This window comes from Nerophis lumbriciformis, linkage group LG01, assembly GCF_033978685.3.
Source record: "Nerophis lumbriciformis linkage group LG01, RoL_Nlum_v2.1, whole genome shotgun sequence".
Lineage (NCBI taxonomy): Eukaryota > Metazoa > Chordata > Actinopteri > Syngnathiformes > Syngnathidae > Nerophis > Nerophis lumbriciformis.
This window is the reverse complement of record NC_084548.2, coordinates 49762414-49906592: the sequence shown is the minus strand read 5'-3', so window position 1 is coordinate 49906592 and position 144179 is coordinate 49762414. Positions and strand designations below refer to the sequence as shown.

The following is a 144179-nucleotide window of genomic DNA, read 5'->3' as shown; positions in this document are numbered from 1 at the left end:
ACTTAGCAAAAAAAAATACTTGAAAACAAGTATGTGTTGTTTTTTGTATTTAGTATTTGAAAAATGTAAAGCATTGAAAATTTAAAAATTTTTTTTTTTTTTTGAGCAGTCCGTTTTTCGGGTAAGTCGGGAAGTGTGGCTTTTTATAAAAAAAACTGTCATTGTTCCAAAAATAATAAGGCATTAAAATCAGTGTCGTATTCCAAGTTTCAACTCGTTTTTTAAAATATTGCATGTGTTTTTCTCATAATAAAATACAGTGTTTTGCTTTTTGGGTATTTTTATTTTATTTTTTTTACAAAAATAAAATGAAGCATAAAAAAAACATTACAAATACATAACAGCTTCATGGATAGGTCTGAAGCTGTTGAAAAATTGAAAGTGTTGAAAGTTTTAAAAAAGTATTTATATATATTTTTTTTTCGGGTAAGGAGGAGCAGCCCCGCGACCCCGAAAGGGATAAGCGTTAGAAAATGGATTTATGGATGGAGGATAGTGTGACTTTTTGAAAAAAAAACTGTCATTGTTCCAAAAATAATTTAAAAAATTAATAATACATTAAAAAAAAAAAAAATATATATATATATATATATATATATATACATATATATATATATATATATATATATATAATTTATTTTTTTTTTTTTTTATTTTTTTTAATTTTCCAAGATGGCGCCTTTGTAGTGGCTGCTGGTGGCAGGAGCTCTGTGCTCTTGTATCATCCTTTTGTGTTCCTGATGTTTCCCTCTTGTTTTCATATGGGTTTTTTTGCCTTTTGGTTCGGAACCCTTTGGGACTGTGTGACAAGGGGTGGCACTTTCGTGACTTGTGCTGTGCTTTTTTGTGAACTTCTGGATCTGCCTCCCGGGAGCCTTTTGGCCATGGAGACCAGCTGCTGGGTCTCTGCCACACCAGAGTCCGTTTGGAGAGACTGGAGGAGATGCGGATGAAGAGGAGCTCGCGCTAAGGAGGGAAGTAAGGCTTTTTTGGAAATAAACTGTCATTGTTCCAAAAATAATAAGGCATCAAAATCAGTGTTTTTCTGAATTATTGACCTAATAAATACTAAATTGCCTCATCTAAAGTAACCGACTCTGCAACTCCTTTTTGGATGTAAATATACAAACCCCGTTTCCATATGAGTTGGGAAATTGTGTTAGATGTAAATATAAACGGTATACAATGTTTTGCAAATCCTTTGCAACCCACATTCAATTGAATGCACTACAAAGACAATATATTTCATGTTCAAACTCATAAACTTTTTTTTTTTTTTGCAAATAATAATTAACTTAGAATTTCATGGCTGCAACACGTGCCAAAGTAGTTGGGAAAGGGCATGTTCACCACTGTGTTACATCACCTTTTCTTTTAACAAGACTCAATAAACGATTGGGAACTGAAGAAACTAATTGTTGAAGCTTTGAAAGTGGAATTCTTTCCCATTCTTGTTTTATGTAGAGCTTCAGTCGTTCAACAGTCCAGGGTCTCCGCTGTTGTATTTTACGCTTCATAATGCGCCACACATTTTCGATGGGAGACAGGTCTGGACTGCAGGCGTGCCAGGAAAGTACCCGCACTCTTTTTTTACGAAGCCACGCTGTTGTATCACGTGCTGAATGTGGCTTGGCATTGTCTTGCTGAAATAAGCAGGGGCGTCCATGAAAAAGACGGCGCATGGATAGCAGCATATGTTGTTCCAAAACCTGTATGTACCTTTCAGCATTAATGGTGCCTTCACAGACGTGTAAGTTACCCATGCCTTGGGCACTAATGCACCCCCATACCATCACAGATGCTGGCTTTTGAACTTTGCGTCGATAACAGTCTGGACGGTTCGCTTCCCCTTTGGTCCGGATGACACGATGTCGAATATTTCCAAAAACAATTTGAAATGTGGACTCGTCAGACCACAGAACACTTTTCCACTTTGCATCAGTCCATCTTAGATGATCTCGGGCCCAGAGAAGCCGGCGACGTTTCTGGATGTTGTTGATAAATGGCTTTCGCTTTGGATAGTAGAGCTTTAACTTGCACTTACAGATGTAGCCACGAACTATATTTAGTGACAGTGGTTTTCTGAAGTGTTCCTGAGCCCATGTGGTGATATCCTTTAGAGATTGATGTCGGTTTTTGATACAGTGCTGTCTGAGGCATCGAAGGTCACGGTCATTCAATGTTGGTTTCCGGCCATACCGCTTACGTGGAGTGATTTCTCCAGATTCTCTGAACCTTTTGATGATATTATGGACCGTAGATGTTGAAATCCCTAAATTTCTTGCAATTGCACTTTGAGAAACGTTTTTCTTAAACTGTTTGACTATTTGCTCACGCAGTTGTGGACAAAGGGGTGTACCTCGCCCCATCCTTTCTTGTGAAAGACTGAGCATTTTTTTTGGAAGCTGTTTTCATACCCAATCATGGCACCCACCTGTTCCCAATTAGCCTGCACACCTGTGGGATGTTCCAAATAAGTGTTTGATGAGCATTCCTCAACTTTATCAGTATTTATTGCCACCTTTCCCAACTTCTTTGTCACGTGTTGCTGGCATCAATTTCTAAAGTTAATGATTATTTGCAAAAAAAAAATGTTTATCAGTTTGAACATCAAATACGTTGTCTTTGGAGCATATTCAACTGAATATGGGTTGAAAATGATTTGCAAATCATTGTATTCCGTTTATATTTACATCTAACACAATTTCCCAACTTATATGGAAACGGGGTTTGTATATACATATATATATATATATATATATATATATATATATATATATATATATATATATATATATATTTATATATATATATATATATATATATATATATATATATATATATATATATATATATATATATATTTATATATATATATATATATATATATATATATATATATATATTTATTTATATATATATATATATATATATATATATATATATATATATATATATTTATATATATATATATATATATATATATATATATATATTTATATATATATATATATATATATATATATATATATATATATATATATATATATATATATATATATATATATATATATATTTATTTTATTTTTATTTTATTTTTTTATTTTTTATTTTGCCAATCGTTCACAATAATTTTGAGGGACAAGAAGATGGATGTAATTTTTTTATGCGTTATCACTTGTAAATGAACATAAATACAAGTCTGCTTACAATGAAGTCAATGGAAGGTCCTCTTTTCCCTCTAAATAACCATTTAAAAAGTGCCAACAATCCTTCATTTACATCCTGTGACCTAAATATCAACCAACTATTAGTGATATATACCAGGTGTGTCCTGACCGCCAATCAGGTACAGGTGAGGAAGCCATCGCTCAGACAGGTGAAGTAGTGGCAAAAGGGAGGCAAACAGAAAATGGAAACAAGTTAGTGCGCTGGACAGAAAACAAAACAAATGACAAGAAACTAATACAAATTGTTATGAGAGATCATGAAAACAATAAACATCATATATGAACATAGAGCGCAATGATAAACAATGATTAAAAGGGTTACAATATGTAACTCCATCCATCCATCCATTTTCTACCTACCGCTTGTCCCTTTCGGAGTCGCGGGGGGTTCTGGAGCCTATCTCAGCTGCATTCGGGCGGAAAGCGGGGTACACCCTGGACAAGTTGCCACCTCATCACTCATTGAAAGAAAAACATTTCAACTTTAATTATAATTTCTGAAGTGTTAAGTTTGCTAAGGAAATTAAAATGTATGTCCATTTCTGTAACTAATTATTTTATTCAACGTGTTTCTTTCACCATTTGTATTTATGGATATAATATTTTGCGTGGGTAATAAATACGCTGAGAATATACACTAAGCCCTTATTTTCTAGCTGTCACTTTGTTCTGGACATGACACCGATAAAGGAATTTCCGCGAAGTAGCCATCATTTATTATACATTTTAAATTGTCATAGCCAGAGCATAGAAAAACAGTTTACTTACTACCTTCTAAATACAATTTCAAACATTATGAGAGCCCTCTAAATGAAATAACACCCTTTAGTCACTTTTTTCATTATAGTAACTGACTGAGGCTGAGCCAATCAATCAGCGGCCATGATACTGAACAGCTCTAAATGGTTTGGTCTCATCTAGTGGCCAGTACTACTGTGATATTGATTTATTTACTTAATTTAGCTTATTTATGCTTGAAAATGCTTAGTTTAGGGCAACAATGTTGTATATAATGCTGAAATGTTTTTTGTTTTTTTAATATGCATTGTATTTGTAGCGCGATGTGGTGAGGGGCGACTGTGTTTCACATTATAATCAGTATTTCACAATATAATCAGTGTCTCATCATATCCACATATTTTATCCATTTATTCTACTGTTGCTATCTTATTAAAAAGTGATTCAAGTTCTAATTATAATTATAATTATAAGTTGTTGAAAAATAGGTGCTAAGTAGCTTTGTCAAATGCGGTTTTAAAAGGTACATCATTTATGTTTTTTTTGGTCCTGTCCAGCTACTCAGGCACATTATATAGTTGATGTAGATGCCCATATCGGCTGAACAAATGTACTTTACAAAAGACAAGTGTAGGATACTTCTCTTGTTGCCTTATTTGTATTTGACTTTATTAAATACATTTATATTATTATTTGGCTCAGCTGGGCCGGAGCAGGAGGGGGTATAAAGAGGAAAAAAGGAAGACAGAGGGGGAAATCGTGGGGACAAGAAAGGGATAAGACAGAGAGACAACAACAACCAACACAACAATAACAACAAAAAACACAACAATAACAATAACAACAACAACAGAACAGCATCATCAAATACGATATGTACAAATATGATAATAAAAGTGAAAGCAGAGAAGCAGTTAATGAAGTAAATATTAACACAGAAATGACAATAACAATGTTCATTGTAATTTCTGAACATTATTACACTACAAATGGAGCAATACAAATACCAATAGCAATAGCACTATTGATAATGAATAATAACAATAATTACCTCTATTATCAACAATACAATTGTTTCAAACACAACAATACATATATGTAATGATAAATAGAAATACAAAAGAAAGCAGATAAATGGAGGGGAAGAAAGAGAAGCGACTGTATTAACCTTGTAGATTGTTATAGTTACAATAGATTAAGGTTTGTCAGTGTGCCATGTGTTACCCAGTTTCCCCTAGGGCATGGGTGTCAAACTCTGGCCCGTGGGCCAGATTTGGCCCGCCGTGTAATTTCACTTGGCCCTTGAAGCGATATCAAATTAACACTAAAGCTGGCCCGCCGATCCTCCCGGGAGTCTTCCAGCCAGCCAGCCAGCCCAACGAGTGCTGGCCCAGTCACATAACATGTGCGGCTTCTGCACGCACACACATTAGAATGCATTGCATACATCATCAACAGCGATACAGGTTACACTGAGGGTAGCCGAATAAAAAACTTTAACACTGTTAGAAATTTACGCCACACTGTGAATCCACACCAAACCAGAACCCGTTGCAGCACTAACTCTTCCGGGACGCTACAAGGTGTGTGTGTGTGTGGGGTGGGAGGTTTGGTGGTAGCGGGGGTGTATTTTGTAGCGTCCCGGAAGAGTTAGTGCTGCAAAGGATTCTGGGTATTTGTTCTGTTGTGTTTATATAGTGTTAATGTGCGGATGTTCTCCCGAAATGTGTTTGTCATTCTTGTTTGGTGTGGATTCACAGTGTGGCGTATATTTCTAACAGTGTTAACGTTATTTATATTGGCACCCTCAGTGTAACCTGTATCGCTGTTGATCAAGTATGCGTTGCATTCGCTCGTTTGTGCGTACAGAAGCCGCACATATCTTGTGACTGAGCCTGAACGATGTTAGAATGGATGAAAAGCGGACATGACGATAGCTCGTAGAGGACGTTAAAGGTTAATTTGTTCAGCCTTGGCCCGCGGCTTTGTTCAGTTTTAAATTTTGGCCCACTCTGTATTTGAGTTTGACACCCCTGCCCTAGGGGAACAACGTTAATACATGTTTGATGAAATGTGATTATATGCATGACTGTATGTATGCATATGTGAATGTATATGTACAGTATACCTCCAAATTCTTCAGGACAACCTAAAATCATCAGCCCGGAAGTTGAGTCTTGGGCGCAGTTGGGTGTTCCAACAGGACCATGACCCCAAACACACGTTAAAAGTGGTAAAGGAATGACTAAATCAGGCTAGAATTAAGGTTTTAGAATGGCCTTCCCAAAGTCCTGACTTAAACATGTGGACAATGCTGAAGAAACAAGTCCATGTCAGAAAACCAACAAATTTAACTGAACTGCACCAATTTTGTCAAGAAGAGTGGTCAAAAATTCAACCAGAAGCTTACCAGAAGCTTGTGTATGTCTACCAAAAGCGCCTTACTGCAGTGAAACTTGCCAAGGGACATGTAACCAAATATTAGCATTGCTGTATGTATACCTTTAACCTAGCAGATTTGGTCACATTTTCAGTAGACTCATAATAAATTCATAAAAGAACCAAACTTCATGAATGTGTTTTGTGACCAACAAGTATGTGCTCCAATCACTCTATCACAAAAAAATAAGAGTTATAGAAATTATTGGAAACTCAAGACAGCCATGACATTATGTTCTTTACAAGTGTATGTAAACTTTTGATCGCGACTGTATGTACAATATATTTGTCTCCCAGTATGTGTGGGAGCCATAGTACATACCCAGCCACCAAGAAAGTCCAACCCAAAACAGCAGGTATGGAGCCAAAAGATACATAATTGGTTCATATTACGGATGAATCTTCTCAAAAAGATGGATTATTTTGAATGACATACGAATGATTGCACACATGTATGATGGAGTAATGGATCCCTATGGAGGTGTGATTTTGCATGCATGCAAATGTGTGATGCCATTCGTGCATCGTTGCACCCAGTGAACTAAACGGTTAGTCTGCCAGAGTTCGGATTACTGATCTCTCTGTACTGTCCTCCTCCAAGCAACAGTCTTCTCACCTCGCTGTCATTTCACTTGTCCATCTCTGATCCCTTTGTGTTATCTTCTTCACAACGCCAAGGCTTTCTCTGACTCTCTCCCCTTCAAGTAGCACTTGTGGATAACCCACCCACGGGATTTTTCTTCTCTGTTCATTGGCAGAACACTTGAACTCGGCATGTGGACCAGAAGATAACACACACGTTTGTAAGAGGCCGGTGCTACTTGGAAGCCCTCAAAAATCATCCTTTGGGATCAATGGCATTTGCACACACACACCAGCACCTATTTGTGAACACACTCCAGTTGGTGGCCACCCAGTCACATGCAGAGGGAATTAAACATGCCAATCGCAGACCTTGGTGCATTTCTGGTGCAGAAAAGATAGACTATTCCCTCAGAGAGGGGCTTTGCAAAGCATATGACCGCGTTAGTGGAGCACACACATGCAAACATTATATTATTAGAGCAGCTCACAGTCGTCCGGTCACTTTTATTTGTCAAACATTTCTTTCAGTCACGGAAGTGATCTGCCAAAAAGCTCAAAGTTGTGGACTAAATGCAGCAAAATCCTGTTGGACCCTGAGATAATCCCTCCTAACATGATGCATTTGCCACATGGCACACACACACTCATAATAATCAGAGCTGTTAATGTATCACATCGTGACTGTTGTTGCAAATCTCATAGCAAAGAGGTCTTTAGTTGTTGTTTTCGTCATTAAAGTCGTCAAGTGTCATGGACAAGACAGCCTGTGTTTTATTGCAACTTGCTTAAGGGAAATATTTGTAGCTTTTTTTATTTGCTTTTACAAATCAAAACAACAAAAAGAAGGGTTAGGGAAGGAAATAAAAAGCATATAACATCAGACAGAGTTACTGTAGTTATTAAAAAGATTTGCCAGCTTTTGAAGTCACGTTTCATCAACTGTCCTATCCTATCATATCTTATATTGATATCGGATATTCGTCCGGTATCAACAAAAAAAACAGGAATTGGATAATATCGTTGTGCATCTAAAATCTTACGATAAAGGCTCTGATACAAGCAGTCCTGCAGGACATTTACTTGCACAAAGCTGGAAACCCAATTAACATTTAAATGTCCTCCAATAAGCACACAAGGTTGGTCTTTTCTTCTACAAGTATTTTAGTGCAGTCATTTACAAAAGGTAAACATGCTAGGCTATAGGCTACTAAGAGCTAGCAACTACACAACAGCTAAGCCAGAGGTGCGCAAACTACGGATACGGCCCACAAGCGTCCAAAATCCAGCCTGCGGGGAGTCCCAAGTTAAAAAATAAATATATATATATATATATATATATATATATATATATATATATATATATATATATATATATATATATATATATCAGTGACGTGCAGTCAGGGGACGCAGGTGAGGCAGGGCCTCACGTGTCATTATGGAAAGAAAAAAAATGTAAAAAGAAAAAAAAATAATTAAATTGTTGTATGTATCCAGTGATTATACAATAAAGTTATTTTCCATTTAACTTCACCAGTTTTAGATTATTTTTACTCAAAATCGCTGAATTTTCACATTTTCCGTTCAAATACTGAGAAGAGACTTGCGGTTATCCGCAGCCAGTTGAGCCTCACCATGGATTGCGCAATGACTCGGCTAACTGCTGGCCTGCTGTGCAGTGAAACCGTATTGCTATATGAATTATATTATACATTTCCATAGTTTAGTTAGCAGTTAGCTGAGGTATATAATGTACAGTGTATTTTGTCAACAACTGTATGTGTGTAACGTATTTATTGTGCTGAGCAATCATAAAACGGCTGCAAAGACGCACTGGCTGAGGCTCGCTGTAATCCCGCCTCATGGTGGTAGAGGGCGCTAGTGAGCCCAGTAATCATTTTTGCGACTACTCGGCTGCAGCATAAGTGACAACAAGCAGCAACAGTTAGCGATCGTTTATTTTTTCCTCTCGCTTGGACTTTTAACATGGAGAATTACATATCTAAAATAAAACAGTTTTCTAAACTGGACTTTCAATCGAAGCAAGAGGTAATAATTAAAGGAAGATCTCCATCGAGACAGAGAGACTTTTAAAACTGAAGAAAGATAAGGAATACTTCTATAAACACGTTATCGATGCTTTCGTTCAGAAGGAGCGGCGCATGGACTTCATTTATAAGTAAAGGTAAGACCATAATAACGTTTTTTTTTATTAAATGTACTTTTTTGTGTGCTACAGTTTGTATGTGTAAAGTTAAAGTTAAGTTAAAGTACCAATGATTTTCACACACACTAGGTGTGGTGAAATTTGTCCTCTGCATTTGACCCATCCCCTTGAGCACCCTGGGAGGTGAGGGGAGCAGTGGGCAGCAGCGGCACCGCGCCCGGGAATCATTTTTGGTGATTTAACCTCCAATTCCAACCCTTGATGCTGAGTACCAAGCAGGGAAGAATGCTGGTATGAGCTTTTAAACATAACCCGTTAACTGCTGCCAATCAAATGGTGAATAAGATATTCTTTAGGGTTCACATGTTTGTAAATCTGACTGTGATGAAGTCAGTGCCTAACCAGCCATGAACCTCACCGCACGTCACTGATATATATATATATATATATATTTATATATATATATATATATATATATATATATATATATATATATATATATATATATATATATATATATATATATATATATATATATATATATACGTTAGGTCAGGAAAAATACAGAGGCTATATCATCCCTACAAGCCTGTTTCGCATGTTTCCCTGTATAATGGATAAACCACAGAAACCTTGACTATATATATATTATATATATAGATATATATCTGTATATATATATATATATATATTATTTTTTTTCTTTTCTTTTTTTTTAATTATCATTTTTTTAAATCTGTCCTTTCTAATCCATTTCCTACCGCTTGTTACTCTCGGTGTCTCCTAGCCGCTCAGGCAAATCATATTGTCTAAAAATGCATTTTCCCATCGATAAGATTTTGAAATCCATCCATCCATCCATTTTCTACCGCTTATTCCCTTTGGGGTCGCGGGGGGCGCTGGAGCCTATCTCAGCTACAATCGGGCAGAAGGCGGTGTACACCCTGGACAAGTCGCCACCTCATCGCAGGGCCAACACAGATAGACAGACAACATTTACATTCACACTCACATTCACACACTAGGGCCAATTTAGTGTTGCCTATCAACCTATCCCCAGGTGCATGTCTTTGGAAGTGGGAGGAAGCCGGAGTACCCGGAGGAAACCCACGCAGTCACGGGGAAGACATGCAAACTCCACACAGAAAGATCCCAAGCGCAGGATCGAACCCAGGACCTTCGTATTGTGAGGCAGACGCACTAACCCCTGGTACACCGTGCTGCCCAGATTTTGAAATAAGTGTCCTTAATTGAACATCCCATCAATCCATCCATTTTCTACCGCTTAGCCCTCTCGAAATTGTCTAAAACATAACATTTGTCAATATAAACAAGTGTCAAATAATTATAGTTGCATGTTACTTACACATACAAATTCTTCAAGGTAGAAGCTTATTAGAAAGTATCCGGTAACAAACGTGTCCGCATCATTCTATTTACTGCATCATGAGCATAACCTAATATATTATTTTGACCACCAGGTTCTTGACCAAAACACAAAAAAATACCACGCCACTTCAAAAGCACGAATCGGTCATTAGGTTAGTGTTTTGCATACCTATCATTATTGTCTGAGTAATTTCACTTGATAAAACGTTTTCAAACATTCCACACTACTAAATAATAAATTGCCACATCACGCTTAAAATACTGTGGCTTCACCAGATTGCAGATTTTTTTCTGGATAATATTTTTTTTTTTTAAGAGTATTGTACACTTTTTTGGTCCTAAATTAGGCATTTTTAAGAATAAACTAAAAAGTATTGATACTGCAGTAGTATTGGCCACTTGAGGAGACCAAATCAATCAGAACGCAGTGTTCAATATCGTGGCGACTGATTGGCGCAGTATGTGGCAGCCTTACTATTTTGGATTAAAAGAGTGTATGTGTCACGGCCCGGGCGCACGTCAGTGCGCATTCATGTGTGCGCTGTAATGAGCGCACTTCCAGGAGCGCGCCAGACGCGTGTCAGTCCGGCGGCACAAGCAGCTGCAATCAATCGCCAGCAATCAGCGCACCTGTGGCTGATCAGGGGACCTGCCTTCAAAAGCCTGCACAACCTGCTATCCCGGGCCAGAATGTAGCTACCTGTCCTGTACAACAGTGGTCCCCAACCACCGGGCCGTGGATCAATTGGTACCGGGCCACACAAGAAATTAAAAAAATATTTTTTAATTTTTTAAATTTATTAAATCAACATAAAAAACACAAAATACACTTACAATTAGCCCAAAAAACCTCCCTCCCACATTTACACTCATTCACACTCATTTGCACAAAAGGGTTGTTTCTTTCTGTTATTCATATTTCTGGTTCCTACATTATATATCAATATAGATCAATACAGTCCGTAAGCACACATGATTGTATTTTTTTATGAAAAAAATAATAAAAAAAACATATATTTCCGGCGCTATAGATGTGTATATATTTAATCTGCCCTTTGCAGGAAATAATCACCCGATTAGAATTGTCCACATGTTGTCAATAGTTTGGGAAAAAGCGTTGTTCTGTTGTAAAGAAAACGGCAGTTCCTTGTAAATGGCCCCTCAATGTTTTTCAATCACGGCTGTTTCTACACACACGGCCAGTCGCCGCATTAGTAATATACACACACAACCACTCTTATACAGTAAACACATCTTAGCTCGGCCCTGGCAGGCAGTCACACCAACATTAACATATGAAAGGCAGCAGCTGGAAGGTGTTGCTGTCAGTGTGGTTGTTGCTTGTTGTGTTATCCATTTGGATGGCAGCGCTTCTGTTCGTGCTTTCTCTCGCTCTGCTTGTGCTCCCATTTGCATTTCCTCTCGCCTTTTTGTGGGTCTCCCACCGCCAGTCAATCATTCTTCGTGTTTGCCTCTCACTCTTGTGTATGGCTAATCATCTCCCTGGGGAAATGTACGGGACATGCACACATGATGCATTGACACTGCAGACAGCTCCGAAAAGTATGGCACCAAAATGCTCTTTTTCATTCTTACATGTGTAATTTATCATATGGTCTGAAATTTTACTCATTACACACAATAGTATGTAATGTCCCTGTGCTCGTTTCTGTCCAGTTTTGGATTCAATTCATGGTACTTTTGAGTACGTTTATCGGTTAATGCTGTTTCTTCTGGACCCACTCAAACTGGCTTTTAATTAGCTCCCTAATTTAATTTTAATTCTCCCAGTTTTTTTCCTACAATGTTTTTATGTTGTTATAACTTATGTTCCTGTCTGTCAATATCAATATCTTATATTGATATCTGATATTTGTCCGATATCTGTAAAAAAAACAGGTATTGGATAATATTGGCTTGCATCTAAAATCTTACGAAATAAGCTCTGATACAAGCAGTCCTGCAGGGCATTTACTTGCGCAAAGCTGGAAAAGTATTTTAGTGCAGTCATTTACAAAAGGTAAACATGCTAGGCTATAGGCTACTAAGAGCTAGCAACTACACAACAGCTAAGCACACAATAGCCGACAAGCTAGACATTCGAAATAAGTTTCCTTAATTGAACATCCATCCATCCATTTTCTACCGCTTATCTCTCTCAATATTGTCTAAAACATAACATTTGTCAATATAAACAAGTATCAAATAATTATAGTTGTATGTTCCTTACACATACAAATTCTCCAAGGTAGCAACTTATTAGAAAGTATGTTCCTGTCTGCTTGGTTCCACTTACTTTTTTTTAGATGAAGTACATTAATTTGTATTTCTCCAGCTGCTACAAGTTGCTGCTGCACTTGCTTTTGGGTTCCCTTTCCTCAAATACACCACCAACAATGACAAAAAACTTATTCGGGTGTTACCATTTAGTGGTCAATTGTACGGAATATGTACTGTACTGTGCAATCTACTAATAAAAGTGTCAATCAATCAATCAATCAACATTTGCGCTTCAGTGTTTAATTACACACTTGTAGCTACGCACGTATTCTCGCGTCTAGCCTGTGGACCCGCCCACCCTGCTGAAATCGTCATTTTAAGGCGTGCTCCTTCCAAATGAGGCGAACTGTGTAAAAATAGTGGAGCATGGAGTTTTACTAACACTTATGAACGTCACAGAAATCCATGAAAAAGATAACACTTTAAAATTGAAAAGGCCATTTTCATCCAGGCAGTGCTTGTCATGCGAACGTGTGAAGCCATAGTTATGTAGCGTGTGTATGCACCAGTGACGTGCAGTCAATAGAGGCAGGTGAGGCAAGAAAGAAAAAAAATTTTAAAAGAAAAAAAAAAATTAAATTGTTATATGTAAACCAGTGATTATACTATAAAGTTATTTTCCATTTAACTTCACCAGTTTTAGATTATTTTTATTCAAAATCGCTGAATTTTCACATTTGCCGTTCAAATACTGAGAAGAGACGGTGCGGTGAACAGCAGCCAGTTGAGGCACGTCACTCAGTGCCGCAACATGGATTGCGCAATGACTCGGCTAACTGCTGGTCTGCTGTGCAGTGAGACTGTATTGCTATATGAACTATATTATACATTTCCATAGTTTAGTTAGCTGAGGTATATAATGTACAGTGTATTTTGTCAACAACTGTATGTGTGTAAAGTATTTCTTGTGCTGAGCGATCATAAAACGGCTGCAAAAGACGCACTGGCTGAGGCTCGCCTCCTGCACCCCCGCCGTAGAATTTTAAATCAACTAAAGCCCACACTTAAACTTTCCACGTGCAAGATTGAATCTATTTTAAAAAATTATTTCATAAGAAGCCAAAAAGTGCAAAAACAATAATGTTGGTGTTGGAAGAGTTGTGAATGACTGCAGGGACAAAAAAAAATTTTTTAATTGTTATATGTTTCCAGTGATTATACTATAAAGTTATTTTCCATTTAACTTCACCAGTTTTAGATTATTTTTATTCAAAATCGCTGAATTTTCACATTTGCCGTTCAAATACTGAGAAGAGACGGCGCGGTGAACAGCAGCCAGTTGAGGCACGTCACTCAGTGCCGCAACATGGATTGCGCAATGACTCGGCTAACTGCTGGCCTGCTGTGCAGATACACCTGCAGACTGCAGGTGTACCTAATTCACAACTCCTCCAACACGAATATTATTGTTTTTGCACTTTTTGGCTTCTTATTAAATAACTTTTGTAACCTATTTTCATGGGCTTTCCTCTTTGTGATGTTAAGTTCCTGTTATGCGCTGTTATACAGTATATGCCTTGAGCTCTTATTTTGAAGGCGCTAAGAGCGGAAGTGATGTCACGTTGCGGAGGTTTTTGAAAGAATGTAAATAAAGTGGTCCTCGTGTAAACTGGAGCCTCCGTGTTTGTTATTTTGTAGTTTCATACAGTATAGGCGACATTTATAAACCCTCGGTTAGACTTTTTTAAATAGATTCAATCTTGCACGTGGAAAGTTTAAGTGAGGGCTTTAGTTGCGGTGCATGGACTTAATTTCTAAGTAAAGGTAAGACCATAATAAAGTTTTTTTTTATTAAATGTGCTTTTTTGTGTGCTACAGTGTGTATGTTGTGGAGCATCACAATACCTCCGAACAGGTGAGACTAGGCGGAGGGCCAGCCATCCCAATGAAAGCATTCAGCAGGCAGTCAAACTACGCCACCCTCTAGGTGTGGTCATTGAAGGCAAGTACATCCCTAATTTTATCCTCAATCAGGCTGATGTGTGGCCACCTGCCACAAGGCAGCTGTGTCAGGTTGGCAATCACTGTGTTTGATTTAAATAGCACCTCAGTGTTTGACTCATTGTGTGGCTGGCTCCCTGCTGGGAAAGGTCTGCTTCCATCGGGCGGTAAGTGTGTTGCTCCACTGAAATGTAGTTTGTAAATTAGTCTGCTAAATGTGTAAGATGTTTGACTCATTGAATGCTGTGTTTTATTGAACTTTGCACTGATCAGAGATTTCTCTGCTATATGTTCCAGGCAATTTAGGAGACCTGATCAAGGCATGAGGAATGCGATAATTTGTTTGTTTAAATGAAAGCCCCAACCAGGAGGGATTTAAGTTAACCTGCATTCCAAAAAAGTGACTGAATAAAGCAACGCTGCTGCGTTTGAACCCTAACAGAACTGTCTCTGGGAGGTTGGTTTGTGACCGCACATCACAAATTGGTGGAGAATACGGGTATAGAAGATCCTCCCCAACCACAGTATGGAGCAAGCAGTAAGGGCGCTCCTGCAAAGCCAGGCGGAGTTGCAGAATGCGATGAAGGAACTGCTCAAGAAGGTCGACAAAGACGAAGCAGTGGTTCGAGCCCCGGGGGGAGTCCTCACCAAACAAGGCCCCGATGACGACGTTGAAGCCTATTTGGAGCTCTTCGAGCGCACTGCTACAAGGGAGCGATGGCCACCCGGTGAGTGGGCAGGAATAATTGCCCCGTTCCTCATTGGGGAGGCCCAGCACGCCTGCCACGACCTGCGAGCAGAGGACGCACGAGACTACCCCAAGCTCAAGGCCGCCATATTAGCAAGCCATGGGTATAGTCTAACAGCTAGAGCTCAGCGATACCACGCCTGGGCCTACTGTGCCAGCCAGCCGCCCAGGGCCCAGCTCGCAGAACTACTACGTCTTACCCAGGGCTGGCTGACGAGTGGCGGGGAGACACCCTGGATCCAAAGATTGGTGATTGATCGGTGTATTCGAGCTTTGCCGCCCGATGCCAGAAAGTATGCTGCGCAGGTGAGCCCCACCTCCCTGGATTCTCTGGTAGCTCTGTTGGAGAACTACCAAGTTAGCAACGAGATGCTCCGAACCACCAGAGCTGAGCTAAGCCGCCCCACCCCTGCTGAAAGGATGGGCCGTGAACGCCGGCGATCCCCTCCCCGTACTCCTCCACGTCATGCCCCAAGGGATAGTAACCCACCGGAAAGGTTGGCCCGACCCCCCAGAAGGTGCTATGTCTGCGGGCGAGACGGTCACATCTCCTGGGCCTGTCCGGAGCGGGACCGAGACGTCTCCATGCCCTCTGCCGCCAGCTCGGGTGGCCACCGACCTTGCTTGCACACCGGGGACACCAGCCGACCCCATGCCACCCTGCCGGTGCGGGTGGGAGGTACAGACGGCCATGCCCTGATTGATTTTGGCAGCGTCGTCACCTTGGTGAGGGCTGACTACGCTGGTCCTGTCGGCGCAGACACCATCCCGGTCACCTGCGTCCATGGTGATGTCCGCCATTACCCGGTCAGCCATATCCGGGTCCAGACCCCCCGTGGAGACGCCGTTGTGGCTGCTGGGGTTGTCCCCAACCTACCTGTCCCTCTGCTGATAGGCACGGATTGTGTCCTCTTCCAGCGGTATTGGAACCCAGGCCGCCGCTGCCCACATCCTCCCTGACAAACAAGACGCAGAGACCGGCGCCCCGCAGCCTCGACCCCGCGGACCGCATTCCCCACCTTCCGAGCACCTAGAGGAACCTCACCAGGAAGTGGAGCATCTGAAAGAGACGCAAGTGGGGGAGAGACCCCTCCAGCCAGTGAAGACCCCTTCTCTAAGTTCCCGCTCATGCCGGTCGAGGGGAATCCACCGCAAGGCGAGTACGCCACAGCCCAATGGGCTGACCCCAACCTGGAAATAGCCCGCCAAAGCATCACCACCATAGACGGTCAACTGGCCTCTGGGGTGAGTGTGATGTCTTATCCTCATTTTTTGGTAAAAGCGGGTCTGTTGTACCGAAGTGCAAAAACTAAGGGTGGGGAAGTTGTCAGACAACTATTAGTGCCAAAAAGTTACGTCACCCGGGTGTTGTACCTCGCTCACTCCCACCAATTAGGGGCTCATCTGGGAGCCCAAAAGACCTATGACCGAGTGGTCGCACGTTTTTATTGGCCGGGGTGAAGTGAGCCGTCAAAGACTTTTGTCGCACCTGTCCGGAATGTCAAAAAGCGGCACCGCGACCCTTTCTCCGGAATCCCCTCATACCCCTCCCTATTATTGAGACGCCATTTTCACGAATAGCTATGGACATTGTGGGGCCGTTACCAAAATCGTCTCGTGGACACCGCTATATCCTTGTCATCGTCGATTACGCAACCCGATACCCCGAGGCCATTCCCTTGCGTGTTGCTACCGCCAAGAATGTTGCCCATGAACTACTCATGCTTTTTAGCCGGGTTGGAATAGCAGACGAGGTTTTGACAGACCAGGGTACCTGTTTTATGGCCCGTGTAATGACCACATTGTATAAATGGCTTAAGATAAAACAGATCAGAACCTCAGTCTATCACCCACAAACTAACGGACTAGTGGAACGCTTTAATTCAACCTTGAAGACAATGTTAAGGAAACTGGTTGAAGTTGACGGGAAAGACTGGGACCGGTTAATTCCTTATGTACTGTTTGCTATTCGTGAAGTGCCACAAGCCTCTACAGGTTTTTCTCCCTTTGAGCTGCTCTACGGGCGGAATCCACGGGGTCTGCTAGACCTCGCCAAGCAAGCCTGGGAAAGTCAGCCCTCCCCCCACCGGAACGTTATAGACCACGTGGAACACCTACAGGAGAGAGCCAGAAGAGTATGGCCACTGGTCCGGGACCATATGGAGAAGGCTCAAGCCGCCCAGGCACGAACATACAACAAGGGCGCCCGTCTCCGTGAGTTTAAGGTGGATGACCTTGTCTTAGTATTGGTCCCGACGGCAGAGTGCAAATTCTTGGCTAAGTGGGGGCCGTCAACTACCGTGTACAGCAACCCGGCCGGAGGAAAGGTTTGCAGCTGTACCATGTAAATGTATTGAAAAGATGGCACACTGCTGCACCTTTGCCTAGCCCTGCCCTTCTAACGGACCTCTCTTCCCAGAAACCTGCCGTCAATGTAGGCGTGGACCTTGGCCCAACACAAATCCAAGATGTCCAAGAGCTCTTGGACCGCTACCGGGACCTTTTTGCAGAGTCCTACAGCCCTTGGTCCAGTCCAATCGTGATCGTCCCTAAACCAGATGGCTCCTTGAGGTTTTGCAACGACTTCCGAAAACTAAACGACACATCCACCTTTGATGCATATCCCATGCCTAGAGCCGATGAGCTGATTGACCGCCTTGGACCTGCCCGCTTCGTCAGCACCATGGACTTGACAAAAGGTTATTGGCAGGTACCCCTGACCCAGAGAGCCAAACCCAAGACGGCCTTCTCAACTCCAGACGGCTTGTTCCAGTACACTGTCCTCCCCTTCGGCATCCACGGGGCCCCTGCGACCTTCCAGCGCATGATGGACCGAATCCTCCGTCCTCACCAAGCCTATGCTGCTGCCTATCTTGATGACATCGTGGTCCACAGCGCCACCTGGGCCCACCATCTGGAACACCTGGAGGCTATCCTCAAGGCCCTTCGTCAGGCTGGTCTAACAGCGAACGGCAAGAAGTGCCGGGTAGGATGGACCGAAACCGACTACCTCGGGTATACGATAGGCCGTGGGTGTGTGCGACCCCAAGCCCAGAAGGTGGAGAAGATACGGAACTGGCCCCGCCCCATCACTAAAAAACAGGTGCAGTCCTTCTTAGGTCTGATTGGCTACTACCAGAAGTTTATCAAAGACTTTGCCACAATAGCGGCCCCCCTCAACGACCTCACTCGCCAACGGTCAACCCACCGAGTATCTTGGACCACCGAAACGGAAGGGGCCTTCGAGAAGTTAAAGCAGGCTCTGTGTGAGGAACCCATCCTTGTTGCACCTGACTTCACGAAGCCATTCGTCCTCCACACAGATGCCTCTGGCACTGGGATCGGGGAAGTCCTAGCCCAATTGGTTGGCGCCGATGAACACCCCGTAACCTTCATTAGCCGAAAATTGCTGAAGCACGAGAAAAATTACTCTACCGTGGAGAAAGAGTGTCTTGCTGTGAAGTGGGCCATCCACCATCTCAGGTATTACCTATGGGGAAGACGCTTCACTCTGGTGACCGACCACGCCCCCCTCAAATGGATGGCCACCAATAAGGACAGCAACGCTCGGGTGACACGCTGGTTCCTGAAACTGCAAAATTATAAGTTCACCGTCGAGCACCGCCCTGGAAAGGAAATCCGCCACGCCGACGCGATGTCCCGCCGCTACGAAGATGAGGAACAGGAAGCTCCTCGTCCCAACAAGGAGCTTAGGGGGGGGGATATGTGGAGCATCACAATACCTCCGAACAGGTGAGACTAGGCGGAGGGCCAGCCATCCCAATGAAAGCATGCAGCAGGCAGTCAAACTACGCCACCCTCTAGGTGTGGTCATTGAAGGCAAGTACATCCCTAATTGTATCCTCAATCAGGCTGATGTGTGGCCACCTGCCACAAGGCAGCTGTGTCAGGTTGGCAATCACTGTGTTTGATTTAAATAGCACCTCAGTGTTTGACTCATTGTGTGGCTGGCTCCCTGCTGGGAAAGGTCTGCTTCCATCGGGCGGTAAGTGTGTTGCTCCACTGAAATGTAGTTTGTAAATTAGTCTGCTAAATGTGTAAGATGTTTGACTCATTGAATGCTGTGTTTTATTGAACTTTGCACTGATCAGAGATTTCTCTGCTATATGTTCCAGGCAATTTAGGAGACCTGATCAAGGCATGAGGAATGCGATAATTTGTTTGTTTAAATGAAAGCCCCAACCAGGAGGGATTTAAGTTAACCTGCATTCCAAAAAAGTGACTGAATAAAGCAACGCTGCTGCGTTTGAACCCTAACAGAACTGTCTCTGGGAGGTTGGTTTGTGACCGCACATCACAATGTGTAAAGTAAAAGTTAAGTTAAAGTACCAATGATTGTCACACACACACTAGGTGTAATGAAATGTGTCCTCTGCATTTGACCCATCCCCTTGATCACCCCCTGGGAGGTGAGGGGAGCAGTGGGCAGCAGCGGCGCCGCGCCTGGGAATCATTTTTGGTGATTTAACCCCCAATTCCAACCCTTGATGCTGAGTGCCAAGCAGGGAAGAATGCTGGTATGAGCTTTTAAACATAACCCGTTAACTGCTGCCAATCAAATGGTGAATAAGATACTCTTTAGGGTTCATATGTTTGTAAATCTGACTGTGATGAAGTCAGTGCCTCACCAGCCATCAACCTCACCGCACGTCACTGGTATGCACACAACAACAGCTTCTTCTTCCTCTTTGCTGTTATGCTTGTGTTCAGTAAATTTATTATTGATCACCTCCATGTAGTGCCTGATAGATGTAATTTGTAATATATAATTAAAGACAAATAGTTCAATGATGTGGGCAGCACGGTAGAACAGGGGTCAGTGCGTCTGCCTCACAATACGAAGGTCCTGGGTTCGATCCTGCGCTCGGGATCTTTCTGTGTGGCGTTTGCATGTTCTCCCTGTGACTGTGTGGGTTCCCTCCATGTACTGCGGCTTCCTCCCACCTCCAAAGACATGCACCTGGGGATAGGTTGATTGGCAACACTAAATTGGCCCTAGTGTGTGAGTGTGAGTGTGAATGTTGTCTGTCTATCTGTGTTGGCCCTGCGATGAGGTGGCGACTTGTCCACGGTGTACCCCGCCTTCTGCCTGATTGTAGCTGAGATAGGCCCCAGCACCCCCAGCGACCCTGAAAGGGATAAGCGGTAGAAAATGGATGGATGGATGGGTTCAATGATGGCCTCACAGTCCAGCTGCAATCATTGTGTGACCTTTATGCTAGCGCCCCAAGATGTCCAAACGTGTTCTTCTCTTCCACTTGCGCATGCAGAGACACAGCGGGTAAACGATGTGCATTTTGATTTTTGATAGTTCATTCAGAGTTGCATTGTGGTCCTTTTTTATCCTCATCTCAATTGATGTTACCGTATGTCTCCAATCTAAGCAAGACGAATAGATTTGGTAGCATTCTGAAAGATTATCCTATCATTTTATTTTGTGTGGCGTACACTGCATCCTAGCTTCAAGTGCAATATAAAGTTTCACTTTCCCGGGATTTATTGCAGCATTAGTAGCGTGTAATAAGTCGATGGGAGATAAGGCAAATGCCCAGATTTGACAGAAAACGCCCACATTTAAGGGTTGCTCAGCCTAGAGTGCGCATCCTGAATTAAGTCGGGCAGTGACAGACTCAAGTCGAGGGGGTATAATACTGCACAGCCAGAATCCATACAATTGTGTGCTGTATTGTGTCGCTTTTTCACTTCAGCACATGGGAGGCTCGGCCCCTAATTCAGCAAACAGAATCAGGTGAATATAGCTTTTATAACTCTGAATACTGGAGGTTGAGGAGCAAAAACAAGTTACAGAGCATCGTCTATCACAGGCTGTTAGTAAAGTTGAAAAGCACAGCTGCCTATGGCATAAAAAAAAGACTTGATAGCAGCAGGGGTGCAACCTACCAGCTCATTTCTCTCCTCCTGTCTGTATCTCCTTTTCCCTTTTTCACTCAAAGATGTAAATGTTCAAACAGACTAATTCCTTCAAAGCTGCAATAAGCATGAAAGGCCAGTCTCCTCCCGCATTGCTAATTGATGGTCTTGCATCTCAGCATGAATGCCAGATGAGTCTTGCTCAAGATTCTCATTAGCAGCAATGACACCACAGTTAGCTGCATTAAATTTACATTACAGACACTCTAGACACACCTTACACTGATCTCCTCAGTCAAATTCTAACTCTGAATTCTCTTTGCTAAAAACACGTCCAAACCGCCCTGCAATTTTCACTGAGTTGGACTAATTTTGCATTTACGTATGTAACCTAATTTTCACCAGGTTCAAGAACCCTGCATGGTTGGTGTGTCATTGTTTCTCTATTTGCAATGAACTGTAAATGATAATCTTGTTCGTTATAAACACACTCATATTCCCCATTGACACACACTCTATTGCAAATCCATACAGACCATCAGTAGCTATTTGGTAGCACTTTATCATAGTCACAACTGTGAGTTTGATCAATTCCAAGACTTGGAGAGAAAGACTAGATGCATGACCATTTTTTTAAATATACTGAGCCAGTGACTGTTTATTTGCATTCGGAAACGTTAACCAACAAGCTAAGGGACTGGTCTTCTAAGATCCAAATATTATGTGCAAACTATAAAACTGTGTATAACCTGTGGGCGTGTAGCGGGGGATCTCTTATGACTGTGTGTACAATCGATAACAAGTGCAAAAGTGGTGCAGACCGCCCTATTTAAATGAAGTTGTTCACCATGGAGACCATCCACATGTATAACATCATATGCTCCAACGGACCAACTTCCGCTGTTTTGTTATGTTGTGGAATATGCAGCACGCATCACCTGAAAATGCATGTAGTAAGAAGTTTTTCATATAGGAGATATATTGATAATATATCTCTTATATGAACAAACAACACAAATAAACCGACAGCAAAATGAATCAATTGAATTTGTTTTAATCAGCCCCTTAAATCATCAAGCAGCTATAACATTATAAAGTCATATTGCTGAATAGACTTTTTTTTTATACATGATAGTCCAAACATTTTGTCACACACACATAGGACTAGTGCCATTGCCTCCTTTCTCACAGCCATTTGTGCGTAACTGCGCCAATATGCACGCACATTTCAAACATGCGAAAATTAGATGCAAAACAGTGGCCGCAGAACAGTTTTAGCCTTGATAAATTACATTGCAAGCACTAAATAATTATATTTGCATCTCCTCCCAGTACTATAGGCGTTCTAAATGATGACAGACATGCTTAATGGAATGTGCTCTCTATTTTGCTCTTTAAGAGACTCAATCCTCTGCACACAAGCTTAGGAGAGCAGCTTTGCTTGCACTACCAAGTTTGCACATGTAGATTAGGTCCTATGTGTTTTGGTAAACACCTTCTGCATCTGATCAATACAAAATTATCATCCCATAGACACTATAGCAGGGCTATTATTTTATGGGGCCACATTTCTGTAAAGCTAAATAACGGGGGGCCAACATTCTGCCCGAGAACCAGGATTGTTTGCCCTGTTATGCGTTGCTGTGGACAGTGGCTTTTAGGGGTTTAAATGTCGTCCAAGTTCCTCGACACAAAAAGAGCACTCTTGGGTTTTTAGGAATTTGATGCAAGTTTTGAACCCAGCTTCGGGACCGGAATGGTGCATTCCCGGGCCGCCAGTTGAATAGACCTGCCCTACAGTATTTGCTCAATTTGATCATCAGGGTTCCTTGAGTCATGACTAAAATCCTATATTGTTTCCAGGTTTTCCATTGGACCAAATATCAACACACGGAGAAAAAGATGGGCCATAACAGGAAATGCTCATATGACCATTTTAATTGACAGTGGCACCTTCTGTCTCACTTGGGAGCAAAGTGATGACGCTTTGACTTATCAGATGTCCACGGGTGCAAGGAGTCAGTTATCCTATACGTGCACTGTGATATGCACACCAGCTGGAAAGCTGGAAAGGGGAGAGGATTCACTGCAACTGGTTGCCGTGGCTTTCTAAAACATTCATTAGTGAAGGTGAAGATGTCCGTGCAGGTTTGTTATACATTCTGGCTTTGAAGATACAAGCAATATTTCTGGATGGTGCACTCTAACGTCCGTGTGGTTTTACAATTATTGTTGGACAATAAAGCAAATGGTTGAATTTCTATGAAGATGCATTGCTATTTATTTCACCAAATGCTTGGGATACTGTCCATTTTATCCACACAATCCTTGCCCGATGGTGGAGACTTTCACTTCATCTTAGCAACAGGGCCATAGGGTCATGTGTATGATCTGCAGAACGCAAGCACCATGATACATGAACCTGTCACAATGCAGTTTGGGTTTTTTTTATCGGAAAAACAACACCCGTTGAAATCTGGGATTAGGTTTTTCCACAGCACTGATTCAGACAGGCCTATCTGTTGCTCCTTCTGTATTTTTAATCCTCTCCCACTCATTTTCCCTCTCTTCCTCCTTTACAGCCTCTCTCTTTCTCTCTCTCCCTCCTTTTCCAAATCTCGTAAACAGCTTTAGCGCTTATCTGGATGGGATCAAAAAGAAAAGGCTCTATTTGGAGGTTGAAGAGAAACATTTTTGCAGAGGTATTTTGTCAGATTTATAGATTTATAAACGCCGAAACAGAGAGAGAGGACAGTCTTTTGGGGTTTAGAGGCAATTCCTACACTTGCATTAAAAACTATTGTATTAGCTGTGCTGCAAACCCATCCCTGCATCTAATATCATGCCTCACTTTGGCTAAGTGGATATGACTAAAAAGCAAAAGCATGGACGCAGACAAGGCCGGCACCTGGCATAAACACTTTATGCAATCGTTTAGGGCCACAACTAGTAGGGGTGGCCACCAGAGATGCCGATAACATGTTATTAAGTAATATCCCAATGATCGGACCTTTTTATACTATAACAGTGTTTTTCAACCACTGTGCCGCGGCACACTACTGTACCATGAGATTTGTCTGGTGTGCCGTGAAAAATTATGCAACTTCACCTAATTGGTCCAAAAAATATTTTTTGCAAATCAGTAATTATAATTTGCAAATAATGTGCCGTTGTCTAGTGTCTGTGCCGTATAGAGCTTGGCAGGGTAATCATGTGTCATGTCTGTGTGATCATGTTTTGTTTTAGTAATGTTCGGTTTAAATTTTGGACTTTTTGTGCACTTTTGTTTTGTTTTGTCACCATAGCAACCATTAGTTTCACCTGTCACGTCACGCACCTGTTCCACGTTTGGACTCATTGTGCACTCTTGTCACCATAGCAACCATTAGTTTTCACCTGTCACGTCACGCACCTGTTTCACGTTTCGAGTCACGCACCTGCTTTCACTAGTCATGTCCATAGTATTTAAGTTCATTCATTTTCTGTTGTTCGTTCTGACGACATCACCACATTTATGCTCCTGCACTTTCTCCACACCCTGATGACCCTTGCTACTCTTTTTTTCATGCCGGTTCCATGCCAAGTAAGTTTTTGTTTGTTAAGCCACAGTTAGTGTTTTGTTTAATTGTTCATAGTTTCTGCCAATGTGCAAGTTTTGTGTTTAAAGTCTAGTTTTATTCTCCGCCACTGTGCGCGCTTTTTGTTTGTTCCTTTTTTGATAGTTTAAAATAAATCATGTACCCACCTTCAAGCCTTGACCAGTCCAGTTCATTTGCACCACGGGAGAACAAACCAAGCCAAAGTCCAAGTCCTGACAGATGTCGACAGCAAAAAAGTTTTCCCGCAGATGACATCACGCCGCCGCCTTGTCATGACGTCACCCCACCCACTGGTGATGACGTCAGAGACCAAGATTTTTTTTTTAATTCTGTTAACTTTGTCTATCAGCCACCACCAAATGACTTTTTTGCCAGAATCAGACACTTTCAGAACATTTTTTCACAGACCCGCTCACTGGGACAGTCCTTGCCCCCCAAGACTCAAGCCCCGCCCCCGTCACAAAATGTTTCTTTTTTTCCGCCCACACAACACCAGGTGGGGGAAAAAGAAATATTTTTTGGACAATTTAGTGGGGAGGATTCTGCCCCCCTCCTGACCTCCCTCCACCCACCCCTAAAAACGGTTCCAGACCGCGGGGAGCGCGTCTGGTATCCGCCCCTTGAGGGGGGGGCTAGGGCTGGGAACTGTACAGGTGGGGTGACTCAGCTTCGCCATGCCAAGCCGCAACCCCCAGCTAGACCACCTCCACCTGCACCAGTAGCTCCACGACGCCAAGCTCCGGTACCAGCTCTACGACGCCAAGCTCCGGTACCAGCTCCACGACGCCAAGCTCCGGTACCAGCTCCACGACGCCAAGCTCCGGTACCAGCTCCACGACGCCAAGCTCCGGTACCAGCTCCACGACGCCAAGCTCCGGTACCAGCTCAACGACGCCAAGCTCCGGTACCAGCTCCACGACGCCAAGCTCCGGTGCCAGCTCCACGACGCCAAGCTCCGGTACCAGCTCCACGACGCCAAGCTCCGGTACCAGCTCAACAAGTCCAAGACCAAGACCCTCCACGCCAAGTGCCGCCAGTCGCAGCTCCACGACGCCAAGTGCCGCCAGTCGCAGCTCCACGACGCCAAGTGCCGCCAGTCGCAGCTCCACGACGCCAAGTGCCGCCAGTCGCAGCTTCACGACGCCAAGTGCCGCCAGTCGCAGCTTCACGACGCCAAGTGCCGCCAGTCGCAGCTTCACGACGCCAAGTGCCGCCAGTCGCAGCTTCACGACGCCAAGACCCACCATGCCAAGACCAAGACCAAGACCCGCCATGCCAAGACCAAGACCAAGACCCGCCATGCCAAGACCAAGACCCGCCATGCCAAGACCAAGACCCGCCATGCCAAGACCAAGACCAAGACCCGCCATGCCAAGACCAAGACCAAGACCCACCATGCCAAGACCTAGACCAAGACCAAGACCCGCCATGCCAAGACCTAGACCAAGATCAAGACCCGCCATGCCAAGACCAAGACCCGCCATGCCAAGACCAAGACCTGCCGTGCCAAGACCAAGACCCACGCCAAGACCAAGACCTATACCAAGACCCACGCCGAGCTTCGCCGCCTGACGCGCCACGCCGAGCTTCGCCGCCTGACGCGCCACGCCGAGCTTCGCCGCCTGACGCGCCACGCCGAGCCACGCCTGCCACGATGACGACGCGCCTGCCTCCTCGTCGGCCACGGGTATGGCCGCTACCTGGTCGCCCGCCACGCCAAGTGCGCCCACCTCCCAGTCGGCCACGAATGTGGCCATTCCCTGGGCGCCCGCCTCGCCTGCTGCAGCGGCGTTCCACTCGCCACCACCACCTAACTCTGCCCCGGTGGATACCGGGACACGTGGCCTGGCGACCCACCGCCATGTCCCCCTCCCGCCCTCCCATGACTCTTGTTGATATTTTCTGTTTTTGGACATCTGGGATCTGTCCGTAAGGGGGGGATTCTGTCATGTCTGTGTGATCATGTTTTGTTTTAGTAATGTTCGGTTTAAATTTTGGACTTTTTGTGCACCATTAGTTTCACCTGTCACGTCACGCACCTGTTCCACGTTTGGACTCATTGTGCACTCTTGTCACCATAGCAACCATTAGTTTTCACCTGTCACGTCACGCACCTGTTTCACGTTTCGAGTCACGCACCTGCTTTCACTAATCATGTCCATAGTATTTAAGTTCATTCATTTTCTGTTGTTCGTTCTGACGACATCACCACATTTATGCTCCTGCACTTTCTCCACACCCTGATGACCCTTGCTACTCTTTTTTTCATGCCGGTTCCATACCAAGTAAGTTTTTGTTTGTTAAGCCACAGTTAGTGTTTTGTTTAATTGTTCATAGTTTCTGCCAATGTGCAAGTTTTGTGTTTAAAGTCTAGTTTTATTCTCCGCCACTGTGCGCGCTTTTTGTTTGTTCCTTTTTTGATAGTTTAAAATAAATCATGTACCCACTTTCAAGCCTTGACCAGTCCAGTTCATTTGCACCACGGGAGAACAAACCAAGCCAAAGTCCAAGTCATGACACCATGTAGTACTCCAGTAGGTGGCAGCAGGTTGTTAATTGCTTTGTAGAAGTCGGAACGCGTCAGGGATGGTTTGTCGTGATCCCAATTTGCAGAGCACAGCGGGAGACGCATGCAGGTAAAAAGGTATGTAATGCTTAAAACAAAAATGAACAAAAGGCAAGACCCGCTAGGAAAAGGCCCTGAAGCATAGGGATGCCGATGCAAAACGTAAGTAAAACTGAACTGGCTACAAAGTAAACACAAACAGAATGCTGGAAGACAGCAAAGACTTACAGTGTGTGTCCATAAATGACATGACAATCAACGATGACTCCCCACAAAGGAGGATAGCGTCCGCACAACTGAAATAGTCTTGATTGCCAATACAAAGCAGGTCAGACAATAGCAGTCAAAGGAAGACGTGAAGCTGCGACAGGAAAACACCAACAAAACAGGAAAAGCCACCAAAATAACAGCCCAAGACAGGAACTAAAGCACTACACACAGGAAAAGAACTAAAAGACACGTAGCAGGTTATAGTTTTGCTTTCTACATAATTTTAGCTGTTTGCAAATGCACCAACACATAGAATTTCAATATTTTTGATTCAATAAATACAGGGTTTGAATGTTCTCGATAGCCAGTGTTATGTATTATACTAACTGAAGTTTTTTGTAACATGGTAAGTGAATAAGTGTACTGTTGTAGTTATTTCTCCATATTTCTACACAACAACTCAGATATGGTAACACACCACCACCTTGATTAGGCCTAGGACCCTGCAGAAGGCAGACACATGTTTGTTTGTCACAAATAAAACACAGGGCAGATACAGTATATCAATTATCAATAATATACAATTCCCATCCATTTTCTACCGCTTGTCCCGTACTAGAGCCTATCCCAGCTGCACTCAATTTATTAAATAAAATTATTTTTAAAATCATTGTTAAAATCGGTATATACTGGAGGCGAATGAGCACAAAACAAAACACAAGTCCAAGTAAAATAGCACTATTTCAAACCAAACCAAAATGCAAAAGTAAGATACAAACACATAAGTATATAATGTTTACCTTACCAATTCACCAATATTTACAGTAAACTGAACATAAAATGGGCATACAGTACTGGAAGGAATAGACGTTTTTTCCTGGATACTGGGAAGAATTGATTGCAGATAGCTGACAACTTGTTGCTCCATTGAAGCAGCATCCATGTCATCAGTTTCTCCTCCGTTGTCAACTTCTCCAGCAAAGGATCGAGGAGTGTTATATTGATTTTAAAAGTTGAGACAAAAGTATTTTTAAAAAAAAAGTCTTAACAGCGTTAAAACTACTTTTAAGACATGGCCCATGTCTCAATAACCCAGAGTAACATCAGTGTGCAAAGTGAGGCCTCTGAAAGCAATTTGTTTCATTTGCTAGTGCAGGACCACACTGCATCCATTCATCCATCTCATCCCTCCTTCCCCACCTGCTTTTCTCTTTCCGCACTTGTTTTTTTTCTCCAATCTCCCCAATTTCCCTGATGCCAACACCCACACATAAATAATGAGAATCCATGCGGGCCATCGGCAGCAGGTTGAGAGTATTTGATGGGAGATAGCAGGGGGAATTTTCACCCAATCTTTCTTAGTTCCCAGAAGTGTATTTTACTCAACTGACTTACTGAGGAAAAAAGACACCAGGGGGAGTCAAGATGAAAGACGCTTTGGAAAGAAGAACAGTTCTATGCTACAGATAGGATTTTTTTTTCTTTTTTTTTTAAGGGGCAGGATTAGCTTCAAGCGTGAGTCGGAGGTAGGAAATATGATGGTATACTATAAATGTCAATTTAAGGAGAAATGTGAGTCTTTTTATTTGGTTTAGGCCTAGTTTCAAAATCCCTAAAGTATACTCTGGAGAAGGAAAGGAGCATGAACTGAAGTTCACAGTAGTTCATAGGCACTGAAATATTTCCAGTGAGTCCTCCTGAAACACCTTCCAAAGATAAATAAATAAGGAGAACATAATCTAGTGTGAAATGTCACTTTGTACTTGAGGGACCTCTTGTGGTAAGACTTTGTAATGACCACACTGTAGGACAAAAATAACAATGCAATTAATTATCTTTGATATTCCAACAAAATTGCACTAAATATATTTTTTACTTGTTTCAAACCAGGAATCTAGAAAATCAATTTGGCGCCCCGGGCCGCCAATTGAAAAGCCATGCTCTACACCTTAAAGTCAATACAGCCTCTCTGTTGGCTTGAACATTTTAAGAAGAGCTAGAATCGCCAGAGGACGGGGTACAGAAAACACCACTCAGCACACAACATTGCGTTTGCCTGCACACACAGCAACAACCAGATGCAGCCATTTATTGATAAGTAGGCACAACAGTGTGTTAGCTCCACCCACACTCAGAGTCAGATCAATAGTCAGCCAGAACATACAATAACAAAGTTCAAAACCCGGGCCCTTCGTATACAGGGGCACCCTGACTCCTGTTATTTCTGCCTAAATCTTAACAAAATCAAGACAGATTTAGAAAGTGTGTTTTAATAAAGGTATTCAAAATGGTGGTGATCCATATTAGTTCAATATTGCTGAGGTCTGTGCTTCTACATAACATACTAGTATCAGCAGACGCTGTTATTACAGCTTGGTTGTTTACACCAGTGGTTCTCAAACTTTTTTCACCAAGTACTACCTCAGAAAACACTTGGCTCTCCAAGTACCACCATAATGATCAACATAAAATACAGTAGCTTAGTAGGCTTAAGTTTTAACAAGAATATTTCATATTTTGGACCACTGTAACATTACACACCATTTGAAAAGTAACATATTGTGTTTAAATATAGGAAAATAAAACACTAATGTTAATATTTTTGTGTATCACTTGATGGGCATTGTATAGTTTGAGAATCACAGGTTGACACCATGCAGTATGTTAGAGTGAATGCGTTGCAGATTTAGTTTTTCTTACTTCAGATAGCCAAATTGTGTGAAGTAGGGCAATATTATAGGGCAGTATGCATGTGAGCAGGGCTATTTCTGTAAATTCTGGGCCCCCTAAAATAGTTTAATTTTGGGTCCCTCTACCCATTCATTGCCACCGTCAATGTTTTTATTGTTTAATGTTCTTGACGGTGGCTGATGTAATACACCCCATGTTTTTCTTTTTTTACGATTAACCACTTAGCAAGTCAAGAGTTTTATTATGTAAAATAATGTGTTATTAGTTGTGTTGTAACTTTTTTGTATTTAGGCTTCTCAAATGTCCCGCTAACACATTTTACAAGACCACATTAAACACATCATCATAATGTAACTGACCTTAGTCAAATGCTCGTAATTATTATTATGAGCATCCGACCAAGGTCATTATTCAGTTACTCAGTAATTATTTATTATTAATAATACTGTTTAATAATTACTCAGTAATTCTTAACTACTGACTAGAAATTTAATGCATTATAAAACAATTCAATGCAGCTTCTGAAGGGTGCATAGTGGACTACTGTCCGACAGTGTTACACAAATACACACTCACACCGCTGCAACTTTTTTTTTAAATCAACTGGCGACTTGTCCAGAGTGTAGTGCTGCCAGATGACAGCTAACGTAGGCTCCAGAGTCCAGCCTGCGCCCCGTCAATAGTAATAATGTAACAGACATTAAATGAACAAGTAGGCTATTTGTTTTAACCACCCCTCAGTAGTTTTACTCTCCCACCATTCTTAGAAAAAAGTTTTTATTGTCCTGGTTCTCTGCTCTGCTGCTTCTACTCCCGGCCTTTTTCTCAACTCTTTTCTTGTGCTTTTAGGGGGGCATCCTAACCCTGCTGGAGTTCGCTCGCTAGTAACGCTTACTTCATTCTGATGAGGAAGAACCATGGGAAGAACGAACCATTTTTTAAAGAAAGAGTCAAGGGGGTTATTGGAATTATTAAAGCCCCACTAAGAACTTTCAGTTTTGGTTGATTTTTGGCAGCGCTAGTGGAGTGTTAGTGGTTTGCCCGAAGACCACATTTCCCCGTAAGGACCAACGCATATAGCGTCAAACTGACACGATACCACAATGATTCAGTATGAATGATCTTTCCACAGTAGGAACCCACATATTTTACTCAAACTTTATATTTGCGGTTTGCAGTCATTGCATCGTTTTTTCTTTATACAGTACTTTTGAGTTTGTTGTTTGGCTGGTCGTGTCAGTTTGGAACTGCACGTAGGCGTTCGCATCGACTTCCGTCTTTTTAACAAATGAGTTAAAGGGGAGTGACGTATGCCGTAAAGCAAGTCAGCACATTTGTAGATTTTTTGGTGTTGCAGGGTTCCTGCCACCCTTCTCAAAGCTTCTCGTTGACAGTAAAAGCAATCCAGGCCCCCTCAGGAGGTGTCATTCAACTTGTAAATCCATGTGTCATTTCGGAAGTTGCAAAAATATTTTATGAAGGTTTACGAAAATATTTGATGATGATTGAAAAGTTACTTAGTGCTGCTTTAAATTTAGAATTGTGTATGACTTGTGGCTTTGTTTGAATTCGGATTCATTCGTATGACTATATATTTTAGTTCAGTGTAAGCATAATCATTTTGCCATATAAGCTACTGGGGCTATGTGTGGGCCCTCGCAGGCTGTGGGCCCTTAGAATTGTCATCACTTTTCCCCCCTATAGAATGGCCTTGCTTGTGAGTCATTTTTTATGTTTCACTGTGAGTTTTAATAACGAAGTAGATTGTCCAGTACCATCTAACACCAGTAGATGCTGCTATGACCCCTCACTGCCATTGGTGTTGTTCCTCAAGGGTGACGTGAGGTTATCTTTTACTTCCTCTCGAATGTGGAAGAAAACTTCCTCTGGGACATGAGGAGTCTCACTATTATCACTTCAGCCTAAAACATGTCCTCATTATAATCAGGCATTGCATTTAAAACACATTGCAGTTGTCGTGTTTTTTAAGAATGCACATACGTTATAACAGACATCTTAAAGAGTAGGCTGTTCTTGCGTTACTAATAATATAAGTACTCATAGCAGGTTAAAACCATTGAATCTGTGTCCGAATCAAAGCCAAACAAGTGATGTCATACTGTCACCGTAAAGGGGCGGGCACATTGTAACGGTTGAATATTTTAAGCCAATAGCGTGCAGGCTATTTGGGAGTCAAACCAATAAGATGTATTGTTGCGTTCACTGTAATCCGGATTTTGCCATTTTCGACACATATCGAGGCAAATGAAAATAATTTGAGAATTTCAAAACCGATACTTCAGGATGAAATACTGCATTACTATTCAAAATATTAAAAAGTTAAAAACTGATAAAAGTTATTGGAAGTAAAGAAAAGCGTTGGCTACCGAACTAATATACGGGATAATAGTAAAGTTTACTACGGGTACCTGAATGCAACATTTAGGGAGGGTATGCGTCCGATTCCTACTCGGGTGTAATATACACACCGCTGCTGCTACGTCCAGGGCGATTGTGAGAAGGAAACACGGAGGTCCTCCGTATTTGAAAGTCTTCTGTGGCCGAGGTAGGTGAACAACTAACCCCCACCCCAAAAGCCTCAATGGCTTATATTTTGTAGCGACGAAAAAGTCAGTTTGAGATCAAAGTTAAACTGCCGCTGCTCTCTAGCTAGCCAGCTAACAGCAGCTCGCTGACTTGTTGAAACCTGCTACTTTTCTACCCCGGAGTTCCCCTTTATACGTGACAAATATTTATCAAGGTTTCTTCGACGTGATGTTAGATACGCCACCTTTCGTGCGCTATGACGTTTTCCTCTCTTGGGCGAGACGTTGAAACAGTTTAGTTTACGATACATTGAAACAAGCGCTGCCTCGATGACGTCATCCAACGTTGAAGTTTAGACATTAAAGCTAAGATGGTGGCAAATGGTTTTGGTGGTTTGGCTTCTTTAGTTAAATGTGTCTGTGTGTGTTTCCAAATGTCACAAATTATATGTCAAAGCGAGTAAACCATTGGGCCAGTTTGAAATGTTGCTAAATTGTTTCTCCGGTGGACTAAAGGCCACCACACCCTTGTTGTGCTGCTTGGCTTCACTTCATTAGAGCAGACCCTCAAGTCTCCAGCTTCAGCATGTTCCCCACAGCAAAATAAACCTGCAAAGCTCTGTCATGGTACAAGCATATAACCATAAATTGACATGCTCACACACACTTCGAGCCAATTATTACAATGTTGTTGGATACACGTTCTAAACAATGCCAAACCGTCAAATCATAAGGTAAAATCATTAGGACGTGAGCCTGCAAACCGTTTTGGATGAAAACTGTGTTTTACAGGCTTTTTAAAACATTGGGATCACATTGACCACACATTCTGGAAAAAAAACATACTTGTGATTTTTCTCTCCAAAATTGCGATTTGATTTACGATTTGTATATTTATACGTGAAATTGCAAACAACTGTGGAAATAATATAACGAGTGAAGGAAGACATCTCACTTTTAAAGGGGAACATTATCACAATTTCAGAAGGGTTAAAACCAATAAAAATCAGTTCCCAGTGGCTTATTTTAATTTTCGAAGTTTTTTTCAAAATTTTACCCATCACGCAATATCCCTAAAAAAAGCTTCAAAGTGCCTGATTTTAACCATCGTTATATACACCCGTCCATTTTCCTTTGACGTCACATAATGATGCCAACACAAAACAAACATGGCGCATAGAACAGCAAGCTAGAGCGACATTAGCTCGGATTCAGACTCGGATTTCAGCGGCTTAAGCGATTCAACAGATTACGCATGTATTGAAACGGATGGTTGTAGTGTGGAGGCAGGTACCGAAAACGAAATTGAAGAAGAAACTGAAGGTTTGAACCGTATGCAAGCGAAACCGACGAAAATGACACGACAGCCAGCGACACGGGAGAAAGCGAGGACGAATTCGGCGATCGCCTTCTAACCAACGATTGGTATGTGTTTGTTTGCCATTAAAGGAAACTAACAACTATGAACTAGGTTTACAGCATGTGAAATACATTTGGCAACAACATGCACTTTGAGAGTGCAGACAGCCCAATTTTCATCAATTAATATATTCTTGAGACATACCCTCATCCGCTCTCTTTTCCTGAAAGCTGATCTGTCCAGTTTTGGAGTTGATGTCAGCAGGCCAGGGAAGCTAGGGTCGATATTCTTCTCTTGATCATCTTCGGTGGCATAAGGGACGGTGTGAGCCAAGACATCCAGGGGGTTTAGCTCGCTCGTCTGCGGGAACAAACTGCCGCCATTGCTTGCCGTGCTACAGAGGTCCTTTGTCCCTGAATTGCTCACACACTCCGGCAGATTCAATGGGGGTCTGGCGGCAGATTTCTTTGACTTTATTGTTGGAAATGCATCTGCTTTGAGTGTCGCAGGATATCCACACATTCTTGCCATCTCTGTCGTAGCATAGCTTTCGTCGGTAAAGTGCGGAACAAATGTCCAATTTCTTGCCACTTTCGCATCTTTGGGCCACTGGTGCAACTTGAATCCGTCCCTGTTCGTGTTGTTACACCCTCCGACAACACACCGACGAGGCATGATGTCTCCAAGGTACGGAAAAAGTCGAAAAAACGGAAAATAACAGAGCTGATTTGACTCTGTGTTTGAGAAAATGGCGGATTGCTTCCCGATGTGACGTCACATTGTGACGTCATCGCTCCAAGAGCGAATAATAGAAAGGCGTTTAATTCGCCAAAATTCACCCATTTAGAGTTCGGAAATCGGTTAAAAAAATATATGGTCTTTTTTCTGCAACATCAAGGTATTTATTGACGCTTACATAGGTCTGGTGATAATGTTCCCCTTTAAACTGTCAAGCTAGGGCTGGGCGATATGGATGAAACAGTATATCTCATATACTTAAATTCGATATTCGATATATATCTCAATATATTTTCCGGTGAAAGTATACATATAAAGATATACATTTGTGAGCGAGATTCACTGAAATTGATGTGAATGACAGCTTTACTGTAAACAGTCAGTGGCACTTTTATTAACCCAGTTGGTCAAAATGGGTATTAACAGCACATAAAGGAAACTGTTTAAGTAGCACAGAATTACATAACATAAATAAAATAGAAAAACAAACAATGTATTAGTAATATTGTAACATATTCTTTCTACATTAAATAAATAACATAGCTGTGCAAATTATACAAAATGTATCAAACTCAGGTAAAAAATAAATTTGCAGGCAGGCACTTTTTAATTACCAGTCGACGATGTGGTCCTACTAGACCACACGTCTGTGGTCAGTGCCAAGTATGTGACTTGACGTAATTGTGCGACTATGATCTTGTTTGTTTCAAAATGATTCAACTATCCATCCATCCATCTTCTTCCGCTTATCCGAGGTCGGGTCGCGGGGGCAGCAGCCTAAGCAAGGAAGCCCAGACTTCCCTCTCCCCAGCCACTTTGTCCAGCTCAATGTCAAAATATAAAGAGTAGAAATAATGAACAAAATGTCAGCTACTGTCATTGTGGGTTTCCTGGACGTCGTCTACATCGCTAAAAGAAAAATCTAAAGAGTAGAAATAATGAACAAAATGTCAGCTACTGTCATTGTGGGTTTCCTGGACGTTTTCTACATCGCTGAAAGAAAAATCTAAGAAAGATAAACCCTCTGCCATCTTCCACTATACTTTTTTAATATGTAATTCGCCCGCTTAAAAAGTCTCTGTTCTTTTTTACAACTCTCTTGTCGTCATTTGGGATGTCTGTTGTGATTTCCCTTCCTGGTTCCATGACCCGCCTTATGTTGCCTCTGATTGGCCTAATCTCAACCAATCGTGACTCATACTAAACAACCAACCATTCATGGATGTTCTTATGCAAGCACTCTAGGAAGGAGGAAGGGGAGTGGTTTAGTAGCCCGCGGAGGGGAGCGGGGAGAACAAGGAACACAACAAATAATCGGTGTTTGGTCATTTTAACGTGAAATAAATTATATCTATATTACGATATTTTCTTAATTCATATCTTGTTTATAAATATATTGATATATCGTACAAACTTGATATACTCAGTGGCCTAGTGGTTAGAGTGTCCGCCCTGATATCGGTAGGTTGTGAGTTCAAACCCCGGCCGAGTCATACCAAAGACTATAAAAATGGGACCCATTACCTCCCTGCTTGGCACTCAGCATCAAGGGTTGGAATTGGGGGTTAAATCACCAAAAATGATTCCCGGGCGCGGCACCGCTGCTGCCCACTGCTCCCCTCACCTCCCAGGGGGATGGGTCAAATGCAGAGGACAAATTTCACCACGCCTAGTGTGTGTGTGACAATCATTGGTACTTAAACTTTAACTTATATCGCCCAGCCCTAGTACAAGCATATAACCATAAATTATGCTCACGCACACTTGGAGTAATGTTTTACAATGTTGTTGGATACACGCTTTAAACAATGCCAAACCATCAAATCATAAGATTCATTAATTAAGACGTGAGCCTGCAAACCGTTTTGGATGAACACTGTGCTTTACAGGCTTTTTAAAACAGTGGGATCACAATGACTTCACATTCTGGGGAAAAAAACTACTTGTGATTTTTCTCTCCAAAATTGCGATCTGATTTACGATTTCTATATTTATACGTAAAATTGCATACAACTGCGGAAATAAAATAACGAGTGAAGGAAGACATGTTTCTTTTAAACTGTCAAACATATTCTTGTCTCAAAGTGCCACACATTAAGAACAATATGCAACAATTTACTTAAAAAAGGTTTGGCTTTATGCAGACAGATTCTGTGCTTTTATCTACAATACATCATGCTCTTAAACTGAAGAAATAACAGATACAAACAACACAGTGATTATAAATAAATGTAACATAATCATGATATATAATGAAAATGGAAGTAACCATTTTATAAACCTTTATTCCTCATTGCTCAATTGTTTAACATTGAACTGTAATTGCAAGGTAAATAACTTTATCTGAAATAAATTAACAAAAAAAAATTCACTCTCATTTCTGTAATCAAAATTTTACGTAAATAAATATTGAACATTTGAGAGTAAATTTGGTCCCAGTTGGAGAAACAAGGTCAGATCTTGTCTTTTTGTTTATTGCCATCATCTGATCACGGAATTCTCGTTTGTTCATCTGTGTTGATGGGCGTATATTCCCCATCCGTTACCGTTAGCCACTGACTGTGCTTAGGTAACGTTAGTCTAGCTAACATTACTGCAGTCCTTGACATAAGAGGTAACCTTATTTTAACCTAAAGGCTACAAGTGAGCAAATATGGAAATGAACCGGCAACAGTTAACGTTAGTTACTCACTGGCACTATCACTGGAGGGCGTGCTTCGTCATCTCTGTCGCTGCTTCTCCACGTGTCGAAGACACGCCACGGTTCTCGAACATTCAGGTTATGTGCGGTCTGAACATTTTTCAACATGCTTGTTGTAATCCCCCCTCCCCTTACGTGAGAGCGAAGGCTAGCAATAATTGCATATTGTCGTTTCCCCGTCGTATTTTTTTGTAAAATGAAGCCATGCCTTGAGGCGTTTTTTCCGGTCCATTATTTTTGCTGCTTTCTGTATCTGCCACCTAATGACTGAGTTACGTCATTTCCTGTGATGTCCCACAGGGCATTTCCTGTGGGACGGGATTCGTTCCCAGGGATTCGAATAAAGAACCAACTCTTTTTTTCTTTACTATAGTGGCCTCGATAACGGGAACCGGTTCTCAAAAAGGGATTCGAGTCCATAGAATCGGTTCTTTTCTTATCGAACAACCGGGAGAACTGGTTTCGAACATCATCCCTACTTAGCGGCATTTCTCACTGGCAAGTTGTGAGTAGGGATGCTGTCAGTGTCTGTTCGTGCTTTATTTGTGCGTAAATCTGGCGTCCCATTCTCCGTCCACCGAGACAAAAATTACGAATGATTGAAAAGAGGGGTGAGTGCGTTCAGTTAACTCTACTGTTAAATAAACACACTTAGGTAGGGCTGCACGATTATGGCCAAAATAATAATCACAATTATTTTCATCAGTACTTAATTCACGATTATTAATCATGATTACGAGAGTAATGCTTCTGCACTTTGACCATGTTATCAGATCAGTCATACTGAAAGTACACAAAAATTGGAAAGAGATGTGCTGTTTATCATTTACAATATTTATGTAAGACAAGAATACATATTCTTAGCTTTTTGTGCATTTGAAATTGTAAACAAATAGCTAACTATTGAGTCAACAGATCAATGGTCCTCTGTTGCGCTCATTATACATCCCTCCAGAAACATCCAGAAACTGCCAACAATACTCTATTTACATGTGGTGACCTGCAAATTAACCAAATATGAGTGATAATGTTATTATAAGCGCCAATGCAGATCTGGACTATTTTAGCGGTGCTGCTGTTGACACACTACAAGCCAGTGGCTGCTTATACTTTACTAAAAGTAAATTCTAGATTATAATTTATGCATTGCTCACCTTGTAGTAGACAAATGGTCTGATCAGGCTGGTCGACTTTACCATCATGGCGAAAAAGACCCCAAAAGACGCTTCCTGAAGGAACCTTTTTTAACCTTTTAGTGAGGACTGCGATTAATTCTTATTCTAAAGGGGATAATGTGAGTGTCCTGTGGTCGACATTCCAGTGTGAGTAAAAATATGACCGTATGTGTTTGTTTTATTATGGTTTAAAATGGTTTGTTTGTATGTTTAGCACCTTGTAATGCTGCGAGTGTCACAATAAAGCTGCATCTACCGGGTAGCAGTCGGCTTCTAAAACCTATTGCTCATTTTCTTTGTGATGGGGCTCAAAAATATATGGTCCTGGATCATATTTGTTCCAAAAAGTAATCGTCGTTGGCTCTCACAACGTCTGCTTGTTTAGCATTGTTGGTGATGGAGAAGGTATCTTTGGTTCCTAGCGCTATGTCATGTGATCACATGACTGGCTTCCTTATTATCTTTCAAAGTGTCTCAGGGATCTCTGAGATTGATACTAATTTGATCATATCTATCTATTCACGAACTTTGGAGGTCTTTAGGTCTCATATATATATATATATATATATATATATATATATATACTGTATATATTTATACTGTATATATTTATGATAATTTATGATGTGAAGTTTATATTTTGTCTCATTGTATAGTTAGATTTCCATGTTGTTCAGCAATCTTTAGTTTCCAACGATATTTAGCGGTTGAGCCTACGAGAGATGTATTAAAACAGTTTATTATTACTATTTAGGATATTTTCTTAATGCTAACAAATATCACCAAAGACACCATACCGTGGTCATTTGTTTCGGATAAAGCACTTGGCTTTCCTGCACAAATATCACCACGCTTTTAGTTTCTGCAATGAAAATCGACAACAAAAAGACGGTGGATTGGACCAACAATCACAATATTCATTACTAGACCTTAAAGGCCCACTGAAACCCACTACTACTGACCACGCAGTCTGATAGTTTATATATCAATGATGAAATCTTAACATTGCAACACATGCCAATACGGCCGGGATAGCTTACTAAAGTGCAATTTTAAATTTTGCGCGAAATATCCTGCTGAAAACGTCTCGGTATGATGACGTCTGCGCGTGACGTCACAGATTGTAGAGGACATTTTGGGACAGCATGGTGGCCAGCTATTAAGTCGTCTGTTTTCATCGCAAAATTCCACAGTATTCTAGACATCTGTGTTGGTGAATCTTTTGCAATTTGTTCAATGAACAATGGAGACAGCAAAGAAGAAAGCTGTAGGTGGGAAGCGGTGTATTGCGGGCAGCTGCAGCAACACAAACACAGCCGGTGTTTCATTGTTTACATTCCCGAAAGATGACAGTCAAGCTTTACCATTGGCCTCTGGAGAACTGGGACAACAGAGACTCTTACCAGGAGGACTTTGAGTTGGATACGCAGACACGGTACTGTGAGTACGCATGCAGCTGCGGCTTCCAAACATTTGATCGCTTGCCCATACGTGCGTGCCGCTATGTGCATGTCACGTACGTAACTTTGGGGACTTTGGGGAAATATATGTGCTGTATGAACTTTGGGGAGGTGAACGTACTTTGGGCTGTGGGATTGAGTGTGTTGTGCAGGTGTTTGAGTTGTATTGGCGGGTTATATGGACGGGAGGGGGGAGGTGTTTGTTATGCGGGATTAATTTGTGGCATATTAAATACAAGCCTGGTTGTGTTGTGGCTAATAGAGTATATACAGTATATATCTTGTGTTTATTTACTGTTTTAGTCATTCCCAGCTGAATATCAGGTCCCACCCGCCTCTCACAGCATCTTCCCTATCTGAATCGCTCCCACTGCCCTCTAGTCCTTCACTCTCACTTTCCTCATCCACAAATCTTTCATCCTCGCTCAAATTAATGGGGAAATCGTCGCTCTCTCGGTCCGAATCGCTCTCGTTGCTGGTGGCCATGATTGTAAACAATGTGCGGATGTGAGGAGCTCCACAACCTGTGACCTCACGCGCATATCGTCTGCTACTTCCGGTACAGGCAAGGCTTTTTTATCAGCGAACAAAAGTTGCGAACTTTATCGTCGATGTTCTCTACTAAATCCTTTCAGCAAAAATATGGCAATATCGCGAAATGATCAAGTATGACACATAGAATGGACCTGCTATCCCCGTTTAAATAAGAAAATCGCATTTCAGTAGGCCTTTAACATGACGTTTATGTCCACAACCAGGTCTTTGCAGTTATGTTTAGGCAAAGCAACTGTAACTAACTTAAAGAAACACAAACAAACTAATGTGATCTCTTGTCCTACGCTTAGGGGGACGGCGTGGCACGTTTGGAAGAGTGGCCGTGCCAGCAACTTGAGGGTTCCTGGTTCAATCCCCACCTTCTACCAATCTCGTCACGTCCGTTGTGTCCTTGGGCAAGACACTTCACCCTTGCTTCTGATGGGTCGTGGTTCGGGCCTTACATGGCAGCTCCAACCATCAGTGTGTGAATGGGTGAATGTGGAAATAGTGTCAAAGCGCTTTGAGTACCTTGAAGGTAGAAAAGCGCTATACAAGTATAACCCATTTATTTATCATTTAGTTCTGCTCTCAAACATTAACTATGTAGTATAGAATACACTTGATTGCATCACTGAAAGTTTATCAAACAAATCAAATATTTAAACAAACCTTTGACTAAGTTATTGTTGTAGACACGAGCATGGTCTGACTGTACTCCACACGATAATGAAAGTAATATTTGTAAGAGCCATATCCCTCGACACACTTTCATAATTTCCCTAGCTTTATTCAGTTTATGAACCAGTTCTGTCGGGACTCTATTAAAAGGTATTCCCTATTTCTTGATTTGAACGCTTGGAACAGCACAGCAAAGCTGCAGTTTCAGTTTAAATTCTTCATTTACTAACTTGGTTCTCACTTGATTTAACGCTACGCTCAAACTTGTTGACCACCATGGGAATTTCACCGCGACGAAGCAAAGCGAACATGATGTGATATGCAACCCAGCAATTAGTACCTGTATACCGTACAACTCTAGTTGCATGGGGCGGCATGGCGTAGTGGGTAGAGCAACCGTGCCAGAAACCTGAGGGTTGCAGGTTCGCTCCCCGCCTCTTACCATCCAAAAATCGCTGCCGTTGTGTCCTTGGGCGGGACACTTCACCCTTTGCCCCCGGTGCCACTCACACCGGTGAATTGAATGATGAATGAAAGGTGGTGGTCGGAGGGGCCGTTGGCGCAAATTGCAGCCACGCTTCCGTCAGTCTACCCCAGGGCAGCTGTGGCTATGAAAGTAGCTTACCACCACCAGGTGTGAATGATTGATGGGTTCTACATGTAAAGCGACTTTGGGTACTTAGAAAAGCGCTATATAAATCCCAGTTATTATTATTATTATTATTATTATTACTAATAATAATAACCAATATTTGTTTTTAAATGTATGCGTAACCTTTGTTTATCCGTTTCAAAGAAAATATATGCACCATCGCAGATTTTGCAAATTACATGATAGTGTCATGTTGTCGACATCACTACGCCTCTAGCCACGCCTCCACAACCACAGGTATGTTGCCAATCTGGGGGAAAACCTGCACTGTACTTGATTCTAGTTTTAAGCACCTTACACAAGGAGTAGCTTTGGTCTGTGCTCTTTCTGTTTTCATGTTCATGAAAAACAAAATGCTTCCCACATGTTGGATTTCATATGTGGCAGTGAGGGCGTAGTCAGGGGCGTGGAGGGTGCATGGTCAATGACGTGGTCATATATATGATGTCATGATTATTTTGATTTGCAATTTTGCATTTATTTTCTTTAAAATATTTTATGTATATTTAAAAACAAATCTGTTATTAAATATTAGGAATAATGTATCTGTTTTTCTTACACAGTATTACATAGTTTTTTTTCTATTTTTAAATTGTTGCTGCTTATTGTAAAAGGTAACACAGGCTACACTATATTCTGCCTTCCCTGACTGTTGGACTGTCGGTTGCCGAATTGCTTGTATTCCGCTACCTGACTTCTTCCCTGACGTGAAAAACAGTGATGGTCAACCAAGCCAAGATAGCTGTTGTGCAGCAAGCAGCGCACAGACGTGGAGTATGCAGAGGCCTAGATCTTCCTGCAAAAAGCAGATGATACGAACAACAAATCCAACTATGCAATGGAATCGATCCCTAATAATACTTTATCGAAAAAAGTTTTGTCGAGTGACATCAAGGATTATCTGTCGGTGGAGTTTTCAGACGTAGCAAACTATCTTGTGCTTCAGATGTCATTCTACACAGCAAAAAAAATGAAAACTTGGAAAAGCATGAAGGCCTGCAACTTTTGTGTGTGGCTGGGTCAAAAAAGTTGGTACCAAAACGCTCCCGGATAAATGTGCATCGTTTTTGCTCGGATAAGGTTGCATTTCATGATTTAACTTTACGTCTTGCGAGGAGGCATCCATGTAAACAAACTTTGACGACTAGCACCCGACAGCTGACATCCGTGACTGCATTGATGCAACACATGGATATACAAACAATTGCATTGTTTGTATATCCATTTAACAAACTACACACACAGCATGCTTAGGAAAGTACATCAATATACACATGAAGTGCACATGCTTGTTGGAATCACCTTAAATCAGCTATACACTATATATATATATACTTGGGCTTGGTGATAATGGACCAAAACTCATCCCAAATATTTTGGCTGAATACCGATATACGATGTATATTGCAATATGTTTTCCGGTAAGTGAATTTAGACAAAGTCAAACCCAAATATGTTTGTCAAGTTGTTTTATTGATCAAATACTTAACATGAGTACATTTCTGGAAATGTTAGTTTCATGCATAGATAGATGCAGATAAAATGTTAAAAAGCCTTGAAAATAATATAAGAATAGTGAATTATGATCTTCATTGAAACAAACCTTGAGCTCTGCTGAAATCCTCAGCTAATAACAAAAACACACGGTTTGAGAGGACATTTTAAACATCAGCAGCAACTTGAAAATATTTTACCTTTTAAAATAGCACTAAGTAACTTTTCAACCTCCATAGAATATTTTCATAACTTTTGGGATGCTACATGGATTTTTAACTAGTTGAATGACATGACTTGTCTGTTGTGGCCTTATGGGGTCCCTGGCACTTACCTACCTTTAGGAGGGTGGCAGTAACCCTGCCACACAGAAAACTACAAATTTACTGACTTGCTTTATGGCATACGTCACTCCCTCTTTCCCTATTCGTTAATGGGACGGAAGTCAATGCGAACAGCTACGTGCAAGCGTTGCATTTGTGCCAGGAAGTCGGAATTTCTACAAGAACGCCCCTCGTGGTTGGATTTCCAACTTGGAAAGTCGGAGTGTTCTCACCACCCCCGAGTTTGTTTCAAAGATGGCTGCTATGGATGTAAACAATGTCTGCTTCTATATTATTTGTGATAAGCACTTTTGATGATTTTTTCTGTCACAGTAAATCAGGCATAAACAGTGTATTGTTGTACGTTTATGTATGGTAACGTCATTATAGTGTAAACTACATTGATTTCACGTGGTATATACGCTGTACGTCGCTAGCAATAGCGTCTGTGTTTTCTCTTCATCCACCGTGTTTAAATGTTGCAGAAAGAGTACATATTTTATTTGTTATTTATTTAGTTATTTGTATTTAGACACGGCAAGGGAAGAATTGCTTTCGTTGATGTTGCTTACCTGATTTTCAACATCGTAACTGAAACGCTCTCAACTTGGCTGTGACGCCATTCCCAGCTCCGACTTTCTAATTCCCAGGTAAATGGAACGCAGCATAATACTGCTACATAAAAACTGCAAAACAACCCAAAAAAACTAAAAGTTTTGTCTGAGGAGACAAAAATAAGGAAAAGGGAGCCTACCCAAATAAAAGAACGGTCATGGATCCGCATTGAAAAAGAGGAGGGGACTTCGACCCGATGCTGCCTTGGCTGTGTTCCTGCTAGTCTAGTAATGTGATTTTCGATGCTGAAATCAAAATGCTAATGCTAATGTTAGTTATTCGGAATTTGCGCGATGGCAATAAATGGCCACCAGCTTGATAGTTTGCAGTTCCACACTAACACAGCTAGCCATGCAACAAACTCAAAAGTACTGTATGAAGAAAAAACAATGCGATGACTACAAACAGCAAATCTAAAGTTTGACTAAAATATGTAGGTTCCTACTGTGGAAAGATAAGTCATATTGAATCATTGTGGTATAATCGTGTCAGTGTGTATGTATGTGACTAGTTCCTGATGATTTACGGCGCTATATGCCAGGACATGTGATCTTCCTTCAGGCAAAACAGTACGGATCTGGTCCACTAAAATCAACCAAAACTGAAAGGTCTTAAGTGGGGCTAATATAGACAAACAATCACTTACACTTACATTCATACCTATGGATCATTTAGAGTCTCCATTTAACCCAGTGATTATTAATTATTTTCTGTTATGCCCCCGAGAAAGAAGAAAATATTTTGCGCCTCCCCACGCTCCACCGTGACTATAAATAGTATAATTTGTCAAAAAAATGGTCATAACTTTACCTCTGCATAACATTGTAAGCTTATTAATCTTAAAGGAAACACAACGCTCTTTCTTGTAACGTTGTTACAGTGAAACCAAGTGCAACATACGCTTCATCATATTCTGGTACGGCAAAAAAGCATGTTCCCCGAGGAACGCCAGTTTGGTAGCACATGCGTGAATACAGATTTGAACACTTTCATCGTATTTTGCTCCCAAAATAAATACATTTAAAGTTAATCAAGCTAAAGTAATTTTTTCGCCTAACTGTATAGCATGTTTGAAATAAACTTGAACCATAACCATTACACGACCTGTGATTGATGCGGCAGTGTCAGTCTGTGTCCCCCTCCTCCTCAATGTGCAGAGGCGAGCGGAGCTCCAGTAGCTCACACACTTAGTCTTAAACACGGAATAAACAAAGTCTTAGTTGAAGGAACTCGTCAGTAAAAGACAACTTTTTTTTCACCACCTTAAAACATGACTGCGCGCTAATTCGAGGGTTAGTTAGTTCCAGTTTATTTCGAAAATGCAATAAATTTACAATGGAGGAAATATGATAATATTTAACAACAAACCAATGATTGAAGTGACACTTTCCATTCAAATAATACCGCATTTGTTGACAAGAACATACAGCCGTTAACACATTCAATCTATTTATTAAGCAGAAGTAACACAAACCACTGAAAGACAGAGCCGACAAACTGCTGCTGCTAAGCTAACAAAACAGCCCAAACTACTGAGCCACTACTAACTTGTTGACGTCACTAGTCAACAGGCACCGCCTTTCAAAAGGTACACGCACAGATGCATACGCGTAAACTTATTTTAACTGCATTATGACAGATTAGAATTGTTTAAAGTAGCTCAATAATTACTTTCCCGAGTAATAATTACATTTATTAAATAGTAATTCCGTTAGTAATTCAGTTACTTTTTTGGTAAAGTAAGGAGTAACTAGAATGAATGACTTTTTAAAAGTAATTTTAGAACACAACGTGTCACACAGCATGATGAAGCAGTTAGTGTTCTTGGCTAACATATTTGTGTGTATGTCCTATAATAATATTTATTGTTAAAGGTAAATTATTTTTAATGTTGCTGTTGACCTTTAAACATGTCCTCCTAAACCAGGGACTATATTTCACATTTTGTTTTGGGTTTTCGTTAGCTGAAAAATTGAGCATGGCTAAATGTTTTTTAATAATAATAATAATTATTTTTATTTATAAAGCGTTTTACATTTCTTTTAAAATCAAAGTGGTACAATGGCAAGTTAAAAGCACAACACTTTGATTTTAAAGAAGATTGGAGATTATATTTGGCTTTTCTTATATTATTTTCAAGGCTTTTTCTTATTTTTAAATTTCAAAACACCTCTTAAGTTGGGATCCTATTATGCAAAACCTACTTTTCTTACCTGTTGGTACCTGTTTTGTGTATTTGGGATCCCCATCAGTCCGGAAAATGTAAAATCAAGGCATGATGGAGATATTTAGTTATGTTTACAAATATTGCCATTTATTGGTTAGTTTATGGGCCAACTATATCAGTATATGAGTTTTGATCCATATCTCCCAGCCCTACACTCGTGTTAGCAGCAGTGCTAGCACAGTTTAGGGATGTTCTGTGTTTAATCGAGCGTTACAATAGGCCTTATGATGGCATTGTGTTTATATGTATGAGTGTACATATGTACTTTAAGTGTTAATAATGAAATTGTGATATTTCATATTGCTACAATAATTGTTCTGTGCTACAAAACATTTTCTGTGCTATTATTTTTTGCATACAGTAGCACCGGTGCTACAAGTAAAAAATCTAAGGTTACAGCACTGGGTCATGGGCTGCTAATTGGATAGGCCTGGTATACGGTATTTGAAGATGTCTTTTCTTGTATTACTTAGGTCATCTCATTACGCCATCTTCATGCCTCTTAACCTTAGTGATCCACCACATTTTCCCTTCATTTTCTACCTGTTTTATGCTAGTCTGGTTTTAAGGTAAGTAGAATGTGCCCAAATGTTCTCAATCCCCTAAACAAAACTTCAGGAAGTGTAGTGTGAACTGCCGAGATTAGTTTTGGGTGCTTATCAGTGAAGGTTTCCCAGCACATTGCTCCAGTAGTTGATGTCCGATAACTGAGGCACTTTCATGCATTGCATTTTCCAAGGAAGGCAGTGTCCCACTGAAAACATGACATATCTTTGCCGAGATTAAACCCACTCGCTGCTTCTACAAACCCCGTTTCCATATGAGTTGGGAAATTGTGTTAGATGTAAATATAAACGGAATACAATGATTTGCAAATCATTTTCAACCCATATTCATTTGAATATGCTACAAAGACAACATATTTGATGTTCAAACTGATAAACATTTTTTTGTTGTTGCAAATAATCATTAACTTTTAAATTTGATGCCAGCAACACATGACAAAAAAGTTGGGAAAGATGGCAATAAATACTGATAAAGTTGAGGAATTCTCATCAAACACTTATTTGGAACATCCCACAGGTGAACAGGCAAATTGGGAACAGGTGGGTGTCATGATTGGGTATAAAAGTAGATTCCATGAAATGCTCAGTCATTCACAAACAAGGATGGGGTGAGGGTCACCACTTTGTCAACAAATGCGTCAGCAAATTGTTGAACAGTTTAAGAAAAATCTTTCTCAACCAGCTATTGCAAATAATTTAGGGATTTCACCATCTGCGGTCCGTAATATCATCAAAGGGTTCAGAGAATCTGGAGAAATCACTGCACGTAAGCAGCTAAGCCCGTGACCTTCGATCCCTCAGGCTGTACTGCATCAACACGCGACATCAGTGTGTAAAGGATATCACCACATGGGCTCAGGAACACTTCAGAGACCCACTGTCAGTAACTAAAGTTGGTCGCTACATCTGTAAGTGCAAGTTAAAACTCTCCTATGCAAGGCGAAAACTGTTTATCAACAACACCCAGAAACGCCGTCGGCTTCGCTGGGCCTGAGCTCATCTAAGATGGACTGATACAAAGTGGAAAATTGTTCTGTGGTCTGACGAGTCCACATTTCATATTGTTTTTGAAAAGTGTGGACGTCGTGTCCTCCGGAAAGAAAAGAACCATCCGGATTGTTATAGACGCAAAGTTGAAAAGCCAGAATCTGTGATGGTATGGGGGTGTATTAGTACCCAAGACATGGGTAACTTACACATCAGTGAAGGCGCCATTAATGCTGAAAGGTACATACAGGTTTTGGAGCAACATATGTTGCCATCTAAGCAATGTTATCATGGACGCCCCTGCTTATTTCAGCAAGACAATGCCAAGCCACGTGTTACATCAACGTGGCTTCATAGTAAAAGAGTGTGGGTACTAGACTGGCCTGCCTGTAGTCCAGACCTGTCTCCCATTGAAAATGTGTGGCGCATTATGAAGCCTAAAATACCACAACGGAGACCCCCGTACTGTTGAACAACTGAAGCTGTACATCAAGCAAGAATGGGAAAGAAGTCCACCTGAGAAGCTCAAAAAATGTGTCTCCTCAGTTCCCAAAAGTTTACTGAGTGTTGTTAAAAGGAAAGGCCATGTAACACAGTGGTGAACGTGCCCTTTCCCAACTACTTTGACACGTGTTGCAGCCATGAAATTCTAAGTTAATTATTATTTGCAAAAAAAAAAAAAAATTATGAGTTTGAACATCAAATATGTTGTCTTTGTAGTGCATTCAATTGAATATGGGTTGAATATGATTTGCAAATCATTGTATTCCGTTTGTCAATAACAAACACCATGTTCAAACATAAGGGTGTCCATATGTGCACTTGGCACCAGGACACCCTAGGCCGCAGTTCCATGATCGACTTTGTAGTTGTGTCATCGGATTTGCGGCCTCATGTTTTGGACACTCGGGTGAAGAGAGGGGCGGAGCTTTCTACCGATCACCACCTGGTGGTGAGTTGGCTGCGCTGGTGGGGGAGGATTCCAGACAGACCTGGCAGGCCCAAACGCATTGTGAGGGTTTGCTGGGAACGTCTGGCAGAGTCTCCTGTCAGAGAGAGTTTCAATTCCCACCTCCGGAAGAACTTTGAACATGTCACGAGGGAGGTGCTGGACATTGAGTCCGAATGGACCATGTTCCGCGCCTCTATTGTCGAGGCGGCTGATTGGAGCTGTGGCCGCAAGGTAGTTGGTGCTTGTCGTGGCGGTAATCCTAGAACCCGTTGGTGGACACCGGCGGTGAGGGATGCCGTCAAGCTGAAGAAGGAGTCCTATCGGGTTCTTTTGGCTCATAGGACTCCTGAGGCAGCGGACAAGTACCGACAAGCCAAGCGGTGTGCGGCTTCAGCGGTCGCAGAGGCAAAAACTCGGACATGGGAGGAGTTCGGTGAGGCCATGGAAAACGACTTCCGGACGGCTTCGAAGCAATTCTGGTCCACCATCCGCCGCCTCAGGAAGGGGAAGCAGTGCACTATCAACACCGTGTATGGTGAGGATGGTGTTCTGCTGACCTCGACTGCGGATGTTGTGGATCGGTGGAGGGAATACTTCGAAGACCTCCTCAATCCCACCAACACGTCTTCCTATGAGGAAGCAGTGCCTGGGGAGTCTGTGGTGGTCTCTCCTATTTCTGGGGCTGAGGTTGCTGAGGTAGTTAAAAAGCTCCTCGGTGGCAAGGCCCCGGGGGTAGATGAGAGCCGCCCGGAGTTCCTTAAGGCTCTGGATGCTGTGGGGCTGTCTTGGTTGACAAGACTCTGCAGCATCGCGTGGACATCGGGGGCGGTACCTCTGGATTGGCAGACCGGGGTGGTGGTTCCTCTCTTTAAGAAGGGGAACCGGAGGGTGTGTTCTAACTATCGTGGGATCACACTCCTCAGCCTTCCCGGTAAGGTCTATTCAGGTGTACTGGAGAGGAGGCTACGCCGGATAGTCGAACCTCGGATTCAGGAGGAACAGTGTGGTTTTCGTCCTGGTCGTGGAACTGTGGACCAGCTCTATACTCTCGGCAGGGTCCTTGAGGGTGCATGGGAGTTTGCCCAACCAGTCTACATGTGTTTTGTGGACTTGGAGAAGGCATTCGACCGTGTCCCTCGGGAAGTCCTGTGGGGAGTGCTCAGAGAGTACGGGGTATCGGACTGTCTGATTGTGGCAGTCCGCTCCCTGTATGATCAGTGCCAGAGCTTGGTCCGCATTGCCGGTAGTAAGTCGGACACGTTTCCAGTGAGGGTTGGACTCCGCCAAGGCTGCCCTTTGTCACCGATTCTGTTCATAACTTTTATGGACAGAATTTCTAGGCGCAGTCAAGGCGTTGAGGGGATCTGGTTTGGTGGCTGCAGGATTAGGTCTCTGCTTTTTGCAGATGATGTGGTCCTGATGGCTTCATCTGGCCAGGATCTTCAGCTCTCACTGGATCGGTTCGCAGCTGAGTGTGAAGCGACTGGGATGAGAATCAGCACCTCCAAGTCCGAGTCCATGGTTCTCGCCCGGAAAAGGGTGGAGTGCCATCTCCGGGTTGGGGAGGAGATCTTGCCCCAAGTGGAGGAGTTCAAGTACCTCGGAGTCTTGTTCACGAGTGGGGGAAGAGTGGATCGTGAGATCGACAGGCGGATCGGTGCAGCGTCTTCAGTAATGCGGACGCTGTATCGATCCGTTGTGGTGAAGAAGGAGCTGAGCCGGAAGGCAAAGCTCTCAATTTACCGGTCGATCTACGTTCCCATCCTCACCTATGGTCATGAGCTTTGGGTTATGACCGAAAGGACAAGATCACGGGTACAAGCGGCTGAAATGAGTTTCCTCCGCCGGGTGGCGGGGCTCTCCCTTAGAGATAGGGTGAGAAGCTCTGCCATCCGGGAGGAGCTCAAAGTAAAGCCGCTGCTCCTCCACATCGAGAGGAGCCAGATGAGGTGGTTCGGGCATCTGGTCAGGATGCCACCCGAACGCCTCCCTAGGGAGGTGTTTAGGGCACGTCCCACCGGTAGGAGGCCGCGGGGAAGACCCAGGACACGTTGGGAAGACTATGTCTCCCGGCTGGCCTGGGAACGCCTCGGGGTCCCACAGGAAGAGCTGGACGAAGTGGCTGGGGAGAGGGAAGTCTGGGCTTCCCTGCTTAAGCTGCTGCCCCCGCGACCCGACCTCGGATAAGCGGAAGAAGATGGATGGATGGATGGATGTATTCCGTTTATATTTACATCTAACGCAATTTCCCAAATCATATGGAAACGGGGTTTGTATTTTAATAATTTCAGGCCACCTGATAAGTACATGGAAAACATGTACCATTCATAAAAACAAGTACAATCCTCTGGCAGTGTTTGTCGTAACAGGTTGTCCTAAAAATATATTTTTAGAAAGCAAAACATTTGTCAACATTTAAGAGTATAGTCAAAACAAATGGGATGGCGTTGACAAACTTTACACGTGTGTGCTTATTTTTTGTGATTCATTTACAAGAAGAGGTTTGAACAGTCCTCAGCTGTGAAATCAAAATAGGCAACTGGGACGTAGACACTGAAACAGGACAAGAAAAGTGGTAAGAGTGATAACAAATAACAAATTATATCCAGGTCTACTTCTCGCCAGTCAGTGTTCATGCTTGTTAATGAGCGTGTAACACAGGAATGTATTCACGCTCAGATCCCACACCAATATGCTGACAAGCAGAATGGCACAAAACAAATTTGATTTATAATACAGGAGTGAACAGACACACATAAGCTAGTTAAATATGTGTCCATGGCCTCAACATGCAACTTAGACCCCTACACTTGTATTGGAACTGCAGGTAAAAGCTGGACCAATCTGTGGGACATTTCTCATGAGAAGAGTTGTATGCAGTGGTGATAAATTAGGGTGAGACTCAATGGCTGTCTCCCATTTGGGCACTTGGCAGGTTCTCTGACTTAAATGTGTTCTATTATATTTTTTCTACATTTAAAACACTGCCTTTTGGTCTACATAACATGTAATGGTGGTTATTTGGTTAAAATGTTGCATAGGTTATGTTCTACAGCCGTGGTGTCAAACACATTTTAGCTCAGGGGCCGCATAGAGGAAAATCTATTCCCACGTGGCCTGGACGGGTAAAATCATGGCTTACTTAATGATAATAAAAACTACAGAATGTTTTCTTGGTTTTACTTTGGCCCAAATTAGAACAAGCACATTCTTAAAATGTACATATCACAAATAATCCTCTTGACACAATAAACTTTTGAGGGAAAAAATGGTGCAGTTTCAAAAACTTGAATACAATGATTTTCACAGAACTATATTAAAGTGCAGCGTCGTCTCATGCAGCATTTTAAGTAAGGTTACCAATTGTTTATTTTACTCCTGTTTGTTTTTTGTTGATTAAAAACGGGACGAGTCGCAGCCCCCCTTTACTGTGTACCTCTTGCTTGGTATACTTGCTTGCCTAACAGTATTGCTATTGCGACATCCAGTGGACACATTTGGAACAGCAGTTTCTTTAATTAAAAATGCAGCTCAATTTTACACTTAACAAACTCATCTCGTGGGCCGCATGTTTGACATACCTGCTCTAAGGAATATAAATCCATATATTGATGAATCTTTACACCCCGAATTATTTCACCTGTGCCCACCCCTCCTGTAGAGTGAACCACAGTGTTCCAGCAGGCAGGTATTTTAACCCTGGAACATGCCCGTACGCCTCGCCATTCTCTAGGCACCCTCCTGCCTGCTCCCGAAACCCAGAAATGAACCAACGCACGCCACAAGTTGCAGGGCTAAGCTGTGTTGGTGTGTACATCCAAACAAATCATCGAGTTGCGGTCACACGTTAAGCATTAACAACACTTTTCCTCAATTGCCATCGTTTGCCCGCAACGTAAAGCTGACAATCAAGATAGAGTTGTGGTTGCTCACATAGCTGGCCACACGCCCAAAGCCCCGACAAACAACCACAAAAGCAGTTTTGCCCAAATTACAGACCCATATCCATCCACCTCTCAAAGACATGCCAAAATACATAATGTAATAACGTGTCATTTGGCGAAAGACATGTCTTATACACTCAAAGTTCAATATAACGTGGTCCAATATAACACAACAATATTCTATAATGTGTTCGTGCCATGGACCCTGAGTTTTTGCCCATTTTTTCCAGCAGTCATTCACGTTGGTTATCACCAAATTATCCGTACTTACAAACTTACTGACCGGTCCCTCCCGGTCATGTCCTGTGTTGGTTTACCCTATGTCAGTATTTCTTAACCATAGGGCTGTGACCCATTGTTGGGCCGCAAGCGTCCCCTAGAGCAGTGATCCCCAACCTTTTTGTAGCTGCGGACCGGTCAACGCTTGAAAATTTGTCCCACGGACCGGGGGTGGGGTATTTTATTTTTATTTTTGCATAAAGAAATACAATCAGGTGTGCTTACGGACTGTATCCCTGCAGACTGTATTGATCTATATTGATATATAATGTATATATTATGTTTTTTATGTTGATTTAATTAAAAAAAAAAAATATATATATATAAATATTTATTTTATTTTATTTTTTAAATTTCTTGTGCGGTCCAGTACCAATCCGGTGGTTGGGGATCACTGCCCTAGACGGCCGCCAACAAATACCTGTTTTTCAGCTGTGGTCCGTATGAGCCGCAGTGGTACTTGGTTGTAATACACCTTTTCACCACTTGTGGCAGTAATGACAATATTAAACAAACAAAAGAAGTCTGGAGCTAAAGCCATAGATATGTTTCTTTAAGGGAAAATTAACTTTTTGGGGGGAATTTTGCCTATCGCTCACAATCCTTCAGAGAGACTGGAAGACAAAAGGTTTTTGCTTTTTTTGGAATTCCAATTCGTAATAATTTGCTTGTTCTAGGTGGCTAGCAATGCAGCTAATGGAAGCAATCCATTCTGCCTATGTCACTTTAAAATGCATCCAAAAACCGCCAATAATACTTAATTTATGTTCCGAAACCTGTATAATAACCAAACAATGTTTTTGTAAGAGCAAACAACGTGTAACTATTTTTCGAGCGTAGTAACACATTGTCTTGCGACAACATGCTAAGGCATTAGCCGTAAGCTAGCTACGGCAAGAGGTAAGCTAGCTATTGCGTCGGCACCCAAATGGCTTTTGAGTTTGTAATGCACAACATAATGCGATAGGACACTAATCTGTACTGACTGAAAAACATGAACAATCATATTGCAGTATTTGTAAAGTGTTAGCCCACATTTCATGTTTTGCTTGTACACAGCTAGCTCGACCGTGTATGTAGTTGTACTAACAATAGCATGACGTGCTGCATGTAAAATGATAAAAATTATAGTGACTCACTCGATGAACAGTTGTGTGTTTAGTCTAGCTGGCCGGGGACACTTTTTTCGGTTTAGTTTGGGGCAATCCAGTTTGGCTCCAAGTTCCACATTTACACGGTTAACTCCAACGTTTCATCAGCTTTGCTTCGTGCTTGCTTCTATAAGCAGCAGTTTATTATTCTCCGTATATTCAGCTTCAAAAAGATAAAGCTGTGAATCCTCAATTGTCCAATAATAATCATCTTTGTTGCCTGTTACGAAGTCTGCTGTGATTACAACACACTTGTATTAGTTTCTGGAAGTAGGATTAGATGTTTGTTGCCGGAAGTCGGAATTGCGTTGCTATGGAAACCGGAATAAATGCGTTAAAGAAAACATTTTAGATAATGTACAAAATGACCAAAATACGGTAAATATCGTAAATATTACATATTGTTATGAATGTGTCTCTTACTACAGTATATATATACTTGCATTGTGTATATAAAACGTTGATGGAGCATTTTGAATTATTTTGGGAGGGCTTTAAAGGCTGACTCCCATTAGCCGCATCTTACAAGCGTTTAAAAAAAAAAAAAAATCATTTTTAAAATCCTAAACAAAAAAGACGTGTTCTCGTCTTTCATAATGATTGTGACTGAAATTTCAAAAAAAAGTGCAGTTCCCCCTTTAAGTGCAAAACTTATGACTAAATTGATGAAGCTGTATTTTTATTTTTTACTTGAAAGTTTAGTTAAGAAATATTTTCATTATTAATTTAGTTTATTTTAGCACTACATAATTGTATGTACATATATTTTTTTAATCAGTTATTTGAGACCCTTCTTATGCAGTATTTTTAGTTACTACTTATAATTCTAATCAACCTGACATAAGCCTAAGGATTATATGTTAAATAAATAATTCATGTGATTAAAAATATTTTCATATCATTTGACAAGGTTGTAAACTGTTTTTAGGTTAAATATACTTATGGAATGTGATTCAAATCAAGAGTAAGATTACTAATTCATTAGTAAAGAAAATGGATGGATGGATGGCTATTTGAGTGGGTCTTGGGCCCCTCTGTTGTGGAAAAATTGGACCCTGAGGTCAAAAAAGGTAAGAACACCTGCTCTACGCAACAGTTAAGCATCTTCATCTTCTCTTTTTTAATGTTAGCATTTAAGCTAGCCAGTAAGCCATTAACGCGCTGGCTTGCTTCACTAGTTAGTGAGCAGTACCACCGGTCTGTGAGTTTATCAAAGTGCGGCTGGTTATCAATCACGGTTGTATGATAGTTTTTAAAACAATAGTACTATTTGTCAGGCATTTTACGGCACGTAACATGAATACAATGTATTAACTCCACTGTGTAGTTGTTAAAACCTAAGTATGAATTTTATTATTTTATGTTTTGTCATTGTATAACGAGTATCCAACAATGTAACAACATTTATAGTTCAAAACTGAGGAAAAGCATCGCATGTCTCTTAAGTCAGTGAGTCCTCAGTACTTGTTGGAAAAGAAACTCATCAGCTACGTTGCTGTGACATTCAAGATGACCGGCTTTCAAAGGCTTTCTGGGCTACAAATCAGTAAGGAATGTGATGTTTTTTCCTAAATTAAAAAAAAAAAAAAAGGCCAAACAATTGTCCTTATGCCAAAGCGTGTGTGTGTGTGTGTGTGTGTGTGTGTGTGTGTGTGTGTGTGTGTGTTGGCAGAGGCTTAGGCTGTACTCACATAAGACAATAATTTGCGTGGCCCACTTAACAACTAATGCACGTAACGCTTGACTACTGTGAGTGCACTTAATAAGGCATGATTGGAAGAGGTACGGCACGATTTGAAGCACCTGCACAGCATAGTGAAGTCTTGGAATGACTATCACAAACTCTCACAGAAGATTATTTAATGATAAAGAAAGAAATGTTGTTTCTATTTTGAAAAGTGTCCGTCATCGTTAAAGAATCTAAATGATCAATTGCCCACATAAACATGTAATAAAAATGTGTCTTTTATAATGCACTTATTTTGCTAAATCTAATGAAAGCAGAAATATTGGATAAAATAAATCACTTGACTTCAAAGATGAAAATAGTCCACATAAGAAAAAAAATCAAGCTATGTCGTTTCTGCTGACAGTCTGACAGCTTAAATCCTAACCAAGTCCAAATGATGAATGTTGCACCAGTCTTGACCATGCGTTGCAGCTTGTCACTGTCAAATCTTGGCGGTCTCGGATAGATTGCGCCATCAACATTGATTATTGTGATGGTGCAATAGAAATAAAATCAAATTCATGATAATTTTTATTGCCCAAATATATTGTCCCCTTGTGACAGATATTGATCTGTGTGTTGGTGCCTTCTTTGGTGTCTCCGAATAAACCCCTTTCAGTGATACGAGTGAAGGTAATGGAAGTGACTTGCGTGTGATATTGACATTAAGATATTCAGATCAACACCCCACCTGTTCTTCATTCACTTGCTACTTGTTTATAGAAGCACAAATTACCTTAGAGACACTTGGAAAATGGGAGCAGTGTGTGATTCTCAAATTCACAGTTTAGGTTTGTGTCTGCATGTCATGTATATTCACTATTAAACATGGGTTTTTTTTGTTTTTGTTTTTGCAGATGGCAGCCATCAGGAAGAAGTTGGTCATAGTTGGTGATGGTGCATGTGGTAAGACCTGTCTGCTCATTGTCTTCAGTAAAGACCAGTTTCCAGAGGTCTACGTCCCCACTGTGTTTGAGAACTACATAGCTGACATTGAAGTGGATGGCAAACAGGTACAATTACTATATTGTTAACTATGTGCACTTGAAAAGAGAACTACATTTTTTTTAGAATCATATACAATCTTTATGTGAGACAAGAATACACACCTTTCTCTTGTATGTGTTTTCTAAATAGTGAAAAACTGCTAGTAGCAGGCAGTTAACAATGCAGATAATGGGGATTTGATCTATTCTGCCTATGAAGCCCTCTAAAAATCATTCAGAACATTGTTTTGCATGCTGTATAAGTATGTGGGTAATGTAGTAACAATCACATTCATGATAACATGTTATATTTACAGTATTTTGCTAATTTTAAGCATTACCAGAACTTCTGGCATGGGTCACTGATTTCACAGAGCAACGGACGCTACCCTTGCTCATAGCTACCGACTTTTCCAGGTTCTTTGGAAGACTTCAGGAAATTGCGCTCGTTTACAGACATCCTGACTCAATGAAAAATCTCCCAAATTGTGACGTTTTTGTGAGGATATAAAATATGCGAGTTTGTCAAATTATGATAATAATAAATACTTATTGTGTGAATGTTTTATATTAAGCTTGGGATCGAAGCGACATCAAAGACGGCCCAAAAACGTCAGCGGCTGACTGTGTGCCGCCGTAGTACAGCTGGTTAGCTAATTTAGCATGTAGCATCAATTACTAGTAACGTAGCAACAATGTCACCTCTGACCATAGATAGTAACTCTGACAAGCACAAAGACGCCGCTAAAGCTCGAGGCGAAACAAAGCGGATCCAAAGCTTCTTCAGATACGTCATGTAGAACTGTTTAACTAGTTAGCCAGCATGCCAACGCCATCCACCTATCCATCCATTTTCTACCGCTTGTCCCTCTCGGGGTCGCTGGAGCCTATCCCATCTTTATTCGGGCTGAAGGCGGTGTACACACTGGACAAGTCGCCACCTCATCACGGCCAACACGGATAGACATCATTCACACTCACATTCACACACTAGGGCCAATTTAGTGTTGCCAATCAACCTATCCCCAGGTGCATGTCTTTTGGAGGTGGGAGGAAGCCGGAGTACCTGGAGGGAACCCACGCAGTCACAGGGAGAACATGCAAACTCCACACAGAAAGACACCGAGCCCCAACTCCGGCCCGCAAAGACAGTTGAACAGTAGTAAAAGCAGCAGAACACGCCATAGAGCATCTTTATATTTTTTGTTTTTATTTTTAAAGTACCGTATTTTCCGCACTATAAGGCGCACCGGATTATTAGCCGCACCTTCTATGAATTACATATTTCATAATTTTGTCCACCAATAAGCCGCCCCGGACTATAAGCCGCGCCTACGCTGCGCTAAAGTGAATGTCAAAAAAACGCTGCGCTAAAGTGAATGTCAAAAAAACAGTCAGATAGTTCAGTCAAACTTTAATAATATATTGAAAACCAGCGTTCTAACAACTCTGTCCCAAAATGTACGCAAATGTGCAATCACAAACATAGTAAAATTCAAAATGGTGTAGAGCAATAAATAGCAACATAATGTTGCTCGAACGTTAATGTCACAACACACAAAATAAACATAGCGCTCACCTTCTGAAGTTATTCTTCATTCGTAAATCCTTCGAATTCTTCGTCTTCGGTGTCCGAATTGAAAAGTTGCGCAAGCGTGGGATCCAAAAATGGCCGGCTCCGTCTCGTCGAAGTCATCGGATTCAGTGTCGCTGTTGTTGTGCAGCAGTTCTGTGAATCCTGCCTTCCGGAAAGCTCGGACCACAGTTGTGACCGAAATATCTGCCCAGGCATTTACGATCCACTGGCAGATGTTGGCGTATGTCGTCCGGCGCTGTCTGCCCGTCTTAGTGAAGGTGTGTTCGCCTTCGGAGCTGTGTGAAAAAAGCCACCCGGCCTCTTCGCGTAAACTTCCCTTAACCACTCGCTCATCTTTTCTTCATCCATCCATCCCTTCGAGTTAGCTTTTATGATGACGCCGGCTGGAAAGGTCTCTTTTGGCAAGGTCTTCCTTTTGAATATCACCATGGGTGGAAGTTAGCATGGCAAGCTAGAACCACAGTGAAGGATGACTTCTCATTCCCTGTGGTGCGAATATTCACCGTACGTGCTCCCGTTCCACAGTGCGGTTCACAGGAATATCAGTTGCTGTGAAATACGGTAGTAATCCGTGTGCGGATGGAGAGATTGCGTCTTTTTATGAACCGGATCCTTGTCGCGTAGTAGGAGCCATTTTGTGGTCTTTACAGATGTAAACAGGAAATGAAACGTACGGTGATATCCGCGCGTTTTTTCTTCTTCTTCCGGGGGCGGGTGAAGCGCTTCCTGTTCTATGGGGGCGGGTGCTTTCCTTGGCGGTTGCTTGCGTAGAAGAAGAAGCGCTTCCTGTTCTACCGGGAAAAAAGATGGCGGCTGTTTACCGAAGTTGCGAGACCGAAACTTTATGAAAATGAATCGTAATAAAGCGCACCGGGTTATAAGGCGCACTGTCAGCTTTTGAGAAAAATTGTGGTTTTTAGGTGCGCCTTATAGTGCGGAAAATACGGTATGTCCTTAAATAAACACACCTGTCATACAGGAAATGTATGACTAGTGTTTTTTTAAGTCTCCTGTCATATAAGGATCTTTTACCAGCGTAAAATATAACTTAACTTTCTAATGATAAAGTATCATCCATTTGATGAGATAAACATTACATGTACAAAATAAATATATACAATATTTTAAAGGGGTCCTATTAGTCAAAACCAACTTTTTTTTTTACCTACTGGTTGTCTTCTTTTTTGTTTTGTTTATTTGGATCCTCATAAGTCCCGAAACTGAAATCAAACCATGGAGGCATAGCGGAAATGTTTATAAAATGAGTTTGCCTTCCTTCTTACTCCTTCCCATCGAGCTGTTTGGAATTCCCACAATGTGACATAGGTAGCTAGGTATGTCTTTATTGTCATTGCACAAGTACAACAAAACTTTGTTTTCAGCACAAACGCGTTCAAGATTAGACAAACAGTGTACAGGGTTACAGAACAGGAACGCTAATAGGTCGCCACAATGCGCCCCGTAAAAGATGGGGAAAAGGTAAACGCTGGGGAAGAATGAGTATAAAAATACAATCTAGACTGGGCTCCTAAGGGGGCCCAGTCTGGATTGGGAAAAAACCTCCATAGCAAAGCACATATACATATTACAACATCCATCTCGAGACTAGCAACAGGGTGGAGGGAGTGGGGGCCACAGTTGCAGGCTTCAGCTCTTCAGGCGCTGCCCAGCCGTCCATCACCCTTAAGGGATTCGCGTCAAGGGCGTTCGATGGGGGCTGGGGTATGTGTGTGTGGCGTATATTTTTTGTGGATGCATGTGTATGTGTAAGCCTGCCGCGTGTCTCTGTTCCGCGGCCTTGGTGTTCTTGCCAGTCAGTCCAAAGTCAGCAACAACAGGTGTGTGTCCATGAGAGACGAGAAGGGAGTTTTCCATGAGAGACGAGATGGGAGTTTGTTGTGTCTTCGCCACACTGTCTTTCGGGAGAGTCTCGAAGCCAGGGAAACAATCAAAGTTAAAATGTTTTGTATGCAAGTGAAAATAACATTTGCTTTTCACTCTAAATTGTCTATGACTGGTCCTCAAAATTCATCTTGCGGGGCCGACAGTCCGATGTTATCCAAATCACAAGAGTGTCCACAGTTCTTCCCGCATCCTCCAATCATTTGTGACTGCCAGCAACTTCCAATTTGTCGACAAACCATAGCAACGCTTACTCCAATCAGCAGATGTCCTGTTGTCATAATTCCTAATAGGTGGAAAAACTTCACGTCCTGGATGTTTTTCCAACATATGAGATCAGCGGATATCTCCATACATGGAAGAAGTATAGCCTACTACTACTCAGTGGCCTAGTGGTTAGAGTGTCTGCCCTGAGATCAGTAGGTTGTGAGTTCAAACCCCGGCCAAGTCATACCTAAGACTATTAAAAATGGGACCCATTACCTCCCTGCTTGGCACTCAGCATCAAGGGTTGGAATTTGGGGTTAAATCACCAAAAATGATTCCCGGGCACGGCACCGCTGCTGCCCACTGCTCCCCTCACCTCCCAGGGGGTGTACGAGGGGATGGGTTGAATGCAGAGGACACATTTCACCACACCTAGTGTGTGTCTGACAATCATTGGTACTTTAACTTTAACTAAGAACTTTGTGCGAGTCCGCCATTGTAGTCCGACTTTTTCAATAAGTTCCTTCTTTTTCTCTTTTCTCATTTTGTGAGGCAGACTGTCTCGTACATGCACATGCATCCTCCACTGTTGCCATTTCTAATACAAAGTAGCTTATAATTCTAATTTATACCTGTCAGTAGACCCTATATAAAAGCATTAAAACTACAACATGGTAGATGGGGAGAAGACACAGTCGAAGTGGAGGCACATAAATAAGACCGCCCACAAAATGGCGCATTCTGAAGAGATGGCCAGAAAGCGGCTTCAAGATGGTCTACAAAGCATACCGGTAATCTATGCAAACTTTTGGCCAAAGAACCACCGTTACATGTTATGTAGACCACAAGAAAGTGTTTTAATTGTACAAAATAAAATCTAATGTCCTGCTCCCTGGTCCTTAACTTTACCCCAATAACGATTTTGTTGAATAGTCCTTAACCTAGAGTTTTATACCCTAATGTAATTTTTGTATTTGATCATGTTTTAAAAAATATTTCAATTAAGAACATAAAACTGATTTACAATGTCTGCTCTCACTAGAATGCAGACTGATGAGATGGTTGTATCTTTCAGCACTTACCTGCTTGAGCTGCTAAATTCAGAATAATCCTCAGATAAAAATGATGTAATGTTGTCTGGTTTTTAGCTGTTCCATTTGTTAAGGGCCATATAGTATCTTGTTGGTAATTTTTTTAAGTTGACCAACTTCCCGTCTTAGTGCTACAACCTTCTACTATACAGGTGAGATATTTATAAACTAGCATTAACTTTTCCTCACTCAAAGGCAATACAGAAGCAGCTCAAGCTCCTTTTTTGTTTGTTTAAAGGCCGGTTGTAGCCGTTAGCATTTTAAGCTAGCTAGTAGCTGGTATCTCCTCGCTTGTGGTCGGAGGAGCAGTGAGAGCAAGGCAATGTACCACAACGCCAGAATAGTTGTTACTCTGTGTTAGCTCTCAGAAAACAATTTCGCTATAGATTGGTTACTATGCAGGTCACGTAAATGTAGCGTTGTTGGATGTTTATTAGAGTGCTTTATAAGCAAAGTAGATGAGTTCCAATAACTGCATTGTTAGCTGCCTCTTACTAGCAGTTTTTTACTAATTTAGAATCCACGGAAAACTTGTGTGTACTTGTCTCACACAGGGATTGTTAATGAATATTATACATTGAAAAAAATGTTTTTCATTTTTAAGCTAATGGGACTTCATGTGTAATATGATTTAAAAAAAACTTTGGGACTTTTCACTGTAATTCAACAGCTGGAGTCTAGTCAATGTCAGGAAATGGACGTGTGCCACCTTCCTGTGCAGGCTGGGAATTCCCCCGCCCGTTGTAATGACTAATGTCCTCTTTCCTGTTTCTGCTTTCTGCTTCACAAAATCTGGCATCAGTCCTCCGGGACTTCTATTGGATGCAATGTTTAATGTTCTAAGCTGCTGTTTACATCAAAACTTGTGTGTCACTCTTAAACTGTGACGTCATTGATTGAATATTTAGCACCTAGGAGCTGAGGGCTGAACTAACGCAATGATGCATTGTGGTATACTTAGCACACAGGAAACACCTCGTGGCCAAAGTACTTAAAAGTTGCAGGCACTATTAAGACCATGAACCATTAACTCATTTACCGGTAGGTAGAAATGAGCTCTTCGTTGTGACGTCACACCACGAAGCAGCGGCCGCTCTGAGGAAAGCTGAAGTGACAGCCAAAACGAAAATGTATTTCTTGCTCCCTAAAAACTATTTTTCTACACCAGTGTTGTACGCTACACCGGTACTAATGAATTACAGAAGGTACTATAGTGCCTCTGAAAAATACCTGTACTTTTGTGTTTTTGAAGACAGAAGAGAGAGAATGGAAGTATTTAGGCTTAAAAACTAATGATAAAGGTGGAGCTTTAAACACTGAAGCGCTGCTCTGCAGGAGCTGCTTTAAAAACAATGTTTGCAAGTAACTGGCAAGCAGTTAATGTACTGTCCCTCCACAGTCAGTACTGTTTTAGCTACCGTATCTTTCGGAGTATAAGTCGCACCTGCCGAAAATGCATAATAAAGAAGAAAAAAACATAAGTCGCACTTTTGGGGGAAATTTATTTGATAAAACCCAACACTAAGAATAGACATTTGAAAGGCAATTTAAAATAAATAAAGAATAGTGAACAACAGGCTGAATAAGTGTACGTTATATGACGCATAAGTAACCAACTGAGAACGTGCCTGGTATGTTAGCGTAACATATTATGGTAAGAGTCATTCAAATAACTTCTTTTGAAGAGCACTGACCTCCTTTTGTCCTCCTGGCAGGTGGAACTGGCGCTGTGGGACACGGCCGGTCAGGAAGACTACGACAGATTGAGACCTCTCTCCTACCCTGACACCGACGTGATCCTCATGTGCTTCTCCATCGACAGCCCCGACAGTCTTGGTAATGTCGTGTACACTATTTGTGACAACGCTGCCCTCATCTCCCCACAGAAGGAAGGCTGCTTCATTAGCACTGCAGAGTTGACCAATTATCGTTGCTTCTATTCAAATTGAAATTGTGCGGATGTTGATTCCCATACCGATCATTCATGAGTGAGATCACATGTATTAACTGTACATTTCTCAATTTAATTACGGTGACTGCTATTAACAGTGACAATATCAACACAGTTGCTTGGTGTCTTTTATTAGTACACCATAACAAAATCAAAAACCTCCATCTACGGTAATATTAATTTAAAGGCCTACTGAAATGCGATTTTCTTATTTAAACGGGGATAGCAGGTCCATTCTATGTGTCATACTTGATCATTTCGCGATATTGCCATATTTTTGCTGAAAGGATTTAGTAGAGAACATCGACGATAAAGTTCGCAACTTTTGTTCGCTGATAAAAAAGCCTTGCCTGTACCGGAAGTAGCAAACAATATGCGCGTGACGTCACAGGTTGTGGAGCTCCTCACATCTGCACATTGTTTACAATCATGGCCACCGTCAGCGAGAGCGATTCGGACCAAGAAAGCGACGATTTCCCCATTAATTTGAGCGAGGATGAAAGATTTGTGGATGAGGAAAGTGAGAGTGAAGGACTAGAGGGCAGTGGGAGCGATTCAGATAGGGAAGATGCTGTGAGAGGCGGGTGGGACCTGATATTCAGCTGGGAATGACTAAAACAGTAAATAAACACAAGACATATATATACTCTATTAGCCACAACACAACCAGGCTTATATTTAATATGCCACAAATGAATCCCGCATAACAAACACCTCCCCCCTCCCGTCCATATAACCCGCCAATACAACTCAAACACCTGCACAACACACTCAATCCCACAGCCCAAAGTACCGTTCACCTCCCCAAAGTTCATACAGCACATATATTTCCCCAAAGTTACGTACGTGACATGCACGTACGGGCAAGCGATCAAATGTTTGGAAGCCGCAGCTGCATGCGTACTCACGGTACCGCGTCTGCGTATCCAACTCAAAGTCCTCCTGGTAAGAGTCTCTGTTGTCCCAGTTCTCCACAGGCCAATGGTAAAGCTTGACTGTCATCTTCTTGGAATGTAAACAATGAAACACCGGCCGTGTTTGTGTTGCTGCAGTCGGCTTCAATACACCGCTTCCCACCTACAGCTTTCTTCTTTGCTGTCTCCATTGTTCATTGAACAAACTGTAAAAGATTCACCAAAACAGATGTCCAGAATACTGTGGAATTTTGCGATGAAAACAGACGACTTAATAGCTGGCCACCATGCTGTCCCAAAATGTCCTCCACAATCCGTGACGTCACGCGCTGACGTCATCATACCGAGACGTTTTCAGCAGGATATTTCGCGCAAAATTTAAAATTGCACTTTAGTAAGCTAACCTGGCCGTATTGGCATGTGTTGCAATGTTAAGATTTCATCATTGATGTATAAACTATCAGACTGCGTGGTCGGTAGTAGTGGGTTTCAGTAGGCCTTAAGTCCTTTGTTTTTTCCCTTGAAGTCCAGGGAATTATTCTGTCAGTTTGTAAACATTAACAAAAAAAAAAAGGACAATATAAAAATATCAGCCTAATCCCTCTAGTATAGATCTTATACTGATACTACATTTGGTATTGACACCACCAATTTATGGATCAATCCGATCTTCTTAAGTGTCGTGTACTGACTGACCTAGACTAGACTATTATTATTCTACTTGTTAATTTCCTGGTAGTAACTGCTTACTTTCTGCTGCAAGGTGGTTCCATCTACACTTAACGTTACTAAGCACTTTTTTCTTGGTTCAATCTACCGTAGCTTAGTTTAGCTGTTAGCATGCCTGCTATTGGCTTGCTCTGTTTGTAATGGAGACAAATAATTAGGTGTGAACCGCTTGTCAGCTGGTGGACTAAAACTAGTGTTGGCCGTAAGAGGCATTGGTGATCATACTATTACATTAAAATGGTCAGATACTGATCGGTATATCCTGGGCTTACTAAATGTCTCATATTTGGCTAAATTAATTCATATAATTTGTACAATTTCAACAGAGCTTTTCCAGGCTGTATTGGTGTTGAGTCTCTACTCGCATAGCAGCAGCAGTTTGTGACCGCTCCATGTTTGTCTGTTCTCTAACGAGGAGACACGTGTTTATTTATGATAGCATTTTCACTCTGCCTTCTGAAAGAGAACATTCCGGAAAAATGGACGCCAGAAGTAAAGCACTTTTGTCCTAACGTCCCCATCATCCTGGTGGGCAACAAAAAGGACCTCAGGAATGACGAGAACACGCGCAGAGAGTTGGCCAAGATGAAGCAGGTGCGTCCCGACTGTGAAATAGTCCACCATGTTCCTCCTCTCATACTCACCTGTGAGCGTAAAACCTGCAGGAACCGGTCAAGTCTGACGAGGGCAGGGACATGGCCAACCGCATCAGTGCCTTCAGCTACCTGGAGTGCTCGGCCAAGACCAAGGACGGCGTGCGGCAGGTGTTTGAGATGGCCACCAGGGCGGCGCTGCAGGTCCGCAAGCGCAAGAAGAGGGGCGGGTGCCCGATCCTGTAAAAGAACAGCTTGTGTGCCAAACGGCCAGTCAGCACCTGAGGAAGGGCTCCACTACCACCCAAAAACGTTACGTCAGTGGCTTCCGTGGATGATGCAGATACACCACTGGCGATTATGAGAGACTGACACCTGTAACAGCAGGACCTTTCCTCTGCTTCTCACACTGTCCTCACCTTTCTGTGAATTTAGTTTTCCTTCTCTGGCACACCAGCCTGTTAATGTGAAGGATCGACACCTTCTTCCTAATGTTTGTATTTATATGTGCATTTACTTCACAAATATATCACATCTGCCTCTGCAATGAGTGGTGATTGATAGTGATTTTCTTTTTCAATGCAACACCTGCTTTTCTCTAAATTAACATGCCCTTTACTTTTACACGAGTCAAGGAGGTTTTTTTCTTTGCATTTTCTCCATCTGGAGCCTGCGTGACAATAAAAGCTGCATGTGGGGATTCAACAGGAACTGGGGTGGAGACCGTGGTCTATTGTCACAGATAGAATCCTTAGAACAGTGGTTCTCAAACTTAGTCCCTCCAAGTACCACCATTAAAACACAGTAGCGTAGTAGACCTAGGTATTCTCTGAAAACAAAGCAGGTTTTATTTAACAAGTATATTTAATATTTTTGGCCACTGTAACATAACACTTTTGGACAACAGCGGTGAAAAAAGTACTTTAAGTGATTCTCTAGTGTACCACAATTAGATAACACTGGCCAAACTTCAGTAATCCTCTAAAATCTGTCTATCACGCCCGCATCACGCTGTGTCACTGTGGGATCACCTCCACACCAGTTCCATGATCTCCATCTACACTTTACATAACATGTCATCCTCATTTTGAAAAATATTTTATTTGACACAAAAATTCCATGGATACAGTGTGAATTACATGTATAAAATCACCACACAGTGTACTTAATTCTTCACAATACACCTCAGATTGCTCATATATAAAATTTACATAATATTTTTGTTTTTGTTTTTTTACAGGAGTCAGAACAAATTGTGATTGTGATTATTGCATGATCTGCTCCAAAAATTAAAAGCTGTGTTGCAAGTTGATGGTCTCTGGTGCAGAGATTCACATTCAGACGTCGTCGTTCATCACTCTTCTGCTTGGCGAACATGAAGCTCGCAAGCGTCAACCTCTTCTGAAGAAGGGACAGCAAACATTACTATTAGAGATGTGACCTTACAACTCTTTATATAATGAAACAAGAGTCCTAATTATTATTTAGTTGTTTTTTTTTTACTCATGTATTTTTCTCTCTTAAAATGCTTTTGTGCTTTTTTTATGTGAGGAAAATTCAAAATAATGACCTCACCGTCAAAGCATAGGGATATGGCGCCACCTTATGGAATGTTTACAATGAAAACAATTTGATTGTCAATGTTTTTGCCAATTCTTACCAATTATTTTTACCGTATTTTTCGGAGTATAAGTCGCACCGGCCGAAAATGCATAATAAAGAAGGAAAAAAACATAAGTCGCATTTTTGGGGGAAATTTATTTGATAAAACCCAACATCAAGAATAGACATTTGAAAGGCAATTTAAAATAAATAAAGAATAGTGAACAACAGGCTGAATAAGTGTATGTTATATGACGCATAAATAACCAACTGAGAACGTGCCTGGTATGTTAACGTAACATATTATGGTAAGAGTCATTCAAATAACTATAACATAGAACATGCTATACGTTTACCAAACAATCTGTCATTCCTAATCGCTAAATCCGATGAAATCTTATACGTCTAGTCTCTTACGTGAATGAGCTAAATAATATTATTTGATATTTTACGGTAATGTGTTAATCATTTCACACATAAGTCGCACCCCCGGCCAAACTATGAAAAAAAACTGCGACTTATAGTCCGAAAAATACGGTACTAAGATTCAAGGATTTAGGACCAATTCATTTTAGTCACGTCACGTCCTGTCATGGTGGTCAACCTAGCTCTGTTCTCAATGGGTATAAGGTGCCATTTAGCATTTTCTCGAAGAAAAAAATGCCCTATGATTGTATTGTTTTTTCCTGTACGAACCGTTCAAATCTTGAAACGTTTCTGCGGAGTTCCTCGAGAGGTCGTCAAGAAGGGCGGAAGAGTGCAAGATTTTATGAAACGAGAAAAGCATGCAGCTCACACTCCAGTACAAGGGAGTAGAGTGGAAACATTAAAGGTGGGTTTCAGGGCTCAAATTTAACCACGGAAAGTGCCGCGACCGCCCTTGTCACTTGCCGTAATGCCCTAAACAATTGACCAGCATCGACGGCAAGAACATGCCATGACCGCCCTTGACTTTTTACTTATTAATGGACAATTGTAAACGTAATTGTTTCGTCGAATAAATTGATAAAAACACCCCAAGGTTACTTTGTATTGTTACATTTTCAACTGTTTAAGACATTGCATAATTAACGTTAATCTGTATAAACATTTTGGGCATAAGGGGACACTATGCCCATTTGTTTTTTCAGATATATGTTTATGAATATATATATATATATATATATATATGTTAAGTCAGGAAAAAAATACAGAGGCGATTTCATCCCTACAAGCCTGTTTCGCAGGTTTCTCTGCTCTTCAGGGGATTTTATTGAAGTGCCTCACTTCAATAACATTTCCTGACCTAACGTATATTCCGCTCTACCCTGGTATTGAGCACTGTATAACAGATAAACCACAGAAATCTCGCCTAATATATATATATATATATATATATATATATATATATCTATGTATGCATGTTTGGAGCCCCTGCCTCGAAAGAAAATAATGTTTGTCTTGGTGCCCTAAAATATGAGCCCTCCTTTAAGGCAACACTTGCCTTGCCCTTAAAAAGTTTAAATTCGATTCCATTTAAGTATTATCTTGATATTTGTATTTCTTGAACACGTTTGCTACAAGTGTAAAATAAAGCAAATAAAAGAGTTAAGCTTTAGAGGAACTGCACTTTTTTTGGAATGTTGCCTATCGTTCACAATCATTATGAGAGACAAGAACACATTTTTACGATTTTAAAGATGATAAAAAACGCTTGAAAGATGGGGCTAATAGGAGTCACCGTTGTAGCGTCCAAAGCCCTCTAAATCAACTTCAAAACCCTCCAGCAACATTTTATATACACACTGCAAGTCTGTAAACTATAATGTAGTAACAAACACATTCATAACAATATGTAATATGTTCAATATTTACCGTATTTTGATCATTTTTTTCCCTCATTGATTTCGGTTTCCATAGCAGTGCACATCTGACTTCTGGCAACAACTTGTGTTCCTACTTCCGGAATCAAACACGAGTAGTTTTCTACTGCTGCTTATAGAAGTGAGCACTAAGGAAGAGTGAAACGTTGGAGCAGACGGAAGCCGGGAGAGTGAGGTGAAAGCGATTATGACGCTATAAATATGGAACTTGGAGCCAAGCTATTGTGACATAAATGGAGTGCTTCCCCAAAATCAACCGGCCAGCTGAGTGAGTCACTTTAATATCGATCATGATAGGCGCAGCACGCCATGCTTGTTAGTACAACTACAGTACATACTCTGTCTTGCTAGCTCAGCTGTGTACAAACAAAACATGAATTGTGGGCTAATACTTTACAGATACTGTAATGTGATTATTCATGTTTTCCAGTCAATACAAATTGGTGTCGTATCGCAATGTTGTGCATTACAAACTCAAACGCATTTTGTGTTGTTGTAGAAACTAGCTTATCTCTTGCCGTAGTTAGCTTTTACAGCTAATACCGTAGCATGGCGATGTGTTACTACGCTAGAAAAAGAGTTCTTCAGTGTTCACTCTTACAATAACAATTTTGCTACAGTTTGGTTATTATACAGGTTACGGAATGTAAATGAAGTATTGCGGACGGTTTTTGAATGCACTTTTAAAGTGATTTAGAGGTAGAATTGATTACTCCCATTAGCTGCATTGCTAGCCACCTAGAACAAGCTGATTTGTATATGTTGGAAAGCGAAAAAAAAAGAAAGAAAAAAAACTTTTGTCTTCTTGTCTCTCATAAAGATTGTGAACGATATGTAAAGTCCAAAAAAAGTGAAGTTCCCCTTTAAGGTTTTACTAAAAGTAACAATCTACTCAGTGGCCTAGTGGTTAGAGTGTCCGCCCCTGGCCGAGTCATACCAAAGACTATTAAAAATGGGACCCATTACCTCCCTGCTTGGCACTCAGCATCAAGGGTTGGAATTGGGGGTTAAATCACCAAAATGATTCCCGGGCGCGGCACCGCTGCTGCCCACTGCTCCCAGGGGGTGAACAAGGGGATGGGTCAAATGCAGAGGACAAATTTCAACACACCTAGTGTGTGTGACAATCATTGGTACTTTAACTTTATCATAAATGAAGCTTTCAGTACATACACAACATCTACATTTATATTTTGATAAAGCCTGGGGGAAACATGCATACTCGTAAACGGCGCAACAAACATAGCGCTACACGTGAAGTTCAATCATGAAATACAACCTTACCCGAGCAAAAATAAATAATATTTATCCGGGAGAGTCATGATACCAGTTTCCTTGACCCAGCCACACACAAAGGAGTTGTAGACCTCCATGCTTTTACAAGTTTTCATCTGTTTTGTCCTGTAGAATGACGTCTGGACCACAATAGTTTGATATGTATGTTATATGTTACCATGAATTGATTAACGTGACTTAAACAAGTTGAAAAACTTATTGGGGTGTTACCATTTAGTGGTCAATTGTACGGAATATGTAGCCTACGGTACTGTGCAATCTACTAATAAAAGTTTCAATCAATCAATCAATCATGTCTGGGAACACAACCATGTATCTGCTTTTTGCAGCCATCTTAGCTTGGTTGACCACCACTGGTTTTCCCTTCTGGGAAGAAGTCACGTGTTGGAATTCAAGCAATAGAGTAATATTGGTGTACATTGAAATCATTTTGAGACACATCTTATTTAGGTACCGGTACCAGTAATTATTTCTTTGATTAAAAAAATACTTCTAATAACAAGCCAGTCTGTTGAACAGCTCTTTGAAAGGAACGGCTTCTCAAGATCTGGCTCCCTTCAAAAAGCCATGAATCCCATCCTAAGTTAAAGGTTTTTGGAATTTTGCCTAATAATCACAATCCTTAGGAGAGACAAGAAACCTTTTTTTTTTAAATGCATTCGAACTTGTAAAAAGTATGCTTCCACTTTGAGATATGACGTTATTGCGTCTATTCCGACCATAAAACCCAATAAATAACCATCCCAAAACTACCAACAATACTCCATTTACATTTCCTGACCTGAATATTATCCAAGTATTAGTGATATTGTTATTATAAGCACAAACATTAAGGACTTATTTTTAGCGGTGCATTGATCACAGAGCGCTGACTTCCTTATGCTGCTGTAGTGACATCATCAGCTGGAGAGCTGCTTTCTCACCTCTGACCTGGTGAATATTCATTTTACATCACAAATTATGCCTCTCACCTTTATAGCAAAATGATGTGGACATGAATTAAGAAGTTGACAGCCAAACTTAGACCCGGAAATGGGGAAAAAAACTGGATGCTTCGTTCCCCCCTTCTCTCTTTGCGAGGATTATGAGTGATTCTTCATCTGAACGGGAATTTATCAATATCCTAACAGTCGGCATCCCGGTAAGAGCAGACCTTGTACAGTAAGTGATGTTTTATTATGTTTATTGGCTCTCATGAAGGCTGCAGTGAGTAATAATCCGTGATGTTGTCGAAGGAAAAAAGCAAATGTGATGCGTTTTTTAAATGAATGCGCCGCCGTATGCTTAAAATGAGCAAAATACGTAAACATTACTGTATTTTCCGGACTATAGGCGCACTTAAAATCCTTTTTTTTCCTCAAAACTCGACAGTGCGCCTTATAACCCGGTACGCCTAATGTAGGGAATAAGTTTGGTTGAGTTTACCCACCTCGAAGCTATTTTATTTGGTACATGGTGTAATGATAATTGTGACCAGTAGATGGCAGTCAAACATAAAAGATAAGTGTAGCCTGCACTATGATGGGTCTCAAGTAAACAACACCAACATTTTATATGTTCCATTGAAAATACAGAACATTACACACGGCGCTCAAAAATCAAAATGTTTTAGTACGACTTTGGTAAGCTATGAAGCCGCACCGCTTGATTGTTGGCGCATTAAACATACGAGTATTATTATGGTGTGTGTATAAAGTAAGACATTAGCTGGCATTTTGTTTCGGAACATTATGCAAAAGAAACTTTTCTTAACTTCTGGTACCTGCTGATCTGTATTTGGCATCTGCGTAAATCCTGAAAAATTGTGCACGTCTGCCTTTGTAGTCCGTGCTGACACCGTAGTCGATAAGCTTCTTCTTTTTCTCTATCTTCTTGTTATGGGACAGTCATCCTCCGCTGTTGCCATTTCTAATACAAAGTAGTGTAAAGTTCTTACTAGAGATGTCTGATATTATCGGCCGATAAATGCTTTAAAATGTAATATCGGAAATTATCGGTATCGTTTTTTTTATTATCGGTATCGGTTTTTGTTTACTTTATTATTATTTTTTTTATTAAATCAACATAAAAAACACAAGATACACTTACAATTAGTGCAGCAACCCAAAAAACCTCCCTCCCCTATTTACACTCATTCACACAAAAGGGTTGTTTCTTTCTGTTATTAATATTCTAGTTCCTACATTATATATCAATATACATCAATACAGTCTGCAAGGGATACAGTCCGTAAGCACACATGATTGTGCGTGCTGCTGGTCCACTAATAGTACTAACCTTTAATAGTTAATTTTACTCATATTCATTAATTACTAGTTTCTATGTAACTGTTTTTATATTGTTTTACCTTCTTTTTTATTCAAGAAAATGTTTTTAATTTATTTATCTTATTTATTTATTTATTTATTTTTTAAAAGTACCTTATCTTCACCATACCTGGTTGTCCAAATTAGGCATAATAATGTGTTAATTCCACGACTGTACATATTGGTATCGGTTGATATCGGTATCGGTTGATATCAGTATCGGAAATTAAGGGTTTGGTCAATATCGGAATATCGGATATCGGCAAAAAGCCATTATCGGACATCCCTAATAATAATATGACTCCTTTAATGCACCTTATATATGAAAAAAGATAAAAAATAGACCATTCCTCAGCAGTGCGCCTTATAATCCGGTGTGTTATTATAAATGTGTCTGTTACTACATTACATATATACTTACATATTGTATATAAAACCTTAATGGTGGGGTTTGGATGTTTTTTAAGCGCTTTATAGACATAATCCAATAGGCTCCATTGTACACGGACATTTGTCCGCATTTATTTAATATTTAGAATGCATTAAAAAAAAGTGCTTTTGTCTTACGTAAGCATTGTGAATGATAGGAAAAATAAAAATAAAAAGTGTAGTTCCCCTTCAACATCTTTTGAAAAAAGTTTAAAATGAGTAGTTTCACCTTGTAGGTCAATCTTGATGGAGAGACCTGAAAGCCTTGCGATCACATTGTCCTCTTCCTCCACGTGGTCAGGGTCGTAGGCGCCCGAATCTATACAGTACTCGATGAAGCTGCACGGGAAGGACATGACAGGAGATGAGTTTTCTTACTCTAAACGAGCATATTAATTTGACACGTACCATCTCCACACTCGATCAGTGCGGAGCACCCACGGGTTTCCCACCACGATCAGCAGGGCTTGAGCTCGAGTGATAGCCACGTTGAACCTCTGACAAGAGATGAAGTCTTTTCAAACAAGGTCTTGTTTTGTGCAGTCCAAGAGTGTTGGACACTTATGGGAATGAAAACTCCCAAGAAGGAATGGTTGTTCACACTATTTACAGTGAGAGTTACAAATGCCACTCTTTGTGTAATTCTCAATTGGTGTCCCAATACTTTTGCCCACGTGTACACTATGTGGTCACGTACCTTCTCGTTGGTGACAAAGCCAAGGCTGAACTTTTTGTCAAAGTCTGTGTACTGCCGGTTGCTGCGCACTGTTGACACCAAGATGACTCTTCTCTCCTGGCCTTGGAACTCCTCCACAGAACCAACCTGACACAAACATTTCATAATTCATGCAAATATTCCTTATTATAATAAAAATAATAATAATGCAGGGGTGTCCAAACCTTTTGACTTGGGATGAATACATTTGGCCGACTGCATGTAATGTAACAATACAGATGCATGTGTACATATTGTATCAATATAATGGATGTATGATTGATAATTAAACAGAATTGGATATTAAGAGAATGTGAAAGTTCAACTCCTGGTTTACTTATGTGACCACCTCCAAGTTTTGTAATCAATCAGAAATATCAAGCAGCTAAAATGCACCAAACATGGGGAAGCGTGGAGAGAGTTTTGCATGTTTCCCATCATGCATTGTAATGTGTTATGTGTGTTGGCTTCCTTGTTGTCTGTCTTTGGGTGTTAGCTTGAAAGATGACAAATCTGATCTTCTGGGTTGTTAAGTTGTTCAACTAATAACTGAACATCAGTTAAAGTGCACTTTACAGGTACGTATATACAGTATGTTAAGTAATGGCGGGTGAACTCGGCTCAGCTGATCGCAGGATCATGGTCTACTACAACAGCAGTTTGTTTTTAGGTAAGTATTTATTTTCGGACAAGTATAGTTAAGCGGTCTTGCTCCTGCTATAATGTCTACAATTGTAACAGTAATTAAGTACAGTATGAGTCATTTTGAAATATTCGCTTCAGCCTACTTACTGTTGCTTTTATGTCCCGATAGTTGGTTTGCAGATGGCGCTTCAAGTTGGCTGTATTTTTACCGAGAAAATAAAGCCACGGCAAAGGTGAAGTGCGTCCATAGGTCTTCTATTCTCGTTCTTCCCGGTGTAGAAGACATATTGTATTGATGTCATATTTTGCATCTTGCTTTTCCAGGTGAAAATCAAAACACCTTGTCTTACAGAACGGTAGTTCTAGATTGGATACCCTCCACGATTTTCCGCCCGCCCCTCTCCCACATGCAACTGTGATTAAAAATGTTCTCCCACCTACTAAAAGACCAAATTAAATATGATTGGCTTTAGTCTCTCTCAGCATTTATTTATTATTTCAATTTGTTGACTAAATTGTCAATTAATATCATTGTATCATATCATTGTCATTGTTTTTGTCAATGTGTTTTTGTTTTCATTCGTTATCGCCCTAATTTCGTCAAGGGAAAATAGGTCGCTGACGATAACGAAAACGTTTAGTTAACAAAATGAACACTGCTTTTACTGACGAGTTCCTCCAACTAAGACGTTGTTTCTTACGAGTGTTTGAGCTATGAGCGGCGGCGCACCACACAGTGCATGGAGGAGGAGCAGGGACACGCAGTGCTCAGTGACACTTTTGCGTCAATCACTTGTCCATTTGGTTGTGGTTATGGTTCAAGTTTATTTCGAACATGCTATACAGATGCATGAAAATTTTACTCAGTTTGATAAAACTTTGGATGTATTTATTTTGAGTAAAATGCAAATTAAAGGGTTAAAATCTGAATTTGCACATGTGCGCCAATTTTTTTTAATTTTTTATACACGCACAACCTATTTTTAGTCCCAAATGCGAGTAAATTACTCACACTGTACAGTCCTGCATACTTCACACAAAAGTCCCAATTTCGCCAAAATAATAGACGTATTATTTTGGTTTATATTGCCAGAAAAACTAACTTCAAAACAACAACAATATCTTGCATCCTGGCACAGCCGCACACATCCTTGGTAGCAGTCATGGCGCCTGTTGTTGAGTTGGCCATACTCTCTTTATACACGACTCTGGACTAGTGTGGTGCCTTAGCTAGGAAGTAGTCTTTGCCATAAAGTTGAATGTGCTAGTCCATTCTTATGTTAAGTCCTACATAGCGTTTATTCAGTAAGTATCGTACTTAATACACACCAGCTGTTTGATTGGACAGTCATCTTAGTTGTAGTTTTTAATACCAAATTTGGAGGTGTTGAAATCGGCATGTGAAATCGCTAATGCTAATCAGCAACATGACTATGGTAAAGCCAATGTAATTAGCATCAAACTAGCGCATTTTGGAGTGGAGTCATACTCTTTTATATCAGGTGTACTTTCTTTAATGGCATGGAAAATTGCAACATTACCCAGAGGCAGTTTGGCTGAGTACCGTATTTTCCGCACTATAAGGCGCACCTAAAAACCACAAATTTTCTCAAAAGCTAACAGTGCGCCTTATAACCCGGTGCGCTTTATTACGATTCATTTTCATAAAGTTTCGATCTCGCAACTTCGGTAAACAGCCGCCATCTTTTTTCCCGGTAGAACAGGAAGCGCTTCTTCTTCTACGCAAGCAACCGCCAAGGTAAGCACCCGCCCCCATAGAACAGGAAGCGCTTCTTCTTCTACTGTAAGCTACCGCCCTCCCCCGGAAGAAGAAGAAAAAACGCGCGGATATCACCGTACGTTTCATTTCCTGTTTACATCTGTAAAGACCACAAAATGGCTCCTACTAAGCGAAAAGGATCCGGTTCATAAAAAGACGCAATCTCTCCATCCGCACACGGATTACTACCGTATTTCACAGCAACTGATATTCCTGTGAACCGCACTGTGGAACGGGAGCACGTACGGTGAATATTCGCACCACAGGGAATGAGAAGTCATCCTTCACTGTGGTTCTAGCTTGCCATGCTAACTTCCACCCATGGTGATATTCAAAAGGAAGACCTTGCCAAAAGAGACCTTTCCAGCCGGCGTCATCATAAAAGCTAACTCGAAGGGATGGATGGATGAAGAAAAGATGAGCGAGTGGTTAAGGGAAGTTTACGCGAAGAGGCCGGGTGGCTTTTTTCACACAGCTCCGAAGGCGAACACACCTTCACTAAGACGGGCAGACAGCGCCGGACGACATACGCCAACATTTGCCAGTGGATCGTAAATGCCTGGGCAGATATTTCGGTCACAACTGTGGTCCGAGCTTTCCGGAAGGCAGGATTCACAGAACAACAGCGACACTGACTCCGATGACTTCGACGAGACGGAACCGGCCATTTTGGATACCACGCTTGCGCAACTTTTCAATTCGGACACCGAAGACGAAGAATTCGAAGGATTTACGAATGAAGAATAACTTCAGAAGGTGAGCGCTATGTTTATTTTGTGTGTTGTGACATTAACGTTCGAGCAACATTATGTTGCTATTGCTCTACACCATTTTGAATTTTACTATGTTTGTGATTGCACATTTGCGTACATTTTGGGACAGAGTTGTTAGAACGCTGGTTTTCAATATATTATTAAAGTTTGACTGAACTATCTGACTGTTTTTTTGACATTCCCTTTAGCGCAGCGTAGGCGCGGCTTATAATCCGGGGCGGCTTATTGGTGGACAAAGTTATGAAATATGTAATTCATTGAAGGTGCGGCTAATAATCCGGTGCGCCTTATAGTGCGGAAAATACGGTACTACCTAACGGATTGTTTCCTTGCCAAGTGCAGTGTAGTTTGCAACCGAGCAACAGAAGGTATTGAAATATGGCATTGTTGAATTTTACGTGACTCGATACAGAGTAATGCCAAAAGGATTAGGTCGGTTCCTATAAAAGTACTGAATTTGGTAGCTATCCATTGGTATATGACACTCCGAAAACCTCCTGAGAGGTCATGTGGCAGACGAGAAGTTCGAGTAACCTTCACTGTTTCATTACCTTAAGTTCATCCACCTTCTTGAATTTGAACTCTTTTCCAATTTTATACAGGGCCTGACGGATTTTCTGCACCTGTGTAACAAACGTACTTACATGAAGTACAACATAACACTACACATTTTTACTGATACATAACGAGATCAATACTTGTTTCCTGTAGGGGGCGATGATGCCAATGTCTTTGGGAGATAATATGGCCAGCCCCTTTTTGCCAGCAGTCAGCAGTAGTTCTCTCACATAAAACATCAGCACGTCCACCTCTGCTCTGTTGAAGAACGAAGGGCTGTTGGCCTCTCGCTCGTCAACGCCCGTCACCTCGTGGAAGATCACAGGAAAATCCTAGGACAGAAAGTTGTTATTTATAGGACTAAAGAGAGGAATACATATATATTAGTACTTAGTCACAAGTGGTTATATTAATAAAATAAACTCTTGACACAACTCATGTGACAGATCTCTTTCTACTGTTTATGCATCTTATGACTTCTATTTTGAAGTCAAAAGATGCATATAAGCATATCTGCTTTAATCACAATAAAAGCAGACATGCTTTTATTGTGATAAAAACCCACTGTTGGAAATTAAAATGTTTCTTCCACACAACGGGGGAGAAGGTGCCACGGCAGAGACATGTAACCCTTGTGCACCTCTCACGCTTAATTTGGGCATTACACGTGTTCCTTTTGTAATGTGATGGTTTAGTTTAAAAATTAGCAGTCTGCAATTTCACCAGTCTTTTTTTTAATATAAATTGCATTGTTTTTTGATTGCAACATTGTTAGAATAAAATATAAAGACATAAGAACGGAATGTTTGCTTAAGTGACAAACGAAAGAGCAGTAGAGGCAGAGAGTTGAGAAAAATAAATGGCTCATACTCTGTGTGGAGCATGCTGGGTGATTCACATCTGAGTTAATCCAGCAATTTGACTACGTTTTGGGAGTTGTAGGTACAAAACTCAAATGGCTGCCCTTTGGGAGTTGTAGTTGTAAACCGCTGAAATGCAATGAAAATGATCTTCGGCAGATATATTTCATTCAACCTTAAATAACTTATTTTGAAAAATAATGCATATTTTGCATTTTCCCCATTATAAAAAAAAAACTATTACATTATAAACATAACATAACATTATGATAAAAAGTTATTTTGACAAAAAGGCCATAAAACACAAAAACATGAAGAAAAAAAAACTTTGTATCAATAGATTGATGATGATTTAACAACTTCAGATCCCTTTTGGACAAGGCAGTTAAAAGGTGAACTACAACCTAACGAATAGTTAAAATAATTCTAATATCAGTTGAATTGGGAAACAAGGTGAAATATTTCAGTTATTGTTTAATGTGTGTAAATGTACAAATGTGTAAAGCTAAACTGTTTCCTAAAGTATCATTTATTCTGTATACTTGCTCATTAGCTCTTACAGTTGGCCATTAAACCCATGGATGTTCAATAAAAGACCATTTGAGCATTTGTTCCAGACCTTAATTTCAAATGAGCCCCTACATACAGAATGAGCAGCCATTAAATGTGCAGTTCTCGTGATGTCCATATTTCATTATCAGTTTTTTCGAGATATTAAAGGACATTTATTTATCAGTCACATTATTGTAAACATGGCAAAATGAACAAAATGAACAATTATTATTAATGGCAATAGAAAAGAACAATGACCAATAATACAGTGCATTTGTCCAGCGCCACATTGCAATTTTTTTAGATAGGCTCCAGCACCCCCCGCGACACCCAACGGGACAAGCAGTAGAAAATGGATGGGGAGGGATATTTAGAAACATTTTGGGGCCTTTTTATTTTTTTTATGGTCCAATATTAAGCATTTTCAAACACAAAAATGGCTGAATAAACTAAAAATATCAATACTACAGTAGAGGTTTTTTTTACTACAGTAGCATTGGCCACTAGATGAGACCAAACCAATCAGAACGCACTGTTCAGTATCGTGGCCACTGATTGGCTCAGCCTCAGACAGCATTACTATATTAGAATAAAAGATTGTAATTGTGACTAAAGGGTGTTATTTCATGTTTACATGACTCTCATAATGTTGAAAAAGGCATTTAGAAGTTAGTTAAATGCCTACTGAAACCCACTACTACCGACCACGCAGTCTGATAGTTTATATATTGTCGGAGGCAGATATTTACATATATCCGAATTTAAGTTGTACTTCTTCCATTTCTTTGTCATATTTGAAAACAGCTCGTGTTTTCCATTTCTTCTCTTGATGCTCTGTCAGCAAGTATACTGTGTGTGTTAACCTTGAGTTCTTTGGAATGTGTTTTGACTAGCATTTGTTTTGTCTAGAGAGATGGGACGAGAGAGAGGGTGGTGGGATCGGGAAGACAGACCATTTTGGGAGGCGCAATAGAATGTTCTATGGTTAGACTGGTCTCAATCAATGTATATTGGCAAAGCTTTGAGAATATACAACAAAATACCTATTCTGTCTCTGGTGGTTTTTCAACTCAGCTTTAAGTGTCGGAAAGAACTTGGGAGCGAATTGTGACTTGAATTCCCTGGGAGGAACAACTGGTCCAAAACGCAACAATTTGGGGGCTCGTCCGGGCGACACGCTGAGAATTGGACACCTCTTACACTCTTCTGGACAGACTCAATAGTGGCCAAACATAAAACAAGGTAAGCAGAGCCTTTTTCTAAAATCTGCTTTAGGAGTCTGTCTTGAAGTATGTAAGTCAAACACTGTTTGTACCCCAGACACAGAGTGGACATTTTGATGGATTGGTTGCATTTTGCCTTGTCCGCCATTGCATATGGTGGCCAACTCATGTCATTGCGTCTTAAATCTTTCACCTGTGACTAGAATGGTTGGAGGTTCAAGTCCTTTCGTATGTTATATTCTTGGGTTAGAGTCCGTTTGAATAATACGATAAAGATTTAGGTTCAAGTCCTTTCGTATGTTATATTCTTGGGTTAGAGTCCGTTTGAATAATACGATAAAGATTTAGGTTCAAGTCCTTTCGTATGTTATATTCTTGGGTTAGAGTCCGTTTGAATAATACGATAAAGATAGATTACCGTGACGGGATGCTTCACTGACGAGTAAGCAAATAGTCGGGTGTGGCTCGCCCTGGGGGTTTGGTCTCCCCTAAAAGAGTTCTGGGTTCAAGTCCTTTTGTATGATACAATAAAGAGCACAGGTGACGGTGGAGTCCGCGGGGAGAGACGGAGGGGGGAAACAAGGTGAAATAGATAAGGACATGGCTCGAGCACAGGGTGAGAAACCTAACGGTTTAAAAGAAGGCTTACAGAACTTATGTGCTCGAGAATTTAAGAGTTTGACGGAAGTGAAAAGAAAGTTAGAGAAGAATTAGATAAGGACGGGCTGTCGCGTATACACGAGACTATTCAAACGACCCGCCCAGACTTTGACTAAGCCAACGCCACCTACTCAAGTGCCAAGAGAGGGAGGTACTCACACGCCCTCTCTAAGACATCGGCTCAAATTCTTAACCCCTTCCTTTGCACGTCTGACCATTTTCCTCCGGCAGATGGCAACCTCGCGCGTACATACCAGACATTGTTGACACATAAAGCTGCTATTAGGGGCCAATTTCAAAATAAGCATTTTGCCGTCACAGACATGCAAGCCATTGTTGACCTTGCTTTCCCACCTGTACCTTAGGGAGGGAACCTTGGGCTAAACACTTTAAACAAAGCTAACCCTGATATACACGGTGCCAAAAACAACACATGGCAGGGACATCTTATTCATCACATGCAAAATTGGACAGAGCAGGATGGTGGTAGAGTAACAAGGAAACAACTACTTAAATTACAGATCGCTGAAGATGAAAAGTTAAAAGAACCAAAAGGTCAAAGATCAGCTAGCGTATATTCAGCAGTGGGTGACCTTGCTTTTGAGTCCCAGCAGGTGGAGGACACCAGACGTGTGACCAGACGGTTGGACTCGGGTGGTGGACACGGTGCTTTGAGGCCAACACAGGGTGAAAACTGTTTTGCATGTGGCCAGCCGGGTCACTGGCAACGTGAATGTCCTAACTCCTCTGAACGAGACAGGCTCCCAATTGCAGCCAAAACATCATACAGGCATGGCAAAAAACGCCCAAGGCAGAAGCCCCAGCAGGAAATACAGACAGGCCCCCTGCTGGACATAAGTGTCAACGGACAATGTTATCAGTTTGTGATTGACACTGGTGCCACCCACTCATTTCTGAATGCAGAGGTACCAAAGAAACTGTGTGCTTCCTTTTTGAAGGTCGAAGGCTTCGCTGAGGTCACAAGAATGTTACCGGTCACCAAACCTCTTCCGGTTCAGATTGCTGGACACACACTGAAGCACCCCTTCGTGGTTGACCTGCACACACCTTGCCTAATTGGTAATGACCTCCTTTACAGACTGTACCCTGACATTCAATATCGCACAGAAGGAACCTTCCTGGTGTTACCTGACGGCTCAACCACCAAGCTGCGACACCACTACCAAAGCTCCTTCATGAGCTCATACCACAGCCTGAAACACCAGAAATGGCTGACATCTCCAACTGCTCTATCAGTGAAAACCCTGGCTGACTGAGATGCTTCCGTGTGTACCGCCACCCGAATCGCCTCATGTTCATGCCAGGAGGCCTTTGACTCCTTTATATTTATATATGTTGGAACTCAAGGTGTGGCTGCTCATGTTGACATATCTTTGCTACAACTAGCATAGTATAAGATGGACACAATTGCTGTCCCACATTGTTCCCTTGCTCTTTGCCCCGCCTACAAAACCAAAGACTTAGGTCCAATGATAAAACACGGCGTAGCTGCCACTCATTGCACAGACACCCCAAAAACCACATTTTCCTCTTGTTTAAGTTTTCTGTTAAGCACATAGCTATGGGCTGCACTTTGGACACCCCGGCTGTAGGCTACGAGGAGCTAGCAGCTACACAACAGCTGAGATAAAAGACACATTACATTTAAGCATATCAAACAATTATAGTTGCTTATTACATACACACAGTCGCCATGACAGAAGTCTGATAGAAAGTATTCAGTAACAAACGTGTCCGCATCATTCGACTTTCTACAACATGAGCTTGACTTAATTTGTTATTGTGGCCACCAGGCGTGGTGAAATTTCAAATTACTACTGCAAAGGCATCCGCCATAAGGTTAGTATTTTTCAAGTATTTGTGTATTTAGTTGAGTTTGAGTTATTTCTGATTTCGCTAAGGGGTCCCCTACCCTAATACCACCCTCCAGTGGTCCACAGAGACTGAAATGACTTTCATTGACCTCAAACATGACATGTCCTCCGCCCCTGCTCTTGCTGTACTTGACTATTAGCTGACCTTATTCTTAGATGTTTCTGAAAGTGATAGTATTACTGACACAGTCTCTTTTTCAGAAACAGAAGGGGGAGGAGGTGAGGGTGGATTCAGTCTCTTGGATTCAGACTCCGTACAACAAAATAGCTTTAACAATATTCCTGTGGGTAAGAAGTTATAACTAAATTGTTGTAAGTTTGTAAATTTAACTTGAAAATAGCCATTTTTCACATCGATAGTAGTTTAGTAAATCAATTTGGAATATGGAGGAGGTGAGGGTCAATCGTGTATAGTTTTTGACTTCATTGATATGATCAATCCGGTGAAAGGGAAAAGATACTTGCTGACTTGTGTTGACAATCACAGTGGTTGGCCGGAAGCAACCCCAACCTCAAAAGAGGATGCAAAATCAGTAATTAAATGGCTTGTGAATGACCTAATTCCCCGACATGGTTTCCCCAAAAAGATTAGGTCAGACAAAACACCCATTTTAAAATTACTCACTTAGCCTTGGTCGAAAATGCTCTTGGACTAGAACACAGGTTCGGTTTGGGGGTACCATCTTCAGTCCCAAGGTAAGGTTGAAAGGGTGAACCAGAATATCAAAAACGAATTGGCTAAAATCTGTGCACAGACCAAATTGGATTGGACTGACATGTTGCAATTAGCGTTAATGATCATTCGAATGTCCGTGAATAAAACTGTTTTACCGCCCTTTGAGTTTTTCACCCTATGAACTGCATACAGGTCAGCCCCTTCCCAGGATCAACACCCCCCTGGAAGAAGGAATCAGCGTAAAACCAAAATGGTATTTTACACAAAATGCAGAATTTGTGTGCCAGTTCTTCTGTACAGATTCGAGGATGACAGCCCGCCACTCCAGATTCCCTTCAGTCCACTGAGAGGGTCAAGATCAAGGTCATCAAACGCAAGTGTACGGAGCCCAGGTGGAATGGTCCCTTCAAGGTCGTGGTACGGACGTCCCACGCCCTTCGACTAGCTGGTACAGGGGACACCTGGTACCACCTCTACCTCCGCACTCCCGCGGAGGAGCCTGCCACGGAAGGGGCCCAAAAGACGACGCTGAGAGACACCTCTCTCCGTTGAGCTGCCGTCTACCGTCGTGTAGATCTTCCAGATTTTCTACCTACATTACTCTGATCAACTCCAATATTGTATACCATTGATTGTGAGACCAGTCCATATGCTAGATGTTTCTTAGTTTTTCTTGCTTGCTTTCAGCATACTATTTGTGTCGTTACATTAAGTGAAAAGTTTGTTTATCCCCGTCTCGTTACCTGAATTACTCTGATTTTGATTTCTGAAAGGCAGGATGTTATACCCAGTAGGATTCCCTGACGGACTGGTGTTTGGGCTTGCTCTACTGACCTTGTGTCTCAATTCTTCCTTCCCGACGACAGTGACTGACAAGTGTCTTAGAACGTACGGCGGACTTGAAATAGACTTGGTCAAGGGGGACAGCAAGACTTACTTTTCTGACCTGTGTAGTGTAATTAAGTGCGAGGGGAAAATTAGTTCTTACCGCGCTAGTAACCTCTATCTTTGTTACGACTCAAACCTGAACTATTGGTGTCGGATGCGGACAACATACTCTGGTAAGTGGTGCCCCTTATGGAAGCAGGTAACCCACTACACAGGGCCCTTAGACTACCATGACCCTTTATATGCCAACATACCTCCACAATTCAAAGTTATTCTGAGAGGGATGACCTTTCAGAGGAACTTTGATCGGTCCCAGAACCCCCTTTCCCTTACAATTGCCAGAACAGGTGTTATACCTAGTCCCTTTTATGTTGTTTTGGGGGTTGACCAGAAAGGTACAGACCCTAAAGGAATTATTAAAATTAATGTCCTTGAGAGGGCGTTAACTACCCCCTTGAAGACCTGGTAGCTTTGACCTTAGGAGCAGGTGCAGGCAACCTGTGGCTTAGGTGGATGACTAGCATGGCTAAGAGCCAAGACCTGGGTGACTGTGTTGCTTGTTCCGCTGGACGCCCCTTTCCCCACACTTACCCCGCCCCTTTTAAGTTGACTGACACTAATGGCTCAAACTGTCTTATCTCCTTGTTTTCTGAACCCACACCGCCAGGTTGTGATTTGTTGGTTAGTGTGTACCCTCCTGTTGACAATTTCACCCGACTTCTTCCCTTTGTGGCCTAAAAGCTGAAATACACGTGTTTTCAATTTACAGGACCCCCTTCCTCCCCCTACGAATTGGGTGACATTAACCCCTCCTGGTGCACCACCCTGATAGATGGCTCAAGGATAGGCCCTTGGGCACGAGCTGACTTATTCTGGTATTGTGGGGAGCATAGATTGTACATTAGAATCCTGACGTCAGCCGTTGGGCTTTGTGCTATGGTTAGACTGGTGACCCCAGTCACCCTAGACGGTACCAAATTAACACCCCTTGGAACTCCTGTTTCAGCAGCCTCTCTAACTTCACGCAGAGGACGCCATGTTTTATCTCGGAGGAGTGTAACGGGCTCCTTTGATTTGATGAGAAACCCTGAGAGTGTTTATTTTGATGCAATTGGACAACCAAGGGGGGTCCCGCCACAACATACATTGTGGTGTGAATCCTGTGCAGGTTTCGAGAACCTTCCTATAATTGGTGCTATTTTCCCTGTGACTGCTACTAAAAATGTAGAACGCATTAACTATGTTTTTTATAATCTGTTGAGACTGACCAACCTGACTCGTGATGCTGTTGAGGGGCTTGCTGAACAACCTGGGTTTGCTATGTCACTGAAGGGGGTCTGGCAAAGTGGTGACTTTCGAGAAATGCTAGTTTCCTTCCCTGAGAGTGACGACATTGACATAGATTCCATCCGTTTATCTCCCATGTAACTATGCTTTTAATTTTTTACTAGCTTGCTCAAAGAGGGGCGTATTTTAGAAGTGTTATACTAGTGATAAAGATCTTTTTAGAAGATCTGAAGGGGGAATTGTCGGAGGCAGATATTTACATATATCCGAATTTAAGTTGTACTTCTTCCATTTCTTTGTCATATTTGAAAACAGCTCGTGTTTTCCATTTCTTCTCTTGATGCTCTGTCAGCAAGTATACTGTGTGTGTTAACCTTGAGTTCTTTGGAATGTGTTTTGACTAGCATTTGTTTTGTCTAGAGAGATGGGACGAGAGAGAGGGTGGTGGGATCGGGAAGACAGACCATTTTGGGAGGCGCAATAGAATGTTCTATGGTTAGACTGGTCTCAATCAATGTATATTGGCAAAGCTTTGAGAATATACAACAAAATACCTATTCTGTCTCTGGTGGTTTTTCAACTCAGCTTTAAGTGTCGGAAAGAACTTGGGAGCGAATTGTGACTTGAATTCCCTGGGAGGAACAACTGGTCCAAAACGCAACAATATCAATGATGAAATCTTAACATTGCAACACATGTCAATACGCGCGACATATCCTGCTGAAAACGTCTCGGTATGATGACGTCAGCGCGTGACGTCGCGGATTGTGGAGGACATTTTGGGACAGCATGATGGCCAGCTATTAAGTCGTCTGTTTCATCGCAAAATTCCACAGTATTCTGGACATCTGTGTTGGTGAATCTTTTGCAATTTGTTCAATGAACAATGGAGACAGCTAAGAAGAAAGCTGTAGGAGGTAAGCGGTGTATTACAGCCGACTTCAGCAACACAAACACGGCCGGTGTTTCATTGTTTACATTCCCGAAAGATGACAGTCAATCTTTACCATTGGCCTGTGGAGAACTGGGACAACAGAGACTCTTACCAGGAGGACTTTGAGTTGGATACGCAGACACGATGCCGTGAGTACGCATGCAGCTGCGGCTTCCAAACATTTGATCGCTTGCCCGTACGTGCGTGCCGCTATGTGCATGTCACGTAAATAATTCAATGTATACACCCTGATGATTATCTTGTGTGATGACTGTATTATGATGATAGTATATATGATAGCATATATCTGTATCATGAATCAATTTAAGTGGACCCCGACTTTAACAAGTTGAAAAACTTAGTGGTCAATTGTACGGAATATGTACCTCACTGTGCAACCTACTAATAAAAGTCTCAAAAAGTCTCACGTACGTAACTTTGGGGACTTTGGGGAAATATATGTGCTGTATGAACTTTGGGGAGGTGAACGGTTCTTTGGGCTGTGGGATTGAGTGTGTTGTGCAGGTGTTTGAGTTGTATTGGCAGGTTATATGGACGGGAGGCGGGAGGTGTTTGTTATGCGGGATTAATTTGTGGCATATTAAATATAAGCCTGGTTGTGTTGTGGCTAATAGAGTATACATATGTCTAGTGTTTATTTACTGTTTTAGTCATTCCCAGCTGAATATCAGGTCCCACCCGCCTCTCACAGCATCTTACCTATCCCACCAGCTCTCGCTGCTGGTGGCCATGATTGTAAACAATGTGCGGATGTGAGGAGCTCCACAACCTGTGACGTCACGCTACTCGTCTGCTACTTCCGGTAGAGGCAAGGCTTTTTTATCAGCGACCAAAAGTTGCGAACTTTATCGTCGATGTTCTCTACTAAATCCTTTCAGCAAAAATATGGCAATATCGCGAAATGATCAAGTATGACACATAGAATGGATCTGCTTTCCCCATTTAAATAAGAAAATCGCATTTCAGTAGGCCTTTAACAGGTGTGTTATACTCTAGCTATGAAGGTATTTCATTTAAAATTAATGATTCCTGCTGTACTTTGTAGAAATTAATTTATTAAAGTCATGTCCGGAACCAATTACCATCGATAAACGAGGGACGACTGTATAGGTTTTATTCACCTGATGTCTCGTCCGGCTCATTAACTATGCGAGGCTTACAGTGGTGTGCCAGCGAGCGTCTGTTGTCATAGCAGTCTGGGCGGCATTTTGCCTTCCTCGAACAAAAATGCCCTACGCTTGCATTGTTTTTGGCTAAAAAAAAGTTCCTCATGAGGTAATCAACAAGGGCGGAAGATTGCAAGACTTAACGAAACATGATGAGAAAAAGTGTCAAGCACTCCAGTCCAAGGGAGCAGTGTCGAAGAACGTAGAAGTTTGCAGTAATCACTTCGTTAATGGTTTGTTTAATATACTTTCAACGCTTAGTGTTTCCCATTTAAGTATTATCTTGATATTATTTGTTTTTATCTTTTTTTAGAGTTCTTAAAATGCATTTTACTACGAGTGTTTCGTAAAGCACCAACTCAACGAGTCTAAATAAAAGAAAACAAATGTGAGCAAAACCTAAAAGAGTTAAGCTTTTACCAAAGGCAACGATCATAAATGAAGCTTTCAGCACATACACAACGTTGACATTTTGTAGTTATATTTTGATAAAGACGGGGAAACACGCTACTCGTAAACGGCGCATGCATCGACAACAAGGCAACAAAAACATGGCCGTATACGCAAAGTTAATCATGAAATGCAACCTTACCCAAGTAAAAATCTTGATACCAATATCCTTGACCCAGCCACACACAAAGAAGTTGTAGACCTCCATGATTTTCAAAGTTTCCATCTGTTTTGTCGTGTAGAATGACGTCTGCAGCACTATATGGTTCAACATGTCTGGGAATGCGACCAACGGATAATCCTTGAGATGACTCGACAAGTCTTGTTTGATAAAGTATAGGGATAGATTCCATTGCATAGTTCGATTTTTTGCTCCTATCTGCTTTTAGTGATGGGACCTAAACCCCTTGCGTACTCAGATAGTTTGCACTCTGTTTGCTGCACAGTCGCTATGTTGTTTTTTTATGTCAGAGCCCTGATCTAGGTCTGCAAGTAGCACCCTCAAAAGATCATCTGTTGTCTCATCAGGAGTGTGCCCAGATGTTGTAAAGAGCACATACAGAAAAATGGAGGCCATTAAAGGTTATTTTGAGGAAAATCACAGAGTTCCTTCATAGGAGTTAGGAATATGTGATTGTAGTGCTCCCTCTATTGACTCTTTTTGCAAGTAATCTAAGTATCAGAGACGTCAGAAGTGGAGAGAAAAATGTTACCTTCTGTTTCAGATGTTCCCAGTTGCAGAAGGAGTTGCGTATAATTTCATCGGCGCGGACCCGGAGTTCTCCATCATAGAAGAGCTCGTTGGGAATTTTCAAAATGGCCGGATGGGACCTGACAAGGATGGCAAGATTGATGACTGGGGGATGCCAGGAAAAGCACAAATGCGCAAGACGTCTATTTTAACAACACCTGTAATTGCACAGCAATTTGGTGACAAAGTTTTTGTCGAACCCACCGACGTTTTTCTGATACAACGACACGTGCATCATCATTCTTTCCAAGAGGGAAATGCCTGCAAACAGCAGAGCCAGAATGTATAACGCATACACAAGTCGGCCTATAACGCATTATGACGCATTCTCCCCCTTATGATTCTTACCCATTCCAAATTTGAGACCAAGGGGGGAAGCGACGATGGGTCCGAGCTGCTTGTGGTCTCCAGCTAAAACCACCTGTCCAGACTTTGGGTCCAGCAGCCCTTTAATGCAATCAGGAAAATACAGCAGAAATCAAACAGAAGACATCCAGAAAGTTCAGCGCACGTTCATAGTTGCTTTGTCACTTTACCAGCCAGTGGGATTAGACATTCAGTCTCCACGGCATTACCGGCCTCGTCCACAAAAAAGTGAGTGAAATGACCCATGGGGAGGTTTCCTGTGACCAGCCTGCAGAGAGCAGAAAGTAAGAGGAGAGAAGACCATTCAGTGGACACTTGATTAGGTTCAAAATGAGATCCACCGCATAAGAGCTACTTCAAAAACAAATTTTAGTTTTCTACTTTTTTCTATCCATCATAACCCAATAGGGCCTGATCTACTAAATTGTGTGTATTAAAATACATGCAAAACTTGATAGCACATGCAAAGCTGATCTACTAAGCTTGTGTTTCTTAAATATGCAAAATAGAGCGCAATCCGTTTAGTGTCTGTCTTCATGAATTTGCAGTATATATGCTAATCATCATACAACACTGGGAAGAGAAGATGCAAATAAAGCCCCAGATGTATAGATACTGCTTGATTACTGATGAGAAAACAAAGTCTGAATATCATTAAAACAATTAACTTCATCTTTTGACACTCTTCCTTTGACTCCCGTCCTTACACGCTACAATATTTCATCCATTCATCCATTTTCTACCGCGTATTCCCTTTGGGGTCACGGGGGGCGCTGGAGCCTATCTCAGCTACAATCGGGCGGAAGGCGGGGTACACCCTGGACAAGTCGCCACCTCATCACAGGGCCAACACAGATAGACAGACAACATTCACACTCACATTCACACACTAGGGCCAATTTAGTGTTGCCAATCAACCTATCCCCAGGTGCATGTCTTTGGAGGTGGGAGGAAGCCGGAGTACCCGGAGGGAACCCACGGAGTCACGGGGAGGACATGCAAACTCCATACAGAAAGATCCCGAGCCCGGGATTGAACCCAAGACTACTCAAGACCTTCGTATTGTGAGGCAGATGCACTAACCCCTGTTCCACCGTGCAGCCCACAATATTTCATATTGCAGAAATTTTATTTTGACGCAAAAATGTATGTTTAAAAACGCAAATTCCGCGTTTTTGCAGACATTTCACATTCCTGCAATTAAGGCTGCAACAAGTGATCGATTAATTCGATTAGGAAAAAAGCTTCAGTTTATATTCTGTTGCTCGATTAATCGTGTGAGTGTGACAACATTTTCCGCACAACTATGCACGAGAGCGATGGTGTGCAGGTGCCGTGATGGCGGCGAAAAGCAGAGAATTTTTATTAATGCACATGCTAAAAGTGCAATTTCAATATTGATGATGTGCATTTATTAGAAAAAACAACAAAGGTTACGGCAAGTGTATTTTATCTGATTACTCAATTAATCAAACAATCTACTCGATAGATTACTCGATAGCTGCAGGTCAACTTACAATGTGATTTATCAAAACTGTTCTGTGGCCGCTGTTTTGCATCTTAATTTAGCATGTCTAGAATGTCAGTGCAAACTGGCAGTTACGCACAAATGGCTGTGAGAAAGGAAGCAATTGTGCAATAAAGAGAGCGAATATTCAGCCTGTGTGTGTGTCAACATATTTGACTGTCCAAAATAAAAATATTAGACGTATCGTCTATTCAAAAATAATATTTTATAATTTTATAGCTGACTTTAGGGCTGATTAAAACAAATTCAAGTGATATGTTTTTGTGTCTGGTGGTGTTTATTTTTAATGGCGTTTTGTTTTTTCATATACAAAATACCTATTTCCTATATGAAAAACGTCTTGAAATATGCAATATCATTTCAGACACACCATCACACGTCCTGGCGCACTTAAAAATAGGTTCTGTTGTGTACAGTAGATCATGGCCCAGAAAAGATGGTACATACAGTCGTGGTCAAAGGTTTACATACACCTGTAAAGAACATAATGTCATGGCTGTCTTGAGTTTCCAATCATTTCTACAACTCTTTATTTTTTTGTGATAGAGTGATTGGAGCACATACTTGTTGGTCACAAAAACATTCATGAAGTTTGGTTCTTTTATGAATTTATTATGGGTCTACTGAAAATGTGACCAAATCTGCTGGGTCAAAAGTATACATACAGCAATGTTAATATTTGGTTACATGTCCTTTGGCAAGTTTCACTGCAATAAGGCGCTTTTGGTAGCCATCCACAAGCTTCTGGTTGAATTTTTGACCACTTCTCTTGACAAAAATGGTGCAGTCCAGGTAAATTTGTTGGTTTTCTGACATGGACTTGTTTCTTCAGAATTGTCCACATGTTCTCAATGGGGTTTAAGTCAGGACTTTGGGAAGGCCATTCTAAAAACTTAATTCTAGCCTGATTTAGCCATTCCTTTACCACTTTTGACGTTTGTGTTTGGGGTCATTGTCCTGTCGGTTGTTAGGTTGTCCTGAAGAATTTGGAGGTAATCCTCCTTTTTCATTGTCCCATTTACTCTCTGTAAAGCACCAGTTCCATTGACAGCAAAACAAGCCGAGGGCATAATACTAACACCACCATGCTTGACGGTAGGAATGGGATTCATGGGATTAAAGGCCTCACCTTTCTCCTCCAAACATATTGCTGGGTATTGTGGCCAAACAGCTTATTTTTTGTTTCATCTGACCACAGAACTTTCCTCCAGAAGGTATTATCTTTGTCCATGTGATCAGCAGAAAACTTCAGACGAGCCTTAAGGTGTCGCTTCTGGAGCAAGGGCTTCCTTCTTGCATGGTAGACTCTCAGTCCATGGCGATGCAAAACACTCTTGACTGTGGACACCTGTGTTCCAGCAGCTTCCAATTTATTGCAGACCTGCTTTTTGGTGGTTCTCGGTTGACTCTTGATCATCCTGACTAATTTTCTCTCAGCAGCAAGTGATAGCTTGCGTTTTCTTCCTGATCATGGCAGTGACAAAACTGTGCCATGCACTTTATACTTACAAATAATTGTCTGCACAGTTGCTCTTGGGACCATAAGCTGCTTTGAAATGGCTCCAAGTGACTTTCCTGACTTGTTCAAGTCAATGATTCGTTTTTTCAGATCTGTGCTGAGTTCCTATGACGTTCTCATTGTCGCGTTTGTAACAGAGTCTAATGACTGCATCACATGAGCCCTATTTAAATGGGCTTAGAGCAGTCAACAGGTGTCTTCAATCATAATCACTCACATGAAGTTAAGAGGCCATGCCATGAAGCTAATTTGATTTGATTGTAACTTTTCTACATCACCAAAATTGATCATGTATGTTGCTGTATGTATACTTTTGACCAAGCAGATTTGGTCACATTTTCAGTAGACCCATAATAAATTCATAAAAGAACCAAACTTCCTGAATGTTTTTTGTGACAAGTATGTGCTCCAATCACTCTATCACAAAAAAATAAGAGTTGTAGAAATTATTGGAAAGTCAAGACAACCATGACATTATGTCCTTCACAAGTGTATGTAAACTTTTGATCACGACTGTATATTTGTGTGCTGCATGTCAACATGATGAAACGCCACAGGTTGGACCATATGACGCCATTAATGTGGAGAAATGAGGGTCTCCATGGTGACAATATGTTAAAAAAAAAAGCACAATTTACAAGTGTCATTGACATCAACAATATAATGTTACACTACCTTCCAGCAGTGATCAGAGTGGTGAAAATGACTTTATACTTCATCAGCTCCTCTTTGGGAGGAAAAATGTAACAATCCCCTTGCAGGTTACAACATGCCTGTGAAGTCACCACAATGAACATGCACACAAAGTTAACATATTAATAAGTCATGTCAAACAATTCAAGCAGATTAACCACATTTTAAAATTTGGATTGATCACGATTATTTACAATAAATTAAATGCTTGCATTACTTAAATACACTTTTAAAGAGACCCCAACATTTTCAAACAAACTGAGTTTTATTGTCAGGAACATTTTTTAAATGTTTTACTTGAATAATTAATTTGAAAAATTCAAGTAAATGTTTGACTTGAAAAATGTATTTGCAAAAGAAATAGATACTTTTTTTAAAGTCCCATCAGAGTGTATTTTGAAGCAATCACACTCATCTTTGCACTGGTGTATGCTTTACCAAGCACTGATTGTACAACAACCAGTGCCGCCTTTCAGATAACCATCCATGATCAAGGTAAAGGAGCATGTACGGTTAAGTTGTGTGATTAATCTGCTTTTAAACATGATTAATTGCATGTGTTAATGCATTAAGTTTGACAGTCCTATTATCAATTAAACAAGATCATACATGTAAAGCACAGCACAGAGAGCAAATCTTATTCTTGTGACACCACATGCTGTTGTCCACTAGAGTTCACTAAGGTAACCGAAACATTTTGAACCACAAAACTGAATCATTCATATTGACACTACATTATGATGTCCACAAGAGGTCACTACTGTTTACAGAAAATGTTAGAAAAAGTTAGTGAAACATGACATTGTTAGCTTAGCCATGACAGAATTAAAAAAATACTGCATGTTGTTGTCTCCACTGACCTTGAGCTTCTCTGGGACTGTTTGTGGGTCACGGCTAGGGGCGTACATGCGGTACAATAAGTGATTATCCACATGCTCGGCAACTCTTTGGCAGAAAAGATCAGTCGCACTGTTGGAGGGAGCGCAGGCTAAAATGTGGCAATGTGGCTGTCTCTCCACTATCTGCTTGATGGCCTCAACCAGAGTGACCGTTTTGCCTGAAAAGGACAAAGAGCCATCAGATAGAAGTTATCCGTCTATGAGGATGGAAACGCCTGAACAGCGTCATGTGCTTTACCCGTGCCAGGTGGTCCAAACACCAGGTATGGAGCGGGTTTGGAGGTGCCAGCTACGATGTGACACACAGCATCCATCTGCTCAGGGTTGTTTTCCAGTTTACGGTTACAGAGACTACACAGCACACAAACAAGTGACGATATTGATGACCTCGGATGTCAACATTGCAGCATTACACTACGCTGGTGGATAAAAAAAAACTCACGGTGTAATTGTTTCAGCTAAAGTGGGTATGTTGAAATACATTTCAGTTGCATTCACCTTTAACCAGAATACTGAGAACATTTAAAGAAGGAGATAAAATGTTAGGTCTTCTTGAATCTTAGGGTGTACTCAAACCAGTCCATAAGTATGTGCTGGACTTGGGTGTGATTCCGCCTCCCTCTCCTGACCCTTCCTGACCTACGTTCACACCCAGCATTCATGCATTAGCCCCTTGACTTGTCTCATCACTTCTATTCTGCTGTAAAACTGCGATTTCCCTGACTTTGTGGATTATTTCCAATCTAATTGTGTGTCACCTGACTGAAAAGTATGTAAAATGCCACAGTCATTTAAAAAAGGCTATATCTGCGTAAAAACACTCCTCTAAAATCTTGGACACAAATGGGAGCTTAGAAATAGGACGATAGTTGGACAAGACAGAAGAGTCACGACTGGTCTTTTTTAACAAAGGTTCAACATCTGGCTATTGACAGTAGGAAAGCACACCCCCAGAAGTCAGGCTGCTGTTGACTATATCCTTCACAATAGGGCCAATAGTTGTCCAGACCTCCTTAACAAAGAGAGGTGGGACAGAATCAGTGGGAGAAGAGCTAACTTTCAGTTTATTAATCAAGTCATTGAGAGCTGGTAGTAACATAGGTTCAAAGTCTTGAAAAACTTTCACACAATTTTTTGATGTAGCAAGAATAAAAGACGGGTGTGATATTTTAGCTCTGACAGTAGCAACCTTGTTGTTAAAAAAAGTGCTAGATATTGCTAAAAGTCTCGCATGACATTTCCAGCACGGTGTATGGACTGGGATTTAAAACGAAACCAATTGTTTTAAAAAATAATGTTATTTGAAACTAAGTCGGAGAAATGCTTAAGTTTTTGCAGCCTTCACAACATCCTGATACTTTCTCCAACTGTCTCTAAGGAGTTGGTATGTCACCCGCAGTCTATGCTTCTTCCAGCTGCGTTCTGCTTCACGACACTCACGCCTCGCTGCCTTGCTAGTTGGCGTAGCAAATGTTACAGTGAACCCCCAGAATATCCGACCAAAACATTCGGTTTCTCACTCACGAGCATTAGCCTATAGCAGATTGAAAACTAGTGAATGTGAAGGACAGTGCTGAGAAGAAGCAGAAGATATTCATTGAATTGAAGAAAGAATTCAAAGAACAACTTGATGTGGTGTGTGTGTGTGTGTGTGTGTGTGTGTGTGTGTGTGTGTGTGTGTGTGTGTGTGTGTGTGTGTGTGTGTGTGTGTGTGTGTGTGTGTGTGTGCGTGTGTGTTAAGCCGACTTGGTAAAGGTCGTGAGTTCAAACCCCGGCCGAGTCATACCAAAGACTATAAAATTGGGACCCATTACCTCCCTGCTTGGCACTCAGCATCAAGGGTTGGAATTGTGGGTTAAATCACCAAAAATGATTCCCGGGCGCGACCACCGCTGCTGCCCACTGCTCCCCTCACCTCCCAGGGGGGTGATCAAGGGTGATGGGTCAAATGCAGAGAACAATTTCGCCACACCTAGTGTGTGTGTGACAATCATTGGAACTTTAACTTTAAAGCAATACGATCCTAGCACTTTTCAACTTGCGCCATTCTAAGTAGAAGGAGTTAGGGTTGCATGATTTTAAGAAAAAAACTAATTACGATTTTTCAGCGAAACATTGCGATTCGATTTGCTGTTGTTTTTTAGATTTTAAACATTTAAATGCATAAAACAGCTAAAATAATGAGTGAAGGAAGTCATGTGACTTTTAAACTACATTGACATTACACTGTCAATTGTCTCGAGTTACCACACATTAGAATTATATGCAATAATCAACTTTCAAAAACATTTGACTTGATGTGGACAGGGCACACAAACTTCCTATTTTCTGTAACCAATTCTGCTTGGCCAGCACACCAAGGATGCGCGGCTCGACGATTCTGATAGGAAAACACATCCATCACTCAAATGCTGTAGAACGAAGAGAAAAAAATAAATTAAAAAACTCTTGCCTCTTGCGGTTTGGTTATTGCAGTAATTAAAACCTTAAAATTGATTAATCGCGCAGCCCTAGAAGGAGTCAATAAAAGCTAGAATAATGCCAGCAAAGGGTGTTAAAACATTTTAAAAAATGGGGCACTAATGTATTTTAAGTAATAAGCAAAATTAATGATTGTCAGAATAATGACACATCTGGTTTTAGTCAAGACTTCAAACCTTGCTACTGCATGTAAATATTGGCTTCAAACACAAATACACAATGAAACACATTACTGATGCGCCAACACTTGTATATTTCGCCAAAAATATTGTCTTCTTAACGGTCTTCTTAATAAACATAGGCTAAAGAAAATAAGATCACAAGGAAAGGCGAACATTGCGTGTGACGGCATCTTGAAAGTAAACACAACTTTGTCACATTTGCCTCACGTCACTGCTGGCAAACGGCAAGGGTTGATTACCTAGCGAGACGTGAGCGACGTCCGTATGCATAGGGGCGTATTTTCAATACTTCGCCATCGCACCAGATGCTTGAAGCCAAGCGGGAGGGAGAATTCTCCCTTGTTTTAGCTCTTCCCCCCTTGGTTTTGCGCGTTCACGTCACAGCCCTTAATTGAAGTAAGCTTGGGGAATCTTCCTGGATATCGAGGGGTAGGAGAAATTCCCAACATTATTGCACTGTGCCTGCTAAAAACTATGGCAGAAAAAAAAACTAAGAGAAGCCTAGAAATGTAAGTAATAAGCTTAATTATGGATTTTCAATAACAACGCTCATTGTTGTTGTTCAAATGTTCATTTATTGCTACCCCATGTAAATATTGGCTATTTTTTAATTGTTGTATTTTTTTTTAATTGCTTGGAAAACAATCGACTTCCAGTATACATTGCTAAACGTAGCTGTAACTTTATTATTTGATTTATCAATGTAGAAAGAATAAACAGCACAACTACATAGGCTACATTCTCAATTGTTTATTGTATGTTTTAACCACTCGTTACAACAAGCCAGCAACGTAGTTGAAGCTACTGTTGATTATTGCTTTTGAACACTGCATTCCCTGTTTTCTGCCTCATCAGTAACGTAACATGATGCATATTTGTGAAAAGTCTGTACGTTACATTCACCCTTTGCCATCGTTGTGTCTGGAAACACACGTGAGACCAACATGTAACCACAGACCTCTCGGATGCATTTTTTTCAAAGGGGACACGCATCAATGATCCGCTTCAGAAACGACAACTAAAGGTCTGTTTTCTTCTTGATGTAGACAGGCTAAAGGAAAGGGCCCAAATAAAAAGCAAAACACCCGTGCGATGGCATCTTGAAAGTAAACATTTGTCGCATCTGCTTTAGGTCACTCCCAGCAAACAGCGAGGGTTGATGACGTGGCAAAACCCGAGTGACGTTTGAATTCCTGGAGGCGTATTTTCAGCACTTGGCCATGGCACGAGATGCTAAAGCCAAGGGGGAGCGTTAAAAAGAAGGGGAAGGGGGAAGAGGGAAAATTAATTTGGATTGATCCTTAGATTGGTCAGATCTCGCCTTACACTTGGTCAATCTAAGTAAGTCTAATGCCCTGAGAATATTTAATAAGGCCGTAAACATGTGCAAAATTCTTGTGTCCAGCTAAAGAGCTCTGATGAAGGCTGAAGCGTCAGCTGAAACTGTCAGCAGGTAAGAAACCTCTTACACAAAAAAACTTTGTTTGAACACAAGAATTTTGCACATATTTTTTTGAAAAGGTCCCGTTACACTGCACACGAAATCTGATTTATTTTACCCCCTAAGTGACATAGATCAGATTTTTTTGCTAATCTAAACACTCCAAAGTGCTTCATATCAGATATTTTTACATCAGAGATGGGCCACATCAGGAGGTAGTCCAAATCCGATTGGAATTTCTTCAAATGTGACTTCAGTCTAAATGGAAATGCGACTCAAATGCAACTTTTTCGTCACTTTTAGGCAAACCCGTCATTGCGTGTGCGCGGGGAAAGACACAGACCGCCAGGGCACGTCATTACAACTCTGGTTTTGTTTTTTCAGCAGGTGACTTTTCGGTACATCACTAGTCAATAGTGCGCAAATAGTAGGCTATATGTAATATATTAATATATATTTTGATTTTGCTTACATGTTACGTACATTGCGTAAGTTGTTTACTAGGGCTGTGAATCTTTGGGTGTTCCACAATTTGATTCAATATCGATTCTTGGGGTCACGATTCGATTCAAAATCGATTTTTTTTTTGTCAATTCAACACGATTCTTGATTCAAAAACGATTTTTTCCCGATTCAAAACGATTCTCTAATCATTCAATACATAGGATTTCAGCAGGATCTACCCCAGTCTGCTGACATGGAAGCAGAGTAGTAGATTTTTGTAAAAAGCTTTTATAATTGTAAAGGACAATGTTTTATCAACTGATTGCAATCATGTAAATTAGTTTTAACTATTAAATGAACCAAAAATATGACTTATTTTCTCTTTGTGAAAATATTGGACACAGTGTGTTGTCAAGCTTATGAGATGCGATGCAAGTGTAAGCCACTGTGACACTATTCTTTATTTTTTATAAATGTCTAATGATAATGTCAATGAGGGATTTTTAATCAGTGCTATGTTGAAATTGTAACTAATATTGATACTGTTGTTGATAATATTCATTTTGTTTTCACTGCTTTTGGTTTGTTCTGTGTCGTGTTTGTTTCTCCTCTCAATTGCTCTGTTTATTGCAGTTCTGAGTGTTGCTAGGTCGGGTTTGGTTTTGGAATTGGATTGCATTGTTATGGTATTGCTGTGTATTGTTTTGTTGGATTGATTATTTTTTTTAAAAACACAAAAAAAACAATTTTAATAAAAAAAACCTTTTTTTTTTTTTTTTTTAAATCGATTTTTTAAAAATGAGAATCGATTCTGAATCGCACAACGTGAGAATCGCGATTCGAATTCAAATCGTTTTTTTCCCACACCCCTATTGTTTCCGTAAATGAGTTGAAAAATAAATCTAACGTAGATCCACGCTGATGTCCATGTTGCCTCTACCTAACAGCCCTAAAAAGATTAGAATCCCCCCAAATATATTACACCATATACATGCATTCATACATTATATTACTTTAGTTTATTTTTCATTAAAAAAACAACTTATATTTAATGTGTGGCGACCATATCTATGTTGGAGACTTATTTATATCTGTAGCATTACTAGCAACTTCTTTGTTCATTTACGGAATCCAATCAACTTCTTTTGTTTTCACTATTTCGAACTGTGCATGCAAGTGACATCAAGGCCACATTGGGGCCACTTTGGGGCATGTGCTTGTTTGTATTGGAGTTTGATAAAAAACACATTTTACTTGTAATGGAAACAGTCAGCTGGTAAAATCTGATTTCGAAAAATTCGGTTTGGGCCACTTTGATCTACAGTGTAAATGTAGTCAAGATGAACGCAATCGATTTACTTCAAGGCTGTAAACAGTTTTTAAGCTGTAACATCACTTCCCGGAAATTTGATTACCATGGTCATGTTCGGTCCCTATAAACCGCAACGACTGTAGTTGAATTTCAATCCAGTTGAATGGGGAACATTGATTTGAGATCTGAGTATTTTCAGTTATTTCGGCCCAAGGTAACACACTACAAAGTATATTTTCTAAAACTGACATATGTTATGTACATTGTGCCTGTTTTACATGAAGAAAGTGAAAAGAGCACAAATGAAGGTATAATGGAATGCTTGGATGAGTTGTGTGTAGAAGAACAAAAGCCTGCCAAACACAATTGTGATGAACAGCGATTATGAGCCAGGAGGCCGTGTCCATTTTCTTCTGATTGCATTGCTTGAACATGTGTGGATTCACAACATAGCCATGTAGTCTTTAACATGTTATATGTTTGTCCTGTGAGAACAAAAATAATCCTTTTTTATGTATTCTTTTATGCACCTCACCTTAGTGTGGGGACTTCAGGCATCTCCTTTAAGCTGAGGTCGTGTTTCTGTGGGAATAACACTTCTCCAAGGCCATATTTGACCGCAAAGCCCACTGCTCTATGCTGCACGCGCAGCATGATGCGGTTTATTGTGAACTCCACGTTGAAATGCATGCCTTCGATAAAACGATTCAACAAACTGCAAGCACATTTACATAGGTATGTGAATCTGTGAACGTTTCTGGTCAGATAGTTAAAAGAGCATCTTACTCAGAGTGAAATCCCAGTTTGACATAGTCCCTCTCTACTTTGTGGACATAGCCACTGTACTTCACTCCGGTTTCGTTTTGGGAATAAACTATCAGCTTATCTCCTCGCAGCACAGAAGGGCGATTCTCAGACAGACCAGGGATCTGCAAAGTAAACCAAATAGGTGAATATGGACTATGTCAGGCGGCTATTAAATGATGGGTATCATTCTGCAGGTCATGGTGGTTTTAAGTTTTTAGTCTACTTCTATTCAAATGATCCATCCATTTTCTACCGCTTGTCCCCGCTCAGGGTCACTTGGGGAGGGGGTGGGATATTACGAGTTCAAATGATACATTTACAGATCATTTAACAGATTGTGCTCAAGTTACAAGTTCATATATTACGCATTACAAATGTGTTTTAATCCCACCACAGCAATAGAAACAATACGTTAGTCACACAAATTCACCTTTAGAATGAGCAGCCTCTGGTTATTTGGATCTTTTTCCATGGTGACGGATTCGTGTTCACTGTTGGGTATAAAGTATTTCCTGATGTCCACTTGCATCTGATGCTCTTCCAAATACAACATCTGATTGAACTTTGCAACGTAGTTCCCAAAGGTTAATGGACTTTTCAGCAATGCACTATTAGAACCAAAAGGAAATATTGTAGATTATATGCCACTACTGACTTGCTGCTTGGTAGGATAAAAAAAAATAAATAAAAAAAACCTTTTATCAGAGGAGATGTCCTTGTTCAGTGACAGAACTAGCCGGGTGGTGTCTTTTGGCATTTGATAGCTCATGAGTGGGGTTTCATTCTTTAGTTGCAATATCAACATCCTGGAAATCAAAGCTTCACAGTAAGACAATACTACAAGGATAATAAATCTGGACATATTAGTATTAGAAGGTATTAGAAATAATGTCATAGACATAAAAAGTGTATTTGCTTAAATTATCCCTGTTACTGTGGTAAACAAGAAAAACAATCTACCGTAATTGATTTAAGTGATGCCCTAGTTGTAAGGTGCATGCAATGCATGAGCAGCATAACAAGAAACATTGTTACAACAAGAGGTGTCTCGAAACAATTTTTTCATTTTTGATATTAGAGTCTTGCTAGCTGTATTAATACAAAACAATTTCAGCAGGAAACCTAGTACGTACCTGTATTAATGTGTAGTGTGGAATGTTAGAAAAGGTTTAATTAAGTGAAATTACCAGAACAACGGTAGGTATAAAAAACACTAAACGTATAACTAGGAATGTTCAGATCAAGGTTTTGTGTTGTGGCTTCAGATACCAATCATCCATGAATGAGATCAGCCCGTACCGATCACATGTGTTAACTGTAACATTTTTAAATGTATTTATGGTGAGTACTATTGACAGTTTAACTATATTGACATTATATTTAAACTACTTCCATTATTTTATTGCATACAATTGTTTGAGCAAAACCAAGTCAATAGTACACAATAACTAAACAAACAAAAACTACTAAACTACCATGTCCAGGGAATTATTCCCTGAATTAGTAAACATTAACAAAACAAAAATAATATCTAGACAATATTTAAATAATGATCTGCTCACTCTAGTATCGATCATAAACTGATACTACCCATGATATCAACACTACCAATTCATGGATCGATCCAATCATCCTCTTACATGTTGTGTACTGACTGTGGCAATGCTGACACACCAACGGTTGTTGTTATATCACTGTCTCTCTAGTCAATAGATTTAGTTTGTTCGTGAATATCACAATCCTTCAGTCTTCTGATCAAATTTAGTACTCTAACATTTAACGACGTTGAACAAAGAAAAATACAACTAAACTCAGAATCAACAGAAGAATATTATTTTACAATTCTAATCATAATTTGCTTTTTATGTCTCACACTACGTTATTCAGCTTCCATTGTAATCAGATATGCAAATGAGGCAATGGTGTCATCTAACAACTTGTAGCAACTTTCATGATAGTCAATAGCTAGTTTTCTTACTGAGGAGAAGATGAAGAGAGATCAGAAGAAATTGAGGACAGTGAGAACAGAGATGTAGAAGAGATACAAATTGAGAACACGATGTAGAGGATAAGACACAAAAGCCAGCAAAGAAAACAGTGGAGATAATTTTCATTTCTAATTTCTGGTTAATTAAGACTAGCATTAGAAGGCCAGAGTGCAGAAGAGCTGCTGGAGGTGAGGACATCAAGACATATTCTTGTTGATTCCCATTACATTTCAGTAAATTTGTATGGTACATTTTGTACTTCAAAAACAATTTATGTAATGTTACATTCTTATTGTGAGGTAAAATTGATTACCCTTCAGGTGGATGCCCTTCCACAATCTTGCAGTGCAGTATAGGTACTCGAGCAGGAAAAGAGCGCCTAAAAGGCGCAACAGGTTTCAGCTCCATTCCCAACGCGGTCACATAATGAACCTGAATATCGCGCACAATGTGGAATAAACTACTGGAGGAGTTCAGGTCTCGCTGAAATTCAAAGGCCAACGTCGCTGGGTAGTTACCAGCAGCCTTAAACTCGTAGAGAACTTGGATTTCATAGCTGTCACCTGCAATATAACACATACATTCTAAATACTTGGTTATTGTGACAATAATTTTCTCAATACAGAAATGCTCTAATGGCTTTGAACACTGTACACCTTATACTGGCTCAAAGAGCTAGAGTCTAGCCTAGCACATTTCTAATGAAAAACAGACTGGTCCAAAAAATGACATAGTAAGAGTTTCACAACAATTTGAAATGAACATTATCATTTTTAAACAGCCAAATGTTTAATAAATCAAACAGGTGTACTTATTAATGATGTGGCTGCTTAGTAAAAATAATTCATCAAAATAGTAGTATTTGTTTTTATTTACCAGGTTTGAGCGCAAGTGGGTTTTTTCTGGTCACTTTCTGCTTATCACAGAGTGTGAAGCTGCTGAGCATGCGCAACGCCGTGTAGTAGGTAAAATGCACTGTTTCAGTTCCAGTGTTTGCTACAGTTAAATTCACAAGACACTGCAGAAAGAAAAAAGCATCACAAGTCAATGTATTCTTGGGAGGTGGGGCTGCTGACAACCATTGAGACGCAATCAGAACAATTTAATAAAACGTACCTCTGTTTTTTGCCACTCTATGCAAATGGTTCCATCTTCAAACTGATAATTTGAGCTGATGACAATGCCATTTTTATTTGCAATGTAGTCAGATCTGTGGGTGTAAAAAAAAAAGGATCTGTCACATAATACGGTATCATTGGAAACAGAGTGGAATTGTTACCTTTATCTAGATCGTCAGATCCTTACAAAACTAAGTTAATGCTAGACATAACGTGTTTGCCAGAATGACAATTACTGCAGCACACACCTCCGGAAAAGGTCAAAACCTTTGGCGGGATCTACTAAGATCCAAGTACCACGCGCTAAAGAGCTTGCGCAAACTACAAAATTGGGTGTACCATTAGTGGGTGTGTTCCGTGTGAATTACTAAGACTGCTCGTACAGTTGAAAACAAATGCAAAAGTGTTGCAGATCGCCTTATTTTAAATGAGGTTTTTGCGTGTACTACCAGGCTTTCACCATGGAGACACTTATCTACTGCACAATCATGTCATCATGCTCCTTTCTACCATTGCGTTTTGCTGTTTTGAAACATGCAGCACGTACCGTTTTTTTCGAGGTATTTTTAAAGTAGTCCTGCAGTGCGGCGATCTACACGAGAACCCGCTTTTTTATTGTGCTGAATTTTTTAAAATTAAGCCCCTTAAGTCATTCAGCAGCTATAAAATGATAAACTGATGTTGCTGAATGGACAACATGTTAAATATTTGTAGTTGTGATTATATATGTGTATTTACAGTCGTGGTCAAAAGTTTACATACACTTGTAAAGAACATAACGTCATGGCTGTTTTGAATTTCCAATCATTTCTACAACTCTTATTTTTTTGTGATTGAAGCACATACTTGTTTGTCACAAAAAACATTCATGAAGTTTGGTTCTTTTATGAATTTATCATGGGTCTACTGAAAATGTGACTAAATCTGCTGGGTCAAAAGTATACATACAGCAATGTCCCTTGGGAAGTTTCACTGCAATGAGGTGCTTTTGGGAGCCATCCACAAGCTTCTGCCAAGCTTCTGGTTGAATTTTTGACCACTACTCTTGACAAAATTGGTGCAGTTCAGCATGTGTTGATTTTCTGACATGGACTTGTTTCTTCAGCATTGTCCACATGTTCTCAACGGGGGTTAAGTCAGGACTTTGGGAAGGCCATTCTAAAACCTTAATTCTAGCCTGATTTAGCCATTCCTTTACCACTTTTGATGTGTGTTTGGAGTCATTGTTCTGTTGGAACACCCAACCTCTGGGCTGATGATTTTAGGTTGTCTTGAAGAATTTGGAGGTAATCCTCCTTTTTCTTTGTCCCGTTGACTCTCTGTAAAGCACCAGTTCCATTGGCAGCAAAACAGGCCCAGAGCATAATACTACCACCACCATGCTTGACGGTAGGAATGGTGTTACTGGGATTAAAGGCCTCACCTTTTCTCCTCCAAACATATTGCTGGGTATGGTGGCCAAACAGCTCAATTTGTGTTTCATCAGACCACAGAACATTCCTCCAGAAGGTCATAAATCCGTCCATGAGATGTCATATGTCTTATTTTTCTATTCTACTTTAGTAATCAATCAATCAATCAGAATTGATTGATTGACTTTAATAATGAATTAATGTCATTTTTAGAGAAAAAGTAAGGTCACTAGAAAACAAAAATGACAGGCCACTCAGGAAACCACTTGGTTAGGCCTTGCTGATGTCTACTAGCCCTGAGTATCACTATAGTATAACAACCTGTAAAAAGATTCTAAAATTCCAGCTCTTCCCTGACTAACCAAGAAGGGTATACAGTATGTTTATTTGTTAATGTATCAGGAGCCTGACAAGAAAGCGCTGCATGCACCTATGCTTAATAAAGTAGACTTTGTCTCAGCCATTCTTGTTTGTAATTAATTATCTATTTTTCTTCGAGTGCGTGCTTACGCAAATACTGAATAATATCTACTTGAGTTTGTGTTCGGTTGCGTGGGTTGGACGATCGGCCCCCTTTTTTAATAGATTAATTTGTATGTATTCCTGTGTACCGGCAACGCCTTTCTTTATTATGCACATGCCACCTGCCAACAGGTGCGGTGCTTCAGGTTATAAATGGAAGGCTAAAGTCAAACTTGGCCTCAGCAAACATCTGAACACCCTTGACTGCACACCACTCCTGCAGACTACATAGGCAGGACAGCCTGGATGACATTGACCTTCAAATGATACATCTTGCTTGGATACAAGGCTAAAGGATAACAGGCAAATGTTGGAAAAAGATAAAAAGGGTAGCTACAATAGTGATACTATTAACTAGTATACGCAGGTGGGAGACTCGAGGCTAATTCCTCAGTGCAATCGCACTCTGGCATGGCACAAATATGGCTCTCCCTTGAGTTCTGATATTTCTTATCTTCATAAAGTCCATAATCATTTTAATTTCATATTCATAGATTTGCTGGCATCTTTTATCATCGAAGACAGTGGTTCTCAAATGGGGGTACGCGTACCCCTAGGGGTACTTGAAGGTATGCCAAGGGGTACGTGAGATTTTTTTTAAATATTCTAAAAATAGCAACAATTCAAAAATCCTTTATAAATATATTTGTTGAATAATACTTCAACAAAATAGGAATGTGAGCTCATAAACTGAACATCAAATCAAGTAGGCTATTCCATTCATTACCATAAACCCAGAGTTTCCCCCATGCCATGATGGTTTGACCCTCACTAAAATGTCTGTCAAAAAGAACTGTGAAAAGAAATGCAACAATGCAATATTCAGTGTTGACAGCTAGATTTTTTGTGGACATGTTCCATAAATATTGATGCTAAAGATTTCTTTTTTTTGTGAAGAAATGTTTAGAATTAAGTTCATGAATCCAGATGGATCTCTATTACAATCCCCAAAGAGGGTACTCTAAGTTGATAATTATGTGTAGAAATCTTTATTTATAATTGAATCACTTGATTATTTTTCAACATGTTTTTAGTTATTTGTATATCTTTTTTTCCAAATAGTTCAAGAAAGACCACTACAAATGAGCAATATTTTGCACTGTTATACAATTTTATAAATCATAAACTGATGACATAGTGCTGTATTTTACTTCTTTATCTCTTTTTTTCAACCAAAAATGCTTTGCTCTGATTAGGGGGTACTTAAATTAAAAAAATGTTCACAGGGGGTACATCACTGAAAAAAGGTTGAGAACCACTGATCTAAGACAAACTTGTCTGACACACTTAGGGTTTCCTTTAGGCTCATATTATTGTGTCATTACCTGTTTTTCTTGAGTTTTTCCACAAGGAGCTGGGCACATTTTCTCTCTTTGTCGACTGCGGACAAGGAAGGCTGATCTGAAGATGGAGATCGAGATGGATGGGTTACTCCATTCAAAGTCTCCTGTTGTCTCGGCCTGGGTGCGTTCCACTGGTCTACAGTAAGCCCTCTCACCTGTGCAGAGCATCAACAGTGAACAGTTTTTTTCTAGGTACCTGAACTTTATTGTGTTAGAGATTTTTATAGTATACTTATACAAGCCATTTATGTTTTATCATAAAATATTTTACATGACCTTTGTATTGTATATGAACTCTGTACTAGTGGGGAGAAAGTCGGTTAGTTTCCCTTAGGCAACTAAAAATGAGGTTCTTCCCGAAAAAAAACACTTAGCAATCCCATAGCCATTGAGTGCCATCTACTGGTCACACATATCATTACACATGTACCAAATAAAATAGCTTCGAGGTGGGTACTCTCAACCAAACGTATTCCTTGCATTAGGCGCACCGGCTTATAAGGTACAGTGTCGAGTTTTGAGGGAAAAAAAGGATTTTAAGTGCGCCTTATAGTCCGGAAAATACTAACAATAATAAAATGCCAACAATAATTGTGGCCACAGTAGTATAAATAGGATGCATTGAACTAACCATTCAAACTAAGGGTGTCACATGAGCACCAAAAGTAGCAATCATTTAATTGTACACCACTAAAAACGACACCACATTACATATTAAAAACCCTGTTTGTTAAAAAAAAAAAACATTAAAGATGCATGCTAGTTTGTTAGCATTTAAGATATTTAGGGTAAAAAAAAGTATCCTTTGTTTTTATTAATACTCTTTAACTCAATAAGAATGAGCTTGTCAAATTTAGGGAAGAACACAACTCACCCAAATGTGACACATGTCTGTTTTTTCAATGTGAACAGTATATTACATTTGTCTAACTTAGGGGTTTGCAATCTGCAGCTTTTTATATATATATATATATATATATATATATATATATATATATATATATGTGTATAAACAGCGTGCCAGCCCAGTTACATGTTGCATGAGGCTTCTGCAGACACACATAAGTGACTGCAAGGCATACTTGGTCAACAGCCATACAGGTTACACTGAGGGTGGCCGTATAAAACAACTTTAATACTCTTACTAATATGCGTCACACTGTGAACCCACACCAAACAAGAATGACAAACACATTTCGGGAGAACATCCGCACTGTAGCACAACATAAACACAACAGAACAAATACCCAGAATCTCATGCATCCCTAACTCTTCCGGGCTACATTATACACCCCCGCTACCACCAAGCCCCCCCCCCCCCCCCCAACCCTGCCTCCCCACACATCAACCCCCCTCCCACACCACCCCATGCGTCGGTTGAGGTGGGCAGGGGTTGGGAGGGGGCGGGGTTTGGTGGTAGCGGGGGTGTATAATGTAGCAAGGGATGCATGGAATTCTGGGTATTTGTTCTGCTGTGTTACGATGCGGATGTTCTCCCGAAATGTGTTTGTCATTCTTGTTTGGTGTGGGTTCACAGTGTGGCGCATATTAGTAAGAGTGTTAAAGTTGTTTTATACGGCCACCCTCAGTGTGACCTGTATGGCTGTTGACTAAGTATGCCTTGCAGCCACTTACGTGCGTAGGGCAGAACCCGCATACAACATGTGAGTGGGCCGGCACGCAGATAGTGTAAAATCGGACGCTAAAGGCACTGCCATCACGGCACGGCCTCAGTGTTGTTGCCCCGGGAGATTTTCGGGACAGGCACTGAAATTGGGAAGGTTCCCGGAAAAATCAGGAGGGTCAGCAAGTATGCAGCTGAGCCGCATCAGAGTGATCAATGAGCCGCATGCGGTTCCGCAGCCGCGGGTTGCGACCCCTGACCTCGGGAAACAATAGGGACGAACTAGAAAATAAACCAGTAACAAAATAACATGCAAAATACAGAGGGAGGGACAGTAATTTAAGAAGACAATACTTTAAAGGAAACTGTATGTATGCCCATCCATCCATTTTCTACCGCTTGTCTCGTTCGGGGTCGCGGGGGTGCTGGAGCCTATCTCAGCTGCTTCGGGCGGAAGGCGGGGTACACCCTGGACAAGTCGCCACCTCATCACAAGGCCAACACAGATAGACCATTAACCTTAATATAGTAAACAAATAGGTTTTAATATAGTAAACAAATAGGTTTTAATATAGTAAACAAATAGGTTTTGTGACTTCAGGTGGTATTTAATTTGGTGGAAACGGGCCCAAATGGCTCTTTTAATGCAAAAAGGTGCCGACACCTGGTCTAAATACCTCTATTTAGCTATTGTGTAGTTAGCGAAAGTGCACGGTAGCTGCTGACTCCCACAAGCCTATAGCCCAGATGTGGGCAAACTTTTTGGCTCAGGGGCCACATTGGCTTTTAAAATTTGACAGACGGGCCGGGTGAGCACGTGAAGCATTTCAAAGCATATCATAACTGTTGGAACTAGGAGTAGACTTCTAAAACATGGGCTATTTAATCATAATGTCTGGGATAGGCTCCAGCACCACCAATGACCCCAAAACGGACAAGCGGTAGAAAATGGATGGATGGATGGATCTCTAGTTTTAACAGTATCATATGATAACATCAAAGAAACATACAAATGGTATTACAAGGTTAACACTTACATTCTCTTTTAGTGTGAGCAGTGTTGCTGATCACCCTTTTTGCCAGTGTGTCAAAGTCTAGTATCAGTTTTGTTGCGGCAATTCTCAAAACAGATATTTGCTTATTTCTGTTCAAGCGAGCCGGATTAAAAAGACCAACAGGCCGGATGTGGCTCGCGGGTCGTAGTTTGCCCATCCCTGCTATAGCCTATAGTAGCCTATAGTCTAGTAGCTCTACTTGTAATTGGTTGACTACAAAATACAAGGAAAGATGAAACGTGTGCTTATTGGAGGACACTTGGATGGAACTGGCTTTGCACAAGTAATCATGCTATATCAGATTATAGCTGCAAGCCGATATCATCCGATACCAATATCCGATATCAATTAAGTCTACAGCTATCGATTAGATTTAGTTATCGAGTAGTAATCTATCGATTAGTTTGTTTGATTAATCGAGTATTCGAATAAAACAAACTTTAAAGCTTCAATGTGTATTTTAGGGATAATAGTTGAAATAAATAATGTTCTGCTTGTCATTACCTATTTACCTTATTTGACCTGCAGTTTACCTTCTTTTTAACTTTTTACATTTAATGTAGCTTATTTTACTTTCTACTACCTTCTATGAAACATTTGTTTTTACCTCATTTTACAATCTCTTACCATCTATTTTTAACCTCTGTATTGCCTTTCATTCATCTTTTTCTACCTTTTATCTTTTACCAAATTTTACCTTCTAACTTCTTTTTTTTTACCTTTAATTTACCTTATTTGACCTTTTTATCTTATTTTACATGTTTTACCTTCTTTTAGCTTTTATTTATTATTCGGTCCAGATTTGATCATAGTTACACTCAATGAAATGATTAATCGAGGTAACAGAATATACATTTTAGATTTTTTTCTAATTTAAATAATCAATTTAATTGATTAATTGTTGCAGCCCTAATATCAATATCGGATCAGGACACTCCTAATTATCACCATATCATACCATACTATGATCAAAGAAGTTTACGCTACAATTTAAGATAAATTGGGACCAATTACATTTTCTAGGGACCTACTCAAATTGCCACCTGTGGGTCCTACGGACTCACTACTATGAAACCAACATCGCTGTCCAATAAAGGGGCTGTTTGCAACTTGCTCAAAGTTACATTTTTCAAACCAAAAATAACAAAAACACCTCCTGCTAGCTTATATTACCATTAGCGGTTTAAGAAAACATAATTTAAATGTCTACATGTTTTACAATTGCTAATTATATTGAATAATAATGGTTTGTCAGTCCAAGGAACAAGTCTGCACATACACAAAAGCAGTCCCACTGAATAAACTAACAATTTTCAGTCATGTTGTTGTTATGAAACCCCCGGCTTTAGATTCTGGTAGAGAAAGCTCTCCATGTACTCAACTATGTACTACATAATGCTTGATTTGAACTTTGAGATTGCACTGAAATTAATTGAAGAAACTGACAAAATTTCAACACCGAGTGACTCAAGCTGTGAAATCTAGGTGAAGGTCTCAGCCTCCAGTTGGGTTGCGCAATATAAATGATATACTTTAGGCAGACGATAGAGCTTTTAATACTATTGTTATATCATGACAACATTCTAGCTTTGTCTCACAAATTTGACAGCAACAAGCTAACAAACACGTCCTCAACGCAATGCAGCATTCTTGGTAGCGGCTAATGTCCCTCCAATGTGCAAAGCCACTTCTAAATCAGTAATCCACGCCTCCATGTGTGTGTGTATTCGCGGCGAGTCAATCAGCGCCTTTCAGGCTTGATAACGCAATCTGAGTAGCAACCGGACAGCTGTTTTTAGAGTTCAACTGCGTTTGCGTTCTTTTCATCACCACTTTACACCAATACTGATGACGTAGAACACAAATTATTCTAAATACAGACATTTTCAGATAGAAAAAGTGCTTGAGCTACAAAACTGAGAACATTTGCCAGGTTTACTCTCGACAAAACTCAACAGCAAAACATATACAGTGAGTAAAATGTTCTTTGGAATCCCTATTATAATATAAAATATATATCCGTCTGTGAATCTGCTAATATCTTTTAAATTGATCGATTTGCACACAGAATTTTTGGACCTGCCAATTGTCTGATCGCTCATGATGTGACTCACAAGTCAAGTCCGACCAGCCATGTTTTCTCAAATTTCTTGTCACTTCCATTGCTAATTGTACAAACCCCGTTTCCATATGAGTTGGGAAATTGTGTTGGATGTACATATAAACGGAATACAATGATTTGCAAATCATTTTCAATCCATATTCAGTTGAATATGCTACAAAGACAACATATTTGATTTTCAAACTGATAAACATTTTTTTTTTGCAAATAATAATTAACTTTAGAATTTGATGCCAGCAACACGTGACAAAGAAGTTGGGAAAGGTGACAATAAATACTGATAAAGTTGAGGAATGCTCATCAAACACTTATTTGGAACAGCCCACAGGTGAACAGGCAAATTGGGAACAGGTGGGTGCCATGATTGGGTATAAAAGTAGATTCCATGAAATGCTCAGTCATTCACAAACAAGGATGGGGCGAGGGTCACCACTTTGTCAACAAATGCGTGAGCAAATTGTTGAATAGTTTAAGAAAAACCTTTCTCAACCAGCTATTGCAAGGAATTTAGGGATTTTACCATCTACGGTCCGTAATATCATCAAAAGGGTTCAGAGAATCTGGAGAAATCACTGCATGTATACTTAAGCTGTACATCAAGCAAGAATGGGAAAGAATTCCACCTGAGAAGCTTAAAAAAATGTGTCTCCTCAGTTCCCAAACGTTTACGGAGTGTTGCTAAAAGGAAAGGCCATGTACAGTAACACAGTGGTGAACATGCCCTTTTCCAACTACTTTGGCAAGTGTTGCAGCCATGAAATTCTAAGTTAATTATTATTTGCAAAAAAAAAATAAAGTTTATGAGTTTGAACATCAAATATCTTGTCTTTGTAGTGCATTCAATTGAATATGGGTTGAAAAAGATTTGCAAATCATTGTATTCCATTTATATTTACATCAAACACAATTTCCCAACTCATATGGAAACGGGGTTTGTATGAAGTGAATAACTCAAAAATACACTGTTACTGTGAGACATGTTTTCTGTTCCTTTGTTTGACAAGCTTTCCAAATGGTACCAATCTTTTTTAAAATGGGTTATGACTTTTTTAACAAAAAAGTCACACCTAAAACCTTGAGCCCCATTTACTTTGTTTTAAAAGAGTAGACCAGAAATGTGTGCATTTATATTGGTTTTAAAAATCCATAACTTTTTTTATATGAAAATGACAATTTAATTGGAATCGTCTTTACAAGACCTATCTGATAATGCTGGTTTCATGTAAATCAATTAATGAAAAAAATACAAATACACACACTTACATATTCCATGGCGGAAAATAAACGTTTTTTCTCACAAGTGTCATCTCTAGAGGACGAGGAATAGATAAAAATGCTAAACCACACACCGTAGGAGGATATGCTAACCGCAAGCTCGAGCTCTTGAATGTAAAAAAAAAAAGGTGGGCAGATTGATACAAACAATCGACAGTAACGGTTACAAGTAGTATAGCATTAGGTCGATATCGCAGTAGTTAGATCGATAATTTGTACTATAAAAAAATATTCTGTCTCTTTTGTTATTATTTTCAACTTCAGGAAATAAGTTTCTGGACACAGGTAGGCTTTTAGGTGCGAAACAAAAGTATTTAATTCAGAGCCAATAGTAGGAAATAAGTTTAAAATGTAATTGATACTGTGTTTTTGTCTGATTATAATTTTGGTATTGGATCAATACCCACATTTGTAGTATTGTTCAAAGCTAATGTAAAGTATTGAAACAACAGAAGAAAAGTCATCAGTACATTTCACAGAAGTGCAGATAGCAACATGTCACATCAGATAGTAACCAGATATTAACGAGTAGAATAATAACAGTGTTGACAAAATAACACAACCGGAAGTTATGTAATATTTTACTGCATGTATGTCAGCAGCTAAATTAGGAGCTTTTGTAATCCATCCATCCATCCATTTTCTACCGCTTATTCCCTTTGAGGTCGCTGGAGCCCATCTCAGCTACAATCGGGCGGAAGACGGGGTGCACCCTGGACAAGTCGCCACCTCATTGCAGGGCTGCCCGCTTTTGTAATCCATATATGCCAAATAATTAGGGGTGTAACAATTTATTTTAACAATTCGATTTGATTCAGAATGTTTTTTTAGAACGATACAAGCTGAAACTACTCAGTGAGTTGAAATCGATTTAGTAACTTTTTAGTAAGCAAAATTCAACCAGTGTTACAGTGAAATAAATACTAGATTCAGGACACTGCGATTGAATTTTCCCATTTATTCCTGTTAATTCTTGTAGGGGAATTAGATTATTAGATATGAATTATCGATCAACAATTAATGGTTAATGCATTCACATCTAATTTGAATAAACTGTAATCAACACTTTAGGTTGAATTATCAAGAGGAAACCTTTCCTGCTCACATTTTCAACATTCAAGCAGTTTTCAATAAAAGTACAGTAACCAACATTTTAACAGTAGATTACTTGCTAAATAAAATTCCCCGACCGGCCATACAGTATCCAAAGAAAGACAGTGTCCCAAGTGTGCGGAAGCATGTATGCCCCTCTTTTTCAATTTCCATAGCCTATTTGACCCATTTCTTGTATTTATTTGTTTCTGATTAAATGACTTCTCCTTGGTTGCAATTCGTTGTGTTCCGGAAGTCGGTGCGTTGCCGCAACTTGCTTAGCTGTCACTTCCTTTGAGTCTGTCACGTCTTGTGTGTCTTAAAGTTGTGTTGCGGCTTTATATTTTTGTGTTGTGTCGTTTGTCTTTGTTGTGGCTTTTGCAATCGTGATGTAGCTGAACATTTTTGTGTTGTAATTAAAGAAATTGTCTTGTGGCGTTGGCATTTTCTTTCTCGAGCACCGCAAGTATCAACATTTTTGACACCAAAGATGAGCAAACAAACGAAAAGTTTACTTTATTTATCATTAAAAAGGTCCTAAACTTCATATAAAGTCTGTCGATCTTAAGTCCCATGTTTCCCTTTTTTTAGTTTCAATAAAAATCGATCAATTCCCTTTTAAAACAATCTTGGATCAATAACTATCTTCCGAAAGGCAAACTTGCCGAGTACGGATCGATATACTTGAAATTTAGGAATATAAATCGATTTTTTAATCCAATCCAATCCACTTTATTTATATAGCACTTTTCAAAAAACAATACAAGTTTCACAAAGTGCTGCACAGAAGTTAAGACAGACATACTAGAAGAGTCAGTAATATAAAACATTTGACTATAAAATAGTAAATACATAAAATACATCAGAGAAAACAAAATAGACTAAAATCAGACAACTCTCATATTGGTTTAAAAGCCAAAGAGTAAAAATTTGTTTTAAAAGATGTGATTTAAAAGTCATTAGGGAGCCGTCCGAATAACAATAGGGATTGATTGATTGATTGATTGATTGATTGATTGATTGATTGATTGAGACTTTTATTAGTAGATTGCACAGTACAGTACATATTCCGTACAATTGACCACTAAATGGTAACACCCGAATAAGTTTTTCAACTTGTTTAATTCGGGGTCCACGTTAATCAATTCATGGTATATTGCTCCAAAGTTTTGGAGCCCCAGCAGAAAATGCATGATCACCTCTGGATTTTAAAGGGGGTTTTGGGACAAGAAGAAACTGATCAGCTGACCTCAGAAACCTTGTGGGGGTGGAAATTTAAAAACAAACAACAATATAATCGATCAATCGTTACACCCCTACAATTGATATATTGTGGTACATATCGTTATTGCAGAAGGCTACAATATTGATCGCCATATGGATTTTAGGCTATATCTTCTATCCCTACCACAAGCTCGCCTTTCACTGAGTCTCATTTGTGTAATTTCGTTCCACATCAGAACAACAGATTGTGATGCACACACATACAGTATCTTAAAGGCCTACTGAAACCCACTACTACCGACCACGCAGTCTGATAGTTTATATATCAATGATGAAATTTTAACATTGCAACACATGCCAATACGGCCGGGTTAGCTTACTAAAGTGCAATTTTAAATTTTGCGCGAAATATCCTGCTGAAAACGTCTCGGTATGATGACGTCAGCGTGTGACGTCACGGATTGTAGAGGACATTTTGGGACAGCATGGTGGCCAGCTATTAAGTCGTCTGTTTTCATCGCAAAATTCCACAGTATTCTGGACATCTGTGTTGGTGAATCTTTTGCAATTTGTTCAATGAACAATGCAGACAGCAAAGAAGAAAGCTGTAGGTGGGAAGCGGTGTATTGCGGCCGACTGCAGCAACACAAACACAGCCGGTGTTTCATTGTTTACATTCCCGGAAGATGACAGTCAAGATTTACCATCGGCCTGTGGAGAACTGGGACAACAGAGACTCTTACCAGGAGGACTTTGAGTTGGATGCGCAGACGCGGTACCGTGAGTACGCATGCAGCTGCGGCTTCCAAACATTTGATCGCTTGCCCGTACGTGCGAGCCACTATGTGCATGTCACGTACGTAACTTTGGGGAAATATATGTGCTGTATGAACTTTGGGGAGGTGAACGGTACTTTGGGCTGTGGGATTGAGTGTGTTGTGCAGGTGTTTGAGTTGTATTGGCGGGTTATATGGACGGGAGGTGAGATGGGGTGTTTGTTATGCGGGATTAATTTGTGGCATATTAAATATAAACCTGGTTGTGTTGTGGCTAATAGAGTATATATATGTCTTGTGTTTATTTACTGTTTTAGTCATTCCCAGCTGAATATCAGGTCCCACCCGCCTCTCACAGCATCTTCCCTATCTGAATCGCTCCCACTGCCCTCTAGTCCTTCACTCTCACTTTCCTCATCCACAAATCTTTCATCCTCGCTCAAATTAATGGGGAAATCGTCGCTTTCTCGGTCCAAATCGCTCTCGCTGCTGGTGGCCAAGATTGTAAACAATGTGCAGATGTGAGGAGCTCCCCAACCTGTGACGTCACGCTACTCGTCTGCTACTTCCGGTACAGGCAAGGCTTTTTTATCAGCGACCAAAAGTTGAAAACTTTATCGTCGATCTTCTCTACTAAATCCTTTCAGCAAAAATATGGCAATATCGCGAAATGATCAAGTATGACACATAGAATGGACCTGTTATCCCCATTTAAATAAGAAAATCGCATTTCAGTAGGCCATTAAATCAAACCTCTGTATTTGCAAACATTCTTCCAGACAAATGACATTCCCAAATCTTGTTTAAAGTCTTCCACAAGAGATTAGATGAGATCCAGTCCACATGTCTATCATATGCAATAGATGTGCTTGGCCTGGTGTTCTAATAAACTGTCCGACATGAATCACATGATTAACAGGGATGCCATTGCTAGTTTGGTTGTAAATGTTAGTGGGAACATTGTGTGGAACCATTTGAATCACAAACTTCGAACACAGGTCAAGACTTTTAGGTTGAAAAATGTGCATACCTTGGACTTGACGTGAACGTAATCTTTTCCCACTTTAATTTCCTTTGACATTTTCAAAAAGTAGAGGACTGTGCCAAAGTTAGGAGCTTTGGCCACCTGCCTGAAATGCACAAAAAGGAAAGACATTCTAAACTGGACTAAAAGGCGTAAAGAGGTCTAGGAAGTTCTCACATTCTAAATTGGACTAATACACGTCGAGAGACGCAGGATACTCACACTCCTCTATACTCGTTGTTGTATATGTATTTTAGTTCCGCTTTGGCTTTAATGGCTGCTCGATCGGTTTCCTTCAAAAACCCAAAAAACTGGAGCCCAATTTTACAGACTGTCTCCCTTTTTTTCTTCATGTCTGTCCACAACCACAAGCCCGTCCAACTGTTTTTATATGTCTGATGAACGTAAACGGTGGTATCAAGTTCCACGTCGCTGTCATCCACTTTCAACTAGCGCTCCGCCCACGAGAGCGGTGCTACGCTGTCGTCGTGCTTTCATTGGGAACAGTGCAGCTCCGGTGACTAAAACAGGCGCACCCATACACATCAACGCTATTTCCGAGTAAACGAAAGTTAACCATAAAATCAAAATAAAATAAAATACAGTAATAATCACAGTGTTAATTATAGGAAGTAGTTAATAAATAATTGTAATATGTGATTTAGCAAACTAATGCTGTTGTAACCCTATTATTAAAATATGTTCATAAATGTCCACATGCTGGGAATGGAAAGCGAAAGTAATTTTACAGGAACAAAAACGCAGACGTAAACATGACATGACATAACTATATTTAAGATTTAATGACGTAGGAGTAGACAACAACTAAGATAATTAAACATGACCCTGCAATTGTATCACATCAGAATCAGATGTATTGCTGCAAGTTTGTTAAACACTCAAGGAATTTGACCTGGTTACTGTGCTCTCTTTGCTCAGTGCAAGAAACAAATAAAAACCCATATTCTGTATAATTTATCACAGTGGTTATGGAACCTTTTTTTTCAATCAATCAATCAATCAAAGTTTACTTTTATAGCCCTAAATCACAAGTGTCTCAAAGGGCTGCACAAGACATGACAATGTGTCTCCTCAGTTCCCAAACGTATATTGAGTGTTGTTAAAAGGAAAGGCCATGTAACACAGTGGTGAACATGCCCTTTCCCAACTACTTTGGCACGTGTTGCAGCCATGAAATTCTAAGTTAATTATTATTTGCAAAAAAAAAAAAAAAGTTTATGAGTTTGAACATCAAATATCTTGTCTTTGTAGTGCATTCAATTGAATATGGGTTGAAACGGATTTGCAAATCATTTTTTTCCGTTTATATTTACATCCAACACAATTTCCCAACTCATATGGAAACAGGGTTTGTAATAACCAACATTGAAATGAAATGCAGTAGCGTAGTAGGCCTAAGTGTTCATTAAAAACAAGTGTTGACCCTCAAAAGACATAATAATAAATAATAACCAACATTGAAATAAAATGCAGTAGCGTAGTAGGCCGAAGTGTTCATTGAAAACAAGTGTCAAGAGAGTTGAAATCCTCAGCCCACCAGCATAGGCCACATACATAACCACAAGGACCATATCTGCAGTATTCAAAGTGTTTAATTTTATTAAAAGTTAAAACAGTAAGAAAAGGGAAATAATTTAACAGCATTAATGAAATAAAAAAGTGTATTCACTGTACGAAATGAAAAAGGAGTCTCATGCAGAGCACGTGACCAAGATCAGGATGTTCAAGTGAAGAGGGGAAGTACCGGTTGTGCAGCTGAACAGATGGTTGTCAAAAAAGGAAGCTGGACAAGTACCTAAATTCCCCATTACTGCAAAAATAGAATGTTGCTAAGAGTTGCTAGGGAGGAGCAAAGGAGCTGTGTCTAACTGAAGTAACCAAACTATGAGTTGCACCCGGACAAGCAGAGTAGGGTTTAAAAAGGCATAGACACATAGGGTTCGGCGCACCCCTCATTGCCTCGTCGGCCGGCGGGGACTGCGGTCTGGTGGCCTGCCAGGCTTTTATTCATTTATTATTGTTATATATTTATTTTTATTTTTAATGTATTTATTATTTTTATTTTTATTATTTACTTATTTTTATTTTATTTTATTTTTTAAATTTTATTTTTTTATTTTATTTTTTTTATTTTTTTAATCTTATTATTTATTTGTGTGTGGCGTCGCGCGGGTCTCACTTCCTGTTGGATGGGGTCCGTGCCCGTGTGGCCCGGCCTTGCGCTGTGGGGTCTCTGTTGGTGACTTGGTGTGGTGGCGGCGCAGCCCCCGTGTCTGGTCTGGATGCTGTGTCTCGGTTGTTTGGGCGGTGGTGTGTTTGTGCGGGTTTGGGTTGGGGTGGGGGGCCTTTTGGTTGGGGGGGTTGTTGGTGTCTCTTGTTTGCGTGTTGGCGTTCGGGCTGACCGGCGGGCTGGCGCCGGCTGGTCTCCGTGGCCCTGGTGGCGTGTGGTTGCTGGTCGCAGTTTTTTTTTGATCGCTTTGATTTGATTGGCTGGTGCTGGCTGTCTGGGGTTATTGCGGCTGCTGTTTCTGTTGCCGTTTGTTTGTGGTGTGGGCGCCCGTGGCTGCTGGGTCTGGTGCAGGGGTGTGGCTGATGTTGTGACTGATGGCAGCACGCGCGCGTGATGGCTGTCGGGGCTGACGAACTGTGTATATGTATGTATATGTGTGTGTATGTATGTATGTTTATATATGTGTATGTGTACATATGTGTATGTATATGTATATATGTGTATGTGTGGGTATGTATACGTGTATGTGTGTATGTGTATGTATATATGTATGTATGTATGTATATTTCGGGGGGTACGCTCTGGGCCTGCCTGTCAGACGGGGGTCGACGCCTCAGGCTACTGCATCCGAACTGCGTGTCTGGAGCTCCTGGGTCCCGCTGTCCATCCCTTCCGGGTGCCCGTCTTGGTTGGGGCCTGTTGGGCCTAGTCCCTGCGTCTATTGTGGTAGCTTGGTGCTGCAAGGTATTCCAAGGTGCTGCGAGTCGGCCAGTTGCTGGGGTAGTGACCTTGTTTGTCAGCATGTCTGTGATCTTCTTTTAATTCTTTTTTTTTTTTTTTTTTTTTTTTTTTTTTTAATTAATTAATTAATTAATTTATTTATTTATTTATTTTTTAATATATTTTATTAATATTATTTTTTAATTTTCCCCTCCCTCAGGGGGGGGGCTCGGCGGGGCGGTTGCTGGTTGTTCCATCTCCATCGTTGGGGTCCCTGCGGGTGGGGTGGGTGGTTCCCGTGGCCCTGTGCCTGGGTGGTCCTGCGGCGGCCGGTTTGGGTGGGGTGGCCGGGGGCTGGCCTCGCCGCGCTCTCCGGGGGTGGGGGGTGGGCTCGTGGGGGCCCGGTTGCCGGTGGGGCGGGGGCGGTCTTCCCGTCCGGTTGCGGGGAGTCTCTGGGTCCCTCGGGCGGGGCGTCTCGCCTTTCTGCCCGTGTGGGGTGTGGTCTCTCGCTGGCTTGGGGTCTGGCTGTCCCCTGCTTTTCTCGTGCCCTGTCCTCTGCCGGGTGCGTCTGTCTGCGGCCTGCTGCTGGCCCTTGTGGGCGGTACGGTGGGTCGGGCTCTGGGGTTCCTGTCGCTGGCCGGCTTGGCTGCGTGGGGGCGGTGGTCCCTGGTTCCCTGGGCACCACGCCTCCTGTTTGTGGGTTGGGCTCTCGGGGGTGATGGGGCCGTGCTCTGGCTCCCACGCACTCTGGGAGTCGAATGTATTGTACATGCAAATTCACATATGCTCACATACGTACATAGGTACCTACGCTCCCACATACATACACAAATACAGTACATATTTACCTACCTAATGTTCGTACATCCACACGCACATTCAATATACAAACATACACATACACATACTGTACATATACATTCACTGTACAAACACATATACACATTCTGTACATATACATTCATTGTACAAACACATATACACATTCTGTACATATACAAGTACATATGCATACTTACACTCATGCACATAATCACGTTTCATCAAACATATATTAACGTTGTTGCCCTAGGGTAAACTGGGTGTAACACATGGCACACTGACAAAGCTTAACCTATTGTGACTATAACAATCTACAAGGTTAATGTAGGTTGCTTCTCTTTCTCCCCCTCCATTTTTCTGCATTCTTTCGTATCTCAAGTTATCATTACGTATATGTATTGTTGCATTTAAACAACTGTATTGTTGATAATAAAGGTAAATTATTGGTATTGTTCATTATCAATAGCGCTATTTCTATTGGTATTTGTATTGATCCATTTGTAGTGTAATAATGCTCATTGTCATTTCTGTATTATTTTTTATTTTTTCGCTAACTGCTTATTTGCTATTACTTTTACCATCATATTTGTACATGTCATATTTGCTGATGTTGCTCTATTGTTGTTGTTGTTGTTGTTGTTTGCTGTTGTTGTTTTTGTCTCTCTGTCTAATCCCCCTCTTGTCCCCACAATTTCCCCCTCTGTCTTCTTTTTTTCTCTCTTTCTATCCCCTCCTGCTCCGGCCCGGCTGCACTAAATGATAATATAGATACATTTAATAAAGTCAAATACAAATAAGGCAACAAGAGAAGTATCCTACACTTCTCTTTTGTAAAGTAAATCTGAACAGCCGACATGGGCATCTACATCAACTATATGATTTGCCTGAGAAGCTGGACAGGACATAAAAAAAAAAAAAAAAAAAAAAAAAAAAAAGGCATAGACACAGACAAAATACGGGACTCGTGCTTGGACCACGCCATCGGATGGGAGACAAAGAGACCTCTCCCTCGCTTGGACAACTTCTCCCAAAATCCAAGAAGGACTAATCTGGCGAAAGAGACTCTCTTTCTCATCTGGTTCCCCCTGCTATTGAGCAGCAAGAGAAAGGATTTTGATTCTACACTCGGAGGACAAGAGTTTGAATTACGATCTAACGGAGTGACCCAACGGCGACTACTCTCCCGGTGTTGACATGAGCGTCCGGCCCACCCAGCCTCTCCGGTGAGGCGGAGTGGTACCTCCTCACAGTTGCAGTCGAGGACATCACGGGATTTGTCAACGGTAATCCCTCTTCTGCGGAGCAGCCAGAGTTTGCGGCGACTCACCCAGCTCACTCCAAACAAAAATACACTTTATAATAGGAAAGTCCCCAAATAATCCAGTACAGTAAGAGGAGTGAGACCAAATTTAGAATGAATTGAAAACTTGATTAATAAACAATTTCATGCATTTTTCTGTGATTGATTATTGACGCTGTGCAAAATTGAGCCTGCAATAAAGACTATTATAAAAATTCTAGTCAAAGATATCATCATTCATCATGCCAATATGCCGGGAAGACGGGACCCTTTGAACGGAGAGCCGGATCTAATTCATAGGTTCTGTGATGAGCTTATGGGTTAACAGCGGAATCTAACACAAGGTAAATGTTTTATTTAACAAGTATCTCAGCAGGCACACATTTCAACCGTCACATCAATGTCACAACCTGATATTGAATAAACGTCGTCAAAAATAGTGCTATTTCAATGTTAAAGTTTGAATTGCTCAAAGTCAGGACATAATTCAACAAGCTCTCAATGCTGTTTCAATGTCTTGTGCCTGCTGGGATATTAAGTATTTTTGTCCACTGTAACACTACACAGTTTGAGCAGTAACATTGTGTTTGAATACATGAAAATACAACTGCTTCGTTTTACTCCTTTTTAGACATGTTGAAGTGTGAAACTGTAAACTGGATGCATTCTTGTGTAATCGTGTTTTCATGTTCAAAATAAACAAAAACGAGTAAAGAACAAATAACAAAACTGCCTCCTTGACCTCTATTAATGTAAAAATAATTATAAGAAGGATCATAATAATGTGAAATGTGCATGTCAGTGTAATTCCAGCATAGTATTAAGCAGGGGTGTCAAATGCATGTTCATTGAGGAACACATCGCAGTTATGGCCGCGCGTTACAGTAAATATATTTGAAAATAAATGTATAATCGTCTTGTGATATCATTACACAATTGCCTATGCATTTGATTTACTGTACTGTATATGGTTTTACTTAAAGTTTGGTTGATAATCATGAATCAAGCAGTTATTTAAGTTTTTGTTTTTATTTGAACAAACAATGTTTGAGATATTTGATAATATAATGTATGCTCCATCATCAGATAACATTAAAGTAGAGATGTCCGATAATATTGGCCTGCTGATATTATCGGCCGATAAATGCGTTAAAATTTAATATCAGAAATGATCGGTATCGTTGTTTTTATTATCTGTATCGTTTTATTTTATTATTTTTTTATTTTTTTTAAATTAAATCAACATAAAAAAACACAAGATACACTTACAATTAGTGCACCATCCCAAAAAACCTCCCTCCCCCATTCACACAAAGGGTTGTTTCTTTCTGTTATTAATATTCTGGTTCCTACATTATATATCAATATATATCAATACAGTCTGCAAGGGATACAGTCCGTAAGCACACATGATTGTGCGTGCTGCTGGTCCACTAATAGTACTAACCTTTAGTTAATTACTAGTTTCTATGTAACTGTTTTTATATTGTTTTACTTTCTTTTTTATTCAAGAAAATGTTTTTAATTTATTTATTTTATTCTATAAATTTTTTTTAAAAGTACCTTATCTTCACCATACCTGGTTGTCCAAATTAGGCATAATAATGTGTTAATTCCACGACTGCATATATCGGTTGATATCGGTATCGGTTGATATCTGTATCGGTAATTAAAGAGTTGGACAATATCGGAATATCGGATATCGGCAAAAAGCCATTATCGGACATCCCTACATTAAAGTTTAAAAGATATGCAAGACATGCATGTTTTTTCCCTGTTGAAATGGAAAGAATGAATACTTTAGTAAGAAAGATATGTGTAACAAATTCCTCTTGTGATTCAGATCCTGATTTTGACAAGACAGAATCACAAACTTAAAATAGCAACAACGACAACACAAACCAGACATATTTTTAGACCTAACCTGTGAACAAAAACGTACATACCGTCGTTGGCTTATCTCAGTGGCGGGCCGTGTGTTTCCCACCTAGGCCTTCAGTGATGTCCGACTTCAAAGATTACCTCTCAAAATACCATAATTGATGTCACCACATGACCGTTGCTGGAGAAATACTATACAGAAACACATTTACGCCCTACTGGGCATTGGATCACATCAACAATGTACGAAACGGGTTATTTTTTGGCGCATTTAAAAATCAATTAAAAGGCATCAGCAATTAAACCATATCTTACGTTATTAACTTAAAATTGCAAAAACATATTAAAAGTGAAAAATTAAAATATTTGAACTCACAATTAGTAGGACCTATTCGACGCAGTTCTCCATTTCATCGCCAGAACAGCTGAGCTCGCTTCCGGGGTTGGCCGACCTCGTCTCACAAGATGTAGTTTCTCTTCAAATATCCTTCTTGAAAATGGCCTTGCAAATATATATCTGCCACCTAATCAACGTTTTGTTCTCCTTCTCTGCTATCTCGGTCTGGCTATGGCGCAACACTTCTCGTTTCTTGCTAAATTGAACCTTGTGTTTGGATACTCACTTTGGAGTGACAAGTGAGTATCCAATCACAGTCTCGTTAACATCAGGCTACTTGGATAGGCTTCTGTCAACAACTTGTGATCTGATTGGCTGTCGCAACTGTCTCTCAACTCTGTGTTCTCAAATTAATCCGCTAACGATCCCGGTGAATATCCAATCACAGGATGCGCAAATGTCTCGTTCAACATGGGGCCATCTAGGAGACCTTACTGACAACAACTCGTGATCTGATTGGCTATCGCAACTGTCTATCAACTGTATGTCCCCGATCACTTACAGTGCACAGACGCCCGCATTGTTGATTCTGAAGGCCCGGGCAGATTTGGTACAGCATGGCAACATAAGCTAGCTGAATTCTGATTGGATACAAACTGTAACATAAAAACAACAGCACTGGAAGGAGCATAATATGACATGAAGAGAATATGAATACTTTGAGATATTTAGGGAAAGTAAATACAAAAATAATTGTATCTTTAATTATGATCATGATTTCTGGTTATGTTAGGCCAGCAGAGAAGGCCTTGCTGGCTCTCACGGCACAACACTGTCGATCTGTAAGCACACCCTAATCATTTCTGTAGTGAATAAAAAGGCATCTTCTAAGGGAAGTGTTTCATTTCAATAGAACCCTGTATGTAGCCATGATGATGACGATGTGTGCCAATGTAACCCTGTCAATTGGGTCACTTCATGGCTTTGTTTGCACTGCAACTATGACATCAAAACAAACTCCTCTGATCCCTTCACTGTGTTTCTCAAATACTGCAAACCAGTCATACAGACATTTCCCAGCATCTTTCATAGCATTTCCTATAATTACCCATTGGTGTTGCATGGGTTAAATCAGTGCTTCTCAAACATTTTCTGTTACGCCCCCGCCCTAGGAAACAACACACTGGTCTTTCCTTGTCTCCCACAATGGTTACAGTGAAGCCAAGTGCTACATACACTTCATATTCTGGTGCAGCAAAAAAAGCATGTTCCCCTAGGTCACACTGGGTTAAATGAATGTCAGATATACTTGATTAAAAATGTATTAATTAATCATTAATTAATTCACACAGTATTATGTACTATAATAATATCACGATACAACAATTAGTTATTGATATACTGTGGAAGAAAACCATGTGGAATACATCACGTCATATAATACATCTAATGCAAGGAAATAAACCAAATAAAAAATGTTTTTTCCTATTATGTACAGAAACCCAGATGTGTCATTCATGAGGCCAATGAAGTGGAAATTAGAGATGTCCGATAAGGATAAAATGTAATATCGGAAATTATCGGTATCGTTTTTTTTTTTATTATCGGTATGTTTTTTTTTATTTTATTAAATCAACATAAAAAACACAAGATACACTTACAATTAGAGCACCAACCCAAAAAACCTCCCTCCCCCATTTACACTCATTCACACAGAAGGGTTGTTTCTTTCTGTTATTAATATTCTGGTTCCTACATTATATATCAATATATATCAATAGAGTCTGCAAGGGATACAGTCCATAAGCACACATGATTGTGCATGCTGCTGGTCAGGGACGTGCACATGATTATAGAGGGGCAGGGGCTCAAAGTCAGAAAAGGGCAGGACATTTTTTTTTGGTCCTTTACACAATATGGAAATTAATGTAAAATTAAATTTGCTAATAGGAAGCTAACTACTTAGCTGTGTGTCCTTTGTAGGTAAAAGTGATTGACATTTCTTTTGTGTCAACAAATTATTGTCATAATGAGTTAATTCACATTATCATAGGCTTGGAAGACATGAAAAGCAACAAAACACTGGTTTATTATTAGGCTATTTATTGTTAAAGATAAGCACTTTAATATTGAACATTGAACAGTGCAACATCTCAGGGGTGACACTTTCTGAGGTCTGTGGTCTTTCTTGAATTCTGGTGCAGTACTTGGTTTTAGCCATGCATTAAGAGGTCTGCTACCCTTAGCTGCTTCCTGGCGCTCCTTCTCCTTCCTTTTCTGTATCCTTTCTTTTTTTTTGGCATTGTGCTGCAGGCATAATCAACATGAATCAAGTTTAAATACAGATGGTAATATTCCTAACAGATAACCTACATCTTATATCCCCAGAATGCTGAAATTATTATTATTATTAATAATAATAATAATTATTATCATTATCATTATTATTCTTATTATTATTGTTATTATTATCATTATTATTATTATTTTGTTAACCCACACAGTAATAGCAAAGTCACAATAAACTTTATATCTAAACCTCTACTGTGAGAGAAATGTGATCCGCCGTAAACACAGTGCATTTTATTTTGAAAATTAACCCGGTGTTTTATTTTGTATTTTGTACACTACTTCCTGTCCCGCACGATCCGCTCTGCTCTGTGCGGATTTGATGTGCCGTGCTCAATTGATGCGCGGTGCTCCGACGTCCGGCAAAAACAGAAGCTGACACATTGAATAATAGAATAATACAGCGTTTTTCTGAAATATTACTCATATTAGATGCTGAATAAGTGAACGGCGACTAGACCATAACTCACAGGTTCAAGTTGCTCCACTGTCACGTCTCCTCAGTACTGACTCTCTCTCCTCTCACTTACTCACGCACTCGCCCTCTCTCTCTCTCTCCGGCGAAAGCAGCAGGCTCAAACAACCCGGTATTACAAGAAGACGTGGAGTTTTTGTACCGCTGTTTTTTTGTGTGGTTTTTTTACATCCCTGACAGGAATTTATTAATGTTGTTTAAAGAAAAAAGAAAAAAAAACACACACACACACACACAGGCAGAGGGCACTTTTTAAGATGAGGCAAAAAAGGGCAGGGGCTCAAGCACCCATAGGGCCCTATGTGTGCACGTCCCTGCTGCTGGTCCACTAATAGTACTAACCTTTAACAGTTAATTTTACTAATTTCCATTAATTACTAGTTTCTATGTAACTGTTTTTATATTGTTTTACTTTCTTTTTTATTCAAGAAAATGTTTTTAATTTATTTATCTTATTTCATTTTATTAATGTTTTTTTAAAGTACCTTATCTTCACCATACCTTGTTGTCCAAATTAGGCATAATAATGTGTTAATTCCACGACTGTATATATCGGTTGATATCGGTATCGGTTGATATCGGTATCGGTAATTAAGGAGTTGGACAATATTGGATATCGGCAAAAGGCCATTATCGGACATCCCTAGTGGAAATGAATGGAAACTTAACCTTTGTATTTTAATGCAATCACAGCACTCGTGATCATAAATAGAAAATGTTATTGCAACAGGCATATAAGCATAAAGTCAACAGTCAAGGGCAGGACAAAAGGCGTGGGAGGACAGTTTCTCAGGAAAATGAAACACCTGAAGAAAGGGGAGGGAATACTTGGCTTGCGTTTTTGTTTAACCACAGGGCAGGGGAAGCGGAATTGACTTTCCTAAAAATGTTATCAAATACTTCTCAGTCACATTTATTTACTTTTATATGTTAAAATATGTCTCTTGTATTTTGTTTGTTCAAATAAAGTTGTTTTTATTATTTTAAACCAAATTTGCTGGCTTCTTTTGTGAAGAAGATGATGTGGTATGCCACATCCTCACACACGCAAGCACACACAACTTGCACACACAAACACGCACGCACGCCCACACACACACACCCTATTCTATTTTTTGTCTAATACACATTAATTTAAGTATTAACCGTAACTTAGAATAGTATTGGATATACCTACAATAAAATAATGCCTAACATCTAGCGCAGAAAAAGTAACTCCAATGTGTCATTTAATGCAGCCAAATTGATTACTACCAAATTGATGTTGTAAGTTTAGTCAAAAGTATCTTGGATCTTTATTATTTTGCTTTATTTACACACATATATATATATATATATATATATATATATAAATATATATATACACACACGCACACACACACACACACACACACACACACACACACACACATATATATATATATATATATATATATATATATATATATATATATATATATATATATACGTATTGTGAATTTAAGTTGCAGTAGAAGTGTATTCTGGCTAGATCTCAGGGTGTATTTAGACTGTTTTTAGCTTAAATAAAAGCTTTTGAAACAACTGTATAATTGTATATTGTATTGTCTTAAATGAAAGTTTCTAAACTATTTTTCTAATTTTAATAGCATTATATTGCCTTCTAGCTTTGTTTTACTTGAAATACAGCAATTTAATTCTCAAGCCGCTCTTCTTAAAGTTATTATACAGATTGAGCTAATAGATTTATTTCTCTAAGGAAAACCCAAAGTTGTTTTTGTTCCTATCACCTATATACATTCACACACACACACGCATGCACACACTTACAGACAGGAACTAATGTGTCACTTAACTATCTTAAATATTATATTTTATTATTCTTTGTTATTTTAGCTGTGTGCTTAAGCGTAATGTCTCGTTGGAATGTGACCCATTCTTAACCTTTCTTAAATAATGCAATTTATTATCTTCGTAAACACAGAGGCTTCAATATTGTCCTTGACAATACCATTTTGCTAATTCTGTTGGTAATGTACAAATATTCAGTATGGTAAGGGTTTCTCTTTTAACTACTACTACAAACTATATACAGTATCTACCTCAATGCATCAGAATGGCCTTTTAAAAGTGTAATTAACAAAAAATAAGCGTTTCTTTGTTGCTAAACCCTGTCCTGCTTTTTGAACACTACATACAAAGAGATTATATTTTTAACAACATTAAAAACATGTTATTTCAACAGAGGGTTTAACAATACTATGAATAATACTACATATAAAAAAATGCATGAACAGGCCACACAAATATAGAAATGTCAATGATACGACTAATGTACTTAATCTGTTTTTAGCTATGTTATATGGTAAAACGACATTATTTAAACAGCTTGATGTTAGTCTGACAGTCAATTCCAAAATTATTCACGTTTTAACTAACATAGCCTCTCTTTTTAGACTAAAATATCATTTTAATGGTATCAATATGCATTGTGTGTCAGAGTGAGCTGATTTAAACTAGGAGTGTATTTAGCCACAATATATAAAGTGACCTGCCGTTTCCTATGTAAACTTAATCAGAACTCACTTCAACATATCCGATGAGTTAGGGATATCTTACTCATTTACATTTTGTTTTAAAATATTATTACAAAACTAATATTATTTTACTTCTTCATACCTGTGAACACAGTTTAAATATGTTTTTACAAGCATAAAACGCTTTAGTCATGTCATTTGATAATATAAAATGTAGCTTTTTTAGCTACTATCAGTGCAGTTGTGGCTAGAATAGAATTGTGTCATGATCTGTCACAGCAATTAAGGCATTGTTTTAGCTTTTTTGCGTTTTTCTGTGTATTTGGGGTCTTAGTTTCGGTTTAGCGCTCTTATTTTGGTCGTTTTTCCTGTCTTGTTTGCGTGTTCCTGCAAGCAGCTTCACTCCCACCTCAAGCGGTACTCGTCTTTTGCTTATTTTTGGTACGTATATTAAACACATTTTTACCTGCAAACTACCTTCCTGGGTTTTCTGCATTGCTGGGAACACACCAAATATCGTTATCATGCAACCCAAGCGTGATTTTATTTCGTTAATTATTCTTTAATTGTGTTTTAAAGCTAAGTTATTACATATACAAGACAAACATAAGACAATGATATGAGTGATTTTGAACTACTAACATTAGCAGTCACAATACAGCCCCTAACCCTACTACCCTTCTGGGTAACAACGCTTTGAGTTTGGTCCTTGCAACATTAAGCAGATTGTACAATGTACACATCAATAGATCCTTCATCATGACCAAAATATACATAGCGGTAGCCACTGGTAAGTCCTAAAAATACACTCACCAATATTAGAGAATATATATATATACAGTATTTATTTATTTACTTCTCACTGTATTTCTAAGGGAGAGCCCCGCCACCCGACGGAGGAAACTCATTTCGGCAACTTATATCCGTAATCTTGTCCTTTTGGCCATCACCCAAATGACCAATGGTGAGGATAGGGACGTAGATCGACTGGTAAATTGAGAGTTTTGGCTTCGGGCTTAGGTCCTTTTCACCATGACGGACCGATACAGGGTCCGCATCACTGCAGACGCTGCACCGATCTGTCTGTCGATCTCACGATCCACTCTTCCCTCACTCATGAATAAGACCCCGAAGTACTGGTGTAACAGAGTTAAAATGCATTTTATTAATATTTCCGAATGTTTTTATTTTTTTAATGAAGTATTTTGTTTGTGTGAATTTTATCTCGAAAGAGTTCTATATTTATGTTGATTGACTGCTAATTTATTTAACTCCTTCCTGTCATGGCGTACTGTCAGGCTTCCATGGTTTCCACTAGCTTCTGTAGCTCCTCCTCTTCCTCCTCACTTTGCTGTTCGCGATGCTGAAGTGAGTTGTGTCCAAATTGGTGTCGTGCTGTGTGTCGTTTTCTAACAATAAAAGAATGGTTTATTTTGTAATTCTTGCCGTGTACCTTTGGGTCATCGGGTGTTTTTGTGTTGTTTTGAGCGTTACAAGCGTTTTGTTTGAGTAACAGTGTTGGCACGATTTGTTTGAAGCGGTCCTCTTTCATGTCACGTGACCATTACGCAGCCTGTGTCCTGTTGGTAAAAAGTATGTTTTATATGTGTAGGGAGCAGAGCGGATTTCCAAAGAGACATGGTCGGATGCCTTCTCCAAGTCTACAAAACACATGTAGACTGGTTGGGCAAACGCCCATGCACACTCAAGAATCCTGCCGAGAGTATAGAGTTGGTCCACAGTTCCACAACCAGGATGAAAACCACACTGCTCCTCCTGAATCCAAGGTTCGACTATCCAATGTAGCCTCCTCTCCAGTACACCTGAATAGACCTTACCGGCAAGGCTGAGGAGTGTGATCCCATAATAGTTCGAACACACCCTCCGGTTACCCTTTTTAAATAGAGGAACCACCACCTCAGTCAACCAATCCAGAGGCACTGCCCCCAATGTCTATGCAATGCTGCAGAGTCTGGTCAACCACGACAGCCCCACAGCATCCAAAGCTGTAAGGAACTCCGGGTGGAACTCATCCACCCCCGGGGCCCTGCCACCGAGGAGCTTTTTAACTACCTTGGCAACCTCAGCCCCAGAAATAAGAGAGCCCACCACAGACTCCCCAGGCACTGCTTCCTCATTGGAAGACGTGTCGTGGGATTGAGGAGGTCTTCGGAATTTTCCCTCAACTGATCCACAACATCCGCAGTCGACATCAGCAGCACACCGTCCCCACTTTACAAGGTGTTGACAGTGCACTGCTTCCCCCTCATGAGGCAGCGGATGGTGATCTAGAATCGCTTCGAAGCTGTCTGGAAGTCGTCCTCCATGGCTTCTTCGGACTCCTCCATGTCCGAGTTTTAGCCTCTGCAACTGACAGACCCACACACCGCTTGCCCTGTCGGTACCTGTCCACTTCCTCCGTAGTCCCACAATTCACATCAAGTATCATTGAATTCACCCAGAAGTACCAATGACAGAAAATGATAGCAAGACGTGACTTGGGCTTGTCTACCAGCTCACCGGGTTCGCTGATTGACTTTTAGGAATACCTATGGAATCTGATTGGCTGAGTGAGAAGATTTTACAGCAATTCATATAATACAACACGAGATGCAATAGTCTCTTTTTCCTCATTACTGTGTTTTTATGACTTATTTGACAAAAATCGACACTGTTAGACTCTACTCGTGTTCTTTTGTTGAACAGTCAGAGGTCAGGTCTACTGGAAGATTTCACAAATATTTAGTAAAACAGGTCACATTGCTTGTTTAGGGCACGTCCGAGCGGTAGGAGGCCACGAGGAAGACCCAGGACACGTTGGGAAGACTATGTCTCCCGGCTGGCCTGGGAACGCCTCGGGATCCCCCGGGAGGAGCTGGACGAAGTGGCTGGGGAGAGGGAAGTCTGGGCTTCCCTGCTTAGGCTGCTGCCCCCGCGACCCGACCTCGGATAAGCGGAAGAAGATGGATGGATGGAGGTCACATTGCATTGTCAATTGCGTACGTAAGCAAGCTTCCGCAAAAGTGAGCTCCGATGAAGGATTCTTCACTCCATTTATAGCAATGAGTTCATGATCAACAGGTCCTCCCGAGGTTAGGGTCCAGTCCAAGGATGAAGCTGAAGATGCTTGTGTGCTATGGAGGTAGTTATTCTTTTGAAAAGGTGAAGACTGCTTGAACTTGCTGTTGCATTCTGAGACGTCATTACCTTGAAGGGACTAGACATACCACACACACGTCTCAAAACAACAGATAGCAGACTGGCAGGCCTGAAGGTCGATGGCGCATCTACATCATGGTGCAGATAGTGACAGTAGTTAGACAGCAGCCAGACAGAATGAAGACCGCATATGAAATTCAAGAATTTAAATTATTTTAATTTATTTATTTTTACTGTCATGAAAAAGCGTGTCTATGTCCATCTTGCGTTAAGCTGTTTAAAAAAAAAAAGCATGTTTAATAAACATGTTATTAAAACAAACAAATTGTCCAGTAAACCATAAACACTTGAAAAGTATCTGTCAATAGTACACTTATTACTGATTAAAAATGATATCTATCTGTGATTAATCGCGATTAATTTCCAGTTAACTATAAACAAAATGCGGTTAAGTGGGATTAAATAGTTTAATCGTTTGACAGCCCCTAATGATCGTGCAACAAATTTGCTTGTTTCAACCAAAATGAAACAGATCAAGGATTTTAATGGGGTTTATTTTCCTTTTGATGAATTGTTCATATTTTATCCTTTCTTAATGAAAATAATAACATGGCTAATGTTATGAAGTCTGGGCTATACCGTATTTTTCGGAGTATAAGTCGCACCGGAGTATAAGACGCACCCGCCGAAAATGCATAATAAAGAAGGAAAAAACATATGTACGTCGCACTAGAGTATAAGTCGCATTTTTGGGGGAAATTTATTTGATAAAAGCCAACACCAAGAATAGACATTTGAAAGGCAATTTAAAATAAAGAATAGTGAACAACAGGCTTAATAAGTGTACGTTATATGAGGCATAAATAACCAACTGAGAACGTGCCTGGTATGTTAACGTAACATATTATGGTAAGAGTCATTCAAATAACTATAACGTATAGAACATGCTATACGTATACCAAACAATCTGTCACTCCTAATCGCTAAATCCCATGAAATCTTATACGTCTAGTCTCTTACGTGAATGAGCTAAATAATATTGTTTGATATTTTACGCTAATGTGTTTATAATTTCACACATAAGTCGCTCCTGAGTATAAGTCGCACCCCTGGCCAAACTATGAAAAAAACTGCGACTTATAGTCCGGAAAATACGGTAGTACCGTGATTGTTGTGCAACCTGTATTAACAATGATTCGAGCGTTAATGAAATTAGGTTAAGTTATAAAAAAGAAAAAAAAACTCGAAAGGCGTCCTTGCCTCACCTGGTGTGAAGGTCACCGGGACAATCCAAGGGCTGTCAACTAACTAGAAGATGCTTCATGTCAAGAAAATAACAAACGGGAGGATTACGATACAATTACAATTTACAGCAAAGGGCAGGGTCGAAAACTGTGAGCTGTAGAGAACAACAAAAGTTCACAGAATTATATTGCTTGGATTTTACTGACGTCTCGTCCAGCTCACATCTCGCCAATTAGATTTGCGTGGTGGACAAGCTAGCTATGGCCAAATGCCATATGCTCGTGTGGTTTTCTGCAGTACAAATCATTCAAATCGCGAAATGGATTAATGTAACGTTTCTTCAGTGTTCCTCGAGATGTAATCGAAATGAAAGGAGTGCATGATTTTACAAAACGACAACGAAAAAAAGCTTTCAGCTCACAGTCCAATCCAAGGGAGCGTAGTCAAAGAATGCATGAGTAAAGGTAAAGGTTTGTTTGATATAATTTTAAGGTTTATTATTTCCCATTTAAGTATCATCTTTATGTTATTGCTATTTTTTACACAAATGTTTGTTATGAGTGTTTCGAAAATCACCAACTCGGCAAGTCTAAATAAAATAGAGCAAATTTGAGCGAAACCTAAAATAGTTAAGCTTTTACAAAAGACAGCAAACATAAATGAATCTTTCAGCACATACACAATGTTGCAATCTATAGTTCAATTTTGATACAGACGGGGAAAAACACCCTACTCGTAAACGGCGCGTGCAACAACAACAAAAGTAGACACGAAGTTAAATCATGAAATGCAACCTTACCCAAGCAAAAACTGTGCATATTTATCCAGGAGAGTCTTGATACCAATTTCCTTGACCGAGTCACACACAAAGAAGTTGTAGACCTCCATGCTTTTCCAAGTTTTCATTCTGTCGTGTAGAATGACGTCTGGAGCACAATAGTTCGATATGTCTGAGAGCGCGACCGACGTAAAATCCTTGATATCACTCCACAAATCTTTTTTTGATAAAGTATAGGTATCTATTCTATTGCATAGTTGGAGTGATATCAACCGCTGGTTTTCACTTCTAGGAAGAAGTCAGGTGTTGGAATTCAAGCAATAGGAAATCAAAAGGGAAGCTATGGCAGGCAATGAAACAAGAAACGTATACACCGAAATGTATACATCTCAAAATGTTATGTATTTAAGTTTTGATTAAATATTGTAAAAGTAAAAAAGACAAACATCTGTATTACTTAAAAAAAATCACATGAAAAGTCATAATGTGGTCCACATGCCTGTATTAAAGTTAAAGTTCAAGTACCACTCATAGTCACACACACACTAGGTGTGGTGAAATTACTCTCTGCGTTTGACCCATCCCCTTGTTCCACCCCCTGAGAGGTGAGGAGAGCAGTGAGCAGCAGCAGTGGCCGCACTCGGGAATCATTTTGGTGATTTAACCCCCAAGTCCGACCCTTGATGCTGAGTCCTGATGCAGAGAGGTATTTTTATAGTCTTTGGTATGACTCGGCCGGGGTTTGAACTCACGACCTACTGATCTCAGGGCGGACACTCTAGCCACAAGGACACTGAGCAGCATGCATTTCTTACAACATTTGGGGATGATCCATATGAGAGGTTGGGGGTTTCTCGACAGTAAATTTTAGAAAATATTGGTCTACAAATTTCATCAAATGTGCTACACTTCATTAGACAAATTAGAAAACACGTACTTAAGATACTAGTCATCTGAAGTTTTGCAAATATTTTACAATATTTATAATTATCCAAACTCATGATGATAATCACCTGATGCCTTGCAACTTATAGGTAACAGTAGAACAATTAAAATGGTACCACATAAATGTTTTATATCCACTTTGACACTAAAGGTTGTAATTTATTGGTCTTTTATCACAATGTCTGTTTGTTTGGCCAGCTCTACACACAGTTACATCTGGTGGATTGTAAAAGTGTTATCACAAGGAACAGTTATGTTTTCCTTTATTTTTTAGCCAACATGCCTAAAAATAGCACACATAACATTCTCCACATTTGTGGTATATGCGTCTCAAAAGTGCACTTTGTTGGCAGTGGTTTGGGAAATTGCATAATTCCTCAACTTGTGACGGAAAATAGGGGACCAGCAAAAATAGCTGGCTCTCATCATTGTTACATTGCATGTGTAACTTATCTGTCTCATTGGCCAATTCGGAAACCACCAAAATTCTACATTCTGGACTCAAATTGTCATCAAGACCAAGCTGGATTTAGCAGATCTGGAGGTTGCTGATGTCAGCGGACCCAGACATCAACCTATCTCATGCTTCTCCTTAGCTACATCTAATTTGAACCAAATGATCTGGTCAAAAATTTGGACTTGCCTGAGAGCTGGGCTCCAGACCATAGCGGTAAACCTTTTGCATCACTGAAAGTTCTGTTATTCTATATCTATTTGTCATAATAAATACATACATGTATCATGTTTGGTATGTGTCACATTTTGCACCCAAAACAAAAGTCATGAAACATTATCAAATCAAACACTCCTGATTTTAAATTAGCCATTTAGGACTCAGGACTTCATTTACTTTTATTAATGACCCAATTTTGGTCAAATGTAGGTACTTTCCTCTTTCTAACAATATTTGTTTTGCATAACAAACAAAGAAGCAGACAATTTAGTTTAGTTTTAATTTTATTTATTTCAAACATTTATACAAAGTTACATTGGAATACTATCCTGTTTACAAATAAACAGTCCAATATGTCCAAAAAGGAGTAGAAAAGAGTAGAACTTATTGAATCCTACCCACTTTTATCCACTTTAGTCATCAGTCAATATTTTACCTTCAGGACAAACACAGAATACACCATCAATATTTAACATTCATTGACTATCACCAAAAAGTTATTATGTGTTAATTTTTTTTCTAAACACTTTTCATTCTTTCAAACGCAATGTGAAAAAAGCTTAATGTGAAAAAAATAAAGTTATGGTGTGAATGATTTATCAGTAAAAGACATGTAGGAGTAGGATAAATATAAGCTTAGCTTCTTCCTACTCCTTTTTCAGATATGTTAAAATGTGCAGCTAAAACCACATGGTTTTCCTAATGTAACTTGTTAAACATGTCTTAAACAAATAAATCATCACATAACACAACCATCTTAATATTTATCTGCATAACGTATTTTTATACAAGCGTTTTGTAATCCCTTTGCGATCCACTGACAGTTGCTATATTTAATTATTCTTGTACTGTATATTCTTTAATTTTAGCAATATTTGTTATATAACTTTATAAAAACGCTCAACAATAATTTTGTCCATATTTTTTTCCCAATATATCACACCCAAATTTGGGTTGCTTTGGGTTCATTCCTAAAGTCGTTATTTGATTCTTCTGACTTCACTCTTTTTATTCAGCTTGTCTTTCTGACTTTTTGATCTTATAATCGTAGCCATAAATAACGGAAACAGGTAGGTGATCACAGGCTGTTTTGTTTTTCGTAAAAAGGGGCAGAGGAAAATGGGGAGGACATCCTCCTACAGTGGAATGAAACAGAATGGATAAGAGGGCCCTGAGTATCAGATCATATTTACATTCCCACGAAGCCAAAGCACCCGCATTTGCATGTATGCGGTTGTACTTACTGACGCATAGCCTGTATTTTACATGAACTTGCCATGGGATCGAAAATGAGTAAATCGAGTTTGTTGAGATATATTAAATTCAGACTTTGGTGTCTCAATCAGATTTCAATCAATCACTTCTTTTGGAAATGCAAGCCAAATGTATTCACACCATTCTGGACATGCAGACTATCAGGGTTGTTTTGAGAACAAAGACCATTATGGAATGTCATGTTCTGTTCAGGACTTCATTCTAATTTAGCTGAATCACAACTATAAGGTTTTGATTTAATGAAGGTTTGCATGTACCAGTATTAAAACATTTTCAAACTTGATGGCACAAGCCAGTGTTGAAATGTTGATTTCAGATGTGGGAGATTACCCTACCCTCTTCCATGTAAACACTCCTGTCAATCAATGTATTCAGTATTCCAGGCACAGTACATAGTGCACCCTATGACCAGAAAGCCCACAGTATGTCTTAGTTTCCCCACTAATGTATTCTGTCAAGCATTCAAACCAGTGGCACCATTAAGCCTATTTATGGGGGCTAAAGGCGCACTAAAATATCATTTGACCATCTGGTGTTGTCTCATTTCTAATATCACTTTTTCTTTCTGCATAACAGTGTCAACAAATTTAATATACAGCAGCCATAATGAGAGTTGTATTAATCATACAACTTCTGTCATTATTCTCACAAATATGATTGTAATTATGTCAAGTTTCTTCACAGTGGCCATGTGTGCACGGACAACATTTATTTTTAATCTGATCATCATTCGGATTAAAACCAACCACTTTAATGTGGTATTGGAGAGAGAGAAATACTTTTTTTTCCCTCCACAAGGTAAATTTGAAGTTGTGGAACTTATCAGCACTACTGTGAAACCTGTCTGAATCCATTCAATGCAAGTTATTAGAATAAGGTCCATCCAGCCATCCATCCATCTTCTTCCGCTTATCCGAGGTCGGGTCGCGGGGGCAACAGCCTAAGCAGGGAAGCCCAGACTTCCCTCTCCCCAGCCACTTTGTCCAGCTCTTCCTGTGGGACCCCGAGGCGTTCCCAGGCCAGCCGGGAGACATAGTCTTCCCAACGTGTCCTGGGTCTTCCCCGCGGCCTCCTACCGGTCGGACGTGCCCTAAACACCTCCCTAGGGAGGCGTTCGGGTGGCATCCTGACCAGATGCCCGAACCACCTCATCTGGCTCCTCTCGATGTGGAGGAGCAGTGGCTTTACTTTGAGCTCCCCCCGGATGGCAGAGCTTCTCACCCTATCTCTAAGGGAGAGCCCCGCCACCCGGCGGAGGAAACTCATTTCGGCCGCTTGTACCCGTGATCTTGTCCTTTCGGTCATAACCCAAAGCTCATGACCATAGGTGAGGATGGGAACGTAGATCGACCGGTAAATTGAGAGCTTTGCCTTCCGGCTCAGCTCCTTCTTCACCACAACGGATCGATACAGCGTCCGCATTACTGAAGACGCCGCACCGATCCACCTGTCGATCTCACGATCCACTCTTCCCTCACTCGTGAACAAGACTCCGAGGTACTTGAACTCCTCTACTTGGGGCAAGATCTCCTCCCCAACCCGGAGATGGCACTCCACCCTTTTCCGGGCGAGAACCATGGACTCGGACTTGGAGGTGCTGATTCTCATCCCAGTCGCTTCACACTCGGCTGCGAACCGATCCAGTGAGAGCTGAAGATCCTGGCCAGATGAAGCCATCAGGACCACATCATCTGCAAAAAGCAGAGACCTAATCCTGAAGCCACCAAACCAGATCCCCTCAACGCCTTGACTGCGCCTAGAAATTCTGTCCATAAAAGTTATGAACAGAATCGGTGACAAAGGGCAGCCTTGGCGGAGTCCAACCCTCACTGGAAACGTGTCCGACTTACTGCCGGCAATGCGGACCAAGCTCTGGCACTGAGCATACAGGGAGCGGACTGCCACAATCAGACAGTCCGATACCCCATACTCTCCGAGCACTCCCCACAGGACTTCCCGAGGGACACGGTCGAATGCCTTCTCCAAGTCCACAAAACACATGTAGACTGGTTGGGCAAACTCCCATGCACCCTCAAGGACCCTGCCGAGAGTATAGAGCTGGTCCACAGTTCCACGACCAGGACGAAAACCACACTGTTCCTCCTGAATCCGAGGTTCGACTATCCGGCGTAGCCTCCTCTCAAGTACACCTGAATAGACCTTACCGGGAGGGCTGAGGAGTGTGATCCCACGATAGTTAGAGCACACCCTCCGGTTCCCCTTCTTAAAGAGAGGAACCACCACCCCGGTCTGCCAATCCAGAGGTACCGCCCCCGATGTCCACGCGATGCTGCAGAGTCTTGTCAACCAAGACAGCCCCACAGCATCCAGAGCCTTAAGGAACTCCGGGCGGATCTCATCTACCCCTGGGGCATTGCCACCGAGGAGCTTTTTAACTACCTCAGCAACCTCAGTCCCAGAAATAGGAGAGCCCACCACAGACTCCCCAGGCACTGCTTCCTCATAAGAAGACGTGTTGGTGGGATTGAGGAGGTCTTCGAAGTATTCCCTCCACCGATCCACAACATCCGCAGTCGAGGTCAGCAGAACACCATCCTCGCCATACATGGTGTTGATAGTGCACTGCTTCCCCTTCCTGAGGCGGCGGATGGTGGTCCAGAATTGCTTCGAAGCCGTCCGGAAGTCGTTTTCCATGGCTTCCCCGAACTCCTCCCATGTCCGAGTTTTTGCCTCTGCGACCGCTGAAGCCGCACACCGCTTGGCCTGTCGGTACCTGTCCGCTGCCTCAGGAGTCCTATGAGCCAAAAGAACCCGATAGGACTCCTTCTTCAGCTTGACGGCATCCCTCACCGCCGGTGTCCACCAACGGGTTCTAGGATTACCGCCACGACAAGCACCAACTACCTTGCGGCCACAGCTCTAATCAGCCGCCTCGACAATAGAGGCGCGGAACATGGTCCATTCGGACTCAATGTCCAGCACCTCCCTCGTGACATGTTCAAAGTTCTTCCCGAGGTGGGAATTGAAACTCTCTCTGACAGGAGACTCTGCCAGACGTTCCCAGCAAACCCTCACAATGCGTTTGGGCCTGCCAGGTCTGTCCGGCATCCTCCCCCACCACCGCAGCCAACTCACCACCAGGTGGTGATCGGTAGAAAGCTCCGCCCCTCTCTTCACCCGAGTGTCCAAAACATGAGGCCGCAAATCCGATGACACAACTACAAAGTCGATCATGGAACTGCGGCCTAGGTGTCCTGGTGCCAAGTGCACATATGGACACCCTTATGTTTGAACATGGTGTTCGTTATGGACAATCTGTGACGGGCACAAAAGTCCAATAACAAAACACCGCTTGGGTTCAGATCCGGGCAGCCATTCTTCCCAATCACGCCTCTCCAGGTTTCACTGTCGTTGCCAACATGAGCATTGAAGTCCCCCAGTAGCACGAGGGAATCACCCGGGGGAGCACTCTCAAGTACTCCCTTGAGTGAATCCAAAAAGGGTGGGTACTCTGAGCTGCGGTTTGGGGCGTAAGCGCAAACCACAGTCAGGACCCGTTTCCCCACCCGAAGGCGGAGGGAAGCTACCCTCTCGTCCACCGGGTTGAACTCCAACGTACAGGCTCTGAGCCGGGGGGGAACAAGAATTGCCACCCCAGCCCGTCGCCTCTCACTGCCGGCAACGCCAGAGTGGAAGAGAGTCCAGCCCCTCTCGAGAGAACTGGTTCCAGAGCCCTTGCTGTGTGTCGAAGTGAGTCCGACTATATCTAGCCGGAACTTCTCCACTTCGCGCACTAGCTCAGGCTCCTTCCCCCCCAGCGAGGTGACGTTCCACGTCCCAAGAGCTAGCTTCTGTAGCCGAGGATCGGACCGCCAAGTGCCCTGCCTTCGGCTGCCGCCCAGCTCACATCGCACCCGACCTCTATGACCCCTGCTATGGGTGGTGAGCCCATTGGAGGGGGGACCCACGTTGCCTCTTCGGGCTGTCCCCGGCCGGGCCCCATGGGGACAGGCCCGGCCACCAGGCGCTCGCCATCGTGCCCCACCTCCGGGCCTGGCTCCAGAGGGGGGCCCCGGTGACCCGCGTCCGGGCGAGGGAAATCTGGGTCCTTGTTTTTTATTATTCATGGAGGTCTTCGAGCCGCTCTTTGTCTGATCCCTCACCTAGGACCAGTTTGTCTTGGGAGACCCTACCAGGGGGCAAAAAGCCCCCGGACAACATAGCTCCTAGGATCATTGGGACACGCAAACTCCTCTACCACGTTAAGGTGGCAGCTCAGAGAGGAGATTAGAATAAGGTAATATACACATTTATATTCTTGTCTTCATGAAATAAATGAATCTTTACATGCTAAACATGCTTGTATTCTTATTAAAAACCTTGAAAATGGTAACAAAAACATATATTATACATATATATATATATATATATATATGTATATACAGGGGCGCCGCTAGGGATTTTGGGCCCCATGAAAAGAATCTTTACAGGGCCCCCAACACAGTGTCATTATTTTTTCTGTATTATAATTTCATCATCATTAGGGGCCTCTCTGGGCCCCCCTCCATCATGGGCCCCTAGAATCCGTCTCCTTTACCCCCCCTTTTCGGCGTCCCTGTATATATATATATATATATATATATATATCTTAATAAGGTTATTCAAAAAATAGTGCTCGATACCGTAGAAGAGCGCAATATATGTATGTGTGGGAAAAAAATCACAAGACTATTTCATCTCTACAGGCCTGTTTCATGAGGGGGGGTACCCTCAATCATCAGGAGATTTTCCTGATGATCAATCATCAGGAGATTTTCCTGATGATTGAGGGTACCCCCCCTCATGAAACAGGCCTGTAGAGATGAAATAGTCTTGTGATTTTTTTCCCACACATACATATATATATATATATATATAGGCAGCACGGTGGAAGAGAGGGGTTAGTGCATCTGCCTCACAATACGAAGGTCCTGAGTAGTCTTGGGTTCAATCCCAGACTCGGGATCTTTCTGTGTGGAGTTTGCATGTCCACCCCGTGATTGCGTGGGTTCCCTCCGGTTACTCCGGCTTCCTCCCACTTCCAAAGACATGCACCTGGGGATAGGTGGATTGGAAACACTAAATTGGCCCTAGTGTGTGAATGTGAGTGTGAATGTTGTCTGTCTATCTGTGTTGGCCCTGCGATGAGGTGGCGACTTGTCCAGGGTGTACCCCGCCTTCCGCCCGATTGTAGCTGAGATAGGCTCCAGCGCTCCCCGCGACCCCAAAAGGGAATAAGCGATAGAAAATGGATGGATGGATATATATATGTATATATATATATATATATATATATATATATATGGGCTGTCAAGTAA

General features: G+C 40.8%; 2 protein-coding genes across 3 annotated transcripts; one reads left to right on the top strand and one right to left on the bottom strand.

Moving 5' to 3' along the window:
• Positions 1–32896: 32896 nt before the first annotated feature.
• LOC133622655 (rho-related GTP-binding protein RhoC-like) lies at positions 32897–67106 on the top strand. Of its 2 annotated transcripts, none has more exons than XM_061985496.1 (5): positions 32897–33041; positions 57447–57602; positions 64088–64208; positions 66430–66560; positions 66632–67106. In XM_061985496.1, exons 2-5 carry the CDS (start codon positions 57447–57449, stop codon positions 66803–66805), a joined length of 582 nt encoding a protein of 193 aa, XP_061841480.1. In that variant the 5' UTR covers positions 32897–33041; the 3' UTR covers positions 66806–67106. The 2 variants fall into 2 exon arrangements, with proteins under 2 accessions (XP_061841480.1, XP_061841488.1); XM_061985504.2 differs by lacking the exon at positions 32897–33041 and adding an exon at positions 34240–34446.
• Positions 67107–67641: 535 nt separating this feature from the next.
• On the bottom strand, positions 67642–118545 carry LOC133622647 (putative helicase mov-10-B.2). Its single transcript, XM_061985486.1, has 23 exons — positions 118358–118545; positions 118142–118241; positions 107926–108098; positions 104665–104758; positions 104425–104566; positions 103862–104111; positions 102256–102366; positions 101991–102168; positions 101540–101682; positions 101289–101468; positions 95132–95244; positions 94855–95051; positions 93977–94074; positions 90425–90522; positions 90237–90335; positions 90047–90149; positions 89851–89968; positions 78666–78857; positions 78519–78590; positions 74752–74877; positions 74463–74551; positions 74284–74393; positions 67642–67960 (listed from the first exon to the last, which is right to left on the bottom strand). The coding sequence occupies exons 1-23, from the start codon at positions 118486–118488 to the stop codon at positions 67914–67916; spliced, it is 2964 nt and encodes a 987-aa protein (XP_061841470.1). The 5' UTR covers positions 118489–118545; the 3' UTR covers positions 67642–67913.
• Between the last annotated feature and the right edge of the window lie 25634 nt (positions 118546–144179).

Excerpts from the sequence above, each read along its gene's own strand:
- LOC133622655 (XM_061985496.1), top strand. The coding sequence starts at position 57,447 with ATGGCAGCCATCAGGAAGAAGTTGGTCATAGTTGGTGATGGTGCATGT. Across the intron at positions 64,209-66,429 it reads CGACAGCCCCGACAGTCTTG|AGAACATTCCGGAAAAATGG; the intron begins GTAATGTCGTGT and ends GCCTTCTGAAAG. Across the intron at positions 66,561-66,631 it reads AGTTGGCCAAGATGAAGCAG|GAACCGGTCAAGTCTGACGA; the intron begins GTGCGTCCCGAC and ends TAAAACCTGCAG.
- LOC133622647 (XM_061985486.1), bottom strand. The coding sequence starts at position 118,488 with ATGAAGAAAAAAAGGGAGACAGTCTGTAAAATTGGGCTCCAGTTTTTT. Across the intron at positions 104,759-107,925 it reads GAAAAACTCAAGAAAAACAG|ATCTGACTACATTGCAAATA; the intron begins GTAATGACACAA and ends TTACACCCACAG. Across the intron at positions 90,523-93,976 it reads ACTCTGATCACTGCTGGAAG|GCTGGTCACAGGAAACCTCC; the intron begins GTAGTGTAACAT and ends TGCTCTCTGCAG.